At 42.1% G+C, this 122591-nt stretch overlaps 1 protein-coding gene across 2 annotated transcripts; it reads right to left on the reverse strand.

Moving 5' to 3' along the window:
* Window positions 1-30099: 30099 nt before the first annotated feature.
* Window positions 30100-85208, reverse strand: LOC109136685 (E3 ubiquitin-protein ligase Midline-1). Of its 2 annotated transcripts, XM_019259923.2 has the most exons (11): window positions 85029-85208; window positions 84693-84772; window positions 54367-55160; window positions 45571-45666; window positions 41083-41190; window positions 39167-39315; window positions 38598-38725; window positions 37290-37433; window positions 33494-33655; window positions 33042-33249; window positions 30100-32317 (listed from the first exon to the last, which is right to left on the reverse strand). In XM_019259923.2, exons 3-11 carry the CDS (start codon window positions 55090-55092, stop codon window positions 31969-31971), a joined length of 2070 nt encoding a protein of 689 aa, XP_019115468.1. In that variant the 5' UTR covers window positions 55093-55160; window positions 84693-84772; window positions 85029-85208; the 3' UTR covers window positions 30100-31968. The 2 variants fall into 2 exon arrangements, with proteins under 2 accessions (XP_019115468.1, XP_019115463.1); XM_019259918.2 differs by lacking the exons at window positions 84693-84772; window positions 85029-85208 and adding an exon at window positions 67563-67879.
* Between the last annotated feature and the right edge of the window lie 37383 nt (window positions 85209-122591).

Here is a 122591-nt window from a genome sequence, read left to right on the forward strand (position 1 = left end):
ATCCATATATAAGGCGCCCTGTCGGCTTTTGAGAAAACTGAAGGCTTTTATAGGTGCACCTTATAGTGCGGAAAATACGGTAATCACGCTCAGTGTTTCAAAGTTAGTCATGTCATTTTCTAAACTCATTCCAGTCGCTTCAAAATTGCTACTTGACTCCTCCTATGAGTGGGTGTGGCACATTTAGCGGACACGCCCCCACAGTGCTGGAGCTGGGAATACTTCAATTTTTTACCAGATTTTGACACCTAACTTTTATAAACTTGTCAATATTTTTAATCATTCAAATTTGTCTGGGTGGTTAATGACACTTTCCCCTTTGGTCCGACTGACTTCACACAGACTTTAAGGCCATATACTGTGGAGCTTAAGCCTAGATTTTACACTTCTGTCTTTAAAAAGTGGTTGGGGAAAGAGCACACGATAAAATCATTAGCCGTTAGTCAAACAGACAAATTGATGATTATGGAACCAAGTCCCAAGAATCCATTTTTGAACATATTTAATTTTGTGCTTTAATGCCATGTTCTAGCAGATCAGAAGATTCTAGCAGAAGCACTATTTTTATCCCAAGTCAGTCTTGTTTGCAGCATAAATGTTTAATCTAGACATCAAACCACACATGGTGATTTACAGGAAGGGGAAGTGAGGATATTCTTTTGTAGATACAGAGCTAGCACTCCTCACCCACGATCCAGGACAGTGTCTCTTTTGCCAACCTCCCTTTTGTAACCCTGTTTAACTCCCCACCCACGAGCACATCCACTCACTCCCGTTCCCTCTCTTTGACACCCCCCCCCCTTTAACATCCATTATTTCACTTCCACACACTGCCCGGCACGACCACAGGTCACGCGTCGAACGGGACCCCGAGCGTCGACGACCGTACTGCGGGCCCCTATTTAGCATTCAACTCCAGCCTCCACTCTCAGGACAGCGGGGCTCTGCAGGGACATCACAGTGTTCGAGGCTTTTTAACATTCTATAGACGACTCGGCACAGAGAGAGAGAGCGAGAGGGAAGAGTGTAATGACGGAGAGCAAGAGTTAAAGCACATAGAGGGGTAAGAGAGAGAAACCGTGGATGATTTCGAGGGCAAGGGACAGTGATAGGTGGAGAGAGAGAGAGGCAGGCCCATTTTTGTTTGTGTTAAATACTGAAAAGCAAAGCGTTGCACCTCGTGTTGATCCTCCAGTTGTCTCCCTGTGCAATTACAGTGCATAGTAGATATTAGAGTGTGAGAAAATAGCATTGTGAAGGCATGGGTGAACATGAAGAATGTGTTTTTTGTTTTGTTTTTTTTTCATCTTCACCCTGCCATGTCTTCTTTTGAAGCTGGTTAAGTGTCTAGAATGACAAATTGCATCGCGGGGCGTGCAGACATACAAGACTATATTCAAATCCATTTTCAGCCCTAGTCTGATCCTCTCATATTCTATGTACCCGTCCTCTCATACAGATGCATGTGGAGGCGGCGGAGCTTGCGAAAACAATAAGCCTGTGGTTGGAAATCTGAACTTTTTGAAATGAACATTTTGAGGTTATTTCTGAGCTACATCTTATCAATCAATAGCTTTTAGGCCTAATAGGCATCGAGAGAGAGAGAGAGAGGGGAATGGTGAGCTGGCTGCTGTAAGTGCAGGTCATTGAATGGCTGCTTTACCTTTCACTTGATAGATAATGGTGGCCTACAAAGCTACAAAGCAAAAATACATCAACCACGAGGCATAAGATGCTACACTTCAAGCTAAGAATAAAAACTCTGCTGTCTCCAGATGTCTCCAGCTTTTTATTGTAAAGATGACTCACCGTGTTATATTTACCTCAAAATAATAGCTTTTTTTTTGGGACCTTGAACCACATCAACAACCAAATCTACTAGAAATCTGGAATGCTGCTGCACTTCAGTGATATTTCATGAGGGTGAGGATAGCGAATCCGTGATGATACACCCCGTGAGACGCCTTAAATGACACCTAATTTACTTGCATGGCAGTTTCTGACAGACTTTTTTCCTTTCTAATGTCACCAAAAGCACCACCCGATGTATTACACCTTTCCATTTCAGTCCGTCAAGCCTCTGACTAAATGAAATTGGTGAGATTTGTAAAATTGCAAAGCAAAAAAATCAACTCTGTTTTGGACAATCTTTCTCGGTTCCAGTGAAAACCGAACACGGTGGCTCCACTTCAGACTTTCTGTTCACTTTTCTCTGAGAACTTCCCCATATCCCCACCAGATGTTTTCAAGAGTTTCCCGCTCTTTTCCAGTCACCTGATCCTTCTCCACCCTGCACACCTGTCCCTCATTGACCCACGCGTTCCCTTATTAAGTCCAGCATATAAAAAAACAGCCACTTTCTCCGTTGTCAATCTGTTTGTCACTGCTGCCTTGCTGCCATTGTTCACCTCCCCCCTCTGCCATGCCTATCATCATCATCATAATAATAATATATATAAATATAAAAGCTGATGTGTCTGTGCTGACAATATAACTTGAATCAAACAATGATCCTGTGCTGAGGTTCATCTCATAAGGTGAAGTCCTGACAGTCCTTAATGTTCACAGCTATTCCTGCAACACCTTTCAGAGCTTACCTGTCACTCCTGTCACTCAAACCGTGTAGGCGGGAGTTGGGACTGTGTTTTATTTAATGTTCTTCTTCTCTTTTTTCTTCTATGTAGATAAAACCGGAGACGTTCTTTGTTCAGCCAACGGTTCATCTTCCCGCACAAACTGCCTTTATCTCTGACTGAAACATTAAACACGTCGCTTCAAGGTGATTTTTCTGACCTTTATTTAGAGGCACAAACGTGCATTAAAAGCATATATGTTGGATGTGTTACTGCGGCTTTACATTCCCATCAAAAAGCATTGATGCGGGGCACCCCATGTGAATCTGATAAATCCCCCTCCATGGTCATCAGTTTCTATCAGCAGTGGTCACCTTTATGTCCTACAGACTACATTTTATTGGTATATTTTTTCATGGGTTTCTGGCCCAGGCAGCAGCAGCAGCAGCAGGCACTGGGCACACTATATCAGTGTTTTGAATCATATTAAACATCTAATGCAGACTTATCTGCTAGCTAGAGGCTACAGTGGCCGAGGCAAAGTTACTGTATACTGGCCTTTCACCAGTCCCAACTGGCTGATTAGCATTTCCCCCTGGGGGCCACAGAGTTCAGTACCTGGGCCGGTGCCACATAGCTGGGGTGTTTATTTTCCAAAGGTCAGAATTCAGCAGGGAGAGAAACATCTTTTTATTCCAAGTTTGTAAAATATATAGAAGAGGGGGGGAAGGAAGCAAGCTTTGCAGCGTGGATGATAATGCACCTTTGTGTTTTCAGACTTTTAATTCTCATGATAGAGAATTTGATTTGAAGCATGAGTGCAAACAATCTTTACTGTATCCGTCTTGGTCTAATCCTGCAGGTTTGTCTAGGATATGATAAGTAAAATACTAGACATCATTGTTACTCATCCCTTCTCCTCGTCTGTTCTCTTCCTTGTTCCCCATGGTAAGGTACTTCTCTGTTTTCTAACCGCAAATAAGATCTCTCCCTCTTCTTCTGCCTTCCTATTTATCTCCCAGCCAGTCTGCTCCTCGCAAACCATGCTCTGATTCCCTCTTCTCCTTTCACCTCTCTCCCCGTGTCTTCACCTCCTCTCCCAAACAAAGTCAGCGTGGGTGTAATTGGGCCTAGATTTGCATTAACAAATCGTGCGGGCTTGCTGCGGCGGTACTTTTCGGATGATTCCGTCTCTTGTCACATCCACGCCAAGAGTGTCTATGCGTGTTTGTGTCGACTTCCCTTTGCGGGCGTCCTACTTCCCATCCCTTCCGCCAGTGACACCCCACCTCACCTCACCCGCCTTCACACACACACAAGCACACACACACATCCGAATGTGCTTGACGTATTAATGCTTTTGGAAATATTAGCCCGCTCGGTCGCGCCGTGCCTGCCAAGGATTACTCCATCTGCAACAGCCCTTCTTTCCAACCCTAATGAGAATTCATGTTACATTTCAAACAGCCAAAGAAGACGACGGCTGCCTCGCTATCATCCTCTCAGCCCCGTATTCCTATTTGACTCCGAGGTGCCAAATTCAAATTCATTTCAGCGGAGAAGAAAGTACATTCTGAAATACCTACGAAGCAAGAGAATGCTCTTAATCCAGCAAATATGCGTGCTGTGTTAGTTTTTTGCAGTTTAATGGTGCAACTGTATTATTCAGATAGGCTGGTCTTCAAGGTTTGTACAAATGAGAAATGGCAAATGAGCGTGAAAGCGCGGGCAAAGTCTCAACGTGGCATGACGACTTAAAAGTACACTCGGCTTTCCAAGAGAGATCCAAGCGAGGCTCTGTTTATGAATATTAGTGTGGGAGCAGTGTGGGTACGTGTGCCGCAAGTGCATGTGTCTATTGTAATAAGGAACAATAATTCTGTAGAAATCCCCGGGCGTTAATAAGACTGCGAGACGAGCCTCAGTATGTGTTTGTGTGTGTGTGTCAGCATAGGTGTGCCTTTTGAGGAAGTAAAAGAGACAGGGAAGCAAAACTGCTCGCGCTCTCTCTTTTTTTTTTTTTGAGCAATTCGCAGGATACCCGTCATTGCATGATTTTAAAAAAAAAAAGGAGGAGAGGAAATGAAAAGGAGAGCTGATGTGGAACTTGTGATTCCTTCCCGCTCCTTTTTGAATTTGCATTCTTTCTTTATTCCCATCAAAATGAATGCTCGCAAATTCATTCCCCGCGTTAACATTTGCGACTTGTCATACATACTTAATCTTAATCACTTTTTTAACTCAGCGTGTGGAGGCTGTGTATGTAATGTATGTAGTATACCATGGCTCTTTGCTACACGGGGGGAGGGGCTCTGCAAGATGCCTTAAATGACATCTTATTTACATGCATAGTATTTCTTCTCGCTTGTTGACAGACATTTTGCCTTACTGTCACCAACCTGCGATACATTTAGTCTAGCATCTGTGCAAAGAGAGATTTGTAAAATTGCAATGCAAAAAAAAGCAACACTATTTTCAGCAATCTTCCTTGGTTACATTGAAAGCGAACACAGTGGATAAATAGTGTCTCCACAGCTTTTCCATCTGAAAACATCTCAGTTATTGCGGTTCCCCAGCTCTCCACTAGATGAGTTTTCCCACTCTTTTCCAATCACATGATCATTCACAAAAAACAAAAACAAAAAAAAAAACAGTTCACAGTTCTTTCACAGTTCTGTTTTCCAAATTGTAAATTTTGCCTTGCTGCCATTGTTCACCTCCCCCTGTCCCTTTTGGATATGTTTGCCTTTTAATTGCAAACTGTTTGCATGTTCACTGACCACAGTTTCAAGAAAAGTCACTTTTATTCCATCTGCATTGGCAGTGTCTGCATTTGGCTCCAATTCCCATTTCCCTCCACAGCTAAACTTGGACAATAGTGGTTAAAATCAATGCAAACCAGATTTTAAAAGAGAAAAGGGAAAAATAAACAGTGGATGTACAAATGTGTTTTTGTTAGAAATTCAAAAATACAAATTTAATTTTAAGATGTCCCTAGTGCTATTCTCGAATCAACATGTTATATTCTTCTTGTACCTGAAGCACCACTTCAAACACAACCTGTTTTAGGTTAAAAAGAACCCTTATTATCAAAACCTGTAGCCCTAAACGAGAGAATATTTCCATAAAAGTTCCAAAAGCATTTCACATTTCATTATGAAAAGCATTTAAAAGTATAATTTCTCTGACGTCAACCTAACCTTGGTTCCATTGATAAATGCATCCTGTTTCCTTTTAATCATTGTTGAAATGACTCTAAAATTTGACTGCAGTTCACTTTGGGACAAATGCAGTTTATTGGACTTGATTTAAAAACGCACACATTTGTCTAAACACAGCCCACACTTATTCAGTGCATATAAGAGCCAACACAAAGAACTTAAACCTTCCAGACGGAATCATGTCAGGGTATCGTTTAAGGAGCAATAGAAAGATTTTCAAAAGAGATATTCCCGGCACTGTAGGCCCCGTTGTGCACCGAAAGCACCACACATTCAAATTGGGGAGGTGATAAGAACATAATGGCAGCGTTAACCAAGCTTTAGAATCTCTCTATCTGCAGAGATGGAAGAATATGCCTGAGGGAAACCTATTCCTATAGACCGACATTAATCAGGATTTAATGTTATGGTGCCCAAATAGAAGCAACTCCTGAATGAAAGGCAAGGAGCGCTCAAGCTCGAAAAGCAGCCTCTAAGAGAACTTGGCAGAACATTTTACCATGTGCTTTCAAGCCCCATTTACACGTTGTATCCGGATAATGGTATTCAATCCACAGGATTTTGCATTTATACCTATTGCAAATAGGTGTCCTTTTTATTTCCCGCACTCTGACAGGTGTCATTAAGTCACATTTTGCAAGGGGCGATTCGATAGCTACTTCATCAGGCTTCCCAGTGTTGGCAAAAGTACAGTTGGTGAAGTTTAGACGAACTTTTTCCACACTGCATGGATTGTTAATTGTACTTGACTGAGAAAACCTCTACATGAGGTCTGGCTGATCAAACATCTCGCTCTTTAGGCCATGGCATGATTGGCTTTACTTGGCGTGTTAGTTGGGTGGTGCATTAAAGCAACATCATGCAAGAACTGGTGCATTTTACGACTCTGCACTGCCACAGTTACGGACTGCAATTCGCTCTTTTGCCAACGGCTAAAAATCCAAGTTTTCTTCCTCTTCTCTAGTCTCTTTTTTCTTCCTTCTTTGATTCCTCCACCAACATCAGCTTCAGCCTCTTGACCTCGACCAGGGCGCCCGTACAGACAATACCAAGCTAATAGGATGAAGTCGGTCGTGTATGACATGGAGCCACAAAGCGCTACTTGCTTCTACTGTGCGATCGTACAATGATACATCCATGAATTGTACCTTTCAACTCAAGTTGCATTGTGTAAGAACAGGGGTTTGCTGGTTGTTACGACCATATCTCAGGGTATGACAGAAGTAACATAAAAAACAGATTGTAAGGTTGATAAACAAAAGGTATTTTATTAAATGAAAGTTCAAATCGTTTTTAACAAAAGGAGGTGAGGCAAAAGGGAACAAAGTGCTGGTAAACGAACAAACAAATATAACAAAAGGAGAACTCTAAACAGAGCCTATATTATCTAAGTAGCAAAGAAAAACCTCACTAACTAAGCTACTATCTAATAACAAAAACAGCACCTCTAAACTAATGGGTCTAACAGAAATCTTCTCACGTGCAATCAGTAAATATAAATCTAAACTAAACCCTGCCCAGTCCCAGTAAATCAAAACAAACCTCCTCAAATAACACGAGTTAACCTACGTTAACGTTCACAAATTCAACTAACTAGGTGAGCTTCCAAATCCACACAACATACAAAGCCGCCACGATGCTCAGGCGGCTCGAGTTTACATGCCCGTGATGCTGCGGTGCTGGGCCCTCTCATTGGCGGCGCGGAAAGGATGCCGCACCAATCCTGGCCCTGCACACCCACGGCAAGTTGTCCCCGCCCCCTCTAGTTGGGGCCAACCAGGGACTGGCAATCGCACACCTGCATTTACCTATAGGGGAAAAAACACTACACACACACATATATGCACCGGGGCAAAACGGTGGCGGCCGTAACACTGGTTGATAATGGTGCTTTTAAATGTTTGAGTAAAAGCAAATGCTGTCCTTGTTACCAGTGCTGAGGTATAATAATGCTTACCCCAACCCATAATTTAGTCCTCCTACTTTTATTCCATTTTACAATTTTTGTAATGGCCAAACTGCTAATGGGAGTCTGACCAACCTGCGGGCAGCAATGAGCCAATAAACTAAGCCAAATCCAGAGCGGTCTTTAGAGAAAACCTGCTTCGAGTGCCCAGAACTCACCACTTGGATGTAGATTCACCTGTTAGGACAATGATTATTTCACACAGCCAAGACAAGGCAACTCTCTGAATGTACTTGCCATCCACAGGCATGTGGACAATGTAGATCAGAATGCACTTATGTTGAATTACCAGTCCCCAAGCGTTGACTAAAGCCTGGCTTTTTTTTATTTTTTTTATATAGTTTGTTTGTCGAGAGCACACAGAGAGCTGCGAGCTGATTATACAGAAAAGATGACATTCGGTGATAATTCAACTATTTTCTTCCACACATCAAAGCGGTAAATATATCTGTCCTCGAAATCTCCCACCATAATCTCCATATGAAGCGTCTCCTGTGTGGCCCTGGCTCCAAGGTCGACAAACTGTTGTGTTTTTCCAAGCTGTAGTCCAACTTTGCTCTGCAGAAAGAAATTAATGACAGAATCCCAGAGGAAGCTTCCCAGAATAAAAAAGAAAATCAGGAGGAGAAAAAAGAAAGAAAAAAGAAACAAGGTTTTCAGCTTTTCTTTTGACAGCTGGAGATGAGACCGGCCTCCTCTTTTCATTCACCTCTGCTATTCATTCCCCTTATTGGGCTTCTTTCTGATCTGTCTCTTCTCCTCTGTCTGCAGCGTAAATGACCCTGGGGGGTTGGCAGGCTGTGAGTAGAAGCTAGTCAATCAAGATTTGAGAAGAGGGAAGGGAAGACCCAAGACATCATGCTGGATTTCAGACTGCACGCGGGCATTGTGCGTGCGGGTGTGTGCGTGCCAGCAGGGGGTTGTCAGTACAGGTTGGCCTGACACAGGAGTCGGTTTCAAAGGTTGCCTCGGCAATGAGGCAGAAACTTTGTTTTTAAGACGGACAGGGAAAGTGACTTTGGGGAGTTAACAACCACTCTCACAAGAGGACAGGCAAAAGATAAAAAATAAATAAATAAACAAGGGTGTTTTTATTTATATATTTTATTTTTTTTATGTTTTTTTTTTTCTTCTATGAGTTTGGAGGAATGACCTAGACTTGGTTAGAGAATTTATAATTACCTCTGGAGCATGACGTTTATCTCATTTCAACACCTTGACTGCATTATACATCCTGGAGACAAAGCAAATTAAAAATGCATGGTGGTCTGGCACCTTACCTAGAGTTCAGCGTTGTTGCACAGAGCGTACGGTTTAGCAGGAAGTGGAAAAATACAGCTCACAGGAGGCCTGTCTGGTTTCGAGTTCTCATCATGAAAAGCCTTGATTTCTCACCTGATGAATGGGCCTCGCAATCTTGTTTGTCGGTGTTTCTCGTAATCTTCACGCTATTTATAGGAATGATCTAAATGAAAGGTCAGATTTACCTGAGGTCCGAAGAACGTCATTGGAAACGATGGGGCATTTGTCTTTAAGTTAATGAACTCGTGGGCGGGGAGGGGGAGAAATCCAGGATTACTCCACAGAAGTGAAAGAGGCTGAAACAAAATATGATTAAAAGCTAATTAAACACGCCATTAAATCGGCAATGAATGCGGTTGCCTGTAGTTGTACAATGAGGCTCATGTATCACACCCAGCTGTCCGGCTAAGAGCGGGTTGGCTTCATTTGTCACCGATGTGTGGCTGCACAATCATAGAAACTCTGTTCTCCGTTGATCCACTTTCTGCACACTTTCAGAACTCTATCTGTTTTCTTGGGGGGTTTTTTTCCTGATGCATCGCAAAGACGTACAAAACCCACAAATCAGTTTAACCAATTCTGTAACATCTCTGCATGTGCTGAAGTATGTTCATAAAAGTATAATGATACCTACCGAATGGAATCGAATAAAAACATTTTTTTTATATATCTGTTTATGCGAGCTGCAAAAAATACATTAACTAAACATTTGGTATGGGCAAGAGAGCCTCTCCGTGCTCGGAAAAGCCAGGGTATAATCTCTACCTGCTTCCATCCATTCCCTGCGTGGATCCACGCGGGGTGTTTCGGTAACTATCTTTGTAATGTATGTAACACAGCGTTCCTTTTTAAAAATTAATGACATACAGTGCGAGCTATTGTACACCTGTCTCTTTACGCTACTGGATATGGTTCCTTTTGATGATGCAGTCATTCTGCAAAGTTGTATCTTTGATGTTGCTATGCATTTAGTTTGGGTACATTAAGTCATGAGTAAATAATTCAATCAACAACTACGCATCAGGCATTTATGATGTGATTTTAGAGCATTATTTTTTAACCTTTAAAGGACCACTGTTGTCTTTCTTCTTCTTCCTCTGATTATTTGGTGATTATATTCTGCTATATACTGGAAATGGAACCTTTTAATTGGACCCGTTAATGTCATTTGCCCATTGCTTTAGCAAAGGCCTTTAATCATGTTTTATTTTGCCCATTGCTTTAGCAAAGGCCTTTAATCATGTTTTATTTTTCTGTTTTTCTACATAAATTTTCTGGCTGAAATGGTTCCAAACAGTCGGAGGATTATTCTGTAGAGTAAGTGGAACATTTTAGTTATCCCAAAAAAGCTTTGTTGGCATGGTTAAACCATTTTCTTACATGCTAAATGTACATCTAGATCCTCAGGGTTTTACCTAGCCACAGGACGTCCAGACATTTTGACAGAACCAAGCTCTCAAATCCAAGCAGATCCCAGCTAGTTTTGAGGGTTTTGTGTTGGGGGAAAAAAATCACCACTGTATTAACATCATATGCAACGAGAATATATGACTTTTTTTCCGCCTTCCTTTAGCTTTGACACTGAAACCTGTAATTACTGTGAGATGCAGCAGAGAAAAAATATCGAGCACTTGTAAATGTTCTTTAATAAGGCATCAGTCAGATCTGTGTGGGTGGTCGACTCCACCAGTGTGCGCTGACCATCTCCTAATCTTCACTTCATCACTGCGAAGTTTCCACCTATGCACGGACGGAGCCATCCGTCACAGTGCGACACTCAAACTGTCGAAAGGCGAGACTAGACAATTCAGTGAAGTGAGGCGGGTGAACCGAGCAGCAGAAGGTAGACGGAGAATTGTTGCCGGGCTCGCCTCGAAAGCAACGTTCTAGGAAGATCAGGAGGGATGGATAGATCTTTGTCTGGAAGTACAAATTTGTGCTCGTTTCTGTACTCGTTATTCTAATTCTGTTCCCTCGCTTTGCTTGCAAAGTACTTTACTTGTTCCCTCCACAAGTTGAGCTGCTTAGGGAATAAGCTGGAATTAAATACAGTCCATGAATATATCCTAGTTTTTGTCTTGTAAATTAAAGAAAAATATATGGTATCTATTGTGTTTACATTTAATTATTGCACCTTTTACTTGATAACTGTGGATGTCAACTACATCATAAAAACAGAGCTGCAGAAGCACTCAGAAGGATTGCATTACTTGGACTTGGGCAGCTATAAGGAAAGAGTGAATCAAGTCATGTCTGAGTATATTGATTGCTCAATTGAGAAATTAAAGGAACTCAACTTTTCTCCTCCTTCTCTCCTATTAATTATGGTGTATATTGATCCTGCAAATGAATCATTTGAGGGAGCGACATCGCTCCAAAATTAGTCACATTCCATTTCTCGAATATTAATTCAAGAACCTACAGTAGAATCTACAGTCATGCTGAGGGCAAGAGCTAAATGATACCAGCACAGAGACATGCACACAATGTCAGCGTTAACATGCTGCAGTTTAGCAGGTATAACGTTTCCCAGTGGCGTGCGGGCTGTTAAAACCGCTTCCCGATGTGATATGACGTGTGCATCAAATTCAGGAGTTGGCCATCCATGACTGCAAACACATCTCCACGTGTCAGCCACCGCTGATCTTGTCTGTTGTGATGAAAGACCTGTGCACCACGACTACACGGCATAAATAGAGATGCGATACGGCTCTATTCATCTGCGCGCTGCCAGAAGTACGCCTACAGGATTACCACAGCAACACACGCTGATTGGTTAATAAGGCAAAAATATGTGTTTTTTTTTGTTTTAATACCATTGTTTGTTAATACAAGGCAAACTCATGGATTTAATAGATGCTGCAGCCTGCATATAATATGTTTAGATGGAACATTGCTGCATATTAACTAGATGCAATTAGAGCAATCTTCTAAAGTCATGCATTTGATCTACGGATGCTTTTGCTTTCTTTGTGTGAAAGAGTCACAGCAATCCCTTAGAGTGCCGGAACATCCTTTGGTGTACATGATTTGCTCCGTCCAAGTTATTGCGCCCTGCCATTGTGGTAGTCCCTCTGGAGAAAAGGAGGGCACACTATCATGACTTCAAAAGTAGAGAGTATTTTTGAAACGGCATCTATTCTTTTGTTCTGTATTGGTAAAGATACATAATGTATAAGGCTAAGAAACAGCTAATTAATTGTTATCATGGCCTTTTTCAGTAACAATGCTAAATCTTTACTTAAATATTCTTCTCAAACACATTATGAATGTTATTAGCTTATATTTTTTTCCTGCGTGGCTCAGAGGGATCTTTTAATTGACCGCACAGCACTGAACAACAAGTACTATCCGGCTCTCTCTGATTGTGTTGTAAGGTCTTTTCTCGCCTGTGTTACCATAAGAGATTGTGAAAGGAGGTGGCGGAGGTAGAGGAAGCGAGGAAATATTGCAAAACTACAAAGAGCTATTTAGCTCCACAAACAAATAATGTTTGCGTCAGCGTAATGCCAGGAACACTTCCTAAACCCGTCCCAAAAGATAATGACCCGGACACACCTTTCTGTCAAGCAAAATAAAAGTACTGCTTCATCAGCCTGTTCTTTTTATTATCTGTTTTTGGCATCAGGGCGTGTTTACAAGACAGCTCCTTATTGTATTTCCCGATCTTATCCTTTGCCCTCTTTCATTTCCGTCTGGCGCCTTTCATTTAGACGCCACGACGCAAGCACCTCTCTTTGCCAAGCCTCGTCAAAGCCCGGGCGCTAAATATGCGATGGTCTCAAAGGTGCTCTTTACCTCCCTCCCCATCTCTCCATCACGACTTCTCTCTCTCTCTTATATGTGTTCTCACTCAGTTGTGTCTCCCCATCTTTCCTTTCCCCGTCGTCTTTTCACTCAAAGCTCAAGAGCAACTGGTGCTCTCTGAGGAAATACAGGGCCCTGCCAAAGAATTCATTGAATTTGTTGTACAATTGATCCCTTGGAGGCAAGCTGGGGTTGAGAGTGGGATGAAGGGGGATGGAGGGTTAGAGGTATGGAAGGGTCAGGAGAACAGGGAGGGAGGGTTAATGTGAAGGGCTGGCAACTGCATCAGGGGAGTCTGATTGAAAATAACACGGCAAAGTCTCAATTGGAATGGATCCTGTTCAAATTTGTTCTCCCTTACCCATCTCCCAATGCTGTGAAGTAATATGGGAGACTGTAACAATAGAGACAGTTCAGTTTCTGTTTGTTTTCTTTAATACACAACAAACCAAAAACGGAATCTTCCATAATGTTAAAGTAAATGCCCAAAATATATCTAGCTGTAGTAATCTTAGATTGTTTCACATTATACCTTGATTCATGGACTGTACCACAGGTGATCAATCATGCTTTATGATCCTCCCGACCAATCCACAATCCCCTCAGGAGTGGTCTTCATCACAAGGTTACAGCTGAGAGTGAGATTTCATTAGAAACTACAGGTGCAAGCTCCAGTTCATATAAGGACATAGAAAAGAGGCAGCACACATGCAGAAGTAGTCTATGCTAAGACATGCTTATCATCCAAGTTTCAGAAAAGAGGACATCCTGCTGGGTGGAAACTTGGTGTTCCTCTATCCACTCTGCAGGATATAGTCCATGATCACCCTGTGAAAGCACAGGATTTCAAGCCTGTCAGCAAGAAATTAAGGTTTTTGGTATGTATAGCTGAAATCTCCTTGTGTGACATGTTTTCTTGAGATATATTATCCATGGTTTCACATTCATCTGAAGGACTTCTGTAGAACAGCAGCTGAGGTTACCTGGTGTCTCCTTTATGCTTGCTCAGACACTTTCAGCATAACAGGTCCAGGATTTCTGCATGGTAGCAGAGAGTTGAAAAAAAAAATGCAAGGTGGGCTTACAGCATTGACAACATCGGTAATTTCTTTCCAGGTATTTTTAGCCACACTCGCAAGGTGGGTGTATGGTGGCCATGTCAATTGGGCAGACAATCGATCGGTCAGTCCACCACTGACATTGACATTTCTGATTGAAATATCTCATTAGTTACAGGATGAAATGGATAGCCATGAATTTTTCTAGTGACATGCATGGTTCCCAGAGGATGACACCTTGGCTTTTCATCTTGCACTGCCAGCAGGTCAGTTTTCATGAATTTAAGATAGATGGGCCTCGAATTTTGTAAACATTTATGCTTTCCAGATGATGCATCTTAATGACGTCGATGCTTTCACAAGATTGACATTTGTAGTTTTGACTAAAATGTCTTGAGAATTCCAACTACGTCGTGAAATTTGACCAGGACGAGTCCTAGCAACTCCCTTAACTTTCCACCTCGTCCCATCAGGTCAGAATTTTTAAGTTATCTGAAACTGACCAAATAAAAACCTGTCTACCAGCTACAGTCTTAGCTGTACTAGTTTATAGTGTACTAGCACTATAAACTAAGATCAGAGGGTAAACTCACGAGATCAACTGTGTCATTTAATGAGGGGAGAATCCCACATTACCCACCTCTGTTTGAATTTAATCTCTGCCTCAGAGGATGAAAATAGTAAATTATATCTGCAAAAAATCTGCATTTTAGCATTGTCTTACATGAAATTGCTCGCACTTTCCAAAGCACTAAATTCTCCTATGAGATTCTACATATATTGCTACCATGAGTATAGATATTTACATGAGCATTAGCAATAGGAATCCAGTTTTTCATTGTATTTCAAGGGATGTGGTGATCACTTGTACTCTTGTATCTTATCCCTTAGTGTGTCCATCGGTTAAATACTGTACAGTTTTTGTGATAATAAAGTTTATTGTACATCCCACCCATCATCCACCCACCCACACCCATACACCCACACAGACACAGAGATTCGGTGTTATTACATTGTTCGACACATCTAACCACAGTAATTGAAATCATAATATTCGGGTGCTTCTGACAGGATTTTTGATGGAGTTTCAGTAGAATAGCAGGCTAATGGCTTCCACATAGATTTGATCATTAGAGAGAATGAAAGCCAGCTTTTGTGGGGCGCTGGTGATTATCCACCTGCTCCATTTTGAGTCAAAGAAAGAAAAATTGGACTTCCAATTTGTATCCGCATGGGTTGGTATTCATTTTAAGGTCCACGGTGTCATCAAAGGTTGTGGAGTGGTGCTTGTTCTCCTGTGATGAGACACAAGAAAGCCAATCATATTACCCCACAAAGCAGAATGATGGCAGCTGATGGGTAATTTATACAAACAGCAGTTTTTCAATAACACCTCCCAACTTGGGCATCAAGTTAATTGCTTTTATGTTGTATCTGTGTGTTTTTTATTGTTGCTACCATACGGAGCAATGACTCACCATCATTGTTATGAACATTATTCATATGCCACGGAGCTTTGTGATGCTGTGATGAAAGAAAAAAGCCTTGAAATTGTTCTTTTTTAAGTGTTTCTTGTATATTCTTTATTCTTTCTGATTCTTTCAGGGGGGAAAAGGCTTAATTTTTTTTCAACATTCTTCTAAGTCAAGAGGAAAAAAAGCAAACATATCAGGGGATATACAAAAAGCAGGATAGATGATCTATCCCAACAAAAAGTGGATTCCAAAACTTAAGTTCTAAAGCTTCCAAACTCCACAGTCTGTGTTTGGAGAATAACCAAGACCAGCGGCTAGCTGCTTCTGTTCAAAAGCATCGAAGCAGGAGGGGAGATGGTGAATATACCCAGAGTTAGGCCGTGTTTCTGGTAGAAAGTTATCTCCTTTTTCCCTAAATTGTTATATTCTCAGCTTATCATACTTCATGGGCATTCTAAAGGTAGCTAAGTCTGGCATTTTTTTTTTACAAGCTGTGAGGTATTCATAAGGAGCTGAAAACCCTCTTTTTTCGGGGCTCTGTCGAGTGGTATATAGCAGGGCTCGCGAGCTGATTCCCCCTGTTTCACTCTCGGTCTGACTAGTTCTCATCGCGCTTTGAAGTACCTCACCCAGAGCTCTGGCAATCTGCTGGAGACGGATCACCAGACATGCTGAAAGGGAGAGAAGCGAGACCTGTACTCAGCTGTGTGCACGCGCACCTCGCCATGCATTATACGATATGAACTTATTCGCGGACTTTAAACTGAGTCTTAAATAAATGTCATTGCTCACATGAATGTAATTTACAGTTCATTATTATAGTAATCATAATAATTCACTGTTGCATATTTGCCTGAAATTACTTTTAATTGACTCCAATATCCTGCTCTACTTCAAGAATCCGCACTGATTCTCTCTGGCTTGAGTTTCACTTTCAGTCGGCCCCCCGTTTGCAATTTAGCCTCGTTCCCCCCCAGTAATAATATTACCATCATTACACAGATGACTATTCCTTCCACTTCTCAGCCTCAAATGCTCCTAAAATCCCCAAATCTCTACCTTGAAATGCTCTTCCACAGTGCTGTGAGCCAGGCGCCCCGAGCTACAATCCATCTGGGCAATAATTCCATTACTATACAGAGCATAGCATATAAGGGCATCGCTTCTGCCTCGAAACACACTGACTCATCGGATTGAAATGTGCCTTCAGTCTGCATTACTTCCACAGCATTCATCCCCCCATGGTAGCATCTCCGAGGATGAGGCAGACATGCACACCTTGAGGAAACCTGCAGCTATCTGACTTTATCGTTTCAATTTTTCAGTGAAGACTTGAGGCTCGATACACAGGGTGCACGCTCCACCAGGTGAGCTACTGAGGCAACCCAGTCAACGGGCATTTCTGTCATCAGTATTGATTACGAAGAGAGCTACAGATGATCAGCCAAACCCATCTGCAATCATCTGATGATGATTTAGTCTCTGAGGGCAACGGCCAATGTTCTTGGCTTCTGGTCTACCCCAATGGATATCCAGGCCAAGACTCTGTAGTCCAATTAGCAACTTGATACTCGAGAATGACAAAGACACATTTCTGCTAATGTCTTTAAACAGATATCCACACATGGATGCAGAAAATAGCTGATTGTCTTTTCAACCAATGTGTTCTGTCTCTTTTTTGCTCTCTACATGGACTGTTGCAACCAAAACTGCCATTCACCTTGACTGGTGATTACCTGTACCATAGTTGTGATTTTTCTATACGGTCTTATCTGCTTGCAAAAACATACAATCAGCAAACAACGCAAAGAATCCACTGATTGCGGCATTAAAAAAAAAGTGCTGAAGCGTTATTTTTAAAAGCATAATCAACCGAGAACGTACAAGACCGAGATGGCTCATGATTGATCGTAAGCTCTTGGACACAAAGCATCTCAATGAGGACCACCAAAAAAAAAAAAATAAATAAATCACTATGATGAAGAAAGAAAAAGTACATTATTGCTTTGAACATGGCAGAAAACCAGAAAAGGAAACATGGTAGTGTGTGAGCAACGTTAAAGAAAAAGACCATTATGGTGTTTATAGAAGCTATTTCAAGATGTGGAAGTGCCGTGTAGGTGTTCTTTTGCTGAAAGAACATTTTTATCACTGCTTTGTTTAAACGGTTGGCAGATTACATTCACTCACTGTGGGTGTATTGGCAGCAGCAGTTCCTCTTTAAAAGCTCTGGTTTAAATGTTAAAGTTTGAATACCATCAGGGATCATGTTGGAGAAGAAATGATAGAAATAAGGCCCTGGTTGAAAGAAAAAAAACAGATTTCTGTTCAGTTTTTGCTCGGTGACACAGCAAATCTAATTATAGTTGGAAGCAATTATCCAAACTCACCAGTCAACTGTTGTACTGTCAGCACAGATTTGCTCACAGCTTTGTGGAAATGAACTGGGAGACTTCTGACCTTGACTATACAACTGTCTATCTCGCTTTGAGCAGCAATTCCTCCTCAGAATTATACTATCACTACAAATAACAATCCACCTTGCTCTTTTACCTCTAAACTCACTGCGACTCGACCGATTGGAACTCTGGCGCGCGTTTTCGTGCTACAGCTTTAATCCCGCATGGCAGCATTTCAAAAGTTTATTGGACAGATTGTTTGCCGATCCGCAAAACGGATAAACACGCGCGCCCACGTGTGCATACGTACATACATGAACACAAACAGTTTTTCCCAGGGAGCGTTACTATTCAAGGTGCTGCCAGAGTGTTTATGCCCTTCCTCTGGTGTGCAGTTGACCCATAAAATTACGAAGCCAAATGGATGTTTGACTCCAACAACCCCCTTAGGATGTTTATGCTGCACTCCAAAACGCAGTCAGCTTTAAATTGCCCTGGAGTAATCGCGGGGATCCAAAAAAAAAAGCCACGATTGCTCCGACAAGCACCGGCGTTAAAATGTCTGATCAGGAGCTGAGATATAAAGGTGCTTTGAATGTAGGATGATTTGGTTTAAAGGATGGTTGGAGAGAGGAATCTGCGTGGTTACATAAATCCACACCTTGGGCGATGTCTTATGTTGGAGCTAGAAAAGGGGTGGGTGGAGGAAGCAAAAGCTTTGCAAGCTGTTGCACACGGAGACATGGGGTGGGGGTGAAATGATCCCAGGCATCTTGTTTTCATTGTCTTGCGTGGCCATTGTTTGTGAATGTCAGGAAGCAGCTTCCAGCTCTCACTGTGCTGGAGAGGGTTGAAGCTTAGTACTATGACGGATACACACATGCACACACAGTTTTTAACGCCTCTATGTTGGAGATGGCTGGAGAGTAGCTTTGAGCCTTTCCCCAAGCCGCAGTCTGGAAGAGCTCCATTATAGTGTGTGCATCGCCCTCTGCTGGTCGACTGTCTGAACTGCACACACACAGGGCCACTGACTGACCCATATTGTGTCATCCTCAGTCCTTGCAGTGCACATTTCTGCCCAACAGTTCTTTATGAAGACTATATCTAATGTTCTGTTTGTACTAGAGACCACAAGCCTCTTTAATAACACATAAAACTACTTCTTAGCATTATGCAATATTGTTATATCCCCTTGAGATTTCGTGACTTTTCCCAATAAACATGATTTTGACTTGATATGTCTTTTTTTGACCTCTCTGCGGCCTAACTGACCCCGAACATAAGTAACACCATATATGTAGGATGACATATGCTACATACCAATATCTAAGTCATGATTCTGGATAGGCAATATCTTTGTTTGAACAATGTTTTCCACCACCAAATTCTGTACTTTGTCAACTACATCAAACCAGAGCTCGTCATGGGTTTAAATCAGTCTAGAGGAAAAGGAAAAATATATATTCAACTGCGATTATTAGTGTTATTGTGGGACCCCAAACAATGAAGAAGGAAAGACAACATCAATAAACCCAATGATTAATTTTAATAATACCTCCTTAGAAATGTTTCAACAATGTGAAATGAAAGAGAGCAGAAATTCATGAAAACCCACCCGCAAAGACGGTGAAGATATGAGTCTTCAATAATCAGTAATTCAGAACAGACATCTCTGTCATAGCAGTCAGCTGTCCTGCTGTGCTTTTGGACAATCGCTGATTCACAATGAGTCAGTTTAAGTAGTTGGGTCCAGGGCGAAATAAAGAATTTAAGGAATCAATGCGAAATATATGGACTTGATGAATTTCAGCATTTCTTTCTATGAGAAAAAAAGATTCTGGCCTTTGCAAAACCTTAATGGCACATTTGCAGAACACAAGCAAGAAGCAGACAGTTCTGAAGTTTTATGTCTGGTTTGTTTAGAAATGTGTCACCAAAGCCAATAGTGTTGGCATAGAGCAGTGCATCAACCACACAGCAGCCACACTCTGGTTCTGTCCTAGTAAAAAAATAAAAATAAATACAAGGACCACTGAGTTTTGAGCTTATCCCTGTCACCCCTCATCTACTTCAGGCCCACCACGGTTCAATACATTCTGTGTGTAGAGAGGTATGTAATTGAATGTTACCTATACCTTTCACTGCTCACAGGATTCCCAGTGAGACTGAAACTCTATCAAATGCCTCACTCACAAAACAGCCTCCTTGGGTCTAAAGGCATCTGTCACTATGAGAGTTGGCTGCTTCAATCATATCAGTGTTGATTTCCGGGTTTCGTCTTTGATAACAGGCGGTATAAAATATGAGCAGACGATACAGCTTGCATTGGAGATGATGTCTTCTTTTTTTATGTGTGTGACAACAAGCGTAGTAGTCTTCTGTCTCCCTCCAGATTCTAGATTCTTGAAGGGTTACATAATAATATGGCTACAAATTAGATCAACGCAGCCACTGTGCGGTTCATAAAAATGAGTTTTAGACATGTGACCTTTACCTGGTTGCTTGAAGTTCACTAAGGTCATTTTTGGGGTGATGTATCTCTGCTGGAAAGGTATTTTAGAACAATTTTCTCCCTGTCATGTCGCCCCTGATAAAGGGATTTCTGCCAAACTCCCCTGGCTTTTTTTTATGTGACAATAAAAACATTTGTTGCAGAACATTTACCACCCTCCATTTGTCGCAGAATTTCCTCTTTTTTTAGATTTTTAAATGGTTACAACGAGCCAAGAAAGTCCTGGATTATTTTTCGACAAAGTATATTCAAGCAAAATGAAGGATGGTGTTTTTTAATATGACGTGTGAGCTTGGGAAGCGAGAATTACACATTGTCATTCACTTCCCTATCTCACCTTGCAGTTGAGAGGCATTTATTTAAGCCCAGTCAATTATAAAGCAGGTACTTGGAAGAGGACATATTTCAATACCAAATCAATAAATGTTCTGGCAAAAAAAAGACCTAGATTCTCTGTTTTTATACCAAGTTGGAATTGTTATTACAGCAACAATGTTTTCTCTGAATCAAAAGAATAACCTCTACATGTTTTCCTCATACAGGCATATTGAACACTGCCAAGGGAGCGATTGTCGATAGCAGTGACTGTGTCACTGTTTGAAACCCTAATTTGCTCGAAACAAGCTAAGATAAGCTTGTTTACTTGTTTATCGCTGACTGAGAAAATTGCAGCAACCTTTTATTTTTATGTTCTGCCCATTTTCTTTTCCTCAAACATCCGAACATTCATGGCGTCCGTGATAGCAAAAGAAAAGTACCAGGCTGAGCTGTAAAGTACGAGCTGGATTTGAGCTTTTGTGGTGTGGTATGCTAATGTCCATTCTCTGAATGGAATTTTGTCTCTCTCTCTCTCCGTGAAGTGAGTTACAGATTTCTACCGGAGAAATGGGATTGCTTCATAAAGAATTAGCTGCGTGCGCAAAAGTCATTGGGTGGTCGGGGAAGGTAGAGTAAGGAACAGTTTCTTCTTTTCTTAAAAGTGTTGCCTCAGTGCTCCGGAAAGCTTTCAGTCAGACGGTAAAAAAGACCAGAATGAATACATACATGAATACATGCAGCTTACATGAGTTATATGACATGTAGTGCCTTTCAACTGTGTGGTAAGTGAATTCCTGAGCAACCATCAACCCCTAAAATGCATTGCGTCTCTTCAGGCTGTTCACTGGCAGATGGCTTTTTTACAAACCGCATGTGCTACTTCATCACTGAATTCATTTCTGAGAATACTCGAGGTGAGGAATGAGCTGTGTCGATTTCAAATATTGGCAGTTTTACGAAAGTAAGACGGCCAATTTTCCAATTTGTCCAACGTTTCTCGCGGTTGATTCTTTCCCCACAGACTTCTGGACCACTGCAGCCAATGCAGAAGAAAACATAAGCAGCATTTCTATATACTGTGTCTTATTTATTCTGTTTAGTTGAGCACTGCTTTAGGTAAACTAGAAGATGCTAAGATAGCACAGTGCCCTTCTCACTAGCCTCCTACCCAGAAGCCTCTATTGCTTCTTTGTAAAAAATATAGCTGCTGATATTACCCTGTCCATCTCGGAGCACCCAGGCCCCCTCAGGACCCCATGAGGAAGAGAAAGGACAGTAAGAAATAGGTGAAAGACATGGAGTAGGCAGGAAGGTGTGCAGAATAATAACAGAGCAAAAGACTTTATAGGAATGTTGGTATTTTCGTGCTAAATCATGTCAAGCCATGACCGTTCTCTATTTTCCAGTGATTTCCACAAGCGGTAACTGCTCTCCTACATGTACTCACATGTCAAATCCATGCCATCTTTCCGGATTACTCTTGCATCGCCGGTATGTAGCCGCTTCCCGAGATCAATACTGTGTACAGTCGACTTGCTTAATCGTAAATCTAGTCGGCGGTATGCAGTACATACTGATTGAATATGGAGTAGTGATTCCGAGCACACAGCCTTTTGGCTGACTACAGGACAGCATGGACACCATTGTTGTCAATGGGTATTGGAATACAGTGGAGCAAAAAATCAAAAATCCTATCATGCCCTGCTGGTACTAACAGGAGCTTGTAAGCGGAATTCATTCAGACACTATTCAGTCTTTGAACAGCTGTCCCAACAATCGCCATTGTTTGGCTCTTGTGAATTTTAATGGTACATGTAATAGCTCTTTTGTGTGCGTATTTGTCGGACAAGGCGAAAAACACGGACGTGACAAGAGTTTGCTCTCACAGCCGGGGTAAACACCCGTCCTCAAGCTCGTATGGATCGAGCAGGACATTCTCGGTGCCTTGACAATAGTTGAAACCAAAATATCTCCGATCAGCGGACAAGCTTTTCAGGGCCTTTGGACTCACTCAGGATTTCAGCCTTCACGATGACAAAGCATATTGTTGCATGTAGACTCAAGAAAATGTCAGTTGAGTGTCACCGAAGCACACGAACCACCTTGGCTCTATATCAACACAATTAGCACCGAGATGTTCTTGTAATAAGTTTGTCGACTGGAATTCAGCTGAGCCATCAGTGACACAGGATGGAAGATGTATGATGTGTGTGTATACGCCGTTGGCGCGCACAAATGTGTGTGCGTGCAAATAAACGGCAGTGACGTCTGTGTGTGTGGATTTGAGTCAGTAAGATGAAGGAGACAACATATCCCCTTGGATCTGCAAACGCTCTCGCACAAGACACGCATGCGAGGATGTGCACACATCAGGCAAAGCAAAATCAAACTCTCGCTCAGACCGGATATGAACATGATTCAAGGAGTCACCTGGGAGTGTCATTTCTAAGTATCTCCAGTGGGACTCGCCTCAGGTAATCCATAAGCAATTACTCTGGGGAGACAACAGACAGGCCTGTCATATCCGTTCTCCTCTGTGCAAACGCGCCCAGGCGAGAACAAACGCCGGCGCGGGCGTGCACGCGCACCCGACGCACGCACATCTGCACATCCATATACAAATGCACATCTCCCTCTCACCTCTTCTCCCTCCTCCTCCTCCCCTTCACACATAAATACACCTAATCTCACACATACACTGTTTGCTCTTCTTCTTGCTCCTGCAACAAATTCACATTTTCTCACATTTCTGTATCCCTCCCCCTCCCCCCTTCATCCCCACCTCACACTTATGAGTTATATTTCAGTCCTAACGAGATATCTCCTGTGAGCACATTAATTCCGTCTTGATAAACTAAAAAGGGTCGCTCGAGTGATTTTTACTGGAGGTTGAGTTTACTTAGCTTTTTTTTCTTTTTCTTTTTTTGCATTAGCAGCTGGCATTAAGAGGAATAATCTTGTCTCAGTCACAGGTAGCCTTGTCAACAAACATGGTCCAGGCCAGGGGATGCAATGCTTCTGTTACGTGCTGTATTTATTTCTCCTCCTTTTGTTGAAGAAGATTGTCTGGAAATGTGCGACTAATTCTTTTTTTTCCTGTCACAGACAGTCTCTCTTGAAAAGGAGTGGTGTACAGAATGAAATGAAGAGACACGTTTAAGCCGTGCCTCTTTTCTCACCTCCGCACAGCCGGGCCAATGGCAGCGTGAAGTGGGCGTGATTGTTGGTTTGTGGAAAAGTTACAGTCCGACCTTGTGACGGCGTGAATGTAGAGGGGGGTTTGCAAACCAGATCGGTGACCCCCAAGTTGTAGCTCTTTATACTTAAGTCTGTCATGTCTTCCCATTATTGGTGGACGGTTTCTTCTTTATTATTGGGGTATAAGTATTTGGTTTGGTGTTTTGTAGGTTTCCAGTTGGAAGAGCAAACCTATTCTTACCTCTAGTTGATTGTAGTGTGACAAAATCGACTCACGTCAGAGACGGTGTCACTCCAAAGGTCTCAAACTATTTGTTCCTCACAAGTGCAAAAGTACAAGAACCCGGGAAGACATACACACAAAGCAACACAGCCTTGTTTGTTCTTCCACCTTGCCAGGTCAGAGACCCTCTCTAGTACTTCCCTTTATAAAAATGAAAGGCGATGTGTTGCTGATACAAGCGACGCTCCTCTGAATTTTAAAAGCAGATATGAAAGACACCCCGAGTCCTTAGACAACCTGCGTTTGCATGCTGCCCCGGCTAGGACTCCTCTCAAAAAGAAATGTCAGACTCTTAGTTTAGACTTAGTCAAGGGAGAAATGAGCAGAAATGTCTAGGTAGCTAACACTCTGCACGTGACTGCTACCTTTTTAATTCTTGCCTTTATCGTTTCTGGTCGCTTGGTTGCTCCCCTCTCTTGTCTCCCTTATATATACATTTTTTTTTTTTCCAATTACTTGAGTGCACAAAAGCTCTTGCCCATTTTGGAGTGCAATAAATTATCGTCTCTTAATTAGGCAGCAAGGCGGTAAAAGCATGTCTGTCCAAGTTTGTTTCAGCCTGACTGAAGATTTTATGATTGAGAGGTGCAAACTAATTGGATTCTTGACTGGCTGTCGGGGATAAAATTGCCACACTATCAAAGAGGGATTTGAGTGAGTGATTGAGAAGGTGGGAAGAGAAACTCACTGCTGCGAGTTTTTGAGGAGAGAAACGGAAGAAAAGCAGAAGTGCTGAGAAATCCAGATCGTCAGAGAAGAAAGAGGGAGACGGCGAAGGATGAAGGGAAATGGGAAGCAAGAAATACACAGGCAGAGAGACAAATTGCAATATACAGTGTGTAGACATGAAGATAAAGCATAGTTAGATGATACCAATATAAGTCAACAGAAGTAATCTCTTTGCTCGATATCAGGGTCACACCGATTGTACCTTTAATTTTCATGTTTCTGATTAGAATTTTATAGATTGTGGCCTGAGACTTCAGCCTCCCACTTCCTAGCTTTGCTTTCCGAAAGCCCTATCATTAGTAAAGTGATCATTTGTTCCTCTGGCCTTAATTGTGCCCCAGGCCTTAGTCTGATCAATAGACTAAATTGTTCATCAGAAAAGCCTTTGGTGCCTTGTCTGGCGCAACAAATTAGAATGCAAGGCTCGCTGGCAAGCCTCTGATTAAGATCAGATTCAAGTAAAGCAGGAATAAGGAAGGGGCTCTCTTTCCAAAAAATGCTATCAACGGATTCAAAATAGGTTTTGGCAACAAGGGATATGGTTGAGTGTCATTTAGGAGGTAGGCAAGAGGCAAGGGGAGTCCTGATAAGAAGCTGCGCCAGACCTGATTCTCATTAACAACCCTATATCTGTCCCCTCTCCTTTCAGGGGATGGGGAGCTTGGGAGTGATACCAAAGCTACTTTGGGTTTTTAAGATGCTATGAAGTGTTGCTATGAAGTCATTCCTGAAAGGGAAAGATGTTCGAGAAACTGCGCCAAGCAGTGACAAGGCAGGAGGATGAAGAAAAAACTGTACCTGCTGCCGTCTCCGAGTCCCACACCAGCTCACCTGTAATTAGCACAGATCGTGTGAGGGTTAATTACAGGCTAAAGAAGTGGACTACCCTCTTTTTAGCTTTCCTAACCTCGACATTGAGAGTAAAACCAGGCGACAAGCTCTGAGCTCTTCTTGGAGGCCAGACATAGCCCTTGTGGCTACTCCACCTCCTCATTGGTGTGGCCCCAGCTTGCAAGCCAAACCTTGTAGCAACCTCCCAGAGGTACTTAAGCCGAGTGAAGATCCAGGACGAGCCCTTAAGCGCCTTCTAGCAACCTGGTCTTTAACAGATGTCGGCCAAATTCCTGGATTCTTGTTGGCAGCTGTGGTGGTCATCAAGAAGCTTGACCAGAAGGTGGAACAGTTTGGCAACAGCGTGTCAAAGGGGGGGACGGCGGACTGTCCCCCCCTCAGTTACAAATCGCTGCCACACAAGCAAGCAGAAGACCGTATCAACCTCCTCATCTGCTGTCAGACAGACTATCAGAGCCCACAAAAGAGGCCTGCAGCTGCTCTCGGCCACCTCTCTGCTAATGATTGACCCGAAACCTGTTAGCCACAATAGCTAATAACTTTCCCATAATAATGGTAATTTTACCTTCACACTAGCAATTATTTTGTCATGGTGGGTGTGAGATTTCTCAAATAGCGGCTATTGAGCGTGTAATGTTTAATAATACTATGACAGGGAAATGATCCCCTTAGGATAAAAAGGCACAAACCAGAAAACAGCATCTCTGGAGGTGGTGTTGGCTTCGGTGTCAAGGACACTTCAGTATAGGGCACTGAACTCTGCTTATAGGATAGTTGTGACTACATGTTTACAGATTGTGCTGGATGCATAGCACATTCTGTGTCCCTTAAATGTTTCATACATTTAGCATTCTGGTGCAGGTCAAGACACACAAACACACTCAGTCTCAGTCTATGAATCTTTTAGGAATAAGAAAATAAACAAGCTCCTGATTGCATATTGATCTTTTCCAAACCCTCGTGGGACATTATGACTGAAGTCGAGCGTTACGACTCATTCTAGTGCATCTTCTCCCGAAAATAGACACAAATGTGGTCTCTATTATTGCAATGACGTGTGAATGGTCTCAAAAGGAATCTATACCAAACTGAGGATTTAATAGATGGTGACTTAAAGGAATTAGACCATGCTTGACGAGATCCAAGTAATTGAGTGAAGAGTGTAGATATGAGATGAGATGACGTGATAAATGGTCACACATGTGTAGATGGGGGTTCAGTAGTCGTCATGTTGCCAATTCCTGTCCATAATCCTGTGACATGTCTGTGGAGTGCTTGTACTCTTATTTTCCTGAATCCTAACAGTGACATCTGCTGGTCGTTTCAAAGATTGATTTGAAATGCTTTTTGCAGAGCCCAGCCACAGATATGCATATGCATTTTTGTAAAATAAGAAGTGTAATCATAGAAAATGTTATTTTCAAAGCCCATAGCTTTATATTTCAGTAGTTATTTACCTGGACGTGTTGTATAATGCAGCATTTCATGTACACATATGCACATATGCAGCATTTTATACCTGGTAGCACTCGTAAGGCCTCGAATTATTTTGACTTTGTTGTTACTGTGCTTCTCTACCAACATCTGTCCCATTTTCCAGATCCACTCCTGAGGGAGTTACCGCCGCTCTGCTTATATCTCTTCAAAATAGCCATTGCTTATTTGCTTGAAAATGCCAAATTGTCAGCCCAGTAGCAACAAATACATGAGTTTTCTTAACACCCGCACATATTCATCAGAATAGAAAGGATGCTCTGGCTCGCCAGGAGCACAAAGGCCGTGGCTTATAAGAGTCTGTGTGCTAGCTTGGCTGTGTATAATCCTCTAGGGAATGCCCAGACTCCAGGCTGCCCAAAGAAGTGTGGCTGCAGTGTTTGCAGCACAAACAGGAACACACTGAACCAGCTCTGGCTTGATGTTATGTATAAAAGTGGGACAGTGTTGGCCTAAAGGAAAGTGAAGTGGTCTAGTGAAGGAAGGTCAGTGGTTCAAAATCCAAAGACCCATGGGGAAAAATTGAATGGGTAACAGTTTTCTACTTCTTCTTGCTGAAGTATATTCAAGGTGCCCTTGAGGCAAAAAACAAAACACCCGAGCTCTTTCAGCTGCTCACCTTCTCAAGTGTGACTATAGTGATACGTCACCAAAAAAAAAGAAACAACACACAAGCTCAGCAAATCCTTCCCTTGATATAGGTTAATAAAATAGTCAGTCCTCCAACCTTTTGCGGCACATTTAAGCCGAACAGCAAAATCCCAAGACACATTAAGTTACCGTATTGATTGTTTGAAATGTCACAAAGTCCTGAACAAGAACGCGAGCGGGCGCGTTTAGCTGCTGAACTTGAACTTAAATTGTATTAACGTGGGAGGAAAAAGGTCAGAATTTAAGTTGTATATACCTTTGAATTATGTCACGTCATGTAGGAAACAAGGAGATGCGTCACTTAAGGACGGAGCTGTGGAAAGTAGTTTTAATTGCTCTCTATGGACGTCCATAACCATTTCTGCTTGGCTTACTCCTTTTTTGAAAGCAGCACAGATGGCCTCGTGTTGTGACTCGCACTCATCACACCTTAAATGTCTAAAATCACGATTGTCTCACGAATTTAACACCGTGAAACTGGCTGCGATGACACGTTTTTACTAAGTATAGTCTGTCTGATTTCTTAGCCGCGCTTCCACATGTTGCGTTTTATGTGTCTTGGTTTGGATCCCTGACTCGATTTAAGCAGATATTTTGTCTCTTGTGTGAGAGATGAAGTTATTTATAAGCCAACATGCATTTGACAATGCTAGCGTTGCTATCTTCAACATATCCTCTGTATTACAGGCTGAATTACAGACAAACAAGCGCACACCTCCATTATTTGTGGATGGCGACCTGTAAATTGCCTTTGTGTCCTTTTTTTTTTTATTGTTTGCTCAGTGGAGCGCTGGGTAAACTCATTTTGCCCACTCAGGCCGCTGAACGGTGTGAACAACACACACACACACACCCACAAAGCTTCGGTTAATGCTAGCCGCTCAGCGTCAAAGACCCCACCGAAAGCCCTTGCCGTCGAAGAACAATTGCTCCTGGAAAATCAGGAAGAGCCCCAGACGTCCTCCTGGGAAGTTCACATGATGAAACTCAACAACTTCCTCTTCCAAAGGAAATTCATAAACCCGAGTGAACCCAACAAGTTGAGGTCTAAACTAGAGTTTGGCATTAGCATCTGCCCGGGTTCTCTGAAGCCTTGTGCAGCATCTGTTCCCATAGCAGTTGAAGTCTTTATATAAAGCATAATGGCATTACTACCTTATTGTGTAGTCAAAACGATTAGACCCCACTTTGCTAGATAGATCTAAATAAATCGATCCACTGCGGATTCAACAGGGAAAGGGATCTTATTACTAAAAGTAGCCATATTGTTTTTGTGAATTACTGAATTATCTCACCTTCTTGGTCCTCTAAAACGAATTAAGACACGCCCGGAAGTTTATTATTAGGTTTGTGTTGCCAAAGACATTGGGAACTAGTCTTGAGGACGTCATCTGTGTACGGATGCTCAGAGATTATAAATGTTGGATGGAGAAAATCCAACAAAATGATGCGTATTGAACCCAAGAAACCTTCAAAAGTTCCAGTAATGGTCCTCAGGTATTAGACCTGGCTTCATGAAACAAACGAAACCTGCAATAACTGACCTTTTGGCCACTCGGGGAGTAGTGGAGGAGGAGCTTTTATACTTTATACTGTATGCCAGTTTAGTTAGCTGACTTGTCTATTTACAGTGTCCCTATATACACACTTGTTTTACTTATGTGTTGGCCCAGCTGCTTGGGGGAAATATCTGGCTCTTAAGCTGCCAAACGCTCTGCTATGTTCTCTAACTTTGTAAAGAGCTTTTTTTTATGCTGAGAGCAGCTGTACGCCGTGGCCAGGAACAGTGAGTCGAGAGAGTGAGAGAGTGCTACAAAGCTCCATAGAAACTGCAGAGTCGGGTGATAATTATCTGTTCATCACTGCAAGCAGCCACTGCACGTAGTCATGTAATGCATTGTTGATAGAAAAACATTGATTATAGCGGCTTTAAATGTCAGATGACTGACATTGTGTCTGACTTTGGGCAGGCAGAGAAAGAAGGAAAACATATTCATGCTCACAGAAATGTGTGCCGCGCCTTCCTGAAGGGCACCTGTAACTTTACACGGACCGAAATGCCACTGTCGAAACTTATTGAATTTGGGTCTACTTGAATTTCCTCAAAATGCGATCTTTGTTTGTCCGTCCCCAGTGAACGGAAAGACAGAAATTGCTCCTGGCATTTCACCCGCGTCCTTGCTTTATGAGATTGGCTCTTGACATTCTCACCCCGCTGTACCGCCTCATGAAATAAAATAAAAATAAAAATAAAAGCACACTTTAATGTGAAAAGGAACAACGTTTATTCTTGACCTTCTCATAGACATATCTCAGACGACAGTGATGCAAGCACTCGTATCCTGTTTTCCATGAAAATGTCCACAGAGATGGAACATGTAACACCATGGCCATAAAGTTCAAATGGAAACATTAAATTAAGCACTACATATTCATATCAGATACAATGAAAACATACAGTTCAATTAATTGCCAAGGAAACACAGAATTAAAGAACAGATCTAGATTTTGTCGCCTTACTTTTTAAGTGTACCAGAAACAAAGCAACATTGAGGAATACAACAAAATCTTACACTAAGGAGCTTCATTTTGCCACTGTTTAACATTGTTACATATGGAACAAAACAGAATTATAGGATATGGATATATCCCATGTTTTGTTGTCTTGAGAAATTTCTACGTCTCATTTACGCCCTTTTCTATAGCAAAGAATTCAAATCGGGAATCAGCCAATGAGTGACGTGCACTCTACTGACGTCATCGGTGTGCAACAAGTCCAAGGACAGCTCCCTGTGCATGGCATGTCATTTCAATAATTCAACCTTTTTTCAAACAATCTGCTGCAGTTTTGACAAAATAAGTATAATGAATGTAAAATTTCATATTTTGAAAAGATAAAATGGGAAAGATACTCTTTGTTGAAATGGTTCTGGGACAAATAGGTCTCATTAAACAGCCATGTTTTTTTTGTTTTGTTTTTATAGAAAAGTGAGAGCATAAAATCACATCCAAATGAGCATTTCACCCCTTAGCTCCAATAATAACCCGGGGCTACAACTGTAACACAACTCACATATTATGTATCACATAAAATCATAATGGCAGGACTTGTCCGGCTGGCAAAAAAACGAAAAGAAATGAACACAATAACTCAAACAGAACACAACACTTTCCTCATATAGCAATGCACGTTAATTGCACCAAAAATGATTTTTTTAGGCTACAAAACTATGAATAAAGTATGAACATTGTGCAAAAACAAGGTCTAGCTTTTAAGGGAATCCTGCGTTCAATATTAGCATATTTCCTCTCTGTCACGTTTTAAAAAATAATTCAGCATTTATTAACTTATGTAAAATTTCTGTCGAGACATATGAACAGACAGCAATGGCTACTTTGGTTCCTTTTTCATGTATGAGGGTAAAGATAAGGGGGATTTACAAAATATACATCTATTATTCTGCTCTTTCCAGCAACCAGGATTGATTAAGTTGGGCTGGTGTATGTGTGTGGGTGTACTTTCAAAGTGCTATATCTGATAAGGTGAAAATTAGAAATTGATTTGTGGCTTGTTTCCTAGATGCAATGGTAAAAATATACCCATCGTGGTCCAAAGTGTCTTAGAGTAGTAATTTCTGACTCAACTCTGTCCATTTGTCCCGGTCTCTACTGGATCGACTCAAGCTTACTGTCATCCGCCTAGAATTGGTTTTCTGTAAGCTTTTCAAAGTCAAAGACAACATGCAGCAGTGTTATATTTGCTCCTGGGAATCATAGTAAACAACTGGAAATCACTTTTGAGAAATGAAAAAAACAAAACACCCCAGGCATCTCTTTCTTGCATACTAAAATAGGTAATTTTGCAGAAATGGTAGCAATCAGACACTGGTGAGTACACACTTGCTGCTGTTTAGAAGCTTTATATTCCACTCATTGGTCAGAAGTACACATGACCAGAATTTAATTTAGGTAAATAGAGTAGATCTGTGTGATTAAAAAAAAAAAAAGAATGGGACACTCTTCTGTTCTCTATCCAAAAATTCAAAGCATTTGACAAATTTCCCAGTGCAGCTTCAAGATAATTAAGACGAGTTATATGCTGATTTATTCTTGTCGGTTTGTAGTTTTCAGTCTTGGGGATCCAGTCCCTCTAGATGGTCGGGGATGGGTAGGCCAGTGAGAATCGTCAGACACTTATTCCACACGTTGAAAACAGGGCACACTGGCTGGACGAAGGAGACGTGAAAGGTGTGCAGGTGCTGGGAGCCCACCGCATCGTAGAAGGTCAGGTAGCCGGCGTCGTAGTCTAACAGGACCCCGACGCGTCGCAGGTGGGGCGAGGGCTCGATGGCAAGCTCTTTGCTGTTGTGGCGAACCACCCAGGAGTTGTTGCAGCGGCAGAGCACCCAGGAGGCCGAGTTCTTGCCGATCCACTCGTGCTTGGGGGCTGATTTGTAGGCTATGCCCACAGCGTACCTGAGAAGGAGTGGAAGATTCTGTTAACACGCGAAAATGAGTGGCGGTAAAATGAAGCTGGACAGGCAGGCGACCGGATATTCTGTAACAAGTGAGAGATATTAAATTAGCCAAGAATTCCTAGATGAATCGCTTGTAGAGTCATGGATCGGGTATTGCAAGACTTGGAATCGGTTGGCAGCTTTCACACACTTTTGGAAAAATTGACCAGCAGTTTGCACGGTGTATTTTATTTTGAAAATCCACCAGATTCTCTTCAACAAGAGCCAGACTTTTTTTGGTCCCTGTCTAAAAATAAAACCCTGTTCTAACCCTCTTCTATGACCATGAACTTTGACTAGCGACCGAAAGAATGAGATCACGGATTCAAACAGATGGGATTAGTTTCCTCTGTAGGCAGGCTGGGCTCCGCCTTAGAGATAGGATGGGGAGCTTGCATCAGAAGGAGCCAGCTTAGGTGGTTCTAGCATCTGATAAGGATGCCTCTTGGGTTTCTTCCTTTGGGGGCACGTCCAAATGGGAGGAGACCCTGGGGCAGATCCAGAATTTGCTGGACGGATTACCCATCTGGCATGGGAACACCTCAGGATCCCCCAGGAAGATCTGGGGAGGGATGTCTGGAATACCCTGCTCTTTGATAAGCGAAAGAACATGGACTTATGCATGGATGGATAGATGGACTACTGAAATTTTAACTAGAAAGACGTGAGTCAATGAAACTCACCATGTGCTCCCTCCAATTAAAGCCTCCCAGTAGTGACGACCACTATCAATGAAGACATTTCCCACCACGCCATAGCTGCTCTGGCTGGTGAAACGCTCCTGGCTGTGGCCTTTCTTGGAGGTGGTTTCATCCCGCTCCACTGTCAGGTTGTCGTGGGACACCTTCAGCTTCTTGTGGGCGGATTTGGGATCCAGCTTGAACGGCTGACCTGACGGAGGAGAAGGAGAAAATGAAAGAAGAAAATTGATTTTGAAATGTGTTGAGATCTATAATAGGCAATGTTCTTTAAAGACCAGCTAATTTATTTTCAGTTAATTGAATTTTATATTTGCCGACAGAGGGGGAAAAAATGTGAAAATCCAATGAGATACTTCTGTGTGGGTGTATACACACGAATTCCAGTAAAGGTCAATCCTATACAGAGTGTTCATTTTCAGTCGTGTTGTGCTTACTGTTGGTCTTCAGTGTCCCCGGTTCACTGCTCCTGCTTCCCGCTTGGTTAATGGCCTTGACAACAAAGATATACTTGGTGCCGCTCTGCAGACCGTGCACTGTGTAGTGGTTCTGCTTGATGTTGGGAACAATCATCCAGCTCTCCAACGAGTTACACAGACCTGGGAGGAGAAGGAAAGGAGGGTGAGATAAGGGGAAACGCAGCACAGCACAGATGAGAGGGAGGGAGGGATGGTACAATGCGCAGTCAGTTACATTTTCAGTGAGGAAAATATATTATTTTCAGTTGTTTAGGGTTCCTAAAAGATGCATTTTAGCAGTTAGAGTAAATATTATATGCTTTATTTGAAGGACAGAGCCTAAGAAGTGTGTGCTTCATTCAATGACACTTCAGTCCTGCGGCACAGCTTCCTGAGACAAGAGTGTGTGTGTGTATCCGTTCAATGTCATGGCTTTGTTCGCCCTGAGGAAGTTTTGCAGGAACTTACAGTTATACTGCTGCCCTTTGTTAGGGAAGTTTTGCAGGAACTTACAGTTATACTGCTGCCCTTTGTTAGCCAATGAGGGCTGTTTACAGTACAGCCAAGCAAACTATGGACTAAGAAACAAAGAGGATGGGCGACAGTGTCATCCAGCGTGCTGATACTGACATCACGATTATATATTCAAATCTGCTGAAGGAAACTAGCAGAGTAGCAATAACACACACGTATTTACAAATAAATAGGATAAAAAAGGCCAAAATCTGATTTATTACATAAACAACAGTAAATGTACAGACAAATATAAGTTCGGTTCAATTTTAAATAATCAAAAAAAATATTTCTTTTGACAATAGAGCTAAATGAATGTATTATTTGGTTAGATACTGCATTTTAACCCCTCAAACTAACCATAGGCTGAGCAGTTCCTGGGTTGTTTATCATTTTTCAGGGAGAAAATACAATAAAATGTTCATTTTCACCAAGATATAGATAATTAACTGTTGTATCAAAATCTTATGAATCATAACCCCGTCAAAAATCTACTATACATGCATTTATTTCTCTTGTAACCGACCACACATCTAATCAAATTTCGGATTAAGACGAATGAGGACATTATGATTACAGCACATATATTACTGCTGCTATTATTAATATACTATTCCTACTGGCGTGCACTTTCAGACTAGAAGTGAAATGCCAACATTCATTGAAATCAAACAGCATATTTATTTGATGGAGCCTGCAGTCTGTTGCAGTAGTCTGTAAACACACATTTCCCACAGGAAATCCAATCGAGAAGGCCGTACTTAACAATTAGGCACACGAGTTAAAGATGTTGTCTTTGTGTTCTTGTTACCCTGACATTAGAAGACTTCCACTTTTTCTGTGAACAGTGATTCATCTGAATTGCCCCCGGGGGAATTTTCTGGCACGTGACTTAGATGCCAACAGCAACACCTCTGACGTTATCGGATGTGAAAGCTGGAGGTGAGAAAGCTCACAGCGTCTCGGCGAACAGGAGGAGACGGGGATGTGAAGGCAAGAAGGGGGGAAAGTGGAGGAGGGGCGGGGGGGAAATAAACCTCACACTTGTTTAATGGCTGCTGGTTCCAAATGTCCTTTTAAAGGCTGAAGTAATGAGAAGGCAATGACAAGTGTGTAACCTCGGGAAGAAATAAATAAAAGAATGCACGGGACAGAAGGCACAAAGGGTTGAGGGAAACGAAAGAAAGTAAGGCAGAGGACTTTTGCTGTGAGGTAAATCTATTTGAATCTGTGGGAAAAAAAAGACTTGGAAAAAAGAACAAATGAAAGAGAGAGAGAGAGAGAGAGAAGGCAGTTTGATTGAAAGGGAGCAGGGGAGCTCGTCTTCAGATGCCCTGACCCCATTTTCTTCCTTGTAGCTGTTGCTCACTCGAGTGTGCTCATGATTTTCTGGGTTTTGTGCGTGTGTGTGTGTGTGGGAGTACGTGTGTGTATGTCGGCATATACTGTCTGTCTTGTTGTTGTTCTACAAGACGTTGTGTCACTATGCGTATCTCTGGCATGCTGATTCATTTTACAGCTGTCATCTCTGCTAATAAGGCGTCTCCCTCCGACTGTGCCGAACCTTAACGCCTTGCACGTATAGACGCATGAGCTCAGCATATCCGCCGAAGCCTCGAGTACACCCGGTGTGAATTCTCTGCTGCGGTATCGTCAAATCTTATTCTCCTTCCATCCTTCACGAACTGCAGTCATTTGATGTGAGGGTGATAGTAGCACAAATGCTAGAGGCTTCACTTCAGGAGGTTCCGCATCCACTGCTATCTCAGCTTTTACAAAAGCACTTTAACTCCCGAATGCCTTAGTGGAGCTATAGATGCCACAGTGGAGCAGCATGATTGTACTGAGCTAATCTCTATAAACAAATATCTGCATATGAATGCAGAATCTGTAGGCAAGGGACCAAGATTTTAGTATCGGAAAGCATGGTTCCCATTTGTCCAAGTGGTATTGACCAATCATGTTTGGGCCAGCTCTGGTTTCATGCAGATAAACAGTATGTGCCATCATTTATCTTCTGACAATGATGAAGCGTTGGCTCAGATATCCGTTGTTTATCCATTTTCCGGATATCTGCTGGCTACACCAGAAGCCCCAACACATTGGCCATCGCCCCTAAAGACTAAGGCCCCGTTACATGTACACGGGTATTTTTAAAAACTGAGATATTTCCCTTCGTTTGTACCTATCTTTTACACTATCTTTGCCTCTGAAAACGAATCTTTCTAAAAACTCCGGCTAGAGTGGAGATTCTGGAAAACTACGGTTTTGCGTTTGCATAAATTCAGATAAACAGAGTTTTAGGCAGCTGATGCGCCAAAAGTGCGACCAATGTTTACGTTTTACTATGACGATGCTCATGGAAGCATTATTCTGATTGGCTTGCAGAGGATTCTCCTTCTTCCTACACTGCCGCCCACAGGCTTGGCGTAGTTATAACGGTGCTCGATGGCATATTTATGCAGGTTGACTTTTTTGAAAACGATGCTATGTGCACAATGTTATATTGGAAAACGGAGGGAGGGAAACATACCCGGCTATGTGTAAACGTAGCCTAAATCACCATCAGATGATAGCTGATGGATCCTGAGACTGGTACTGAGCAGATCCCATCAATAGTAAACAGTATGTAAATGGTAAAAGAAATCAAATCTCTTGAATTGCAAATCCAATACCTCTTAAACAATGGCAAGAGTTCACGAGTGACCTGATATCTGATGTTATTTCCAATGGTTCAAATGCGTTGTCAGAGCCTTTTCCAGTTTGCCATTTAATTTCCATTCCATCATTTATATAGACGTCATGTTCATGTTTGCCACTTTCCATCTGAGATAGATTATTATTCTGTCAGTGGTATCTGACATTTCCATCCTGTCTACGCCATCATCAATCTGTTTTCTACCGGGGACGCGGTTAACACCTTTCGTGCTGATCGAAGAAAGATGGCCATTTAAGAGTTGTTATTCGTCGATGTTGACCTAATATAACCTTGTATAGCTGTGTCGATCTCATGCTCGCTTGAAGCCATTTTCAGGCAATTTTTTCGTCGTTATTTTTCTGCTGTGTGGCACAGGAAGACAACATTCTTAACTGCGCCTACAAAACACTGATTGGCTTGTTGGTTTTTCCAACAAAGAAAACAGCACAGTAATTTAGCAAAACACCAGATCTATTTGAAACACTCGGAGATGTGGACCAGACTGTCACCAGGTTGCTTAAAAAAGATTCACAGCAGACTGTGTATTCCTTTTCACACACTTACTGGCAATGTTAGACTGTCCGGTGAAGATGGCGTACTGGAGCTCGTAGGACACCACCGTGAATTCATCATCAGACGTCCAGTGGACGGCGATGGTGTCGTAGGAAGCCGTGCACAGCTCCTCCCTAATGCTCGGAGCATTTGGAGCTGCAGAGGACGAAAAGAGGAATCTGGTTCAACGAGATCTCACACTGAATATACTGTACATCCAACATGATAATGCACTCAAAGGCTGTCAGTTGCTATAACAAACAGTAGCCCCAATTAACATTGTACTTGCTCGTTTGCTTCAATTTATGAGTGCAAAGGCTTCATTACACACAAGATGGAAGATGTTTCTTTCCAGTAGAGTGGTATGTTGAGCATTAAAAGCAACGCAGAAGAGGGGGAAAAAAATAAATAATTCAGATAAACACATTATCACAGCGGGAAGAGTAAATATCCCAATCCTTTTAGCAGTGACAAATGTGGGTCGTTACAAGCAGCAATGCTAAATTGGCTGTCTTACACTCGTGTTTAGATTCACGTGCACTTCATTACGTTGTAGCTGTTTTTTCTCTTTGGGGACATAAATAAGATAAGCCATTTTTTGTATTCAAAGCATGAAGCAGAAACCGAATGGAATGGGCTAAGCAACAAAGATACAAAGGCGTAGCTTAAATTGGTTGTAAAGCCACTTCCTATCTCTTTCTGTGTCTGTCACTCTCTCCCTCTCCCGAGCCTTCTGTCATGAGTGGCTGCACATAGTGGAGTGATTCAGACTGATTCACTTAGTGGAAAGGCCCTCCAGCGAAGCCCTCATGCATCGCACAGAATAAACACAAGCCAGCCATTTGCGCAGGCCTTCGAATCCTACACACACGATGCCTTGTTTTTGTCCCCGGCTCGCTCATAATTCATGCGGTGACATTTGGATGGTCTCCACGCAAACGGGACCGTCAGAAATTAATGTTGGAAATTAATTTTGGAGTTAATAGACTGGGGCCTGGTTCTTCAAACGCAGCATTTGAGGACAACAGAGACTTCAAAAAATGTTTGAAAAAAATGACAAAATCAGAATTTGAAGCTGGAATAGAGTCGTAATTAGAGGCTACGTTTGATTTCATGGTCAGCGAGGAACTGAATTAAAGGGCTGGAGACTGGTTTGTGATTTGAACCTCAGAGAAAGTAAACTTCAAGCAATTATGGTGCACATTATGGTGCAATGACCACCGATTTTGACTACAAATTAGTCCTCCGAAAGGGTTGGTACACATGAACAAATAAACTCGGTTTTAGCAATAAATGTCGATCATAACAAAAAGACTTTACCAGTAAGATAATCCAGACTCTCCAGCAACTTCTTCTCTCTGGCGAAGTCCAGGGCAAAAGTGTCAAAGGTGTCCGTTAGGTGGATCTCAGGGATCAGCACTTGGGTTGATGCAGTTGCCATGGAAACCCTAGATAAGTACCAATCGATATTGAGCAGGTTTTCATACTTAATTTCTAAGACACAAGAGAAACGAGGAGCTTCACAGATGTAAAGTATTAACAAACTGATCAATAGTTGCTAAACTGAAAATGTTGAATCTGAATAACATCAGCCCCTTAATTAGAGAGGCTGTGCGGATTAGATTGTGATTGAAACACTACTCTTGTTTGAAGGACTAAAGGATAATGATTTCTTTTTATATCAGCTTTGTTTCTCCTGAGGATGTCCATATTGGACACTGGGTTTTGTTCTCAATCAGTCAAAAAACTTAAGCAGGGAGTGGAATAAGATTAGACTAAATAACCGATTCATTTCCTCTCTACTTGTCTTTGCTGCTGGGGAAGTCAAGTACACAAAGTTCTTAAAGTGTTTGCCGCTACACGTGTGGTCAGGGCTTGGGCTGTCTGACCTCTCATTGATGCTCTTGGCAGTCTGGAGGAAACGAGCGTGATCGGTTTCTTTCAGAGTCTGATCGGCCTGTGTGATGAGGGCCGAGGACCTCTCGATGCACTGCTTGCAGTTGGAGATCTGCTGGGCGAGCTTCCGAAGCCTCTGCGCCTAGAACGGCAAAGAGACACAGCGCTGTTAGGCTGGATGAAATAATCGAAGCAAAGCATGCATGCATGAAAATATCCTCATCCAGGTTCAGATGTTGCGGATCATTAAGGAGGAGAACAGAGCTGATGACAAGAAATTACCCCCAGAATGTGGTGTTTTATTGGTACATTCAGTCAACTGATGCACATCTTCATTATGCTTTTCTAATTTGCGCAGCAAATGGTATGAACTCGTCCATCCTGCTCAGCTTGAGTTGCAGGGAGTGGAAGCTGATTTGTTTTGATCTCCCTACTTGAGGTTTTGTTTAAAAGCCCGAGTTCTCTTGTAACTCTGAGGATAACTGAACAAGACGCTTCAAGGTTAACCTTTTCTCTGTTTTGTAGACCATATAAAACAAACCGTGGGTGTGATTGAACCACTAAGCTTCATACAAATGTTTGATTGGAAAAAAAAGAGTAACCAAAGAACAGGCTTGCCAAAAATGTTCGAACTACACGATTTAAGTTTCCCTCGTGTTCCTGCGAATGCCAAATTTTCACGGCGTGTCGATGATTCTGCTGCACGCAAATCTGGAATTTAATTTCCCCTCGTTTGCTCCCCTCCCTCAGTTTCATTTCCTCTCCTTACAGTACAAGCAGAGATTTTAAAAGACAGATTGAGGTCAGTGGCTGATTTGAGGTGAAGGGACATTTCATCAGCAGTTTGGCTTGTGAAGAACCCAAAACACTGTAATCTCAGCCTGAATCCATTGAAATTCACAAAACCATTACCATATTATAGAATACGAATATAAGATAAACTAATGATAGAAGCCTAGGTCTCAGAATAGAGCATTTTGAGTTGTTATTGATCACGATCTTCTCCAAAAAGCAATTTGTAGCAATCTTTTGGCCTAAAAATAAATACCTCTGTATCTATCTCGGTATCTCTGATGCAATCCTAAAAGCTAAAAGCCTATTACATGGTGAAAAAAAAAAATCCCTAGTGGGTTCCAAGTCTCATTATACACAGCTGGGGAAAAAAATCATCTGGGTTTTAGAGCACAAGTAAACGCGACCTCCCATATGCTCTGAGACCTACTTTTGGCCAATCGGACTGTTTTCACCGTCTGTTCCGAGTTTGTTGAAGGGTTTGCACTTTAGGCAGCTGAACAGTTTGCCGTCTGTTCGCTATGCACGGATCAGGTCAAGTGGCTGTAATGAAGTAATGCGCTTGACACAATACGGGGTCTGATGATCGCTTGGAGTGCTTTCAGCGCATGCATGTGTTTTAAATAGTGTCGAATCGAGGTGGTGACGTTAGAAGTCAATCAGCCATAGCGATCCAGAGGTTTGGATTCTGGATGTTTGTCGCATAGATACTGAATTTCCATATTACATTGAAGGAATAAGAGGTAATTTGTCTTTATTTGTATGCATATGACTGCTGGCTACAACATCTGCAGACCCTTGGTGAGCATTACACCTGCTGGAATGGTTTCATATGAATTAATAGCCACGAAATGTCTCAACTAACATTAAGGCTCAATAAAAAAATTAAAAAAACTACATGATGTTGTTTGTGCTGGAAGAAAAAATGACAAGTGGATCCATGGGTAGTGTCGAATTGCTCTGCAAACTTTAAGTCACTTTTTTAAAAGATTTTTCCACCTGACAAAGGTATGAAAAAGTGAGAGGTTATGAAGAGCAAGCGGGGTATGAAAAACAGGGAAGGAAAATAAATGGTATCTGCTATCGAGTTCCTCGCCCCTCTGAGTGTTCACCTCACCTTCCCCTCTTTGATCTTGCTGCCAATGATCTGCCTCCTCTGCTGAATAATGTCAATCAGGACGTCGCACTCCTCCAGGAGCTTGCTCTCCTGACGGGACGCATTCACCTGAGAACCAATTCACACAGAGAGAGAGAGAGAGTATTAGATAAACAAAGAGATTGATGGATGCCGGAGATGAGGGTGGGAGTATACAGCCACATCATGACGACGGAGGGACAGGATGTCATTTTCATCCATCAGCCCGGCCCCTCCTGTCTGGAAGCAAACACTTGAGGAAGATGAGGCATATTCAGCCATTTTGCCTCCTGCTGGCTTGAGTGGTAAGTGACAAGTAAAATAAGCAGGAAGCTCTGTGGCTGTACGAGAGTAGACATGACACTCATGCTGAAGAACCAGACACAATGGCTGTGTCCGAAATCACTCCAACACCAGTTTTTTTTTTAGTAGCAAACATTCAGTGCATTGTGTTTTTAAAACACAGCTTCAGATATCCACATTTATGGTTGTGGCTCGGAAAGACTTTGGATACAACTAAGGAATAGTTCAACTGGGAATCAGACATTTGGAATTTTACACTTTTCCCAATTAAAAGGGAATCAGACATTTGGAATTTTACACTTTTCCCAATTAAAACTTGTATTAAAAAAAAAGAAATATGAGTTCATATAGGCTTAAATTTATCTTACACTTTAGAAACGTAGAAAATTGCTAACAGGTCCCCAAATGATTTGCTGTATCACCGCTTTAACTTTTGCGCATGTTGGGTTTGGAAAAGAAAAAGAATAATTATGCAGAAACAAACATTATTATCTCTATATGATGTAGCAGCGGGGCCGTGAAACAATAAAGAAGTCATGCCAGTGTCAACATTAAGATAGACGATGGAAACAAAGTCAGTCATACTTTCTGTGCCTTATAGATCAGTGGCTATATAGAATCCTTGCCTGTCTACAGAAATAGTCACATTGTGGGGAACATAAAGGCCTGTAACTTTATATTAAAGCATATATAGTTTTGTGGCTGCGAGTTGAAACATCTACTTGGTTAAAAATCCACTGGCGGCAGTTAAACTTAAGAAAAATGATTTAATTTAACTCGAGGGTGTTTGGAAAAAAAAGTGTTGATTGTTGATTACATCCAGGGTTGTTCTGCCATGAGGGTCTTTAGATGAATAATGGCATCCAGCCCCGTTCTCTGAGGTATTTCATTCACTTTGCAGTTGGAACCTTTACAGTCCAAGCAGGCCATAAAAAGTTGTTCAAGTCCAATTATAAGACTGCAGGTCTTAACATAATGTGTAATTTCTTACTGTGGTCATTTCCTAGCGGTCCCTTTCAGCACCTCGTAAAGTGTTTTCTTTCTGCAGGGAGCAATGAAAGGGGAAGTCTGCTGCGAGTGTTGCCAAGCCAACGGGAGATTGCACAGTTCCACCAACACATGTTGACAGGTGTTTTAATAATGACATCATGGGGAGTCATTTCCCTTCCCTCCTCATAGCCAAACAAGGCCGGAAAGGACTTTCGCAAAATCCTCAACGCCCCCCTCTCCAATAGTGATACGTGATTTTTCTAGGATTCCTGTTGCCAACAGAAACAATTTGCCACCTGGATTACACCTCAGCGGTTACAGTAATAAGACATGCTAAGCTGAACGTGGAGTTCAGAGTACAGACTTGCCGCGGCAATGCCGGTGCATCTGTCTTTCCAACACTGCTAATTGGTTTCTTCGACATCACCGTGACAGCTCCGGGGAAGCTTGAGATTTTTGAAAGTGCCTACTCCGTGAAAAAAAAAAAAGCTTGTATATATGCTATCTCTTTGTGGAATTTTGTACACCAATTAGCATACTTATACAGATCTAAAACAACGGGCTGTGGAGTGGAAGCTTCTCACAAACACACTCAGTGAACCTAGTCAGCTCTTTTGCAGATTTATGCACCGCTGGGTCAAGAATAGTTAGAACGACTAAACTAAAATGGAACTGGGATGAAAGTTTGGGGTTTCCCTGACTTTTCATGACTGTAGATCTTGAGAATGTAGTAATGCGTGCTGTTCTCAAACTGTTCTGCTGCCCAAAAGGCCGCATGGACAAACACACTGCCTTCAAATTTAGGCATTCCAGTCAGAAAATGTGTTTTAAAATTCAATTTTATAGCCTGAAACTTTATAAAAGTCAGTCTGTGACTAAATTCCTGCGTTGTGATAGACTGGATGGTGCACTATAACACGCAAACAGACCGTTTGGGACCAGAGTACATCGTGTGCCATGTAAAGACATTGGAGCATCTACAGTAATGACTGTGGACAGAGCCTCCTGAAGCATATGATCATCAGGGTGACAGATTACACCCTGGCAGCGACACTAAGTGGTTCATTTAACCACAGAGACAGAAATGACTCAGTCCTCGAGGGGGTCTAAACTTTTGGATGGGGAGGTGACGTTAAACTTTACATGCCTAATATATATTTACTGACATCATGCCCAGAGACATCAGAGGTATTTCTTCTTGTGAGTATTCATTTTCCTAGCGGACTCATCGAGTGGCTTGGAATAATTTTCTTTTATAAACAAACCAATTAACTGCCTAAAATTACCCCTTCTTGTAATTATCAAATCACAGCTGGATTCAAACACGATAATTCCCTATTTTTCCGACGTGCAAAAAAAAAAAAGCAGCAGATAACGGCTCGGGCCGTGTGTTCAAACAATTCCGCCATCTTGATCCTATTAGTCGACGCGTTGCCAGCCGAAGAAGAATGCTGGGATTTCACATAATGCGGCGAAGGAAGGAGCATTAAATTGCGGGGCACGGTGAAACCGCAGCACAGTGCAGACAGTGACTCAGATCCAACTGGATGTGAGCTTGCATTTTCTTTTTTTTTTTTTTCTTAGAAGACCGCTCGCCTCATTAACACTCCCATTACCTCCGGCATTTGAGGAAGCAGTGGACAGAACGTGTAGACAGAATGTTAAGCCATTTTGTACAAATGTGAAAACGCCTATCTACCAAGTATGTAAGGACACTGAACGTCTGCAGTCTCAAAGGTGTCAGAGAACTTTAGCAGCCATCTCCGAGAGAGCTTCGGAGTAGATGAATCTGATGTGAAATATTCAGGAAGCTGTCTCGTGGGCCGTTGCATGTGCATCTCAAACAGCTTGATTCACTGAGTTTATGTGTGTTTATGCATTTATTTACGCCTCATGATTCAGTTCAACCTTTTTTTTGTGAACTTCCATACGCTCCTACTTATGCAATCTGACTTTCCTCGCCTAAAGACAACATTCACAAGCTATTTTGGGGCTGTTGTGTACTGTCAAACGTTGTTTTTTTATTTTTATGCATCATTTATTCAGTTTTGATAGTGGAGTGTTTCTTTTTTTGGTCCTTTTGGTGATGAAAGGGTGTTTTTTTCTTTTTCTTTGTGCCTATTTAAAATTCCTGCATCGTCAAAATTTCTCCTCAAAGCTCATGGAAAAAACATGTTTACGTGATGGCGACATGAAAACATGCTCCCTGCAAAAATATGCACACAGCACTTTACTGCAAAAAAAATAAAAAATAAAAATCTGCTTAATAAATCACAATCCTCTTTCCATGCGGGTTTTGTAAAGGCCTTGCCAGGCTGAGAGGCTGTTCTCCATTATTACTAAACTAAGATGTCACTGCCTTTTAACCCCGTGGCATCGCTTTATGTAAAGCTTCTTAGTGGCCCAGCGTAACATGAACAGGCAGGCTTAGCGCAGAATTGCCCTCAGTAGAGATGAACACACGGAGACACTCACACGCGTCGCTATTATCCAAAATATATTAGAGAGAGGCAGATGTCGCGTAATTGCAGAAACAAAGCAGCGCTAACAGCACTGACACGACACTAATGAAGCTGTGATATATAAATATTTGCACCTACATTGTTTTATATGTGATGCGGAAGCAGCTGTTGCAAGTTCATATTTTCACACCTCATAAGTGAAATCACACCTCTGCAGCTCATCTTCATCTCTACTGCTAAGAACACATCAGGGCTGCAGATGACTATTCAATGCACGATTGTTTTGGTCACCGTTCCTTCAGCGGTTAAGTCTATGCAATGCCAGAAAGTGCACGCACAAGTTCCCAAAGGTCAAGATGACATCTTAAAATTACTTTTTTTATTATTTATTTTTTTGTCAGAGCAACATTCAAAGAAAAAAAAAGATCAAAATAGTTGGCAGTTGCTTATTGGCTGATCAATCAATACATCATTTCAGTTTTATAATACAGTGCACTTTATTTCTGGCTGGATAAAGTCTGAAGTGCCACAAGCTAAGTTAAAGGGATACTACTCTCAATTATTTATTATTAAATCAATGAAAAATGATATAAAACTAAACATAAAGCACTTGCCAGAGCAGATAAAAACAGACGTAAACAGAAGTGGCATGTTGACTAGTCACAGACAATACAGCAGCCTATATAGGTCAGCGGTGACCTCAGATGGGACTGACCTCTACGTGTTGACAAGTCTGGATGAGTTTCCCCATAAGCGACTCCAGCTCATTGTTCCTCTTGATCAGATTGCTCAGGTTGGAGTCCAGGGCTTGCTGTGGCAAACACAGAGAGAGAGAGAGTGAGAAATGAAACAGTAATTCATAAATGCAAAGAGACAGATGTGAAGGACAGAGGCGTGAATCAAAAGTAAAAAAATGATTTTCTCCCTTAGGTTGAAGAAGTTGTAAGACAACCTCATGCAATGCAATACAACCCCAAAACCAAATAAAGTTGTAAAACAAGTGGAAAGCAGCAACATTCTGGAGAATGAGCAAACATGTTTGACTCTTCAGCACCGAGATAAGAACAGCAATGTTTTCCCTCAAACCCTCCTCCTGCAAACATCCCCAAGAGTTGCACGAAGAGTCTTCTTCTTTTCCAGCTCGTCTCCAAGTCTCCCCAAGTACCTCAGATCGCGGGTGATACCCCTCGTCCCTGTACTGCCTCCTCATCCTGCCTGGTCTGAGCCTCCGACAGAGGGATCCTACTCTAGAAGAGGATGTGACTGGGACAGCCACTCCACTGAGCACCAAGCCATGCGCAAACTCGGCCAAGCGGCAAATTAGGCATCAAAAGCTTTCCCTGTGAGGGCACACAGCAGCGCTCTCGGCTGATGAACCGGCAAACAGGTGACTGCACGTCAGCCCCTGTCCTTTAACGCTCCTCCTCCACACTTTTTTTTTTTAATTCTCCCTCCTCCCACTCTTTATTTTTCTTATCCGCCTGGGCACAATCTGTCTCCACTACTACTGAGACTGTCATAATATTGCCAAACCGAGCGTGCTTAAGCCGCCCTGATGCCACGTCTCCACTGTCCCTCTCAAAAAAGTGTTTTCCAGATGAATCCGAGCTCAGACTTTGTGAATCGCTGAGAATTTCTGCATGTCTTGGAAAATGGTTGCAAGAAACCACAAATTTCAGATTACGAGAACCCACTTTGCTGAATGTGCCACATTACAATTCTCTAAACCACTTTCTAGCCTCAGTGTAAACGAAGCCATGTTTCTGATGCTGCGTTGAGGATTAAAAAAGAAAAACCCAGAGGGAATACTGAATAAACAACAGCAAACACAGATAGAGACGGTGGGATTTGTGTGTTTTTGTGTGTGTGTGTGCGCTGTAGGGGGCTTAATGGATGGCCTTAATACGGCGGTGACACACAAAAGCAAAAGCAAGCATAAAGGTCTCTAAAGAAGAAGATGAATATGACCCTGCCGTCCCAGCTGTCATCATCCGCCGAGATAAAAATAAACTCCTGAAGGATGACGAGGAGGACGGGAATCACAACAGAAAGTCAGCAGCTGTGTCACGTGCGGGTCGGCGTACGGAGCAGAGAATCCCGCACGCTTGCTTAAATGCAGAGATAAAACCATAATTATGTCCACATACATATGCGCAAGCAAACTTGCACATGAAATACACTGTGGCATGTACACAAGGGAACAACATAGAGCATCTCTGTGTGCATCTGTGTGTGCAGAGCCACTTAACTCATGTGCGTGTTGAACTGGACCTGAAGAGGTCAACCCTGAATCTACAGCGTCCATGTTGGCCAACTAGTATTAATCTCTTGGAGCTGAGTTGCCCGCCTGCCCATCAGGTTGATCACCTGTCAATCATCCGGCTTGCTTATCTGCAGTATATGTCTCCGAGTCTGTCTATTCTCCTTTTCTGCTGCCAGTCCGAGATGGATTTTCAACCCCCACCCCCCCCTTCCAAAAAATAAAATGCGTCTGTGCAAAGTAAATCTGAACCAACGAGGCTAAGCCATGTTGATTTGATGGGTTTTTAGATATACAGTAAGCCAATAGATTCAGATCAACTTGAGCTGCATGGGTACTTAGATTTAGGAAAATGTTTAGTTACCTTCTAGATTAGGGTTTTCCATATTTTTAAAATAATTGAATGCAGTTTATGTTCCCAGGATTCACATACAACAGAATATCAAACTGTTTGATCAGTAAATTGGCCGGAGGGCACTGTCAGGAAATAAAAAAGGGTTTATCATGTCGTGAGAATTAAAGTGTTAACAGTATTATGTGCCGTATTATAACAGTTGATTTGTGTGAGGATTCATGTTAATTATTAATAGGTGTTTGGTACTTGAAAGTAAAGGCTGCCGTTGCCAACCAACAGTGATGTCACAGTGCACCGACACACCCCCCGGAGTACACTTGTACCTCATAGCAGTAACATGAAAAGACCACCGGATGTCACCAAACACAAGATATTTAGCTGGTGTTAAGAAGATTGGAATACTCCAAACCTTTAATAAAACATTCACATTAAAATATATTTTGTATAAATGAGGTAGACTTTGATTCTTCACCTTTAAAAAAAACCCCAAAACAAATCCTAATGATAATAATGGGGTTAGTCTCTAATCCACACAGCAGAAAGAATTATCCTATGACTCAACTGTAGCGAGGGAAATCGCTTGAAATGTAAATACACTTCTAAAAATACATAAAGTGTGGTCTTGTGAGGTTTTTTTTATGTCAAAGGAAAGGTGGTTCCTTCCATACCATCTGCTTTTAATCAGTGGGAAGCTTGTTCTGCTGCACCAAACTCAGATCCTCTCACCCAACAAGAATCCACCCTTTGACACCGAGGTAAACTCTGCATCTGTTTCATCGGCCCCAATGCCTCCCTGTTGCAAGGGAGATATTCTAGACCGTATGGCTTTGGTTTGAATTTCCCTGACGATTTCGAGTAGTTTTATTCAAATGTGTAAACCCTGATTGTTATTAGTGCGCGTACAGGTTCGTGTGTGCAAGAGCGGCTATGGATGTAGGGTACGAGTGAGGCTAAATCTGTCTGAAGCAGTGTTGATAAGCTAAGACTGTATGCAAAGGGGATCACACACACACGCACACACACTCAGTCGTTGCTGGAAACAGGTAGGCGACTTGTGAAAGTGAAAACTTGAGGACGAGCTACATCTTTTTCAAGATTTGCTGTGACACTGAGCGGGATTGTGTTGTCGGGAATCCTCAGCGAAGTGCCAGAATTTAACTTGATTCTTTTCCTTGTTGCTCATATATATGTGTGTGTGTGTGAGAGAGAGGGGGAGATTAGAGAAAACTTAGTCACACAGATGAAGACAGACAGTGAGATAAGTACAGAGAGAATAAAAACGGTTGATCAGCAAGACAGAAATGAAACAGGACGTGGAACATTCAGTACAGAAGACGTGAGTGAGTGCTGCCGATGCATTGTATACCCTCGAATAATGGCTTTTATTTACTTCAGTTGAAAAGAACATTAGGTCTTAGGAGTCTATTACAGATGGAGTGAAACTGAAAAAGAAAGGAAGGAAGGAAGGAAAAGTTTCATGACTTGACCGGTGATTGATGTCCTCCGAAACACAAATATCTGGGAAATTTTCCTGATCGATTTTAATTAGTTATGTTTTAAAGGTGGACATACTTGCATCATAATTAACAGCTGAACCTAGTTTATGATCTAGTTACATCAGATATATAGGTGGGACCTGGATACTGGGAGCGTACCCATGATATTTTGGCTTCAGGAAACACGCAGAGTCATGAGTTTTTCTATATGTATGTCAATGGTACACCTGTTGTGTTATTCAAACTAGGGCAGAAAAAGGCTGTATTTTCCAGTCAGGCCTTTATATTCTGCTACAACAAGTAAAGTAGCCGTCGTCAGTACTTGGATGTTGGCAATGGATTACATGATGCATATGTGAGAGGTGTGGTTCATAGTGTCAACACAAGAACTATCACATTTTCATATCGCCTTTCGGCTTATTGATTTAGTTTTCAACTTGCAACGCTGTATCCAGGCAGTTGTTTTTAGCAAACAAAGTTTTAAAAATTCACTGATAATACAGGCCCGGCACCAAACGGCGGACGTAATAGCAAAATAAATGATGATTTGATGATAAAAGAGAAGCATGTAGCAGCTAAGGAGTTGGTGGAGACCAAATAAGAGCTAAAAAACAGAGTTAAGATCTTTGACTATTGGCCAAAACACAACTTCAAACTTAATTTAAAGTGACTTAATACCAGTAACTCGTGTACCAACACGCCCCGAAGTACACTTCCACATCACTGCAGGAGGTCAGGCAAACAAGATTTTCAGCTGATATTGCTCTTTCAAGGATTCGCTTTAAGCTAAGTTTGTCAAAGTCAAGGTTGAAATTTAAAGGTGAACACTGTCAGCATAATAGCACGGACTATATTAAGGGAGTAAGCACGGGTTATTTGCAGTTTAGAAGATGAATGAGACAGCTGGAGGACGTAAAGGTAAATATTGTGCTTATCTGCAAGACTGTGAATCAGATGCGAGGCTTTGTGTGTTCACGCTTTTATCGCGCGCGTTGACACTCGACAACCCTAAAGCGCGTCGTTTCAACACTAAAGGGCAGCTGATTAAACCCAATTGATTATTACGTAAAGACAAACTTGATTTGAAACACACAAACACACAGCAGTACCTATCTTTTATCCTCAAGGTTCTCTCTCTCTCCTCAGACCCGGAGCCAAGGACTTTAAAAGCTATTTCCAGCTGCCTTCTCAGTCAATTTCCTGTGACGGCGGTAATTTTATCTCTGAAAAAGGATGGGTGTTCCCACAATAACCTCCATGGCGCTTATCAGACACACCACCACTGCCACTGTAAAAAAAGGAAAGTATTCCAATCATCTGATATATATATTTTTTTCCCCTCTCTGCCAAGTGGGGGTGGGGTATCTCCAATTCTAGCGGATCAGGGCAAAAAAATGATATGCAAGAAATGGTCTGGGAAATATGACCAAAAAAGTCTCAACTTGTCACGCTGCAAAATGAAAGGGAAACAGGAAATCTGATCAAAACTTCAGTTCATCGCCTACATCCATATACCGTTAAACTGATATAGATAACTCTTGTGTTACGTAGTCATAGATGAAGATGAAATGGCCGTTTCTGTCAAGATTTGTTTGCTCATGCAAGTGCGTGGGCTTTCTGCACGCTATGTCTTCACGTGTCCCATGAAACGCTTCCACGCACGGATTAAAAGCATGAAGAAGAAGAAGAAAAACTGTTTACTGGTTTAAAGGTTAAGTGAACTGACATGCTTTCTCCTCTGGAACAGTATTCACCCTCGGGCTGAGTTATATTTAAAGCCTTGTTGACGTCGAAGAAGCGAGTCAGTGGTGAGATAAAGGGCCCGACAGATGTAAACATCCACTTTATTATGATGGTACTGTAATTTCTGACTGCAAAGAAGAAGACGACAAAAAGTCTTTAATGCTCTACCTGCACAGACGCTATAGAGGTCAGCTCACTGCTGTAGTCTGAATCGAACTCACGCCATGCGGCAGCTGGCTGCCGTGAGTGTTTTGGAGGCTTAACAGGTGGTCAAATCCCCTCTAACTTTTAGCAGGAAGGGCACATTTGTTTTCCGTGTGTGTGTGAGACACGAGGGGGGCTGTCTGAGTCTCTCTTCGGATTAAGCGTAGGCGAGAGGTGTCTCGGGCAGACATGCGAGCCTCGGTTGTGCGTGTGTTTGGTGCGACATAGGGACAAAAGTTATGGAGCAGGTCGTGCGTGCTTCTGCTTTCCCATCTGCTCTCCCAACATACGGCGACTTGTGTCAGGAGGAAACATGCAATACGTTTATTTTATGGCGCATAGTATTGTAGAAATAATGGAAATTATCCAACAAGTCCTACAAACTTAATGTCCACAGAGAGCATATGTGTGACCATCATGTCACTGTTTCCTGCCAACACTGTGGGTAAAGTCTGGTTGGGTTTAAACACAAAACTGAATGCTCTGGATCAGTGCTTAATGCATTTTAAATATTTAAATAAAAGTTGTATCTATTAATACATTGTTATTTTTGGCTTTGCCTGATAAGCTTTTCTTAGAAGATGTCAGTTTCTGGGCTCCATAGACATCTCTATGTAAAACCGCTGGACGTTGGATTTAAGATGGCATAAAACGGATAGAGAGAGAGAGAGAGAGAGAAGCAGCAACAACCGAGGCCGTGAAGAAGAATTAGTTAGTGCTGGTCAGCAAACTGGGATACAGAAAAGGGGTGTAATGCACCCAAAAATAACTGGTGCAGAACCTACTTAGGCACCTAAAATACGCAGGTACAGCACTTTGCATTTGGCTCCTCACATAAAGCAAGGGACGGATGCAAAAAAAGTTTCTTTGAAAAAGTTCCTTTCCTCTCCATTTGAACTACTTGGTTTATGGGAAATAAACTAGTATTTAAATGTAAATTAACATAAATAAACCGTGTTAATTCCAGCTCTAAAAAGCTAGTTAGCTTTATCTGTGTAGATGGTGGTCCAATTAAAGTGCAACAGCTGTCTCTCGTATCTAAATGCTGTTTTAGACGCAGATTAATAAACGTCATACAAAAGCTGTTAACCCCGACTGCTTTATTTCAATCACGCTGCGTTCTGTGTTTAGCAGCTCCAACTGTAAAAGAGCCACCGGGGACGAGTGTGTACATGAAGGCCTCAGGCGTTTCATTTAAATTCGAGCTAAACGAAGCTTGACTCGCACGCTTTTACGGACCTGTACTTCACACGTGTTTCCTCTCGTGCAACCTTTTAATTCTTCAGGGACGTGTATTGCGCGTGTAGTACGTCAGGGGGCTCTCGTTATGTCACCCGAAGCTTGTTTTAAAGAGGCATTACATAATGCGATATTTTGCAACTTCTGAGCATGTCGGAGCTAAGGACAAATATGCTTTTGCTTTGTTTTTTTTTGTTTTTTTTGGTTGTGTTTATAGCAGATAATTAGCCCGTGTGATAACTGCTGGGTGCACTGACCTGTGATGTGCTACATTCTCTCTCAGAGGGAGGAAGAGGGGTTGGGGGAGAAAGAGAAGCATGATAATTAGATGATGCACTGACCTGTGGCTTCCTTGCTAATTATTCTTCCCTGCTGAAATTTGCTGAAACACGCAAGATGTGAAGGTACACAAACGCACGCACACACCAGCTGTGATGACTAAAGACCGCCATTGGAGCCAGAGTGGCTTCAAAAATAAAGGGTGGCAACCAGCACAGGATCTATAATAACAGAGGGGATGCTGCATTAGACACTGAAAATTGTTATAATCATTGATTGTTTGGCACTTTTCTCTTCTTTAGAAGGTTGTAGATGTTAAAAAAATTTACCTTGTCCCGCTCATAGACGTGTTACGCAAAGTCTTCAATGGGAATTTGATCACAGAGCTTCTATGTTCTTGTTGAGATCTAATGTTTTAGTAATTAGAGAATCGGCCCATTGTCTTTTGTGGAATCGGTTGTTGTGGTTGGGTTTCCTCCATTATGTCATTCTCTCCGAGGACAAATTACAAAACTACTTCACACTTGAACATTTGTTTCGAGGCAAAACCCGTTTCTCATAGGAGTCACACCGCGGCAGTTCATTTAAAGACGCTTCGAAAGGCTGAATAAACACTCGGAGTGAGCGTGCAGGAAGGTATTGCTGGAAACGTTCCCTGGGTAGGTAAATGGCACTTTTGGAAAAGCTGGATGTGTTTTCACACTCATTGTTCTGCGAGTAAATCCGCAACGTGTGACTAAGCAGCGTTGTTTTTATTGGACGAGTTAATGGACCGCCGTATCAGAACCTGAGGAAAACCTCTGACTTTGTTTTCACCCAAATGCTGAAGTTTGACCCGATAAAACTGCATCTGCTGCATGTTAGGAGTTACATAACTGGCACAGAGAGATATGAGTGTGTGCCAAGCAAACTTGCAACAGCTCCCTCATAGATTTGTCATTACTTTTAAAAGCATGAAATGGCCTTACTCCAGAGACATATCATTAATTAGTGGTCCCCATGTCAACTAATAGCATGTGTCCGCTTAGATCCATTGATGAGGCTGTGTTAGTTATTCCCACATCTCAGCTGGTCATCAAGGACGACTGAGCCAATTATTTTAATTCAATGAATTCTCTCCTTTTTTCAGTCATTGTAGTGTCAAGAAATAAAACGCTCACTGCCATGTCTGAAAGTAGCTTGTTTTGTTTGCCTGACAGTAGAAGAAATTCCATTTAGGCTTAATTAAAACACGGAGAAGCAGAAAATCTTCACATCCGAGAGAAGCGTTGGCATTTCTGCTTTAAAGAATGACATTTAAGTGCTTTGTAACTTTGTAGAGAACAAGTTTTCAGCCTTGGAAAACAGTTGACAACTCCCTATAAAAAAGAAAAATGCTGTGTCATTCGAGGGCAGATTAAAAGATTATAAGAAGAACAGCATCTGGTGGGCATACGAGAAACATTTCCAAATGCAAGAGCTCTTTTCTAGCACACACACACACACACACACACACGCTCGCTTGCCTCGAAGGCCATTACCGGCACACTCCAATAGCCATGCTCAATTAAGCACACCTACACCCAGCAGGCAATTGGCGGTTGTTAACCTGCAACCTCATCGAAGACACCATGCCTCGTCACTAATGACACTCCACGCATTCACTCCGATTGCATGCCTTGCCTCTGAAATACCCTCCTGGCACACGTGGCATGGTGTAGTGATTATGCTAATTGCTTAATTATTCAACAGAGATAATAAGTCCGCGTGAGATGAGGCAATCTCACTTGATAATTGAGTTAGATACCTGGGTATGGATAAAAGGAAATTTCACACCGCAGAGCAGGATACAATGCAAGTTTCACATTCATTATGGGTTAGATAAATCATGGAGGGAACCGGTTGTTAGGCGCCACGGGTTTATTAGAGCTCAGTTCTGGAAAGTTCTGTGCTTACCCTGAGTTTTTCGTAGCGGTCGCTCAGCGCTGCCACCTGGTGGTCTCTGTGCCTTCCGACCAGTTTGCACAGCGAGCAGATCAGCTGATCGTCACTGACACAGTACATGTTCACCTTCTCCTCCTCGTGCTCCAGGCATTGGAGCCCTCTGAGATGGGAGTCCGGCATTGGCTCGATGAGCCGGTGGCCCGTGAACGGCTTCTTGTTCGGGTGAGTCGCTCTGAGGCACTCCTCGCAGTACGACACCTCGCACGTCACGCATGTCTTGACGGCGTCCTGCGGCGGGTCCTGCTCGCAGAACTGGCACTGGACCGGTTCGGGAGGCGTACCTGGGCTTGACATGGCGGCGCTGACGGGGACCAGCGCCAATCGGTTGCTCCCTTCTTCGCCGGGAGAGTTGGGCCCGCTGTGGGGTGCAGGCAATGGCAGTGGTAATGGGAGCCCAGCTGAAGATGAGGCTCGCTGAACTCTATCGATAATGTTCTGCAAGGTCACGTTTCTCTTAAGTCCTTCTAATCCTCTCTCTGGACTCAGGGAAATGACATATCTACAGGTGGGGCACTGGAAGGCGCCGATGCTCTGAACAGGTTCGTTGGTGGCGCAGTGAGAGATGAGGATGCGGTGTGCGCAGCCGAAGCACAGGCTGTGGGCACAGGGGAGCAGTAGTGGGTCTTCAAAAAGCTCCAGGCAGATTGGGCAGGTTAGCTCTGACTCCAGAGTGTCCATCCTGCTCAGAGGAGGCCAGGCGGGACCAGGCGCAGTGTCAGCGAAATCCAGAAGAGCCGCTCAGCTGTCTGTAGGCCAGGGACAGAGAGATAGATGGGGGGTGGGGGAGGAAAGAAAGCACAGGGATTTGTGATTAAATGGTGTGAAACGGCTTACTTCACACTGCTTTCTTGGGAGGACTTATATCTCAATGGAGCAGACCACTGAGTGGACTTTAAAGCCAGCACTTAACACTGTAGCCATTCTTTAAGTGCTGGATTTTCTAAGTCTGTGTGTGGGGGAAAATGAGGGGAAATCGAAGTCTTTAAAGTCTAGACAAACAGAAAGCAAACACAAAAGTTCAGCATATCTTTAAAACCAGTGATGGAATGGTTATGCAATCGATTCAACATTCAACACATGATTGCCAAATGATAGATCCGGTAGCGCCTCTTCGATGGCACCAGAAAGACCCTCTCTATCCAGGTTAAAAACAGCTTTTACCCCACTTAACTGAACCCAACAAATGACGAGAGGCACCTGGCTGCAGACCTCCACTGTCAGGCCCGGAAGTGATGACATTTTTTGGGGGGTGGGGAGGTGGAGAGGACATTTTGAGAGGGTCATTTTCATTTTCAGATGAAAATAATTTTCAGATGCCTCACTGAGCAGGTTGGTCCGTTGCTGCGATACGTTAACGTGTCCGCCATATTGGATGTGGCAGATCAGCCCGTAAACTAATACAAGGAAATGGACTGAACTTCATAAAGCGCCTTTCTACAAAGTGCTTTAAGTTAATGCCTCTTATACAATATTTAACATTTAATCTGTGTCTATAATAATCAGATCCTGACTGATCCTGATCCTAACTGATTTTGATTAATGATTAATCATCGATGAACAAATATATATATGACCACTGACCAAACAAAAGTTTACTATAAAAACAATATATACAATAGACCGGGAATTGAAAGATTTTATGTCATTGTTTACTAATTAATTCATTTGTGAGGAAACAAATTCACGATTTTATTTTGAAATGTATCCCGTTCATTTCCGGGCCTGACAGTGGAGGTAGGTGCCTGACAGTGGAGGTCTGCAGCCAGCATCTCTTGCAAATGACTGCCCCATTAGACCTCCTCGTCATCACAACACTTCACACTAAAGGACTCAGAATGGGGCAGTTTTCCGACTCTATGCAATACATCTGTGTGCATCTCTGTATAGCAAGCAATAACAGACTCTATTCTAAAGTCCAGGGGGAAAAAAAGGAAAATGCAAAGGAGAAGGAAATATTGACAAATCAGAGGAAATGAAGGCCAAACATGCAGCTGGTCTATAAACTGTCTTTTGTTTCAGCCACATGTTGCCGACATGACCCACTTTTAGCCCCCGCTCATCATTCTTATCTCATCGTCGCTGGCTCTGCGGTTTTCCGAGTGACACTTGAGCCGTGACTCAGCTTGGATTATAGCACGACTGCTGTGCCTCTGAAATGTCAAACTTTATTTTTTCTTGAACGCATCATCAAGGACAAGCGAAGGAACTTTGGCACTGATGGATTTGCAGGTCGTGAGCAGCGAGTGACGAGATATGAGGAGCGACGTAAATGCTGACCGGTGTTTGTTTCATGGTACACCGCATATGGTGCTGACTGCGTTTAAATCAATAGGCGGCATTGACTATCAATGTGTCGGCTTTCACACACTGCGCCGGTGTGTGCCGTTCATATTCAATACAGCTGTGGCAGCTGCAGGCACAGCTGTAGTCAATTGGTAATTAGTGCACAGGACCTGCAGAAGAGCTGAATCCTGATTTCTGTCTGACCCTGCATGCTGTCTCCCGGTTTAAAGAAGACTCTAGACGCGCTGCTTATTTAGTTTGTGTGGCGGCTGTAACTCGAAACAGAAGACGGCCTTATTGACCAGCCTTTTGCAGTGGATATTCTGAACTTAAAAAAAATAAATCAAGTTTTCGAAAGTTCCACCCTCAAATCACAACAAGGTTTCCCGGTCATCGTGCGGTGCTCTTAGAAGATGTGTTGTTCCTTTAATTAAAAGAGCCTGGAAATATTCTATTAACATTTAAATCTGATAAATACACGTGGCTCTGATCTTGATGACTTCGTTTCGGTTTGTCCAAAAGTTTGAGCCTCTGACTTTTGTTTTCTCTCTTTTTGTTTCCCTCCATTTATGAACTTTAGCCAGAGGGCTGTTAATAAAACAAGTCGGTTAGTTTGTGGCAGCAAATGGGGATTTTACAGTTGCTGGAAGGAAGAAAAAAAAAACACTTTTCAAGATTAGATGAAACCCTATAGAGAATCCTTCAGGGAAATGGGATCAGTGCGAGCTTGAAGAAAATGAATCGCTGCAAAGAAAATAATGTAGATAAGACCAGCACATAAATGGAATGAAAGATTGTATTTGAAATATATATTTTTTGTGAGTCCAAAGGAAAATCTCAAACAATCGACTGATCTTGATCATAGCGCGTACAAGTGATCTAATTAATGCTAATTCTAGTGCAAACCTCTACAAATTGTAATATTGATAACTAGAAAAAAAAAAAAAAGATTCCTGAATCGAATCATGCATCCAACTCTGAGCCCTATTTTCAGCAGATGTCACTGTTTACTGAGCTTCGGGCTTGTGTGCATCTGAGTGGACTCCCGCACTAGTCCCTCCTGTCCACTCGCTTCTCTTTATGCTTGGTTTCCTTTCATCTGCTGCAGAAACAAGTGCTGCAGATAAATGAAATCACTGATATCCGAGGCTGGATAACATTCATTTGTAGATGATCTGCAGGATTAGAAAACCGGGTGCAAAGAACACTCTTTCAGATTCATTCCAAAAAAACAAGTCAAGCAACTTTGATCTCTTTATATCCAAATAAGAAAAGCATATTTTTTTTAGAAGTGAAGCAAATATAGAAGGATGTTCTGCAGAGGGAGGAGAGAGGACAGAAACTGAGAGAGGGGGGAAGTGAGTCAGCAATTGCACGCTTCAAATGTTTGGAGGGACTGTGAACACAACAAATCCTTAGAGATACAGGCACGCTCGCATTTGCATTGTGCTCGTCCCTACAGTACACATGCAAACACATGGATACACACAGCAGGTTCTCTAAAGCACCCTCAGATATTTTGAGACTAAAGCTTGTTGACAGTCGAGTAAAAAAGAGATCATCTATTTTTGCATTTTTGCCTGTCAAATCGTCCAAAAACGTTCAGCAGCTCTTAATCGCAACTCTAAATCGAAGCTCTTTAACTTTTGTTTGATATGACAGTGACCACATTTCATGTAGGAGAAGTAAATCTTCCAACCACAAACGCATTCAGATTCAGGCCTTTCACCCTCTCCCCTCCCGCTCCCATTTATGTGCCTCCTGCTGGAATTAATGTCTTCCAAATCAAACAGGTTTTACTTCCAAAAGCAGCCTCCATCACTTCCTCTCCAAGTTCAAAAGGCCCTGTGGAGTTTTCTCGTCAACCAAAGCTCTGTTTGCATTCACACACAAAAAAAAACACATTATGTCGATGCTTCAGGTCCAACAAAACGTGTGGCGATTTTTAAATTCCGGCTTGTGTTCCAGCTTATCTCGGCGTGTTACCGCCACCTGCAGATCAGTGGAATAATGTGTCCCACTCCATGGTACGCTACTAGATGTTTAACTCCACGGGGAGTGTTTTTAGGCGGCGCATAATTAATCATCGGGGGACGTCTCGGTAATTTTGTACTCCGGCTTTCAGGTATGCAGATGCAAGAACAAACACACACACACAGATGGGACTGAAAGGATGATATATGTAATTAAATGGCCCTTAAAGCCGCTGATCAATACTTCTATATAAACAAACACATCATATCGCTATGTATAATATAAAGTGTGTAAGGACAATCAGCTAAAGAGCTTAATAATTCATCCAGGAGATGGTCCAGACGACAACACAGCTTAAAAGAGAGTGAATATCGGACTTTCAGTTGCTGGGTGGCCAGAAGCCTGACTCCAAATGAATGCTAATGTCACTTTGTGTGTGCTGGGTGTGCAAATAGGAGTGTTTGCTACTCTTTTTTAGAGTCACTGTTGTGTTTTCGGCTTGTTTTACTGCCCCCATGTGGCCAAAAAAATCAATAAATGCAGCTTTAAGTTTGATATTTAATATGTCGGGGGGAACAGCTTAACAACATGCACCTGCACTGATTCATTAGGTCACGCCAGGGCTAAAGTTAACGCTGCTTAATGGACAACCTGGGTTAAATTACAACTGGTTTCATTGTTTCTAGCTCCATTAAAAGCAGAGAAACGTCAAGCACTAATGTACATTGTGCATCCCGCAGACTGAATGACTTATTAATGAGCAGATTTGAGTGAGGGAAAAGTCCAAGAACATTTTATGCAGTCCACCCCTGTGCACAGTTGTCAGCCAGGTAACATAAACAGCAGAGAGAGAATTTTTTTTTTTTTACAGAAGCAGAGAAGGAACCAGAAAAGAAAGTTCCTGACAAAGCCAGGAAAGTTCGACATTGATGGAGCTCTGACAGGTTACAGCTTCACAGGAGGGGGAAACCTGGAGGCGTTTAAAAAGGATAAAGAGAATAAATTCACCTCAACACACAAGCCTAAATTTGTACTCAAACATAAACATGCCAAGCCCAAATTGGGGGGGGGGGGGGTGAAATGCCTCTCAGCACACCGTAGGTGACACTGTTGAACCATGCATCGTGGTGACAAAGCCGAAAAACAGAGGAAATGAGAGGAAGAGTGGTAGTGAGGGAGAGGAGCATAGCAGTCGAGAGGGTGCACGGGGGTGGAAGAGAGAACAGGAATGCGAGAAGGAGGGGGGAAAGGGCATTCGGACTGCAGGAGGAAATTGGTAAAATCCAGGCCAAGTTGTTTATTTTTTCCCACCATCACTTTGTGCTTTTCGCGACTGTCAGAGCTGCCACAGCGTGTGAAAGACTCGTCTTCAGAGTGCTGGCACCACTGACACGTCAGTACCGATGCTCTTCAGTGGGGGGCAATACAAAGCCGAGGGAGGCCTGAAAGAATCATGCACTCTCTCATCCCTTTTCCGTCTCCCTGTAGCTTCTGCTCGCGAGCAATAAATGTTTCCTAACTGAACAGAAACAGATTTTTTTATGTTCTATATATATATATATACAGTTTATTGTAGGAATAAACACAACGGCATGTTAAAAGAAGGAACAAACCTTCTTTTCTCCTTCCTTTCTTCTAATGATTGACAGAAAATTGACTGAATATCCTTGGAGGCTGCATAACATTAGTTTTTGGCTTTGTACACCTTGAAACTTATAGAATAATAATATTTAAACTCTGCATCTGTCATGAAAACACCACATTTTCGCATTTTTCCGTATCAGTGTCCGACTTTTTTTTGTCATTTCAGAGCCCGTCCCGTATCAGTGTCCGACTTTTTTTTGTCATTTCAGAGCCCGTCACACCCTCTCAAATAAGTAACCGAGCATTATATCCAAAGGAAAAGAGCACATCACTGCCTAACTCCTTCAGTTTCACTTATATGAACATATAAGCATAGCCACTGAGGGCAAGTCAGTCAAGTTTACACTCCTCATCTTAAAAGTTCTTTTCTAAAAGTGCAAACACACACCGGTCGGAGATGCAGAAGTATGGAATCGATCAGCTGTATGAGCCAAACGGGGTCATGTTAAAATGAAATAATAGTCTGATCTTACATTTTTCTTGCTCATACCTCTGTCATCAACTGGCGAGGGTGCAAACTTTTTTTTTGGCAGGGACATGCATGAAGCCATCAAGTGCATACTTCAGATGCCTTTTACAGGGGTCTTACTTTGAAAAGAGACGGCTGGAAAGGCAAAAGAAGAAAAGTATAAGGCTGGACGTGTATAATCAGTGGACTCCTGAGGACTGCCAGTGGATTGCTGCGGAAGCAACTCAAGGACATAATTAACCATCAGTGCAAAAGCCACATGAGGACATAACTGAGGACTGTCCACAGCTATTAATTTAGGTACAGATGATGGGGAAACTCCCGCACTTGAGCGTCCAATGGTGTAACTTCATTATTCACTCAAGTCGGGGACTGATTTCCATGTTACGGGCTGGAACCAGCCAAAAAACACAAATGATGTTACGTTCGAACTCATTTTAAGTCACAGATTGCCTAAAATGAGAGCGAAAAATCTTAAACCACAAGAAACATTTAGATTTTAAAGGCAGTCGCCCACTTTTCGGGTGTTTCTTAATCACTTTTCACCACTTTCACACGTACAGACTTATGAATAATGTGAAAATGAAGCAATCACCCCCCTTCCAGCTGTGTTTGCTTTAAAAAAAATGTGAGACAGATTTCATTTTTTCTTAACGGTGAAAATCTGCTGCTGTACTGTGAACTTCTGGAAAGGGCACTAATCCCCTTTTGACTCCAGACAGATAAAATAAAATCCAGCAGATATGACTTGCTGAGGTGTGCGTTAGAGGATCTCTGGTAGAGATGTTCTCTCTTTCCAAAGACTCATCGACACCCTCTCTCTTTCTGTTCCTGACAGTTTTCATTGCTCGACCTCTCTCTCCTGTTACAGGACTCTGAAACACAAGTCCAAAAATGCTACATTTCTATTTTGAGAGGAACAAAGGTCATTGCCCTGATGCTACTCTCAAATGTGAGTTTTTTTGGGGGGGGGACTTTGAAACAAAACCTTCTAAAAAAAACCTCTGATCCATAAATGTCAGTGTATAACCTTTTAGTGTTCAGTCAGTGTAAAATAAAACTTCATATTTTGAAGGATGCCCACTGGCTCCATGGTAAACAAACCTGTACACATCTATAAAAGCATCTAATGAAGCACTTCAGAAATTAAACGTCTTTGAGCTCCTGATCCCTCGTCATGTTCATATTTGGGTCGACTCCCCCATTAGTCCGCGCTCTACTTGTAAATCTTTCATTCACTTTGGGTCCGAGAAGGTAGCGGCTTTCCTTTCCGCTCGTAGTTTGAGCTGTTAAAAATTTCATGAGGAGCTCTTTCTGGTCCATTTTCTTAAAACCGATTCGACAAGAAGCGCAGTGCAGACAAAAGCGTAGGCGAGAAGAGAGTCTGTGTTCCTGAAACGGAGGAAAGAATGTGAGTGCGGTTCTCTATAATACATGGAGCCGCTTGTAATGCTGATGTACTGTTTAATAATTGTTATTAATTGTGGGTGCAGCCACAGTTTTAACAATAAAAGCTACTCTGGTGGAACTTTATTTTAATACCTTTTTTTTTTTTTGGCAGAAAATAAATATTTCAGCTACACCATCACTCAACAAATTGAGCTGAAAAAGTTATACTCCTTCATGGCAGTGGGGAGTGATTCCATTGCCAGATGACTCCCAGTAAATGATGTGATACAAAATCACTCAAAATGATTAGAATAAGAAGCCAAAAGCATCCCACTTCCCAAAAAAAAAACACATTGGGTGGGCGGAGAGGGGTCCATTTGGTGAGTTGACGTGAACGGCTGTGGCAGTCCACGGAGCAGAACCGAGAAGTAGGTCATCCTCATTGACCTCACACAATCAGCATACACTCTGTGTGGGTGTGTGTGTGTGGGTGTGTGTCACTGTATGATTTGGCTGTTCCAATTCTCTCTTTGCTCACAGGAGGAGAGGGGAACACACAGCGGAACCAAACGAGAGAGAGCAAACCATCTGAAGAGTGTAAACATGACGATGTCAACGGCGTTAACCTTTTTCATAATGCCACATTTACGGACCGAACCCCGCCTGGTCATCGTTGGGCAATTTGGCCTCCCGGTGGACTTGAAACTGAAGGTCAAACATGACTTTGAAATTAAAATTTGGACATTTCGCCACTAAAGTTCAGCCCTTTGCAGCTTCTCGATGTTTAGAAGTTGCCCACAAACATCGTCGTCGACTTATGAATTATTGAAACTGACTTTTTTGTGAATATGAGTCCCCACCTCTCCGTACGTAACAACATCTTAACCTTTTGACACCTTGTTTACCTCAATCTGTTGAAGAATTTTAAAAGATCCGTCCGCTGCTTATGGGATTTACAATTCAGAGGATCCATAATCTGCTTTCATAGCAGGAGCGGACAGCGCGCAACGAGAGATTAACCCCTCGACCTTGCAGAGAACCTTGTCGAGAACAAGTTGTGTTTTCGGGGTCATGTTATCCATGTCAAGGTCAACGTGAATTTAATCAACCATCGTCTCATCTCCCATACACTGTTATAGATGCAGCCACGAGGAAAAAGAGTTCTGATTCGCTCCCCCCGCCATGTGGAGCAAAGTCAAAATATTTCTCTACACTGTTTCCTTGCTAAATATTTGTCTTGGGCGCAGCTTGTAGGAAGTGCCTGATAAATCTTGCAATGCAAGTAGTGGAGGAAATTCATTTTATGTAGTCCACTGCACACTTGCTTGCAGGTGTAGGTACTAGGAGTCCAATTAGGACAGAGGAAGAAAAAGTATACTTGGTGCCCAGAGCTAAAGCGAAAGAAGTCCAAACTCTACTTTTAGACAAGCGATAAAAAGCTCTTAGATGTCAAACTCAAAGGACTGTTGCATTTTCAGATCTCTCTCATCTTCTCACATCCTTCCCTTCTCATCTTATCTCCTCTCCTCTAAACTCCCCCTCGTCTCCCCTTGCGCAGTACAACGCTGGGTTGTTACCAAGTTAACAACGCTAACTGTTGACACACGCCAAGTCTTTGTCTGATTCCAGACACCCTGCCACGTTGATCCCTAATCCGCTTCTTACCACACTGGCTGTGACCAATCGTGGCCTTTCATGTTCTGAAGCGGTCAGTCACACCTAACAGGATTGGCTGGTCATAGTCCGGGGATGCCGGGGCTATTAGTGATTATGATAAAGGGTGACATTTGTGTGTGTGTGTGTGTGTGTGGCAGGGTCTGTCTGCTTGTGTGACCCAGATTGGGTATAGTGCTGCATGTGAAATTTGATGTGATGTTTGGGGAGCCAGAGATTATAAAAGGGGACGGGGGGACAGGGGGACAAGTCTGGTGTTGTCAAGGACATATTTCATCAGGGTGAATGATCTTCACACACACACACACACACACACACAGATAACACACACAGTGCCAGTTATTGTTTCTGATACTGGGAGCTGATCCCGAAGGTCATTTCTATTTCACTTCTCCTCTTATTTGACTCATGACTTACTCATTTCGTGTTGCATTGACAGGGGAGGGACATAGATGCACTTTGTTCCCTCTGGGAAATGCCATTTGGCATGACGGAGGATTAACTGACGAGCACATGTGGGCTATATTTCCTTTTAACACACTACAAATTGAGTTAATGCCTCTTTTTCCGTGATTACGACGCTGTAATGTTGCCTCCAAATATGTGCTTAGGATCCCCCTGGCGGACTTGAAAGCGATTAAATAATAGTTATTCCCCAAAGTACTAAATTATCATTGCATCTCTTGATGGGATAATGAAATGTTTTTTCGACATGAAAGCGGCCCCAGAGAGCTCCGAGATGAGGTAAGATAGTTTATGTATGAGCAGAGCATGCATCTGCATACAGGGCAGCTGCAGGGGAAGGGGGTCATGTGACTGAGGAATATCGCTCATTTGAAGTGAACGCTTTAGGTGTGTATGCTGCAGAGATATCCGTCTTATCTAGCTATTTTTGTGCAGTGTTTGAATCCTTAAAGTCCTTCTAAAGGTCTCAGTTCCAGACTGAAATAACTTGCTGAGATAGGGATTGTTTTCACATTGTGACCAAGGAGTTCTGTTTCCTCTTTGAAACCTGTTTCTTCGCACACGTGACCCGAGTTTAACCCCGGCATGCCTTAAAATGACCTTTCTCCATACAGCGGTGCGTGTCATAACACCTAACACATGGGCAGCTTTGGAATATGCTTACAATTACACACAAACCGTTGCATTTCTTGAGTATGAACAACGAGAACGAAGCGATGCTTGACATGATCCGAGGGGAAGGAATGTCAAAAAAAAAAAAACACGGCGATATTGAACTCCAAAATGATGTGATGTGACCGGGCCGATGTCCAAAAAAGAAACCCCTCATCACATATCAGATGGCTGCGACATGTCTTCAAACTCAAGAGAGGAGAATAACTAAAAGATGTCTGATACCTGTGAGAATGAAGTGAAGTTCTGCAAGGAAGTTAGGAAGCATGATACTCAAACACTGCAAATCATGTGGGAGACCATTTTTGGACCCTCCCGGCATGTTTTTAGAAAAGCATAATCAGGTGTTCTACTGCAAAATGGGCAATGATGATATATTTATAGCTCAAATGTTAGGTCTTGGGTAATACCGCACTTGAAATATGTAAAGTGGTCTACTGTAAACGTTGATAACCGCGTAGGGAAAAAAAAGTTTGAGGAACCACTTATCCTCTCCGCAGGACTGCACAAGCTGCCAAGTCTGGCTGAAGCGATGGTGTTCATTGTCACAAGTAACCAAGGCAACGTTGCACTTTCATCTTATTCGGTTGGTGATTAAAGAACGCAGTGGGGTGAATGAAATGAACTGAACTGGGGTGGAAACAGGGGCAAGGATGAGAAGAGGGGGAAAAAAAATCCAGTCTGTCTTTTTTCTTTCTTTCTTTGAAGGATGTTTACATAGCAATTAGCAGTTTGCCGCCTAAAGCGGCTGAATTTGACGCTTTGGAGATCGAATTAACCGATTTAGGGAGAGATAAGGGTCTCGCAAAGGGTGCACCTTTTCCCTGCTGCCGAGTTTGAACAAACTGACACATGTGTCCCACGCAGGAAGAAGAAATGACAATGCTGCCATCGCTATATTTGTCTACATGGTTCCCACAGTCAATCTTCAGGTTGAGGAGGGAGGGGGAGGAAAAAAAAAAAAAAAAGAGATCTGAGAGCCGAGATGCTTTTCTCGAGCCTGCCCAGGCTGACAATGCCACTGAAACATGTCAAGGGAAACAGGAAAAGAATCAAGCAACAATGCTATTGTTGCTATATTGGTCGGCATCGTGACAACTACAAACCACACTTCAGACAAAGCCTTTCCGTGCTTCCTCGTCACTGTTTGTCGAAGAAAACGTAGGATAATGGCAACTTTATTTTTAGAACAAAGCACTATATGTGATCTCCACAATGACTTTTAGTCATATCTGTTAGTTTTCTACAAAACTTCAACTTCTTTTCTTTTCTTCAACAACTTTTAGCCCAAAAAACGTCAGTCAGAAATGTCAGGATGCGGCCACAACACTCGCACATGCTTCCATTTAGCGTAATTTCTTTGGTCAAAAGCTACGCACATCATCTCCAGCCATAAACTGCAGCCTCCCTTCCTTGGGTTACCCATTGTTTCGCAGATCAAATGCCCGAAACCTGGATTTCCTCGATCCCTATGACCCCGTTGCAGGTGAGAAGGATCAGTGGTGGCACTGAGCCCGTGGCTGCCAGCTGTCGAGCGCACGAAGAATACGGACTGAGCACGCCTCGGCACACAGATGAATAACGTGACCTCTGGGTAGGCTCGTAAAGAAAAACACAGTTGTACAAATGAGAATGTTACAAATGGATGTGGGGGTGTTTTACACACACACACACACACAATTTAGAAAGCCAGCTTAATGTGTTCCCTCTCCTCTAGCTGTCAAACTTCCTCCTCTCCCATTAAGTGCAAAAAAGACCAAACAGGACCTTTAAAGCCACTCATCCTCACCCACACTTATAGCACTCAAGTACACACACATTTTATGCATCCCTCAAGGCACTGTCTCCCTTCTTTATGCATCCTGGGCTTGAAGCAACCACCAAAACACACAGTTTTTGAAAATTGGGTCACACAAAACAGACTCTAACACACACAGCATAACCCCCCTACCCCCACACACAGCCACTCTAATGACTTTAATGTCCTTTTTTGGTTAATATGCAAAAGTGTCACGGTCGATACCTGTGAAGTATCAACGAGGACGCAACCATTCCAGAAAATTCATCACATCCAACTCTAAATTATGGAATCAAACATTTTAGAGGCGAAACGTGGAGGATAAATCACAAAGTTGAAGTTTTTCCTAAGCCGAAGTTGACAAAGAGATGACACGTCCGCAATAAATCAGCAATAAACACCTCCTTCATGATCATACAAACCACAGACTCCTCTTATCTATAAATTCAGCAACTGTTCTCTTGCAGAAAGTTTTTCTCCTAGACCATGATACAGATGGCTCCGTTGCACTTTATTGGCTGAGTCCCCCAAGCCACTGCTCTATCATTATCATTCCAGTAATGCTGGCACTCAACGCTCAGCTCCTCATTTCCACAGAGAATACAGTCGGTGCTGAGATGGAGGGTGAAAAGCATGCGGGAATCCCCCAGGGGACTCACAGACTTAAGTAAACTAAGAGGAACACAAACTCCCCCACTGAGCGAGGCCCCCCCCCTCATCCTCCCCATTTCATACAGCAAGCATAAGAAAACAAAACAAGCTCCTCACCCCTCCTCTTACCTTCCACATGATTAAAATCCCATCATCCACAAACAAAGTGAAAAAGAGAGGAAAGAGAGAGAGAGGTGGGGGGACAGAGAATGGAGGCTATCTTTGGCTCTCTCTCTCTCTCTGTCTGTCTCTCTCTCTCTCCTCTGTGGGACGCCGTGACAGCAGCAGCGGCACTGGCGGGCAGAAGCAGAGGCGAGCGGCGAGCTTGGGAGCCAGTGAGGATGTGGATATGTCTCCGTGGCTGTGTCATCACCTCTCATGACATGTTTCCTCCCCTGCCTGTGTAAGCCTTTCCATCCTGACCCAGCAGAGAGAGAGAGAGAGAGAGAGAGAGAGAGAGAGAGAGCAGGGACAAACTAGTGCACCGCCCCCCACTCTGTATCCCCTCCTCCTCCGTCCATCCCTCCCTCTTCTGTTTCCCTGTATTCAAATCTGCCAGTAGGCTGCCCTGTCTCTGAGTAAGTAGGCCAATCACTTGAACCCATGGGGGTGGAGTCTGTGTCTGCATGTATGAGTTTGCAGTCGGATGTGTCATACAGACACTCCGTGTCTGTGTGGTGCATGTCTGCTTTTTCATGCTTACATGCTCACTCGCATGCAAACTCATATGTGGATGCGTGTGCGTACACATGTATGCGGTCCAAAGTTGTGCTTTAAGGGTCCCTTTAACAGTTAATTCTCAAATCAAATTGAATGTCAATTAATAGCCAGGCATGAGCAAATAAAGATCCGGGGAACGTGACATGAATGTCCTGCATTTCTTTTCAGCTGACGCCAATATATGATGGTTTGCAATCACTTTGCTCTGTATTTAATACCCACAATGGAGCTGTGACATTCTAGTGAATAGAAGACTTATGTGACCACATCTTTACAAGGCCCCGTTCTCAATCACATCACATACATAAACTCATAACGCCGTTGCTCTGAGTTAATATTTTGAAGGTCGCTAATTCATTCCATTCCAGGTTATCTTTTAGTGTAATTCATTTGGTTTATGCAGGATTGAAGTGTCGTATATTCAGTGGTGATGCAGTTGAAGATGGTTGAAGAAAAACTGTTGGCCAGATTCTTACAAAACTTGGGTGCTGCGCAGGCAAAGCAATACACACGGATACACAAATGACTAATGCGAATAATTTTTCACTTTATTTAACGCCGTGAGATGAGCAAATTGTAACACAGATCCTTTCAGCGGTTGCGCTTGCAGATTTTCACATCGAAGACTGGACGTTTTGGCTTCGGTGGAGGTCTGCGCGCTCTCCGAGTGCCCATCAGTTGATGCAGATGTTTCACATTAAAAGCCCACAAAGAAAGAGAGGAATAGTGACCTTGTAGCTGCGGGAAGAGTTTTAATTTGAAACATCTGAGCTGGAAGTGTTGAGACCATTGACAGTAGCCTACATTCCTTTCATTTCATACCAGACTTATCGCAATTATGGTTTGGAATTATTTTTTGAAAGCTCAAATAGATTTGACTTGGCATCTAATAGTAGGGAAAGTGCCTGAAAACCAAACAAACATAGATGTCATCCATCTCATGACTTGAACGTGGCATGAATACAAACCGGACCAAAAGAAAAACAGCAACGAAAAGTAGAAGTTTGATAGCAAACATCATCAATAACAATTTTAAATGGAATGAAATCAGTAAATGTGATAAATTGTACACATTAAAAACCCTTTTCCAAGTGAAGGCCTCTGCAGTTGAGGTAAATACAGGCCTATATTTGTGAATATCAACTTTCATCCGTCTCCTCCTCTGCATCCACAACACGTCCTCAGCAGCAACTCACCCTGTAAGTTTTTAATGTGTCCCTGCTGTCTCTCCCTCTACCTTGAAACTTCAGCTGTTTTGGATGCTACCCATAAAATCAACCCCCCCTTTTTTTTTTATGCGACCCACAAGGAAAAGCAGCTTAAATTAATCTCCGAGATGCAAGTCAGTGATTTAACCTCCCACACAAGGCACGACGCCCTACCATAGCTGCAATCTTTGATCAAAAATCTTCAGCATTCATCGGCTGTCTCATTGTAAACTCTACCTCTCCATCATGTCTGATTCATTGTGTACGGTGCTCTTAGTCCAGGCAGTTGCACATAATGGAAAGCAGCATGAAGCCAAAAGAAAGAGTAATCATCAGCCCTAACCATTCAGATCTTTACAGTCCATGTGATGTGAAAGCTTTGAACGCTGGCGGCTCATTGGTAGATAGATCCCAAATAATCCCTGACATTTCGCCCTATGGGAGTGAGTCTGGTAGAAGTGTAGAACATGGCTCTTAATTCAGAAAAGGGTTATGGGTTTAATTCCATCTTGTATTCTGGACTTGCAGGGGTGGCACTTTTTAGCCCCAAATTAAGTTTTACGCATCAATGCACTGTTTGCTTGGGTCTGATAGGTTCCAGAAAGCATGTCCAGAACCGAATGCGCCACTAAAATGCCAAGCACTGGCCCGAGATTTCAATTAGATAAAGTATTTTTGGAATTCCTGTAAGGTCGATTAAAATGTGCTTTTGCAACTTTAGCTTTAAGGTCTGAAATGGAGGTCATTTAGTGAGTTCAAAGAAGAAAAAACTCTTTCTAAAGTTTAAAAAATTCCAATGATAAGAGTGAGTTATACTATAGCTATATCTATACTGTGTCTATATAGGTATTGATGGCTTGTTCATTAAAAACAGCTTGTTCTTGTTGGTGTGCCTACAATATGTTCATGTGTAGTATTTGGATGTGTGTGTGTGCTGTAGTGGGAATTGTGGCTGTGTGTTTCTGGCGGTTGGAGTGGGATCAGTCGAGGTGAGGCCGCTGCTAAAGAATGCTCTTCTGGAAAGGGACAAGGAAAGAGTTTCCATCTCGGGTCAGTTCTCAGCAAAGGCAAGGCCACTAACTTTCCGAACACTCTAGTCCACCAATACATACATTGTTCCCTAACCACTGCAAGAAGCAAAACACAGGCACATATATAGTTAGAGTATGAATTATGAAAAATATGTCTATATTTTTTGCACTGACAATAGATTGAGTTGAGTCGTGAAACTGGAAAGTATGCTGCATGTCTGAAGGTCGTGCTTTCAAACTGAGCGAGACAGGCTCACGGAATAGCTGTAGGCAAATGAATCAAGTTTCATATTTTCTATCAAAATATGAAACAAATCACCTCTGGTTCTAGGTGACAAACTGAACTACGAAGGTACAGGTATGCTGAAAAAGAACTAGACAACTAGACAAGAGTGGCTCCCCTTGCTGTGACCACACTCAGAAGTGGGGTGACAAGCCATCTGTGGTGGGAAAGAAGTCAAGAATAGTAGGGGTTGTGGCAGTGTGGCTTTAGAGAGAACTTTTTAAAGAGAACTCTGTTTACTTTCTCACCTCTATGTGACTGGCCGGTGGCTGCATGAGGCGGAGGAAATGTTAGATTCTCGGTTGTGAAAAGTAACCAAAATTATTGGGTGCAGTCCCTCCAGTTCTGATGTTTGCAATGATGCGGTTGCAGAAAACTTTTTGAACCATCCAACAAGCTTCACTGTTCACTCCGGAGAGCACTGCAGCTATAGAAAGCACACACTAATAGGCAAAACACAAGAATCCAATTAGGGAAACATCTTCACTAATTGGACGGGCTGCGATTTCAATCAGCATAACCAAATAAAGAAGACCTAAAAAAAAAAAATGGAACTAAGTCACAAAAAGAAGTTTCTATTGAACACTAAAAGCTGGACTTGCCCACGCACCAAAGTTGTTGCCAAGGTTGCCGTTGCCTACCCATGACTTAACATCTGAATCAAATCATTGTCCAATAACAGACCATACAACAAAAGAAAACACTGCAAAGAAATATAACAATGCATCTCAACGAAATCCTGAAGACCACATACTCCACAAAAAGCAATTATAAACTCTTTCATCAAAGCTTTATCTGCAGGGAGTCAGTTGAGGAGCCTCGATTTTCTACAACTCCATTGATCCCACAATACACAGAGTCATTGCATTAGCAGTCCTTCAGTTATTTCTCACCTTGGAGGTAATCCAACAGCACTCTTCAGAATTAAAGCAAGCAGCCACAAGGCCTCTTCATTCATTCAAGTTTCTCAGCGGATGCATTAGCTTAAGCTTTTTCAAACGTCCTCGAACTCAATACTGCGACTGTTTTTCACCTTGAACTATATGTTCCCGTCTCGCCCCCCGGTGATATTTCGACTGTGCTTTAAATGACATTGTGCAAATCGAGACGGAGGGTATTGAGTTCATAATCATAATGACTTAAAAGCACAATGGACACTGATCTATTATTATATTTTATTTTAGAATACGGGTCCCGATGACTCACATTCAGTGCAAGGTAGCTGTGGGTGAACAAAAAAAACACCAATTACACCAACGCACAGACACTGGAAACTTGATGTATTACTGATGTGAGGTGAAGCAAAAAGAAATCTAAATTCCAGGAAGACACAGATTTCTGTTCAATGAGAAACGTTTCAATGGACCTTGCACTGCTGTATTATGCACAAAAAACACAAGAACAGAAGTTGGACGTGGTCTTGTGTCAAACTTCGGGCTCCTTCATGGCTGTGGTTTTGTGTTCTTGAGCAATCATCTGAGGTTTCTGATGCAGTTCTTTGGCATGCATTGTCATAATTTTACTGAGGTTAATCCTGTCACTTCTAACGGCGTGGAAGAAATCAAGCAAAGAGAGGATAAGAAAGAGTTTGTGGCGTAGAAGTTCAGCCATGGAAAGTCAGAATCAACACCTCTAAAGTTGTTTTTAATCTTAGCTGCATATTAGCTTCGAAAATGTATGGAAAAAACCTCTCACTCCTCTTCAATGCCTTTCATTTCCAACCTTCCCAAGACAACTGTCTGAATTTAGGAAAGCTGACCTCTACTGAGTTTAGAAAGGTCTTATTTTTAACGACCAGGAATGAGCGGAATGCGGTGTAGTCCGTCCCCTATCTCGGGGCGAGACCATTACAGGGATAAAGCATGACAGGGTTATGACCAAGACCTTTTAGAGGGCACCAACGCTGTGGGTAGCCTGGGATTTGAATAGGATTTACAGCACACATATGTGCAGATGGACACGTGACCACAACACTCTTTGAAATGGGTTTCAGTCGACCTCCGAGGTGAATAAATGCAAATGGACACCAACTGTAGGTTATCCAACAATGCAAGTCAGCATCCTTTTGATCTGGACACCCACATATTTTACACATACATTAAAAGACGCATACACACATGAGTTCCATCAGCGTTTTATCTCCCATAGGCATATTTATGACTCAGATATACAGCATCTTAAAACCACCCCAGTTACGATCGCTATCTTGGACAGTAAACTATATATGCATTCAAACAGCATGAGTCATGGGAGGGCCGACTTTACACACATTTGTTTTTGAGTGTCTCGCTTTGGCACACTCCGAAATGATTGCGTTTGTGACCTTTTTAAAGCGTCTTGGTAGTCACAGCTAAGGGCTTTCATTTCCCCTCAAACTGACCTCTGGCCTTCTAAGTGAGTTCACATGCCAGGCGGTGAAGCGCTGGTTTCAATCAGGGGGTAGGGAACATGTACAGCTGGGTATCAGCCGAGCGGAGCGGAGAGACACAGCAGCTGCTTTGAAGCCCAGTTTGGGGATTGGGAGAGAGGTGTGTAAGAAGTCACATTTTGGCATTTCAGAGCATTTTTGTGTCCTTGTTAAGGAGATTCAGTTGTTCCGTCTGTGAGCTATCTGTCTCTGTCAAGTGACCTTTAGTGAATAAACTGATCTAATCAGGGAGAAACTAATGCAGAGTGAGTAAAGGCCTGGAAACGGGGTTTTTTTAAGATAGGAGGAGAAGGGGAGAGGGAGCAAGAAAGACAGACAGATTAGGAGATATGGAGGGAGAGAGGTTGGGAGAGCAGGAGATAAAGAAGTCTAGGTGATAAACATTAAATGTGCTGCCTCTGAAATAGATATTTTTGGTATGCAATGTACAATCTGAAACAACTTGTCCACTTTGGAGGACTAACTTTTCTTGCAGTTTGCGTGAACTCGCAAAGAGATTACTCATTGTCTCTGCAAATTACACGGCCACTAAGCGAATCAGCAGCCTCGAAAACGAGGATTCCTGAAGTGTCTGTGTGCAATCATGTCCGTCTGTGTATGTGAGCTGACAGTTAAATCTGGCAAACGTTCCCTCAGGTGCTTCAACAGAGTTGGGACTATGAGATTCTCCAATAAAGGACATGAAACACGGCACATTGGAACAGAGAATCAAGTCAGATCAGAATCGAGTCTTTGCCCTGCCGCCGAACGTCGGTGCGATTACAAATACCGTCTAGGATGAAGAAAGAGTGCGTTTTTTCCGGTTTCCAAGATAAACTCGAGGACACTCAGTGGCACTTTTGTACATTATGCATGCACATGCACGCGTCTAGATCCATTGCCCGAATGTGACACATTCACCAGAAGCTCAGCAGCTCAAGGTCATTCTCTGTCACACCGAAGAAATTCACTACAGCCTGATCGGGGCTAATGCATACCCATAGGTACTGATAACATACACACAGATGGAAGCACGCAGGTAAACACACACATAGTGTCAGGCGGTGTCATCATTGGCCGTCAGAGGGGCCCCAACGTGTCCTCAAACTGTCACGAAAGGGAGTCACGTCCCCGCTGCTCGCCCTCAACCCGAAGCAACACCAGCTGGCACGCTATGACAAGATAATGACAATACATAATCATCAAGAACACGGAGACAAAAATCAGAAAACACATGCCTGTATTAGCATAAAAAGCCAGTGTCAAGAGAGCCGGAGATGAAAATCTATTTTTATCTTCAATTGAGGGAGGATCGTTTAATTTCAGGTCAAATCACTTGTCCCAAACCAGCATGTAGGACTTAGTGTCATTATTGATTGCAACCCTGTTGCCTCACCCTCTCCTTCTTCTAGATGATTTATAATAATTCTAATATTAATACATTTTATTTATAAGCTTCTCTGTCACCCCCAGGTTAGGTGCTCGGTCCCGGGTGGTGGAGTCAGGAGGTTAGCCATGAGATTGACCTGTAATACTGCTACCAATTACTCAAGATCAAGACATAAGTGTTGAAGGTTTAACAGGAGCCCATGGCCACATATATAATAACTCACTGTGTATAATGCACCACTTCCCTGGAGCATCAGTCGGCTCTCAAGCGGTCACTGTCACACCCGGCAGAGCTAATGTGCTATTTCAGGCGTCACTACATTAGCTATTAAAATTCTCACACTGGGTAAAGTTCAGTATAGCTGCCTGCTTGTACAGTATTGAGTGAAATAAGGGTGTGATGAGGCCGAGAAGAGTCTCTCTTCACCTCTCTTCCTTTGTGCTCAGAGTAGAGGCAGATCCAAATTAAAATAGATTCGAGAGCTCATGGCAGACAGGAAGGTCGTGTACTATCACAACACACAGATTTTCAAACTAAAGTCCTAATTATACAACTATGTAGTGCCCTCCAATCCAATTAGAGCATCAGCATATCTGTGCACAATGCCCTGCTTGTGTTTTGTACCCGATCCCCTCAGCATTTGTCCCTGGACGTTGCATAACTCGGTAATTCTTCATTCTACAGTAAACAGAGGTCAGCGCAAGCACAGGTCATGAAAGACGGCGAACATCATTAACCGGTCAGTGTCGTCGGAGTCCTAATATATAAAATCTGTAGATTTTATATAAGTAGAATTAATGTCGTACTTCATAAGGTCATGTTATGTCACATAATACACACTTGTGACCTTTCAGGATGAATCCAGTGCCAATGATCCAATCGGCTGAGCCTGAAACTGCTCCTGCTGGGATTCCAACTGTGGGCACAGTAAATGCATTGCAGTACTGTGGGTGCAAAACAAAGTGCAAGTCTGGAGTCGGTAATAGGAAATGCTGTGTGAATATGTTTGAGGAGCAAGTTGTTCTTTTAAAGTCATATACTGCTGCTTTAGATGAGCCACCACGCTGTGAGAAAAATTGACTTTTTCCCCCAGGTGTACCAAATGACGGCGTGAAGCATGAATAAGTTATAAGTGAAAGTCAGGCTCTCCGACCTCCCCTGCTCTCAACCCCACAGTGGAGCGCAGTCCTGTGTGTATATGTGTGTGCGGTTAACGTAATGCAATGGTTAATGTACTAGTAGTCCGCCTGGCAGTGGGAAAATATTCTGATTTATGGCCCTGCCATCACCTGTGACAGGGAGAGTGCACACACACACACACAAAGAATAGAAAGTGGGAACATCTCACTTTGCCCATAGTGAATATAAAAGCGACGTATCTTCTGTGGCCATGAGAAGATTCAGAGATCCGAGCCGGGGATGCAGATAACTATGAAAAGTCAGAGAGGAATCGCAAGCTGGAACATTAATCAAACGACATGCATTTTGTATGAAGGAGGGGAGGGGGCTTCATACAGCGTGATGGCAGTGTGACTACAGTAAAAGACAGCAATGAATTATAGATGGAATAAATGATTGGTCTCAGTTGGATCATTAATGGTTTGAATTATTAATCTCTTTTGGACTCAGGTGTGATTTAAAAAAAAAATAATAATAATCCTAAACCATCTGTTTTTGTCAGTTTAGGGCTTCTTAAAGTCATCAGGCACTTTTAAAAAAACATAATAGCCATCGAAAAATTATTAGTTTATAAACTAATTTCTCGGGATGGATGTCCAGAATACAGTCACAAATGTTCCAAATGGCTAAAAAAGAAAGATTTTTATATCTGGATATTTGATTTTAAGATGCAAATTTCTGAGATTTCTTTGAATTAACTCAAATTACAGCATTCTTAATATTTTAAGAAGGAGTTATAATACCCGACCAAACAAGAATCAATGGTATGTGACCACTACTACCAGGTGTCATGGTTTCCTCTTTCATATTGTAACTCTCCACTCTTTGTGCTTTGTGTTACCTGTCTTTGTGGTTTCCGCCACTTTGGATTATCTGTGTCTCCCTAAATACTTTAACCTGTGTCTTGTTCTGTTCCTTGGTGTCACTTATCAGGTCGTCTGTGTAAGTTTCCCGGTCCTGTGTCAGTTCCGTTAGTTCTCTGTTTGTTCCCACTTCCTGTTATGCCTGATCCTGAGTAGTTCCCCGTTCTGGATTTGTGTTTGTTTGGACTTCTGCTGGATCCTAGCTCATATTGGGGACAGGTTGCCAGTCTAACACACAGATGCAGGCATCCTTTAAGCAAATATGTATCTGTGGATGACAGGAGGAAACTGAGCCTCCAGCGGAAACTAAGCAGATATAAGGAGGATGTGGATTTAAACCCTGAACCTTGTTGCTGAGAGGCGACAGTCACTAATCACTGAGCTATTCTGTGTTAAAAATTCAGTTTCATCTGAATAATAACCTCAGCTCATGACTCATAGCAAATCTGGGCACTTGAGAATATCAGTCGCCCGCAGATAGAATAAAAAATGGAGTAGGTTCAAGAGTCAGATACAAGTATTCAAGTCACTTCTGATGCTGTCAGACAGCCAGGCACACCAAACAGGTGGTTTTGTTTGCCCACAGAGGTGCATGCTGGGGGGACAAAGCTTCTTAAAGCGAATGACATTTGCTTCCAACATGGTTGCTTGCCCTCTCTACATGTCTTGTTTCTCTATATCGAGCTGGAGCTGTCCCCTCAGGCTGAGCCAACACCTCGTCTCTATTCTTCTAACACCAGCACAGATAAATACTGCCAGCCGCAGACACACAGGGCCAGTCTCACACACACACACATTGACCTCAGAGGTTCAATCAATAAACCACCCACAGCACTTTTCCAAAGCTTAAACATAGACATTGCGGGACCGTCTGAGTGTGTGTTTTGCTACTGCTCTCCCAAACAAACAAGGCAATCTATAAGACCATTAGCGATATTGCATTATTCTCCTTGGAATGCACGGCTTTATAAACCACAGCACGGGTTATCTGTTTGCACAAAGGAATCTATTCTCAGCGATGTTGGCAAAAGAAGAGAATCTCTGTGCTTTGTCAAAGGGTTTGACCGTTCCTTGGAAGGAGCATCGCCCTCTGTTTAACACAAATCAAGCTGTACACTCATGAAGAGCCCAATGCTGAATGGATAAATCACACTGAGCGCACGATGGGTGATAATCATTGCTTCAACCACAAGTTGACCGGCTTGTTGCGCCATTATAGATCCTGCGGAGAAGGCCATTGTTTTCACAGAACAATAAGGTTGTTCTGTTTCTGCGTCTTACGATCTCTGGCCTCTAGTTTCACAGTGGTAAACTCAGAGAAATGACCAATGATTGACCTGTACGCCTGGAGGACCCTGAGGCGTGCAGCTGAGATTGTGGTTGACCTCTTCCAACCGGAACATTTTGAGACTGTTCCTTCATGCCACAAGAACAGTTTCTTTCCATCTCCAGCTGGCCCCACCAATAAGACCCATGACTCCTACTGAAACTTATATCCACCACCCACCTTCCACCTACCAGCTACTGGATACAAGAGCTCTTAGCCTCCATGGAAGAGGACCTGCTCCCACTACACAAAAAGATTCTAATTTTCAGGTTTTCATACATGCAAGAAATCATAGTTTTTAATATTATATTCAATGTCTGTCTTATTCTGACCTTTAAGTAGGTTTAGTCTCATCCCATCAGCTTTGGACATACAGCCACTGCTCTTCTATCAGCTCACACTAAGGGATACAAGACCTTGTTTTGTTTTAATATTAGCTGGCTTGCTCAGTCATTTACAAAAAGATTCAGCATTTTATGAAGACCAATCTTAATAGTGCTGCCTGTGGTCATGGCAGAATAAATCTGCCATGGCAGATTTACAGATAATAAACCCATGCTTCAATCTAATCTAATAACCTTTTACTTAATTAGTTAACTCAAAATAATTTTCTAAAATCCTCAACAAAATCCATATTTGGCCAATGCAAACATAACTCGTGATGCTCGTGATTCTGATAGAGCAATTAAATTGCTGAATTATCCCTTTTAAGATGTTCAGCTGAATTTGCCCTTTAGCATTGGATTGGGTGCAACTTTCCAAGACAGTGTGGTTTCTAAGTGACTGTGATACTGTTGACTAGACACATTCTTTTGTTCCCGCGAGGCAAATGTGACCTAAAAGTGATCAAATCACCAGTAAACATCTGTGAGACTGCTTTGCTTTGTTCAGACAGCACGCAAATCCACTTGTTTTTTTAATAAGCGGTCATAAAGGCTGACTTGTCCACTCGGTATTCTATTTTCAACATTGGACTTGTTAGGACAATATAATCCTGTGTTGCCATAACTGTATTGTCGTCCTGGTAACGATGCATTTGCACATGCTGACTAAGTTTGTGTTTTCGCACTAGAAAAGCTCGGTGTACTGCAGTGTTTATATTTTTAGGAATTTATTGGTGGACGGCACATAAAACGTCTTTGTCTCTATTCCTTCACTAATTAGTCTCTGTTTCTGTTGTCCTGTTGTTGTTTTAGTCAAATCTGATTTTTATTTTCTTTCAGTTGAGCGGAACAAGTCAAAGCTCAGCTTGAAATTTTCATTGCCACCCTGCTGTAATGAATTAAGGTATGCTTTGAGGTCTTAGTTACAAATCACCTGGAGAACCTGTTCCCCATAATTAGGCAGCATCTTTTCCTGGAATCACATGGGAGAGCATGACGTAATCCCATGATACAGTGATAAAGGTGCTCATTTGTAGGCACATTTGTAATGTTGGACCACCTCTGGGAACATCTCTCCCAACGCTGCTCCCCCCAGTTTATGAATTCTCCACGAGGACACATCGATCCACTTCTGCTTGTAGGCCAGACATTGACTCTGAGCTTCAGCTAATCAAAGAGCCAATGAACGCAGGCAGAAGTATGCACAGCGAGCTGTGGCATTAATCAATGACACGCTGCACTGCACAGGAACAAAGACTTTGTGAACTAGATGAGACAAATAGTGTCAGCTATTATGTGGTTAAGAATTATCTCCTTTGGATTGTGTTTACAAGGTTATCTCTGTTGTATTCTGTTGTGTTGACAATCACAAATGAAGTTATGTTGACTGCAACAGCAATGACATGATCATTGAGCCAAATCAAGGCCTTTCCTTCAATGGCAACACTCCAGACATCACAGACCATTCATTCAAACCCTGTCTTTATCTTGTTCAGGGTCCCATGGGGCAGCATACTGTTGCATGACCAAGAAATGGAGACGCATGTAGAGTAAACGTTCAGCCTGATACCACATGTTGACAGAACTTCGAGATAAATGATCTAAGTCATGAAAGAGATCTATTGTCTTTATTCTCCAGTGCACTCTGTGAAGTATAATACCCACAGGCAGCCAGTTAAATTACACAAATCTCCCACTGTTTATATGCTGTGTATCTATTAACAATATCTATAATGATTCATCAAGGCCCAAGTTTTCCTATGAGCTTTCCTACTTGAGAATTATTTTTCATCCACTAATTTATTGTCGTCGCAGCTACTCAGGAGATGTGATGCTGGCAGTTGGTACTGAGGAAAGTGACGGCGTAAAGGTCGCAGAATGGGCTTGGACCGAATGGACAGATGCTTCAGTAGCACCTTCACACTGGTGACGTCTGGCTTCTGGTGTGAATTCAGTTTTAATCTGTCAACCGGCAACAAGCGCTGCATGAAAAAAACCCACAACCCACGCATTCTTTTAAATGGGATCACTGAGTTGGCACAGCAGGGATTGCCATTGCAGAGGGTTCGGATCCAGAGTGGTCTTGTAAAAAAGTTCAGCTTTCCATAACACAATGTAGCAGTGGCCAATCAGATATTTATATTTTTTAAAGGAGGGTTAATGCACATTATTTAACATGAGAACATGATCTTCATGTAAATGTGCCAGATTTAGCCATGCAGGCTAATTTTCACCTGCAGCCATTGGCAGATTGGTGGCATATAAGCATCCAGCAAGTGCACATTCTCTGCAAATTACTGTGATTACTAACAATGTTAACATTGAATACTGTATCATAGTTCATAGTTCTCATAGACCTGACACTCAAATCAGCATTCAGGTTGATTCTGGATTGTACTTAAAGATATTTTCAACCTGGACCAATCTGCTATTTTCCCATTATTTTGTATGAAAGTGACTAAAAACAACAATTTTTGAAACTGGTCCAGTGAGAGTGCTGGAACCATAGCCACAATATGGGTTACAATGTGCAATCCTTTTGGGCATTTGCACACTGTCAATATACATCAAGTGAAGCTGCTTGTTTTTTGCCACTGACAGGCCCTGGATCCTTGATATAATTTGCTTTTTCTTTAACCAGCAGCAGTCGTGTTTTTATGTTCAAAGCCACCAAAAACAGTAATTTTACGTCACAAAACACAGGAGTTGCTGGTTTACCACTGCCTCGATCGGTGAGTTTTGCATTCCACCAATCCCTAAAATATGTCAGTGGTACCAGAAAAACATGCCTATAGCTACCATACATAAGCATAACTACATATTCAGGGTTTAATTTAATTTCACCATATAATAAACCTTAAACATGAATTTGTGATGAATTTGTCTTCTTCAGAGATGTCTAACAACCAGCTCGTCTTAATAACCAAATGAAAGTCGTGTTTTTTGATATTGGAATGAATTTTTTTGTTTTGTATAACAATGATTAGATTTGATTAGTCATCTCGGTCCAGCATTTCAGTCATGTTGATGCACACTGGTTTGCCTCAGTCATAGGTCTATTCAACCACCATGTCCTCTTTGCAGTATTTACCTGTCTGACTATCTGTGTATCTCTGTTCTATTCTATTCTATTTGAGGTTGGTGTCACTCTGAGTGTAAGTTTTTGTCGCAGTAGTGTACTATCTCTAGGTTCCCAGCACATTGAACAATACTAAGACTCCTGTATTGTACTGTAGTGGCTGGCACAAGCACACAATGCATTGCGAGAAGTTGGATCGCCAACAAAGCCGAAGCTTCAGCGCAGCCAAAGCTCTGTGTTGAGCGGAGAACAGGGCACTTGACTAGTTCACGCTCCATCTCATCACCAAGTGTCTTTGGCGCTCTCAAGCTTTGTCATTGTGCAGATAAACATTCAAGTGCCATGTTTGGTCACCCGTAGAACAAACCAGTCCATTCATAAAGTCCAATAGCCCCAGGGTGGATGAAACGAGGTCACTGCAAATAAAATGCCTTGACTTGCATTTAAACTCCCGCCCCCCTACTTCTCTCCAAACTCTCCCCTCATGTCCTTTCTCTCTATTCAAACCCATTTTCTTGAGCTTTGGTATAAGACAAGGAGGTGGCCAGCAGCCAGAGTTCGACTGTTGGGGAGCTGAAACTTGAATGCCAAGCCCTGGAGTCCTCAGTGGAGAGATGGGATTTTATAGCTGGAATGTGGGGGATTTGGCTGGGCATGAAAAAGATTGGACACATTGGCAGTGGCTGATGCCAGGGCCTCCTAGCTGGTTACCCTGCTGGGCTCTAAATATGGCAAGAAGCGTGTTAAAACTGAAAATATTTTTTGAACGTACTGCAATAAAAGACTTCAATTAAAAGGACATTTTTAATATTCAGAGCTAAAAGTGATTGAACGTAAAATTGGCAGTGTGGGGAAAAATGCAGCAAAGAACAGGGTAGCTAGCGTTTGCAACAACAGCAGCTTTCAAACAAAGAAACTCAAACAATCTCAAGACACAAAGGCAGGTCTATGGAAACTAGAATACCAGACCCTTTACTTCACTATCTAGCCATCTTTGGCTTTCTCCAACACCTCAGCTCCTCACTGTGACTCGTCAGGAAGTCACAGCTATGCCTCGGGTTAGTGCTTGTGTATCCAAACCTTCCTCCACACACCAAATTTCACTTCATTTTAGCTCAGCGCCAGTAGCTCCAGGTACGCAAGTGTCACATCCTGCTGCATTCAACAACACCTCTCTCTCCACATGTCAGTACCGATAAGGGGACACAGAGCGTGTGGAATCCCTAATGTGGAATGGACGGAGTGGGAATGCTATGACCACAGCAGTAATGGCCACTTCCAACGGTTTCTGTTGGCTCGACTACAAGTGAATAACGAAGCATTTCATCCATCTTGAAGCAAAAGGGTATCAGGACTCCTGGAAACCTAATCTACAAAAGATAAGCATCCTTTAAAGTGCCTCTGGTCTCATGAATAATGAATATTTCCTGTGATGTCCAAAATGTGTGTGAAAACCTCCCAAGCAAGTCAATTCTTTAAAAACTTTTTTCACGTTTTTTTAAGCTCTCTGGCGCACAAATGCATTCCAATGTCCACTTGCATGAAGTGAAACATGAATTGCCATTAATATAAAAGACTATTTTATTTTTCTTAAGACACACACCGCAGTCCACTGCAAAGATATGTTTCATTTATCTTGCACTTACTTGTAGATTCATGCGGCTCAGTCAGCCGTAGATAAATCCCACTGACTGCACTGGCAGCTAAATACATTTTACATCATTATTCAAGATGCAGACCTGTGTGTGTTTTATGTGTTGTCCTTTAATGAACCACGCTTTCCAGAAAACATTGCCGCTGTGTCAACGGTCAAAACAGATAATCAATATAACCTCTCAGAGAGTAATGTAGGTACACACATAGGTTCACCATAGATCTAGATGTTCAGTGTTCGGCCTAGCAAAGTTGTCCATAATTTATACAGCATATATACACTATTTGTATTATTCAGTGGCCATGTCAGTTGCAATTCGCGTCAGACACATTGCGTTGCAGTGAAGCATGGGAGGGTATTTAATGTTGAAACTCTACAGGAATTACATGTAGACTGGAAGGGGTTTAAGATACTCATCAAGTGAAGTTGAACTTTAAACCTTTTTAATCTTTGCGGCGAGTGAGTACACATTTGCATGCATTAAAACACAGTGGTGCAAAGCAGGGGAGGGAGTTCAGTGAGTCAGTTTGGAGGCGTCACACGAGAAATTTCTCAAAAAGTCCTCATTATAATAGCTGGAAAATAATGAGAAACATACCCGTCTGTCAATCAAAACTCTATAAATTACATTTCTGGAAGTTAGGAGTGTGCTTTCCAAACATTGCATTATTTATTATTAGTAGCCTTAGACAGCTCATGGAACCCCTTAGCTTTGTATATTTCCGGCCTAATTTATGTTTGCAGACATGAAGACTTAATCAAAGTCCATGCACTACCTTGTTTTATTTTTGGCAGAAGATGCATCCTCATATTTCCAATTCTCTCATGTCTACTACAGAGACTAACAAAGCCAACAAACAAGGCCTATTATACCGACTAGCAGAAGATTTAGCTTTATGACATTTCCAGATCAAATGTCTTCCACAATACGGGCATGAGTCCAAACAAGCAATTTGTCCTTTGGCTCATGTATACGGAGGACAAAGCAGAAATTGCATAGTATTTTAGCATAAATAAACAAAGGCCCTCTGGGCACTTGCAGGCCTAACAAGCTATTGGTAAAACATAAAAATGCAAGACAGAACAGAAAGTTTTAGTCCTGAATTTCAATTGAAGATGTCATAAAATACTCAAACACACACTTTTAATTATGCAACAATTAATTAGATATGAGCATAAAATGAAAATGCTTTGCTACCAGGTTGTTTTTGAAGTGCAGGATTGACATAGAGATAAAAAATAATTGTTCAAGTCACTCAGATATCAATTTTACAGGTAAATAATATATATATATACTTGTTTTTTGTTGTGCATCTACTGTTCATTTCAAAATGCAGTGTATAATCTACTTTCCGTGTAAATCTCTAAATTAAGGATGCATTGACGCAACATCTCTGTCCACCAAATACAAACAAAACCACCAAATCAATGAACAACACATGCAGCAAACAAGTTGAAAACTACAGACAAAGCTGGGCAAAAGCACGCTGAGACAATGACAGCAGCAAACACGTGCATTCAACTCCCACGCGCGAACCACATGGAGCAACCGAGCCCCCCCTAAACAATCCCCCCAGCCACCCTATCCCGACCCAGTCCAGCCCTCCGATGTATGACATCCTGTGTGCATGTGCTACGAGGTGAAAAAAGAGAGAAAAAAAAAAAAACCCTAAACGTATTCCTCTAAAGGAATGGTCCCAATGAAAGTGAATTAAGCAACAAAGGAGGCACTTACATTCAAGAGCCTCACATGGTCCTCCGACAGAAAAAGAAGAGAAGCGTGCAGTGATTCCAGTCTGAGAAAACAATAGTAACCTTGAAGGGAGAGGGAGGGGAGGGAGGGATGGATGGAGAGAAAGTGAGGGGAGAGAGTGAGTTAGAGAGATGGACAAGAAAGGTGAGAGAGAGGACGCAGATTCATGCATCCACACACCAAGCGCACACGCAAAACAGTTCAGGATCTTTTCTTTGCATCTCCTCCTCCTCCTCCTCCTCCTGTTCAGCTTTGCCGCCCCCGCCAACCAAACACCCACCCGCCCACCCACCCCCAGCCCGTGCCTTCGGGTTTTACTTGTCATGTGTTCAGGCTCAGGCAAGCGTGAAGCGAGGCTGAAGAAACCAGTGCTGCAAGTGCTTTGTCCAGCAGTAGGGTAACTCATTCCTCCATTACGTGGAACACTGAGCTTCTTGGCCCCTTCTCTCCTGCGTTTGATCCACAGCAGACGGATGGTGAGGCAGGAGACGATATCCAGCATCTTGGCTGTTCTGTTACACCTTCCTGGGATCTCATCCTGGAAACAGAAAGTGGGGGAAAAAAGAATGAAAAGCCATGTCTCCTGTGGAAAATGATAAATCTCTCTCAGAGGCATGTGTCCAGTTTCCAGAACCAGTTGGCTACAATAACATCACAGCTAAGCCAGTCTCAACAAGGATAATGAAAGTCCCAATAGCATTTTGAGTGCATGAGACAATAACCTCAATTCAATTAAATGAAGGAGTTTAACTGTGCAACCATTTGCTGATTACACAAGATCATATATTTCTTTTTCTTTCACTTAAAGAGCTGATGCAAACCGCCTTTTAGTAGTGTCAGCTTTAAGTTGCTTTTAACTTTTCGGGCAAAGAAGCACAGAGCAGCAGGAACCAGCAGATGTTTTCATATACACTTTGGTGCTTTGGGCTGAAACGAGTATTTTATTTACCAACTGATGATATTTAAATTGTGAATAAATAATTATATCTTGGGGTGGAAGTTTAAAGTTTGAGACCGTTGGCTGGGTGGGTAAGAACACTTTCTTTTTAGTCTGAAAAACTCCAAACACATATTTATTCTTACTTCAAACAGACTTTAAGACAAAGTCTGATTTCTCGTCTCTGTCTCGGGTTGTACGTGTAGATAATTAGATATAATATGCAAAAATAACAAATGCAAGAATGGATAGGAAATTGAATGTCACCAATGATCGCCATCTAACCTTCACAAAGTACAGCTGACAATGTTTGCAAGAAATCTCATGGCAATCCATCCAATAGATGATTATGATTTATGATTTGTCACTACAAAACAAAAGTGTCCACATTCATTGTTTCACTAGAGGACAGTGAAGGAATAAATGAATCCTTTGAAGATATTTTAGTCTGAGTGGTGGGACCAAATAAGGTTGAATGGATCAAAGTTATTTATAAAAGAGGATGATTGAATTATGTCTCTTAATTAAGGGCACCTACATAGAGTAAGACTCCCATGAGATCAGCACATAAAGACATGAATACAATTGTTGCAAAGATTGGAAGATGAGTACCTGTTCTGAGAAGATGCTCGTCTTAACTCCTTAACTCAAAATACACCTAGCAGATTATGCATCTTTCATATTATGAGCGTAGAATGAGTTCATTCCTGACCTTTGGTAACACGATATGCACCAAAATAACCTCAACTCAGCTACTGACTTTCTCTCTTTCCTTCTTTCTTTCTTCCGTGAACGGAAGCTGGTGTAGGTTTCATTACGGGGTTTCGGTTTCATCACTGGACCCGAATGGAGAATCTCACATGGCAACAGGTGGTTGTATGTGGGGTGAAACCGTAAGCCTCGACCTTTCTCTGACCATTTGCAGAAAATTTTGCATCCATGTAGGACCCCTAAGAAACTGATTGAGTAACTAGTGCTTTTTAAATTCTTTAATAGCATCGTAAGGGTTAAAAATCAGTATGTGGGCATGTTTGCTTGATTGACAGGCGTCTCAGACTGTGTTGTTTACCCCGACGGAGCTTCACCCACTATCTGGATTATTTGGGGAGTTCCAGCAGAGATAGTGAGAACAAATAAACCCAAATCCAAACCTCTCTTCAGTCTGTAGCACAAACCTTTTCTTGAACCACCCTCTGATATCTCTGACGACAAGATAATGAAGGCTGAAAACTGGCTTTGGGTCAGATTTATCCACACAAACCAAACTGATGAAATGAAACCCAACACAAGCGCACGAATGAGTCATTTTACTGCCAGCACAAGTGTGTCTGGATAGGAATTCATATGGCTAAATCACACAGATTAACCCGTTTGCCCACAGTCTGCTTAAGGAAAGCAATTTGGACCCCCCCTGGTGACAGTGGTTAGGATTTGAATGACCTAAGCGGTTCCAACAGGCCCCCCTTACAACATGATCAGCGGCTAAGTCAAGCTCCACCGGGGAGCATAAGACCTGCTGATGAGGGCAGGCATGCCTAATCATCCGCTTCAGTGCGAGTGGAGGGAAAAAAAATGCTTTTGAGTGATGACTTTTTCATACCCCATAAAGATTACAGAGGATATTGAGCTGGTTTTCACGTCTGTATCTTCTCTCCCTCATGCCAATGCACATGTAAGGAGATAATCTTGAGATGTGAAGTGAGGGAAGTGGTACAGTAGGATAATCTTACAAGCCACCCAGGAGAAAGCCCTTTGGTCTTTTATTTGTGTTATCTTACTCAGATTATGCACGTGCATCCAATTTTTTATTTTCTATTTTTGCTGAAAGGGTTACTCACCAACACGGCCCTCTTGTGCCTCACATCGCTTTGATGCTGCTGCTCTGATGCGCTACAAACAATGCTACAAGATCATGAGTGATCACTATGGTGGGGAACAGACAATGTAGAGTGTAGCTCGGCTCCCATGAGACATTTCAAAGCAGCGTTTGTGCTTTTTGTGCAGGGTTGCAGCTGTCTCAATATCTCCCCAGAGCTCAAAGATCAGTCTATAGGTTCCATGCCAACCACCGGCACTTTTTAATGCTTTCATCCTTTCGTTTTGTGCGATGGAACATATTATGAAAGGCCTGTTGTGTCTTACATGACTTCAGCCCAGAGGTGAGTGTGGCATTTGCTTTCGTTTTATTACCAGTGGACCAGCTGTGTCAGGCTGATGTAGTTTAAACTTTTTGTAAAAACCTGGGTAAAGTTGGGAAAAAAATGTATGTATATTTATATATATGTCTGCAGAGCATGCAGGTGACCCAGTTTGCATGTAGCTCTATATAAACACAGCTTTATAATGTTTCTCCACCTAAATAACAAGCGGTGGCTCCAGCATTCCAGGAAAACGTGACAAAAGTGCAATGCACACTTTAGAAGTGTGTAACTTAAACACTGGAGAGATGAAAAATTGAGAACATCGGATATGTGTGAATTCAAATACGCATTCGTGTGCAATTCCTTTGAGATTTTCTGATAATTTGGTTAAAACGTGCACTACATTTGGATGAAAAGTTGATTAAAACATAACTTTGCCAGACAAATGCACACGGATCATCACTATCATCACTCTTTCCTTTTAATACAGTAGCGTGCTGCACCTGGAGGTCACGCACAGACACCCGCACCTAGAAGACGGGTGAATGTGCTCGTCTTGGTTGTATATTGAAGAGTTTGTGAATGAATTTCGGTACTTAAACGTGCCCCTAAGAACATCACAGGTAGTTTGTCTATTAGGGATGATTGTGCCGTGAACCCACGGTGGCAGCGAGACATGCTAAGTGCCTATAGTCAGAAATAACAATATCATGATCCCATCCAGGAATACTAAGCAAGTAAACCAAGCGGGTGTGCTTTGCTTGACTTTGTTCTAATGCATAAGAGAAACTGCCAGTCTCTCAGGAGAAACTTACAAGTAGAATGCAAGGAAAGTGCAATTTAATTACATCTTGTTAAGTGACTTTCAGGTGTCACAGTTCACTACCTCATCGCTTCAAGGTGCATATTGGCCCACGTTCAGCAGCAGGAGTGTGGTGTATAAACCTCCAAAGTACTGCACATCAAAGAGATTAATTATTGCGATCAATATGATCTCCAAAGTGGGTTTATTTCAGTGCCTGCGCAAAAAACAGATTACAGCTGCGTACTGTATACAGTTGGAAAGTGAAGCAAACAGGTCAAGGCTGCGTTTTTTTGTGCGCGCGTCAGCAGCTTTTCTCTCTGCTGAGTCTCCACAGGCAGGGGGTCAGCTCTGTACCAGGAGGGAATCACTGACACAAATGCACCGTATGTTGACCCATTTAGGCCATCTGTACAGAAAAAGGTTAAAAAATAAAAATGAAAAAGGCACATTACTGGTATTTGGAGGTGATCATCGTTACTACTGCCTCTCCCCGATGAAATCGCTTCATTCAACAACATTAAAAATGTTCACACCCCATCACCCTTAACTGCTACATTCTCCTCCCCTTACGCTATCTTGCATGATACCATTTTTTAAAATGCTCTGCTATGGTAAACATAGATTACAAGCTAAGCAATTTACAGCCGCAGAGGTCAAGTTACCGTAACCCTAATCTCGTCACTAATGGTACAAATGTAAACAAGCCAGCAGCTGGTACCTTTTTCATTTGTAGTTTTACTGTCAGGATTCAACTCCCCACGTGCAAATGTTCCACCAGAACAAGTCCTAGGGAGACAGTAAAGAGAGAACATGGTGGTGACAGGTGGCGTTTTCTTATGAAACTTTTATTTTTAAAAGTTTTATTCCCCTGGATTTTAAAGAGAAGTTTTCAGTTTATTGTTCCCTCCCTTACAGTAAAAGTTAAAAAGCGTGCACATAACATGAAAAAACATGCTTCACCACACACATTTGTTCCTTTTTCTGTCTTCGGGGCATGAAGAAAACAGATACTGATTTGTTATTTTTGCGTGCATTTACAGTAAAACATGGCACGGTTACATTATGAGTCATTTCGTAAACATTTCAAAGCCCTGTTTCGGCGTCAATATTGTTTTCTGTTTGAAGAGCGAGTACGTGGGTGGCTGCAGAAGCATCGGAGCGTTGTGGCTTAGGGGGGCTGCTCGGTGGAACAAAGGAAGTCAAAGGGGAAATCAAATGTTTGCTAATACATTTTTCCGAAGAATTGTGGGAACAAAGAATGAGCTGATTTACATAATATGTTCTAACAAGGTAGATGGACTATGATCAGGAACTTGAATCACCACACTCCCTTTGTTTCCTCTACTTATATAACTCAAGAAAATCAGCAGGAGTCTGAGGGGTATGATAGCCGAGGGATGATACAAAGCGCAGAAGTCGCAATGTCCTCAGGGAGTCGTCATTGTAAGTACATTATCAGGGGACAAATGAGACGAATTCCCAGACATTTAAGTGACAATGTTGCCTGTAGCCCATGAAACATGTGCATGGGTGACCTATTTGCTCTTAGCAGTGCAATATATCTACGCTTATTGTGTTACTTTGAAAACCAATTTAATCCAATGACACAATATTTTGTGATAATACGAAAGCCCGGAGGTTTCCACAGATGATTCTTCAATTCAAAGCCACTTTCGACATATAAATACCCATTGCGCTCCACTACTAAAACAAGAGCGAGACAAACAAACCCCCCAGGTTAGCCGACTTGGCCAAAAATGAAAGTAAAGCTATCCGTTATGAACCCAACGCAGATCATCTCTGAACTACTTACCGGGAATGTGTTACACCCTGAAGGATGGAGCCTTTGTTTAGGTGCCAGATGATTTTATTTCATACTCTAAATATAAGAGAAAAGACAGTCATGGATAAACACCGGCTTGTTTTGCATCCACGTGACCTGACTTGTGTTTATATGACTGGGCAACGTCCGTCTAAAATGGTATTATAGTCCAAAATAATTATTTTACATTGTGAATATTCAGACATCTTGTGCATCATTTATTTTTTTACATATATATATATATATATATATATATTCTCAAATAGTTGACCACGCTTGATCTTTACACCACCAATTCAGTGGTCCATGTTTTATTCATTTGTTGTTTGTTGATTTATGTTTTTTTAATGGCGAATTAATCTGAACTTTGAAACTCTGGAGCTTGAAATTCAACCTGACATATTCGGTAGCTATGGAAACTCCAGAATCTGAAACACATTTCTGTGGGTTTTGAACAGTGTGTGGCCGTATACAAGAGTGAGTTGAGCAGATCGGTGAGCTTTACTTTGATACGGATAGGAATCTGAAGCTTCATTACTGCCATAATAGAGCAAGATGGTGTGTGTTTGCTTTTTTCAAAGAAAACTTGTGTGTTTTGTCCTGACCTCTCCGTGTCCTGGATGTTTTGGCACTGTTGCTCTCTCCTCATGTTCCAGGGCATTTTTTTTCTTTCCCCTACCACTGTAATTCAACACTACAACAGAAACTGGCATTTACACTCTGTCTCTCCGCGCCCAGTCTGCTGTGGCTTTTTAACTTGCCATATTCAGTATGCATCTGCCTCCTCCCAGAGCCTTCATAACCTCGGGTGATGCCTCAGGGCTTTGGAACATACATAGGGGGAAGGGTAAGGATGTCATGACCGCTTACTTCTCTGTGCCAACTTCTTGTGCCCAGCTCCCTCGACCCATCGACCGCCTTAATTATCCTATATATGCCGTGCTAACAGTAGGCAGTGAGACTCAGCTGTGAGGGGCAAACAAGCGAGCTGACCTGGAAGATGAAGAACGCCTGTAATCCAGCGAACCCGGAGGGTTTAAAGGGCACTATATAGGGGAGCGTCTGGCAGTAATAATGCTCCCATCGTATGCGAGCCTTCACATATCAGACAGTAGTCGTACTGGAGATTTGCTATTTGCCAAAGACTTTTTTCTAAATCCAGATATTATAATATTAAGTGAAGGACTCAAAGGACACTTAAAGACCTGTGAGCATCCCCGTGGCTCTCATTCTCATTAGATTTGGGACTGAATACTTGCAATGCTCTGTTTTTTAACGGGGCTATTTCCTACTGCTCCCTCCTGCGAGCGTGCGCGGTAATTTAATTAAGTCCATTGGCTTTTCTAAAGGGCAACCGCTAGAACCAACACAATTAATAAAATGGGTGACTCCTCTGCTCTTTGTTGCTCTTTGTTCCCCTTTTCCTCATTTGAGCGGCTCAGCACAGTCCCCTCGCGGGCTCTGTCTTGATTTGCATTTCGGAAAAAGTCAAATACGGCCCCTCTCTGCTGTAATTATTCATCAACTTTTAAGCACAAAAATAAATAGCACGCAAAAAATCCAACAAACCCTGTTGTTGTTGCTTCCGCCCCTCTAGGGGCGGGCACCAGTCGTAGGCAGCTGATGCAGCACACACCTGAAGCTCATCTGGGTATTACTCCTTCTTCTGAAATACACCGGTTCTCCACTCACTCTTCACCAGATCTTTACAGTTTTTCCTGTGGTAACTAGTCAGGCTCCTTTTCCCACTGATTCCTACTCACAGTGTCTTCTTAGTACTCCTGTGTTTTTTTACCTCCCCGTGTTTCCTGCCTCGTTTTTTTTTTACCCTGTACTTCCCGTTTTTTCACCTACCCCTGCCAGCTTGGACCTGCTCCTTACTCAGTCTACGTTTACACATAGCTGGGTATGTTGAGAAACGAATATTTCCCTCCCTCCGTTTTCCAAAATAACATCATGCACATAGCATCGTTTTCAAAAAAGTTTTCGTTTACACCAACCCGCATAAATACGCCATCGGGCGCCATCATAACTACGCCAAGCCTATGGGCGGCTGCTTCCACGATCATCGTCATAGCAAAAAGTAAACACTGGTCGCACTTTTGGTGCATCAGCTGTCTAAAACTCTGTTTATCTCAATTTACACGCAAAACCGTAGTTTTTCAGAATCTCCACTCTAGCCAGAGTTTTTAGAAAGATTTGTTTTCGGAGGCGAATTCACCGTTTGCGTGTAAAAGATAGGTACAAACGAAGGGAAATGTCTCCGTGTACGTGTCAACGGGGCCTCAGGCCCTCACCTCACCGTCGTCCTTTCCCCCTCTTTCCTTTCCCCCTCCTCACTTCCCACAGACCCAGTCATCGGGCCACATAGATCCCCTGATCTTCAGCCTAAATCTGTTTTTTTATGAGTGAACTCTGACAAAAACACAAACAATTTTTCAAAAGTTTTGACAAAATCTTTGAGGAATTTATAGAAGTGCACGAGTCATAAAACTGAACTTCTATGTTACATTTTTGAAAATATATGGAAAAAAATGCTAATCTGTTTGAATACATGCCTCTAAAGCTTGGATCAAATTTTTTTTGGCTCCCTGACAAACGTTGGCGTAAATGCTGGCATGTCAGATTGTGGCTCCGACACATCCACGGTCCTCGGGGAGTCTTCTTATCCTTCTCAAATGTCAGTGTTTAACTGATGATGTCGCTCCCAAAATGGTCGCTTCTCTTTGGGATTTCTCTCTAAAACCGAGGCTTATTAGCAGGCTGGCTGCGGCTCCATAGATGGATCAGGGGTCCCATAGGACAGTTCAAAGTGTAACGAGGTTAATTAGGAAGAATCACGACCTAGACTAAAGAAAACCGCTCATCATATACGGGATAAAATGTGTGGGTAATTTATAACTTGTTAATTTAGGACTTTGGATGAATAAAACTACATTGTTTGACTTATATAAGTCCTTTGTCTAAAGTAGGGTTTGACTGAAATGGGTTTTTCAAGGGCAGGGGCAATATATTTTTGTGATTTATTTTGTACTTTAACTATATATATGATCAAATGACAAATAGCAGTTGGTGCTTTGATTAATCTGCATGTTATCCATCATATCAGGCATGAATTTTCTTTACACTGGAACAATATGTGAAGGCATGTTTGGAAATAATCCAATGCAAACCAAGGCCACGCTTCATCCCGAGGCCCACATACGATTAAGAGTTCTGATATTCTCTGCCAAGGCTGAACCACTGTCCAACAAGAGACATCATTCATGTCATGTGAAGTGAAATTTGGAGCCTGACCTGCAATGAGGACAAAAATGTGGAAATTCCAGGACTGGATCTTCGTGAAAATTTGGCCAACGATCAAACCACCAAACTGCATGGAAATATGCGGTTAAGCTTTGGGGAAATCATGCAGATGGTCAGACAGACAAATCAACAAGGTTGAAAAAAAAATCTAGGCTGCTCATTTATTCAACATAATCCAGCCAGAAATCCCTGCACACACAAGTCCATGAGGATGGTTTGAGGATACATTGCTCATGCAGTCACTGGTAGAAGGTCAGCGTCTAGAGGTCTTGCTCCCCACGGCGGGGAAGAGAAAGGGTTTAAGGTCACACACAGAACAAACACCCACACTGGAGAGAGAATAAGTGAGTGTGTATGTTGGTGGTTCGTGTATGTGGGCAGCTATTGACGCAGATCGATTTTTAATCTGTGGTCAGTCCTGTTCACCTTCTTGCTTTTTCCGCCGTCATGACTATGCATGCTTCACATGTGTGGCACCGTTGACATGTTGAGTGGATTACTGATCTTTCCAAACTATACTATACTAACATCTGTTTTCCATTGCATGTCTTGAATTATGTATCTCCTCACCTGCTTTTGTTGTAGCACCGCTTCACAAACATACAGGACATGTGCCACGCGTGTGTGTGTTTCTGTATGTCTGTGAATTTTTAATGTCGTTGGGTTGACTTCATTTGAACGATTCGAAATGACAGCAGTCGTCCCCTTTAAACTCATCAGATTAATTAATTTCTGTTACAAAATTAGAATATTTTATTATTGTATTCTCCTTTTTTGATTTTTTAAATTGTAATATATTATATAATTGCCATGATGCATCTTCTTACCCCAGCTGCACCGAACCATCGAGCCTTTGTTGCTGTAGTAAGTCAAAAACCCTGATGGTTTTCTGTAATCCCATAGCATAAAATAGCATTTCTATATTTGCTTCATCATCTGCCTCTAAATTCCCAATTGAGATCATGTTGAGAGCTTTTCAAATTTTCACCGCAGCCAGCATCCACTTCCCTTCATGTATATTTCATGCCCTCTGATTCTTGTACTGTATTTCTACATCTGTACAAGTCTATATTTTTACTTTTACCAAGCAGTTCTTCTGAACAATGCAGCCTTTTGGCTCTCAAGAAGCATTAAGGTCTGTCAGATGAATCGGAAAAATCACGCTTCGAGAGGGAATGAAAGGCTCTCAAAAGCCACATGAAATCTTAAACACTTTTTCAGCACTATTTTCTTTTTTCTTTTCTCTCTCTCTCTTTTCATTTGCCGAGCAGCACTTGCATTGACAGAAAACTTAAAGGTTTCACTCGGTGGGCGTGCAACGATTGTGTTCTGTTTGTGTTGCTTGCTTGACGTGAGACATGTTGACTGTCAATCAGGCGAAAAGTGTGAACACAGTTTAGAGAGAGTGTTGAATAAGTTTGGATATGTTTGTGGTGTGGAATGTCTTTGTGGTTGAATTGTCTTTAAAACTCAGTCACACGGGGGAATGTAATTTGAAGTCGTTTTTTTCTTCCCCCTCTTTTAAAAAAGGCACATTAAGCATACTGAGAGCCAAGTCTACTCATGTGCAAACCTTCCACTTGCAGAGATAAAAACCCACTTCACCGTCACATTATTCTCCACCTGAATTTCCACACTCCTCTGCTTTTGAAAAAGTAAATTTGGGTTGAGTGGTGTCTCACCCACTTTGTTTCGGCTCAGTGGACTTTCAGGTGGTTCATTTTCTTTTGTCCTGACTCTGTTTGCAATTAGGGTCTTTGGACTGTTAAAGTTTGTGCTGCCCAATTTTAAATGAACCACAACTTGTAAAAAGTAACATGAGCTAAATAGCTCAGTTGGTAGACAAAGCAAACATATTTCCAATGCCTGTAACTTCAATTTCCAATCACAGAGGCTTGTAAAATTAGAACACATGAGGAAATAGCCTCATGGTTCATTTTATTGCAGTAAGTTGAGTCTTTTAAAGCCTCCCTCAGAACTGTTTTTTGTTCATTTTCCATAATGCCATTATTAATAATATGTGGCTCTTTAGCTGCTAAATGCTCAACAGGGTTTACCAGGTAGTTGCTAACTTTATCTGGGCAGGTTGCATTCACTGCTGCCTGTTTCAGTTGTAAGCAAATTTGGTGAGCGCCGAGGATGAGGCAAAACAGTTTGATGAAAGGAAAAAGATCTCTGAAACAAAGGGGAGCTGCCAGGTCAGGTGACATTTAACATTACACACACTCATCTGATCCACTGTTAAAGGTCCAGTGTGTAATTTCTTTGAAGCATCCTGAAGGTAGCATACGTAGTGAAAATGCTCCGAACTTTTCTTGAACTGGAGTCACCTTGTCCGCTTTTAGCAGTTGAATTTGAAATCATCCCTTGTGGGTCATTCAGTAGGGCAATTTATGCAAACCTGTTATACAATTAGTTCCACCACAAAGTGTGTGAAAATCATCTTTCAAGTGATGATTTAATGAGCTTATATTGCTGTTGCCTCTGATACGGAAATGTCTTTGGCAGATGGTGCACCCAAATACTTTCTCCAGGCGTTCATGTTCTGTACAATATGCTGTTTTCACCTCTGAAGATGACGCACGCATACAAGGTCACGTTGGCAAGCGTAGGCTGCATGCCACAGGACAGAGGCGGGCAGATGCAGCCCGTTTGAAGTAAATGCTCAACTGGAGTAAATGTGGAATTGATGTTCAGATCGCCTTGTAAAGAGGCAAAAACATCTGTTTGTTACACTAACCAGCAAAATATTACGCTCCGAGGCATGTGGACCCACAGCACAGAGGATGTCATGCAAAGCTTTTCCTGTCAAACACCGCGAGAAAACCAACCTGCGAAAGATCAAGAAAGTGACAAACAAATTACGGATCAGCTGAAAGGTAAAATCTTTGAATGAAACCACCTATCAGTAATCAGACCAGGTTTTATACTCATGGGGACATAATCCAGTTTTGGGACTGATCCTAATATGGGATTGAGATCTTTCTCTGGGTGAGCCTCAAACACACACACACACACACCATGTTAGTCACTTTTTCCACTGAATTTCCAGGAGCCTGTGGCTATCTTAAGCAATTTTCTGGCAAGTCTAAAGCCAAAGAATCTTCTTGTCCTCCAACTTTCCAGTAGTCATTTTCTGTCTGTGCACAGAGTCTTAAACATGAGGGGAATATCACTACATTTCAGTTGTCAGTTTTTGGCAAAGCTCTATCTCTTACTCATGAATCCGGAACAGATACTTCCCAGTAAATTTGGTAGACTTGTCACAAGACGTGACCAGTATGATAAGTATGAAATGACTTTTCAGTTTTGTGGCTGCCATTTACATGACTAGAGTTTTCCTGTCTGATACAATGGTTCAAACACTGGGAGGTGGATAAAATGTGTTTGTAGCCATGTTAATGGCAAGACATTCATTGTCCGTCAAGCACCATCATAGGGTCAAACTTTTAATGTTTCCAGTACCTTGATTTATGGTATACCCAAAAAACAAATGATATTAGCACTTATGACTTGCGTAAACTACCTTTACCTTTATTACTGCTAACTACAACAGCCTACAGGACAAAGGAATGGCTCACTCTTCGCCCCATTTCATCAACATAAACTCAGCCATTGTCAATGATTTTTAACTGTTTAGAGATTGTTGTGGGTTCCTGAGAAAAGGGTTACCTTTTAGAAATGCCTAAGGGGATACCTAAATAGCAAACAAAGATCAATAGTTTCCCTGGCAACATCCTAAGAAAATCCTTCTGTTGATTTTATGCAACAACAGAAAGTTTAAGGACAATTAGCCTATGTGGTTTCAGCCGAGCAACCATTGGTGTTTCATGCTAATTAGTAATTATTTGCATTCTAGACCCTAAATTAGGATGGACATAGTAAATATTATATATCCACTAAGAATAAGCATGTCAGCTTTGTCATTTACAGCATTCTGGTATGGTGACGTTAGCATTTACCGTTGCCTAAAGCCTTGAGAGCCTCTCGCCTGGCTCTTATTTTGTTTCCCCCAGGCTGACAAAATGTGTTTATTCCAAAATAGTCTGAATGCATTCAATACAGCCACGTAATTATGGTCTGATGTGTTTTATCAGGACTCAAAGTAAGCAGTAAAAATATGTTGTCTGCGTAATGTTTTAGCTTCGTAAAGCGCAGGGAAACTTTCACTGTAATTCTATCCAAGATGGGTTTTCTCAGCATGTATAATTTAGCTAAGTAAAAGCTTGAAGTATCACAGAAAAATACAAATTTGCATGAAATTGCACACTATGTGGGAGTCCACAAAGATCCTTCTCATTCATTGTTAGTACTTTCAACAGATACAGAATGACACAGCAAACCAAGGTCCTGGGAAAAGGCATGCCGGACACAAATTGTTGACAGATGTGACTTAAAATTGGTGGGTTTAGCCTCTAGAGCTCAACCAAATGATCATGTTGGATTTCCATCAGCCATTGACAGACTGAATGTTTGACATATTCAAAGCTACAGCATCGTACAACCGCGGTCACGGTGAAAACAATAAGACAGTTGCACTCTGTCAGGGGAGCGGAAAGAACTGGACGTTGACGCGCTCATTTCTGACTCGGTGAATGACCACAGATGTGGACCGGCACACCCTGCTCAAACCACACACTGGATATTTCCACTCACTGTGGGCATGTGGAATTTTAACTGGACTAGTTCAGGCTTAACATTTTTAACATTGATCATATAGCTTTTGCTTTGACTACAATGGCATTCTCCATCAGCCTTGAACAAACCTTTTAATTCCTTATAAGCGGCATAATTCATGTATGATTGCAGTCCTGCAGCCTCTTTAGAGACCAAGGCTAGCTTTTTTTAAAGGAAAAAGAAGTGTATGGTTTGATGCTTAATGAAAATAATAATAATAAAAAAAGAAGGTTAGATTAAGCCTTTAAAATTACTTTTAAACTGAATTTATGGTTGAATGTATTCTGCCTCTGTGCTATTCAAACACAGACGTCCTCAGCTCCTCCTGCCACAGTCTTGTCTCACTGATACAAGAGGAGCTGTCCTCATAACTTGTAATCGTTATGGTGTTGTGCAGAGAATATTAATGTCAAGATGTCAATTCTGAGACGTTTGTAAAATAATACCCTGGCCTTGAAGATGTGCAGCCATTACTCACCTATTGAAATCTCTGAGTTCATTTATTGCTTAAAAAGAAGATTGCTATTTTACTTTCAGTTCCAGCTTCACATTACTTGACCTTATCTTTGCAAATATCCCGCCAAAGCTTCTTGTCACCTACAGTATAGTGTACCCAATAAGAGCATTTTCAGCTTGAGGATTTAGATTCCAGCAGGGTCAGACTCCTTGCCAGAGAAAAGTGTTTTTTTGTAATGTGTGGTGCATGGCAGCAAAGCAAATTAAAGGCAGGTGACAGGTGTAGTCTGCGCCTTGTATTTCATATTTTAATCATATTTAAAAACGAGACCAAAAGACTCGTGCCACCCTAGTGTCATCCTCAGACTGTAATGCCTAATGGAAGACGAATTTAAATCTTTGATGGATGAAAAATGAAAGAGATTACCACTAGCGGGGCAAGTGAAAACCGCATACTTTGACTTACCGTATTTTCCGCACTATAAGGCGCACTGCCGGCTTTTGAGAAAATTGAAGGCTTTTAGGAGTGCCTTATAGTGCAGAAAATACGGTAAATCAAATGTTTTGTTCTCTGATATGAAGCATGCCATGTAGAGTCACCCAGTTTGACCTGTTGATGGCTCTTGTTGCAAAATCAGAGGATCATCAAAGAGTGTAGGGTTCATTCTCTGGGGACACTGAGTGTTAAAAGCATTTTTCAGCACATCCAATAGCTGTTGGACTATTTCACCCTGAACTGTGTTTAACTGACAGAATGTCTGACCAGCTTTGCCGCCTCTATAGCCACGCCAATATTGTGGCTAAAAATAAAACGGCAGAGGATCGTATAAGAGATCATATCCCAGAAGGGAAAAGCCCGTGTAAGGTTAGATGCGCCATAACCAAACTGCTCCATAGTAGATTACAGGCTTCTGTGGCTTTTCTGCCTTACAGTTAAGTAATTCATGAAGAATCCTGTCCCTCTCTTCAGCGAGGAAAAGAGAAGGACGACGCTTGGAGAGAAGGAAAATTAAAGGAGATGGAAAAAGTAGAGCACAGACGACACATAGCCTGGCAATGAAACATTAATATGCCCACTGTGCATGGCACGGGCATCTCTACGCTTTTCATTTCCTGTTGTTAAAAAAAAAAAAAACACACTGTATATGTATCCGTTAAACACATTCTCACACACCAACATTTTTTTACTGCAGGCATGTACATTTTTGTGCAATTTCCTCAGGCTTCATAAACATAAGGACCGTCTGGCTATGGGACAAAGAAAACGTCAGTAAGTTCCTGCTCCGGAGAAAAGCAAAAAGCACTTCACTTCCCCCTGGAAACCAGCAGTGGATTCAGCAGCATGTGCAGGAATGTTGAATTTTTTTATTTTATTTTGATAGGCTTGGGCGCAGAGAGTGGGAAGAAGTGGCAGACGTGTAGGAGGACAACACGGAGGAGGAATGCATTGAGTTGCAGAAATAGCCGACGATATACACAAGCGTTATTGACTGGCACAGCAGACTTTTGCTTTATCAATGTCTCTATTTTGGAACAGTTTTTATAGTGCAATAACCGGCGGAATATGTGAAAGTTTCTGTACGGAAATGAAGGGGGAAGGAAAAGCAACACAAAGTGTACAATGTGCAACATAATTCTCTAAAAATGACTGTCGCAGGGACACTGGAGAGCATCCTGAAAGAGGAGAACAGTTGCGAGGGGGAGGAGGTGTAGCAGAGCAGAGCGAGGGAGCGCCATGCTAAAAGAGGAGCAGAAGTGACAGCCAGGTTCTCATATCCTATAATTATACCACTGCCATCACTTCTCCTCTCTTCACCACCTGTCATTCCTCCTTTTTAACCCGCCACCTCTCGTTTCCTTCCTGCGTCCGCCGTCTCTCCCTCCCCCTTACACGTTTCCTCTCTTCTTCTCTTGCCCTGTCATCTGTCATTTCCATACCACTCTTCCCCATCGCCTTCCTGGGGAGAGATCTGGGCCACTTGAAGTTTGCGCTCACCCATGGGGAAAGGCTCGGCTGTTAGTTCACCCAGCGGGGCAAGTCCATCTCCAGACTGCGATGAGGGACTCTGTTTTGTCACAGACAAGTGCTCTAGCAAGGCGGAAATCGAACTGAATTCTCATGCTGGGATGTAAGAAGTTTTCAGGGTTCTACATAATGTTTGGAACAGAGACACATCTTCTTCTGATCTGTTTGTATTCGTTTCAATATCAGGGTAAGCCAATCCGTAAGGGGAGTCATGACTTTGCAGATAAAACTGCAAAAGTTTGAGTGACCTTTCATTCCGACCAGTTCAAGGCACAGCTTTGTCATAGCTCTGCTGTTTAATCCAGATCATGAGGTGTACATAAACATGAAAATAAGACAATGCAAACCAATAATTATGTGTTTTATGTGAATATAAAACACTTTCTGCCCTTATAGTACACGTGCTACACACATTCAGCTCAAACTGATTCAGTCTATGATCATGTCGATCGTGGCTGCTGCTGTGATCCTGCACGACATCCACTACATATATTATTACTGTCATTATTACTACCATATCTGTTACTGTAATCATTTTTATCATTCATTGTGATTCATTGTCATTTTGTCAGTCATTGTAATTGTACAATATGTTTGTGTTGATTTGTCCTGTACACGTGACATCCATTGCACGTCTGTCCGTCCTGGGAGAGGGATCCCTCCTCTGTGGCTCTTCCTGAGGTTTCTTCCACGGTCTAAGGACAGAGGGTGTCACTCCCTGTACAGATTGTAAAGCCCTCTGAGGCAAATGTACTTTGTGACTTTGGGCTATACAAATAAAATTGATTTGATTTGAATAAATCCTCCTTTCATGAAGGTCACCGTGTTCAGTTTTAATTCGACATCACGGTCAATGAAAAAAAAAAGAATAATAAAGCTGACTTACTAGACTTTTGACGAGTTTTAAATCTTGTAAATGGAGGCCGAGGGCGGCTGAGTTAGTTCAGCTGCAGGAGACAGAGAGAGAGAGACGCGTCGGGATGGCTCGTGAGAGCGTTGCCAGCTGTGTTGATTAACACAGCTGCTCGTTTCCTAATCAGACTTCCAGACACATGCTGCGTCTCCACTCAGACACTTCTATCAGTACACCTGTATGCACTACACTGCATACACGATGCATTCCCTGGCACAGTGTGCCAATTTCAGTTTAATCTCACCTATTTCTTTTTTCTTTACCATAATTGACAGTGTGTGAGTGCACTCATGTCGTCACAATAGCAATCGCAAGTATGGAAGTGTGCAAACTGAGACACAGCGTGGCTGCACACCGCATCAGCCTGTAATATGCATGTTGCAATTTTGTTAATGGACAGAGTAATATAATAATGTGCCGTTAAGACACTGGGCAGCCAGAAGTGCATGAAAAGAACAGTGTAATTGGGTCAAAGTGTGTGTTATGCAGAGGATAAATAAATAATTATCTGTAACTGACTCATGGTAGCAGCAAGCCCTGCTACGATGGTTGTAAGCTTAACTTTATTACATAATATGTGGAAATATGTACTTGGAATATTTGCACATATACAATCATCATCTTTCAACTGACTTGTGTCAAATACTTGCCCCTCTTGTAAGTATTTTTGTATCTTTTGATGCCAGGCCAAGTCCTGAAAGCCAAGCCTTGAAACGAAGGACCCCTTGTGACTTGACTACCGTATGTCCCACAGTATCGTAATATACCATATTATTGCAATAAATCAATCAAATCTAATGCACCAGTCTAGGCCACCTCCTTGGAGTCTTCAAGTATGTGCAACTCGAGACCAAAACCAAACTGATTATGCTCCGATAAACTTGTGAATCCCGTGCCGTGGTGTTGGGTAGTGCCTGCAGAATATATTTTCCTTTTGTACTTCATCATTTATACATTTACTGTCCCATTTTTTTATGATATGATTTACTGCTCTGTAGCTTTTGGTCATATCGCATAATCTTTATCAGCAAATTAAGTTTTACCAGTTATTAGATGATTACATTTTTATTTTGTCAGGCCATGTTGGCACAAAAGGCAAAATTCAGAGGTCATTCTTGACCTTGGAAAGAGCATCCATTTTGTTTCATCTTTAACATCTATGTCTCAATCCAGACTGATGTTATTTGTGTCTTTCTTGTTGAGGTGTTGTAGGATCTGTTGGCCAAAATCAGACCTGAGGTTTGCTTACCCAACCTGAAGTGTGTACTCCAGAAAATCTCCATTCACATCCTGCAAGCCAGGCAACATCCACACAACAACTTGCAAGTGGTGAATCAATATTTCACAAAGTCACTGTGCTGCACCCTGGGCTTTCAGAGGGGCCTTCACCGAACAATAGCATCCTGACCTGCATTATTCATCCTTCACTCATTCACTCCTCTCTGACTCAGACACAGAGCACACAGGGGAATTCAAACTTTCCCAAACTTCAGATGAGAAAACCTTTTCAAAAGATCTGCCCCTGAATCTCTGTGGTGCTTTGAGTCAGCTCGTACCAACCCTAATAATGTTAACCATGTTGAATAATGCATCGCTGACGTGCGTCTCACTGGCGGGCCATGCCAGAAACCCTCTTGGATCGACTGGATGTCAATGAGTAAGCCAAACAAAATGTGGTATTTGGTACAAACATCAAATGAACCCAGGATGCATCATAAACGTGTAAAAAAAAAACATCCAGCTAACATCAGGAATACAGACCTATATTTAGAAATATTCCAATAATCATTAAATCTAACTTTGGGGGATCCAATAAGCGTAACTCGGTTATTACAGAGCGGCTCAAATACTGGCAGCAGATTTTTAATGAACTTGACATTTAATGCTTCATGGCTTTTAGAAGGTTTCCCCCTAATGTCTTTTCATAACGTGTAATTAGGCACGGACTTTAAATAATGTCTACGTGCAAAGGTTCCTTAGAGAGGAGATGAGGATAACTCAGCCTCAATCACTGTATTATCTCTGCTCGAGACCGTTACTGAAGCTGGCCACTTTAATAACCTCTGAATTCGATGTGGAGCTGATTGCACATTGATTATAAGTGAATGAGGGCATGGGGATGTCAATCGCAACATCCAAAGTGACTTTAGAGAGCGTAAAGAGCGTCGCCAGAGGAGGATTTTGTAAATGCAAAGATGTGTCAGGATGTATTTCACTCCTCAAGCCTGTCACTAAATTTAACCCGATCCAACAGCGCGTCTTGTAAAAGTGAGGCCCGGCTGGAATTACAGTAGCTCACTCTCTCTCTGAAGGTCTCAACTGGTTCAGTCAAAGATAGAAGTGTAGGAACGCACATGTAGTCCTATATACACTGTCACACTTCAGGAGAGGTGAAATCTAAACCCATTGATCACCTCTTTGTAGCACTATAAAGGTTTCTGTTGCAGGCTGAAATATCTCTATCTATTGGGCGAAAGCCATGAAAATGATGTGCAGAGATGCATGGTCCTCAGAGGATGAATCATTCTAACTTATGTGATCCTCTGACATTTCATCTAGCCCCACCTGCAGCTTAAAGATTTCAATTATCCACTGAAATACGACATGGATTGGCACAAAATGTAGACATTCATGGTTGCCAGACAATAAACCCTAATGACTTCCTTTATCCTCCTTTTTCCTCCAGTGCCAAACTAGGTTTGCATTTGTAGTCTTGACTAAAATGTCTCTACACTAACTATTGGATGAACTGGGATGACATTAAGTAGAGACATTGACGTCCCCCCCCTCAGGATGAATCATTATGCCTGTGGTAAAGGATTTAAATGTGTTCAGTGCTTTGGTTTATGACCACATACCTGCAGATGAATGGGATTTATGAGCCTCAGCTGTGCTCGCTTAGTGTTAAAGCAAACACAAAACACTAGGATGGGAATGATAGAATTGCCATTGTGAGCGTATTAGCATGTTGACATGGTAAGTACAACTTCACAGAGTGGCTAGTCTGGCTGAGGACGTTTTTTTTTTTTCTTTTTGTCTGCCACTTTCAATTTTAACTAGGACCAAAATATTCTCCTGATTTTAATCAAGAAGTTTTAATTAGATTTAGTCAAACTTTAACCACAGAAGTATCAGATGAGAAAGCACCCATACGAGGAGCTTTTGTAAGGGTCTTGTGGGTTGTTTTAGAAGGTGCTGACAATACCATATTTCCCTCTCTTCTTATAGTTTAAGACAGCAAGACCAGATAACTCTAGTGGACAGTCTACACAGCTACTAGGGTTATAAACGTGTACCACTCACAAGACATCAAACTCTTCCTGTGCCAAATAACCAAAGGGAAACCAAGAGGAAGTGGTGATACTGTTACATCAACATGGCGCCGGTCCCTGCTTCCTCTTAGTACTGTGTCCTGTTTGAAAAGCCAGCAGGTGAAAATCGCCGAGGTATCACAGGACACTGTGCGAAATCAAAGCCAAACGGTCAGCTATGATGATGTGCCAGAGACTAACTGCAGACAGGATCTTCTCACTATCACAGCTCTGCACACAGCAGAGCAGAGGACTCAACATAAACCAGCTGGCGACCACGCTCAGAGGCTCATCCATTAAAAGCCGCACTTGGACGCTCGGAAGGTTTTCAAATGGGCCTTTTTGGAGATTGTGTGCATGCGCCAGACGACAATGGCTGAAAGAAACGTCTGAGGAGATGCGATCACATGCGCACACCTCAATTCATTTATCTGGTCACGCTATAAATAGCAACACTGCGAGGAGTGTCACTTCTGCTAACATCAGGACGTTGTATCTCGTTGCCTCCGAGTGCTGTGGGGGGATTTGCGACAGCACAGATGAGCGGCTCAAACAAACTCGACTAAAATGAAAGCTTACTCCCCGATTGTGCTCGGAGGAGTTTAGATGAGCTGTTTGTACAAACTCGCCTTCTACAAACATCAGCTGAAGCTGGTACCCATTTAAAAGTCAAATGTAATGCTTATAAGTGACGATGCTCCTGTTCATTTATAAACGGTGCTGACGGAGCCGGCTCGTTTAACAGCCCCATGAGTGAACTCCTCGTCTGCAATTTATAATTCTAATGTTTTATTCAGTTACTATGATTTATTCACGCAAATTTGTGAATGACTAACAAAGATGTTTCACTTTCTCTCTTACTCCCCCCCCACACGCATGCCTACAGTATGAGTTTTGTTTTTTGGGAGCCCAAAAAAAGTAAAAAAAAAAAAAAAAAAAAATATATCTTTATAGATAGATAAAGATATGGAGTGAAATAACAGTCCAGAGTTTCAGTGTGATGGCCTTTACATATGGCTTAAAATATTCTCTGCATAAGATCCGTTCTGTGTAGGTGTAGTATTTTTAAAGGTGACTGCACAGTTTTGGGCTGTAACAGTTTCCATCTGTGACTAAAACCTCGAGACCACCGCAAGTGGGGAATAATGTGGAGTGATGCAAAGTTGAATGTTGGGGAAATCAAGTGCAATCCTGCAGACCTTTTTTTATTTCACAAAAACTCAGCTGCTCGGATCCTTTGTTTCATTAGTTGTTTCCGTCTATCTTTGACCCAGGGTTTGCTGTATTGATTATTTTTATTATTTAACCATCGTGTATTTGCCATAATCACAATCTTTTCTATCCTTAACTCGACCTTATGCCTCCAGAAGACATCACTGAAAGAAGAAAACGTGGCATTTCTTTCAAACCTTCATTAAATGTAAGCAGGGATTGATATTCTTTGTCTAGTTCCATCAGGATGCTTTGATACATTAGGCATTCATCACACAATTATTAAACAGTGTGACACAGCGAGCGATCACTGTCACAGTGTCTTCTGACAGTCAAGGTTATCTAATAATTATCTGATTTTTGTTGTATTCAACAGGCTATATATCATCAATTTGTATTAATAATAACCCAGGCTTGTATCCTAGGAACCTATATGTACATTTAGCTTTTATAATAACAGAAAGTGTTTAATCTGTTTCTTGCATTTATTTATTTTATCCTTTTTCCTTTTCCTCTCCTTCTGTCCTCCTTCCCTCCCTTTGCCAACAGGCATGCACTTAGCAACAGTTGCACTTCCTCTTTCGACTGAATGGACCTGATGGCTCATTGATTGCACCTGAGCCTTGTATATTTAAATGACCCGGGGTCATGGATCTGTAAGCACCGTGCCAGACGTTTAGAATCTTTAGAAAAATTGTCACCTTTCACTCCTTTTTTTTTTTAAGTATGCGTGGGTCAACTGTCCTCTTTTACCCGACATGGCTTCAGATTTATACTCGTATTCAAAATGTTCCTCCTGAAAGCACGACCACTTCTTTCTAGTGCAGAAAATAATGAAGCATGACCTTGTTAGAAATCCATTTCAATGGTAATAACAAATTCATTTTCAATTTGTCTGCCAGCTTCTCTTATAGAACTGGGCCATTTGGTCAATGGATTGGCCCATTAATTTCTATAGGTTACAAGCTGCTGACAAAGGCATGTGTGTGGGCGTTGATACGTGTGAACATGTGTACAGCATGGCTGTGCATTTCCGCTCCTGAGGGCAGATCAGTATATGTCACGGTTGGTTGGACACATGGCTACAGTGGTCACACTCACGAATAAACACACTCTTTTCAGTAGCTTTTCTACAGTTACCTCGAGCCCAATGCCACATACACAAGCCTTGTGTGAAGAACGTTCTGAAGAGTCCGTTTTTGTTGACTATTTTTCAAGCTGTGGTGACATTTGTGTAGCATTCGTCACCCCAGTCATCTTGACTCATCTGCACTTTGGGAAAATAACGTCTGAATGTTATCATCGTTCGATCATAGTTGTGGCTTTTGAAGACTTTTTCCCATCTATGGCAGTGGTTTGTTGTTTGACACATGGAGTTCAAACAGGAAATTTTCAATTTAGGACAAATTCTCTTCATTTTTATGCATCGCTGCATCCACTCAGCCTGTAATCTGTATGTGACACTCATTAGAACCATCAGTTTTGTTATCAGTTAGGTCCCATTTGCTATTTTTGTAGGATACCCCAAAAGATAGAGGATATCCATGAAATTTGTTTGCAAGTTAGACCAAAGGACCTTGTCCTTAATTAATTAATATTAATAATTTGTGCAGATCAGGACTTTAAATGATTACAGGGATTCCTCAACAACAATCTACATTTCTTAATGCCAGCAAATCTCATTAAACCACAAAAATGAACAATGAGTTTAACCTATAACGAGTATTGCCCATGTAGCTGACGCCTTTAGTCCACCAAATGTGTTTCAATCAAACTCCTGCTTGAGTAACTTTCGTTAAAAACACAAAGCCCAGCTGTTTTGGGAAATTGATGATCCTTTTTTTAAAAGATAAAACAGTTTTCCCCATTTTTAAAGTATTCGGAACAACTGGGATAGCGTGGGGAAATAAAAGTACCACGAGACAGATTTACACGTTGTTGGTTTTGTTCTTTGTTGCCATTAAGAACCTTTCAGAATATCAGTAATCTTAACCTTTTAACACAGCCATAAGGTGTTGTTGAACATTTTCTTTCTTAGGAGCTACAATTACTTAGATGGAAGTAAACTGGCATATTTCCCACATCACTCAGAGCATTGTGATGCCGACCCATTTGCTTGAAACATTTTTCATTAAATTGACAGGATAGTGCAGCCTTGGTGGAGTTGTGTGAGTACTTTTAATGTGAAATGTGTGATTTAAAATGGACTTTGAAACCTAACTTATCATTTGTTGAGCCCACTATTGGTATAGTCGATCTCTGCAGTAGAGAGAATGTATTGAAACTCGGTGGTTCAGTCACGAACACTGACTATCTTCATGCTCACTCATTATTTACATTCACCCCCTTCCTTGTCAATCAACTGACCTTGGGCGTTTTCCTCTTTCAATAATTATATTTTGCCGCAACCCCCATGAGCCATTCATCTCGTCGCTGTCAAAGTTTAAAAACAGTTCCTGCTGCTGTCAGTTGTCATTTCAGTCAAATCGATGTGACCCTCCTCCACCCTGTTCACCTCCTGTCCTCATCTCATTCAGCGCCCAGGGGTCCTTCCACTGCTGCTGCTCCACATCACATCCATCCAGATCTTGAGCATCGCTCTTCACTCCTTCGCCACCACCAGACTCCATCACAACCCATGACATTACTACCCCATTAAGATGATGTGACGACGGGGTCTAATCACCAAAGACTTCTCACATTCTTAAACTGTCATGAAGAGCAGATGTCAGATAAATTAATTCTGGAAGCTTCTGTTTCAAATAAGTATCTCCTGATGGGTGAATATATGACATCATTGCGGGTTATTTTATTTTCTCAGGCAGTGATGTGATTTATTCAACAATGATTTACAGATGGGTTAATTCAGGTCAGAGGACTTTTCTTCATTTCTTAACAATTGTATCCTTAGGCCAGTTTTTTGGACTGCATGAAGTAACACATGATGGGAATGAACCGACTGTGCCTGCTAATGAGGACCTTGTGGGTACGAATTCTTTTCAGGATATGTGGGGGGGGCGTGTTTCGGCATACGTAGGCAAAAGAAAAAAGCATCGCTCAAATTGTTGTGCTCAGAAAACACGCACTACCCCAACGCGCCTCAACAAAATGTGATAAAAAACAAAATGAAAGCCACAATTTATTTATTGACATGCATGAATTCGTAGCTCCCTCCAGGAACGGAGCTGAACTCTTGTACTAACAATTACAAGTGTCTCTGTGTGGATGAGTTCATGCATACCTTTTTGGTGCATGTGTGTTTTTCTGGCAAATTGTCTTTTAGCTTAGCCAACTGGATAACGTTACTCTGGGCCAAGTCATTAGCCACTGAAATAAAGCAGCTTTGTTTTGTTGTCATGGCCCACAAAATTCTATTTAAAATCAGGCTCCCTTCCAGAAACCGACAAAAATGGGGACAAAAGAAAACAGAAGAAGCGCACACAGAGTACAGTATCTGAACCAAACTGCCTCTATGTTTTTACTGATCACAATTAATCAGGATCTCCTTGAGCAGAACATGACTTGCTCATTTCAAACATCACTGGCACACAACACAGGAAAATCTATAATTGGTGTTGCAAGGGTTGGACGCCGGAGTGAGAGCGCTTCTCCTTGGTTAAATATTGGAAGAGCTAAGAGGTGGCTGACAACAAGAATACAACTGAAAGCTCCTTGGACTGGATGGAAAGATGCAAGAAAAGATTGTGATTACTTTCCCGAAAGTTTCCAGAGTTAGTCAGAGTCGATGGGAGCTCTGATAAGCTGCTAGTGAGAGAGGTTAAATCGACTTTATTCCAGAGTCCGTTACGAGGAATGAGAGAAAGCAAACGTCCACGCTGCATATTATCTCTATTTCGATTATTAGCTCACTCCCATCTGTCCATCACACACACTCTCAGTCTTTCTCCCCTCGCAGACAGTTAGACGCCCACATGTTCATCCATTACCTTTTCCAATGCATGGTCTGCTAGTAGTTAATTTCACTTCTCTGGTGGTCCTTAAGGTGATTTAATATGCCATCTGGCAGGGATGAGAATTAAAAACCAAAAGCCATGACATCTTTTTGATGTTTTCCTTTTTTTTTCCCCCTCCATTGCCTTTTCCTTTCTCTGCCCCTCACAATACCATTATTTCCATTTTTATCTTTGTTATAGCTTAGACTGTGCTCTAGTTGTCACGTTCTACCACTTGGTTTTGTGTAATCATTTGCTATCTGTTGTGGATTGGGTGGTGTGCAATGGAGAAAGAGAAAAATGAGTTAATTTGGCGTTGACAGATAAAGTATCTCAAACTTTGTCTGCTTCTTGAAAGGTATTCAAGGCTCTGGACTGACCTCTAGTGGCGAAATCATAAAGTTACACCCAACACTCACCCAAATTCAAGTTTTCTGAGCTGTAAAATATGCCAGATGATTTCTTTTCCCAGCATTAGTCATGATTAATTATATGTAGTTGCTCAAGGAATGAATAAGATACTCCACTTACCTGCCAAAAAATCAACATTAATAGTTAATAGTGTACCATGAACCACACAGACCACCGAAAGAGCCACAGGAGGCCTTGGCTTGCAATCTTTTTGGAGTTCCCCTGCAGGACTGTGACATAATTTTTCCACAAGAAGCTCTATTATTTGGTGTTTTGATATTAATGGAAAATGCCACCTCAGGCACGTCTACGTAATTTCCCATGAATGCTAAGCCGCCTTGAAATCTGCTGATTTACGGCCGTATTTGCATCAGCTCATCAAACCGTTCAGCGGTCCGTCTCCATTGTGGGCGAGCCTCCCCCAATCAGATGCTGCACATTTGCCCCAGAATATCTTTGTGTTTATTAGCGTGAACCTTTCCTGTTAGGTTAAACAGAACAGTCAGACATCATCTCCGGCTATAGGAAACAAGATCCTAGACTTGTTGACTTTCTTTGGCCTGAGCCCTGCATGTACTTTTCTACCTTGTTTTTTTTTTTTTTTGGAAACATGACTCATCTGACCAGCTGACATTTTCCCCATTGCTCACTGCTTCTATTCTTTGCACCACTTCACTGAAGGTTGTGTATTTTTCAGGTGTAATAAAGGGTTTACGCGCTAAAGCTCAACCTCTCCAACCCCGCTCCGTCAACTTTTTGAAGGCGAGACTTTGAAACCGCCTGCTCACGACTCACTTTGACATTTACAGTCCAGTGACTCAGAGTAGCTTATTTTTTTTTATTTTTTTTATGTCTATGTCTGTTCTGTCCTTGCATCTCAACCCAGAGGCACAGCCGTCAGGGTTAGGAGGTGAGAATGACATCTCTCTCTCTCTCAGGCTCACATTGCTTTTGTCATTATTCTGCTGGCCAGTGGAATAGTCTTCATGGTCGAATCTCCCTTTCTGTCTCCTACCTCCTGTCTATCAGGAGTCTCTATATATTGCTTTGATCTATTCTATAAGTCCAAAGCTGCCAAAAGTGTAGAAGCACTCTACTCTATATCCTCTATTTTTCAAGTTGTTCTTATAGTTCTTTGAAAACACACAAATTTGTGTTCTCCCTACAAAAAAGACAAATACCTCTTCAATTCACGATGAAAAGCATCTTGAAAAGTAATGTTCTGTTTATCTTTTATGAAAGCAAGACCTCATTAGCTGGTGCATTCTGTGTGAGTAAGAGAGTAAGTGAAAGAGCTCTGTGAATCCTTGAGTGGACCACTTCTGTAACCACACACCACACAAAAAAACAATAATGGTAAGCCACCCACTGGCAAAAAATGCCTCAGCTATCCTTGAAAACCGGCTTTGTACTGGAGGCAGACACACCCAAAACTTGTGGTAATTTGGGGCTGTTTTTGGATCTTAAGAAGTACATAACCTTTTGACCTGAAATGCAATGGTGCCTTTGATGAAAATATAACTATGTGGCTACAAGGCTGAACACTCCCAGCACAGTTATTATTAAATACACGTCCACATGAACATACATGGCAGCAAGGAAGTATAGACAGCTCTGGAAAAAAAAGAGAGATCACTCCAAAACTTTCTTGAATCAGCATCTCTGCATGAATTACATCTATTCGGTTCCAGTGTCCAACACAGGCACAGTTCGTTCTCTTTAACGAGGTAATAATAGGCTGATTACCTGAACCGAATCTTCTTTAACGAGGGAAAGTATAAACACCACTGCTGTGGTCATCATTATCTTCTTGCAGTAGGACCAGCTGGATGGTAAAAACAGTGCTAGTTGTAGCAATTAAAGAATAATTATTGACCATGCCAAAAGAGTTGAAAAGTAAAGTTTAGCACGAGGAAAATAAGGGTTCATTTTTGGCTTTACTGGCAGCGGGGTAGAGTGAGCATCAGCTTGCTTTTATCTTCATACAGTGGTTTTAATGAGAATAAGGTCAAGCAGCGGACGTCAGGGATAACAATACAGACCAGCGGAGGGCTAAAACAACTCTTCACTGACCGGGATTATCCCACCAAATATTAATTTCTGAACTCTTTTGAAGTAAAAAAAAAAAAAGGTATTTTGTTAACTAAAATTTAATATAAACTTTTTGCATGATTCATAGTCTGAAAACACTGGATCTCTTTATTTGACCAGTTGTCATTTTCTACATTATAAACGACAGCACTTTCTATTCAAGATCTTGTAATATGAGTAGTTTATCGAATAAAATAAATGTTCATTTTTCTGCAACACATATGTGCTTTGTAAATAGTAAAGCCAGAGAAACTGACAATGTTACATTGGTTTCTTTTTTGACTTTGAGCACCACATGATAGATGATGGACAGGTTTGTTCCGGGATGTCCTGTCTGTCTATAGGTAGGTGTGGCCTCTTACTTCTCTTACTGCAGTACTCACATCTCATACTCATGCTGTTTTACAAAATTGGCTATTGGTTGAGACATAAACTGAGTTTCTCACAGGTTTTCACGGCTGTGCACGGCTTCCACCATGAGGTGGGGCCATTGGTTAAGTCTGGTAAGTTTAGAGGCAGAAGTAGTGAATGGATTTCCGGCTCTTCAGGCAAATTTAGTGCTGTTTTGACTTGTGATTTGTATTTGAACGCATAGATCACTTGAATTTCAATAAATTGCTGAAGCCAATTGTATTTACAGTTGTAAAACCCCTTGTAACTCTCTGAAACCACCCAGTGAATGCACTAACTTGCTTGAAGAACCACTCTGCTACACAAAGCAGATAGAAACGCCTATAAAAAACTTAAGCATAGAAATAAAAATGAAAATGTCAGATATTGATATTTTCATTTTTAATCAATCAACAATCAGTTTATCTGACTCTGGGAACCATGGATGCCTGTGTAACAACCCATCAGTCTTCTAGAACACTGGTTCCTGACCACCGCTGGGGGTCATGAGACCTTCTTGATTTTAAGGGGTGAAAGAAAATCTGTTACAGGTCCAGTGTGTAGGATTTAGTGGCACCCAGCAGTGAAGTAGCAGAAATTCACATAAAAAGGCCATTTCTAGATCATCTTTGGGTTGTTTGCTCTGGGCTGCTGTAGAAAAATGGTGGCTCAACAATTGCGCTTGGACCATCGACCTTGGTGGGTCTGACATTAATGTTGTGGCCTGTATTGTTTTTGTTTTTTACAAAGGCCCAGTGTCAAATCTACTTTCATCAGCTTCATGATTTTGGTTCATATTTGCCTCCTGGCTATATATATTCTAAAATTAACTTGTATTTAATGAAATGACCACAATCAAACTGACTGACTGAAAGTCCGGAGCCAGATAAATTAGTCCATATTAGGTGAACCTTTCCTGTTTAGGTTAAACAGAACAGTCGACATAGATTCGCGGCTAGGCAACAAGCATCCTAAGACTTGTGTACTCTTTGTTTCTTTGGCCGAGCCCTGCATTTACTTTTCTACCTTTTTTTTTTTGTTTTGGAAACATGCCTCCTCTGCCATCTGACCATTTCTCCCATTGCTCACTGCGGCTATTCTTTGCCCAACTATCCTGAAGGTTGGTGTAGTTTTTCAGGTGGTAATAAAGGAGTTAACCGACGCGCTACAAGCATCAACCTCTCCAACCCCGCTCACGTCAACTTTGTTGAAGGCGAGACTCTGGAAAACCGCCGTGTCTCACGACTCACTTTGACATTTTACAGTCCGAGTACTCAGAGTAGCTTATTTGTTTTTATTTTTTTAAGTGTCTATGTCTGTTCGGTCGCTTGCATCTCCAACGCCGAGAGCACAGCCGTCAGGGTTAGGAGGTGAGAATGAAATCCTCTCTCTCTCTCCGAGCTCACATTGCTTTTGTCCATTAGTCTGCGGCCATGGAATAGACTTCATGGTCGAACTCCCTTTCGGTCTCCTAGCCTCCTGTCCTATCAGGATCTCTAGTATATGCTTTGATCTATTCTATAAGTCCAAAGCGCTGCCAAAATAGAGAAAGTGTAGAAGCACTCTACTCTAAATCCTCTATTTTTCAAGTTGTTCTTATAGTTCTTGGAAACACACAAGTTTGTGTTCTCCCTACAAAAAAGACAAATACAACTCTTCAGATTCAACGAGGAAAAGGCATCTGGAAAAGTAATGTTCTGTGTTTCTTTTATGAAAGCAAACCTCATTAGATTGGTGCATGTCTGTGTGAGTAAGAGAGTAAGTGAAGAGCTCTGTGAATCCTTGAGTGGACCACTTCTGTACACACACACACGAAAAAAACAATATGGTAAGCCACCCACGGGCAAAAAATGCCTCATGCTATCCTTGAAAACCGGCTTTGTACTGAAGGCGACACACCAAAACTTGTGGTAATTTGGGGGCTGTTTTGGGATCTTAAGAATACATAACCTTGTGACCTGAAATGCAATGTGCTTTGATGCAAATATAACTATGTGGCTACAAGGCTGAACACTCCGCCACAGGTTATTATAAATACACGTCCACATGAACATACATGGCAGGCAAGGAAGTATAGACAGCATCTGGAAAAAAGAGAAGATCACTCCAAAACTTTCTAAATCAGCATCTCTGCATGAATTACAGCTATTTAGGTTTCAGGGTCCAACACAGGCCACCAGTTCTGTTCTACTTAACGAGGTTAATAATAGGCTGATTACCTGAACCGACTCTTCTTTAACGAGGGAAAGTATAAACACCACTGCGTTGGTCATCATTATCTCGTTGCAGTCAAGGACCAGCTGGATGGTAAAAACAGTGCTAGTTGAGCAATTAAAGAAATTAGCTGACATGCCAAAAGAGTTGAAAAGTAAAGTTTAGCACGAGGAAAATAAGGGTTCATTTTTGTTGCTTTCACTGGCAGCGGGGTAAGTGAGCAGCAGCTTGCTTTTATCTCAACAGTGGTTTTTAATGAGAATAAGGCAGCGCGGACGGTGGGGGATAACAATCAGCACCCAGCGGAGGGCTAAAACAACTCTTCACTGACAGGGTTATTCCACCAAACATTAATTTCTGAACTCTTGTGAAGTAAAAAAAAAAGGTATTTTGTTAACTAAACATTTAATATAAACTTGTTTTTTTTTTTTTGCATGGATTCATAGTCTGAAAACACGGCATGCTCTTATTTGACCAGTGTGTCATTTTCTACTTATAAACGACAGCACTTGCTAGTCAAGATCTTGTAATATCAGTAGTTTAGCGAATAAAAATAAATGTTACAGTATTTCTGGCAACACAGAACAGTGCTTTATAAATAGTTCAAGCCAGAGAAAACTGACAATGTACATTGGTTTCTTTTTGACTTTGAGCACCACGTGATAGATGATGGACAGGTTTGTTCCGGGATGTCGATTCTGTCCTTGGATTGTCACACTCCCGAGTATAATCATACTACGTGTATGCTGTGGTGGTTCCTCTTATTTCTTAACAGTCACTCCATCTCTTATGCTGTTTACAAAATAGCTATTGGTTCAGTCAAATAAACTGAGTTCTCCAGGTTTTTTCACGGCTGTGCACGGCTCCATTCCACCATGAGAGGGGGGCCATTGGTTAAGTCTGTAAGTTTAGGGCAGAAGTGAGTTCAGCAATTTAGTGCTGTTTTGCACTTGTGTTTGTATTTGACGCATAGATCACTGAATTTCAATAAATTGCTGAGCCAATTGATTACAGTTGTAATAACCCTTGTAAACTTCTGAAACCACCCAGTGAATGCACTAACTTGCTGGTAAAGAACCACTCTGCACACAAAGCAGATAGAAACGCCTATAAAAACCTATAGCATAGAAAAAAAATGAAAATGTCAGCTATTGATATTTCATTGTTACATCAACACATCAGTTTAATCTGACTCTGGGAACCATGGATCCTGTGTAATGAACCATCAGTCTTCTGAACACTGGTTCCTGACCACCGCTGGGGGTCATGAGACCTTCTTGATTTTAATGGGTGAAAGAAAATCGCTGTTACAGTCCATGTGTAGGATTTAGTGGCACCCAGCAGTGATGTAGGCAGAAATTCAACTATAAAAAGGACATTTCTAATCATCTTTGGGTTGTTTGCTCTGGGCTTGCTGTAAAAAAATGGTGCTCAACAACTCGCTTGGACCATCAACCTTGGTGGGATCTGACATTAATGTTGTGGCCTGTATGTTTTTGTTTTTTACAAAGGCCCAGTTCAAATCTAGTTTTCATGCCGCCATATTGGCAGTGCAACCAGCGTGTTTATGTTTGAAATACACCATGTGACTTAGAAGGTAAACAAATCAGAGAAAAAGGGGGCGGGGCAAATGGAACTGTACAGATCAGAGCAAAACCACACATTAAAGGCACATGCATTGTGACATCATCAGGACGGTATATAAGGCCACAAACGCTTCAGTCAGTCAGATCATTTCAGACCCTTTCAAAGCGTGATACCACAGTGAGAAAGAGCCGAAAATGACAATTTCAAAGAGACAACGACTGATACAGAATACAACTGTTCGTCAGAGATCTACAACTCAACTACAAGCATACTTGTCGACTGACTACTAGCCAAAGAAAGAAATGCATCGCCCGGGGAACCCCAGTGGTAACCAGAAGGCGATGAAGAGCAGAACCGTACGCGGCTGCTTTTGTGAGACCAGCTGCCAACTAACCCAAGAGTTGGAGGGAAACAAAAGCACAGCTGAAGAGACAAAAAATCCTTGAGGAGTCGTTCATCAACAAGGAAAAAGAGACAATGGAAGGAGCTAGAAGACTCAAGAAGTACACCATCCAAAACATCTCAGCACCGCAAAGATCGCAACCAAGTCATGGCGACAAACACCAGAGAAGAAAAAGAAACTTCTTCAGTTCGACTATGAGGAGCTGCCAGGTGGCTCACATCATTAATGAGGAAAGTTCCAGGCAGAGCAAAACAAGAACAAGCTTCTTCAGGAGGAACTGGAACCCTCCACATTTCTACCAAGTGCTCAAGGCCAGGTATGAAAAATGATTGTCCCCAAGCTAAACACAAGCCTTTACCTTGCCGGACTCTTTCTCATGAATCTTCAGAAAGCACTCGTGCAGTCTGACTACGAAGAAGCCTTCAAGGCACTCCAGTGAAGAGGAGACAAGAACAAACTCTCCAAGAACAACTGGAGCAGGCGAGTGTGTCACTCCATGAGGTCAGCAGCAGCTGACACCCTGAGGTTGTGACCTTGAGAAGGAGCTGAGCAGAAAGAACTCCTGCAGAAAAGTTATGAGGAGCTGCAAGAGACAACAAAAGCTCATCAGACAAGTTCTCTGCCGAGATTGTGAGCGGAAAAGAAAAGAACATGACTGTAGAGAAGAACTGACAAGATGGCACGAGACTACCCAGAAATATGAAAGCCGAAGTCACCACGGTCAGAGAGCAGGCGAGACCCGGCAGCGGTGAGTTGAAACGGAAGTCAAGTCTCAGCAGTCCAGTGTCAATGGCTTCCGTATGACCCAAAACGTGAGGGCTGAGCAGGAAGCCATCCGTCAACAGATGGCGAGGAGATCACTGTCCTGCAGCAAAATGCCATGAGAGCAAAAAGAAGATTTTTGAGAGCGAGCTGGACAACCTGAAAACTGAGCTCAGTGTCAGATCTCACTCAGCCTGAAGCTATCCACTGATTTCACGGCTGAGAGAGAGGCTCTCCAAAAATCACAGACATAATGACAACCACACCACCTAAAGGAGCTGAAGCCGCCGAGGACAAGCAGTGCGAGCAGGAAGAGACCCATCAGTCCTGCACTGGCCCTCGAACCACCGAAGCAGCTGAGAACAACAGTGCGAGCAGCAGGCCGACCATCAGTCCGCGCACTGGCCCTCGAATCCCAGAGAGAGGCTCAGGGAAATCGTTCCAGACAGGACAGCAGAACCACCTTCTGTCTGGAAGAGGAACCCGTCACTTCTGGGGTTGAGGAAACCACAGAGGTGGAAGAGGAGAATCTAAAACATCGAGTCACAAAAACCAAAAAAAAAAAAAAATCAAATAAAACAAAAACAAACAAAAAAAAGTTCAAAGTTCAGACATTGTTTATTTCATAGTTTTTGTAGTTGCAAAGTTCTTGGGCCTTTTTACAGAAACTTCTGTCCTGTGTCATTCTGATTTAAGATACATCACAGAAACATAAAATGATCTCAGGGTTTGAATTTAGCTGATAATATCCTAACTGAAAATAAAAAAATAAAAAAATATTAAAAAATATATAAAAATATAAAAAATATATAACAATATAATATTTATTCAAATATTTGATTCTTTCTGCAATTAACTGTTTATGCTAAATTCATTTTTTGTCCATTGAGAATTCATGGATTCATGCATTCGTTCTTTAAGCTACATTACAACCAGTTCACGCATTAACAATAAAAACTGGTTAAAACATGAAATGAATATGTAGAATGCCTCATGGACAAAAAATGAATTTAGCATAAACAGTTAATTGAAGAAAGAATCAAATATTTGAATAAATATTATATTGTTATATATTTTTTATATTTTTATATTTTTTTTATATTTTTATATTTTTTCATTTCAGTTAGGATATTATCAGCTAAATTCAAACCTGAGATCATTTATGTTTCTGGATGTCATCTTAAATCAGAATAAGACACAGAAGTTTCTGTAAAAAGGCCCAAGAACTTTGCAACTACAAAACTATGAAATAAACAATGTCTGAACTTTGAACTTTTTTTTTTTGTTTGTTTTGAATTTTTTTTTTTTTTTGAGTTTTTTTTTTTTTTTGAGTTTTTTGACTCGATGTTCTTTAGTTCCCCTCCTCCTTTCCACCTCTGGTTTCCTCAAACCCCAGAAAGTGACGGGTCCTCTTCCAGACAGAATGTGTTCTGCTGTCCTGTCTGGAAGATTTCCCGGAGCCTCTCTCTGGAGTTCGAGGGCCAGTGCAGGACTGATGGTCGCCTGCGCTCGCACTGCTTGTCCTCAGCCTGCGTCGGTGTTCGAGGGCCAGTCCAGGACTGATGGGTCTCTCCTGCTCGCACTGCTGTCCTCGGCGGCTTCAGCCTCCTTTAGTGGTTTGGTTGTCATTACTGTCGGTGATTTTTTGGAGAGCCTCTCTCTCAGCCGTGACTCAGTGGATAGCTTCAGGCTGAGTGAGATCTGAACACTGAGCCAGTTTTCAGGTTTGTCCAGCTCGCTCTCAAAAATCTTTTTTGCTCTCATGGGCATTTTGCTGCAGGACAGTGATCTCCTCTGCCATCGGTTGACGGATGGCTCCTGCCAGCCCTCACGTTTTGGGTCATACGGAACCCTCTGACACTGAGACTGCATGAGACTTGACTTCCGTTTCAAGTCTCACGCTGCAGGGTCTCGGCCTGCTCTCTGACCGTGGTGACTTCGGCTTCATATTTCTGGGTAGTCTCGTGCATCTTGTCCAGTTCCTTCTCTAGAGTCATTTCTTTTCTTTTCACAGCTTCAATCTCGGCAGAGAGAACTTGTCCTGACTGAGCTTTGTGTGTCTCTTGCGCTCCTCATAACTTTCTGCAGGAGTTTCTTTCTGCTCAAGCTCCTTCTCAAGGTCAAACCTCAGGGTGTCAGCCGGCTGCTTGACCTCATGGAGTGACACACTCGCCTGCTCCAGTTGTTCTTGGAGAGTCTTGTTCTTGTCTCTCTCTTCCTGGAGTGCCTTGAAGGCTCTTCGTAGTCAGACTGCACGAGCGCTTTCTGCAAGATCTCATTATCAAGATCCTGCTGAAGGTAAAAGGCTTGCTTTTTGTAGCTTGGGGACATCATTGTCAACCTGGCCGTTGAAGCACTTGGTAAGAAAGTGTGGAGCGTTCCAGTTCCTCCTGAAGAAGCTTGTTCTTGTTTTGCTCTGCCTGGAACTTTCCTCATTAATGATGTGAGCCACCTGCAGCTCCTCATAGTCGACCTGCAAGAGTTTCTGTTTTTCTTCCCTTGGTGTTTGCGCTGACTTGGTTGGCGATCTTTGCGGTGCTGAGAGTTGTGGATGGTGTACTTCTTGAGTCTCTCTAGCGCCTTCCTTGGTCTCTTTTTCCTTGTTGATGAACGACTCCTTCAAGGATTTTTGTCTCTTCTAGCTGTGCGTTTTGTTTCCTCCAACTCTTGGTTGAGTTGGCAGCTGGTCTCACAAAAGCAGCCGGCACGGTCTGCTCTTCATCGCTCTTCTGGTTACCACTGGGGTTCCCCGGGCGCTGCATTTCTTTCTTTTGGCTGGTAGTCAGTCACAAAGTAATGCTTGTAGGTTGCAGTTGTAGATCTCTGACGAACAGTTGTATTCTGTATCAGTCGTTGTCTCTTTGCAAATTGTCTTTTCTGGCTCTTTCTCACTGTGGTACACGATTTGAAAGGTCGAAATGATCTGACGACTGAAGCGTCGTGGTTATAACAGTCCTGATGATGTCACAATGCATGTGGCCTTAATGTGGTGGTTTTGCTCTGATCTGTACAGTTCCCATTTGTCCCGCCCCTTTTTCTCTGATTTGTTTACCTTCTAAGTCACATGGTGTAATTCAAACATAAACACATGGTTGCACTGCCAATATGGCGGCATGAAACTAGATTTGACACGGGGCCTTGTAAAAAACAAAAACAATACAGGCCACAACATTAATGTCAGACCCACCAAGGTCGATGGTCCAAGCGAGTTTTGACCACCATTTTTCTACAGCAGCCCAAGCAAACAACCCAAAGAGACTAGAAATGTCCTTTTTATGTGAATTTTCTGCTACTCTCACTGCTGGGTGCCCTAAATCCTACACACTGGACTGTAACAGATTTTCTTCCACCCATTAAAATCAAGAAGGTCTCATGACCCCAGCGGTGGTCAGGAACAGTGTTCTAGAAGACTGATGGTTGTTACACGGCCACATGGTTCCCAGAGTCAGATAAACTGAGTGTTGATTGATGAAAAATGAAAATATCAATAGCTGACATTTCATTTTTTTTCTATGCTTAGGTTTTTTTATAGGCGTCCTATCTGCTTTGTGTAGCAGAGTGGTTCTTCAAGCAAGTTAGTGCATTCACTGGGTGGTTCAGAGAGTTACAAGGGGTTTTACAACGGTAAATACAATGGCTTCAGCAATTTATTGAAATTCAAGTGATCTATGCGTTCAAATACAATCACAAGTCAAAAACAGCACTAAATTTGCCTGAAGAGCCGGAATCATCACCTCTTCGCGCCTAAAACTAACAGACTTAACCAATGGCCCACCTCAGTGGTGGAGCCGTGCACAGCCGTGAAAACCTGTGAGAAACTCAGTTTATGTCTGAACCAATAGCCAATTTTGTAAAACAGACGAGTATGAGATGTGAGGTACTGCAGTAAAGAAGTAAAGAAGCCCACACCTACCTATAGACAGACAGGACAATCCAGGAACAAACCTTCCATCATCTATCACGTGGTGCTCAAAGTCAAAAAGAAACCAATGTAACATTGTCAGTTTCCTGGCTTACTATTTAATAAAGCACATATGTGTTGCAGAAAGATGAACATTTATTTTTATTCGATAAACTACTGATATTACAAGATCTTGAACAAAAGTGCTGTCGTTTATAAGTAAAAATGAAAACATGGTCAAATAAAGAGATGCAGTGTTTTCAGACTATGAATCAATGCAAAAAAAAAAAAACAAGTTATATGAAATTTTAGTTAACAAAATACTTCTTTTTTTTACTACTTCAAAAGAGTTCAGAAATTAATATTTGGTGGAATAATCCGGTCAGTGAAGAGTTGTTTTTAGAGCCCTCCGCTGGGTCTGTATTGTTATCCCTACCGTCCCGCTGCTTGACCTTATTCTCATTAAAACCCCTGGATGAAGATAAAAGCAAGCTGATGCTCACTCTACCCCCGCTGCCAGTGAAAGGCCAAAATGAAACCTTATTTTCCTCGTGCTAAACTTT

Source organism: Larimichthys crocea, chromosome XIX, assembly GCF_000972845.2.
Source record: "Larimichthys crocea isolate SSNF chromosome XIX, L_crocea_2.0, whole genome shotgun sequence".
NCBI lineage: Eukaryota > Metazoa > Chordata > Actinopteri > Sciaenidae > Larimichthys > Larimichthys crocea.

Bases quoted from the DNA above. Each gene is read 5' to 3' on its own strand.
- LOC109136685 (XM_019259923.2), bottom strand. From the start codon at position 55,092: ATGGACACTCTGGAGTCAGAGCTAACCTGCCCAATCTGCCTGGAGCTT. The intron at 39,316-41,082 runs GTGAGGTGAACA...TTGCCGTTCTAG, and splicing joins GCAAGATCAAAGAGGGGAAG to GCGCAGAGGCTTCGGAAGCT. The intron at 38,726-39,166 runs GTCAGACAGCCC...GTACTTATCTAG, and splicing joins GCCAAGAGCATCAATGAGAG to GGTTTCCATGGCAACTGCAT.